Source organism: Podarcis liolepis (genome assembly GCF_965112155.1).
Source record: "Podarcis liolepis genome assembly, chromosome: 17".
In the NCBI taxonomy this organism is placed as follows: Eukaryota; Metazoa; Chordata; class Lepidosauria; order Squamata; family Lacertidae; genus Podarcis; species Podarcis liolepis.
Genome location: NC_139571.1, coordinates 41,477,175 through 41,621,353, shown reverse-complemented (window position 1 = coordinate 41,621,353; position 144,179 = coordinate 41,477,175). Strand labels below are relative to the sequence as shown.

At 45.5% G+C, this 144,179-nt stretch overlaps 1 protein-coding gene across 1 annotated transcript; it reads right to left on the bottom strand.

Moving 5' to 3' along the window:
- Nucleotides 1-35,738: 35,738 nt before the first annotated feature.
- Nucleotides 35,739-134,679, bottom strand: TBX15 (T-box transcription factor 15). Its single transcript, XM_083481816.1, has 8 exons — nt 134,048-134,679; nt 93,420-93,633; nt 77,239-77,340; nt 73,842-74,013; nt 71,821-71,988; nt 69,439-69,503; nt 55,534-55,631; nt 35,739-38,402 (listed from the first exon to the last, which is right to left on the bottom strand). Exons 1-8 carry the CDS (start codon nt 134,250-134,252, stop codon nt 37,618-37,620), a joined length of 1,809 nt encoding a protein of 602 aa, XP_083337942.1. The 5' UTR covers nt 134,253-134,679; the 3' UTR covers nt 35,739-37,617.
- Between the last annotated feature and the right edge of the window lie 9,500 nt (nt 134,680-144,179).

Sequence of the window (144,179 nt, the reverse complement as noted above, 5' to 3'; positions counted from 1 at the left end):
AGATGAGAGCCTCAACCCCATAGTCGGTTTTGACTGGACTTAACCTTCCAGGGGTCCTTTACCTTTTACCTTTTTAAATTTGACAATGTTAGGGGCTAACACCACTGAGGACCTGCTGAGGTGTCCATCCGAGGCCTGGGCAGCAGCTGCATCTTCCACCAGTTCCCTTGAGCCCGTTGCTCCAGGAGGGTGGCATAGAGAGAGAGGCAGGCATATGAGTGGGAAGCAGCGCCTTGGAAAGAGGAGAGAGGTGAGGACACATTGTCCCACAGATCTCCAGAAACCGAGAGCCAGCACTGGTGTTTTTCCCTGGCTGGGTTGAATCATCACATGTTGTAAAGTAAAGGGACCCCTGACCAGTTAGGTCCAGTCGCGGGCGACTCTGGGGTTGCGGCGCTCATCTCGCTTTATTGGCCAAGGGAGCCGGCGTTTGTCCACAGACAGCTTCCTGGTCATGTGGCCAGCATGACTAAGCCGCTTCTGGTGAAACCAGAGCAGCGCACAGAAACACCATTTACCTTCCCACCGGAGCTGTACCTATTTATCTACTTGCACTTTGACGTGCTTTCGAACTGCTAGGTGGGCAGGAGCTGGGACCGAACAACAGGAGCCCACCCCGTCGCGGGGATTCGAACCGCCGACCTTCTGATCAGCAAGTCCTAGGCTCAGTGGTTTAGACCACAGCTCCACCCGCGCCCCATCATATGTTGTAAGGATACCTCTAATTGCAGGTGGGCCTTTTTACTTCCTGTGGAACAAAGATATTGTTCCTCTGTAGATAAATGTGAGACTGGTCTTCTTAGAAGTTCCTTCTGAGCGATAAAAATACACTTCTCTTGATATAGATTTTAGCACCACTAATTGCGTTTTTGCAGTTCCTCCCAAAGAGGGTTATCAACATAGCTCACGAAGTGTCATCTTTTAGCAACCGCTCAAGAGCTGGCTGGGTCCCTGTCAACCTTCCATGCATCCCTCTCTCCGTTTAGCCAATGACACAGTTTACGTGGAAACTCTATGCAAAGACTGACACAGAACTCCCTCCCCATGTACAAGAAATCTTTTCAGCCATAGTGAAAATATTTGGCCCTGCGGTTTGGTGGCTGGAAATGACTTGTCACGTCCGCAGGCTCGTAATTTGTTTTATTTTTAAATGGCCGTCCCTGCCGGTGATTAATAGCTCACAGAAATGAACTCAAAATAAGCCTCGCAGGAATAGAGATAGGCGGCGGTGAAGGAGGAGGCAGAATATGACGGAGGGAGGGGGTTGCTAGGACCACAGCGGGACATAGGTAGGATGAATGACATAGCAGGCACCAAGGCAGGGGAAAATGTTTTGTGCTATTTGTGGCAAAAGATTGCAGCTGCAGATGGTGTGGCTGTCACACTCAAAGAGCTGTAATATTGCAAGATGCAAAGAAATTATGGCTTGGCCCGAGTCTCTCCTTGGTAGTTATCACAGGCTCCTTCTCTAGAGGAAAACTCATGCAGAGCGTGCTAATAATTCCTCAGCAGAGAAATGTTAATAAAGCACTTGGCTGAATATGCAAGCAAACAAACCCTCTGTCTGCACCATATTTCAGTCAGTCGTCACTGCAAAGTTTGAGATCTGTATACCATAAGCACCCCACCTCCCACAACCTCCACCCTGTGGGGCTGCTTCTCTAATGCGTTTAGGCATTATTTTTACCTGTTTTAAAAATGAGACCAGAGCTTATGAACAGTGCCAGTTTTATGTATAAGCTAAACAGGCGATAGCTTAGGACCCCACTCTCTTGGGGCCCCCCCAAATGTAAAGGGGGGGAACTGGATGTACATTTCCAAAATATAAGATGAAAAACAAATACAGTGGTACCTCGTTCCGGAGGTCCGTTCTTAACCTGAAACTGTTCTTAACCTGAAGCACCACTTTAGCTAATAGGGCCTTCTGCTGCCGCCACGCCGCCGGAACACGATTTCTGTTCTCATCCTGAAGCAAAGTTCTTAACCCGAGCTATTATTTCTGGGTTAGCAGAGTCTGTAACCTGAAGCGTATGTAACCTGAAGCGTATGTAACCCGAGGTACCACTGTAAAATAAAACCTACATATAGCAACAGTGTTTTGTGTTTATTAAATTACCATATAGCATATATTCAACACAACAAGACAGCTACAATTTGTTGTTGACAAAGGACAGCTGGACATATAAAGGACCCCATTACCTTCAGTAGCTTAAAGGTAAAGGTACCCCTGCCCGTACGGGCCAGTCTTGACAGACCCTAGGGTTGTGCGCCCATCTCACTCAAGAGGCAGGGGCCAGCGCTGTCTGGAGACACTTCCGGGTCACATGGCCAGCATGACTAAGCCGCTTCTGGCGAGCCAGAGCAGCACACGGAAACGCCGTTTACCTTCCTGCTATAAAACGGTCCCTATTTATCTACTTGCACCCGGGAGTGCTTTCGAACTGCTAGGTTGGCAGGCGCTGGGACCGAACAATGGGAGCGCACCCCGTCACAGGGATTCGAACCGCCGACCTTTCGATCGGCAAGCCCTAGGCACTGAGGCTTTTACCCACAGCGCCACCCGCGTCCCTCACTTCAGTAGCTTAGGGCCTTATTAAACCTCAATCTGGCCCTGCTTATGAAATTCCAGTGTTTGAAAATCATGTGTCCTTCTTTACAGTCCTTTATTCTGAAGGGATGTTACACATTGTGAGGACGCCATGTTCTCCCCACTGAGAAACTGTTTTTGGTCCACTTATGGTTGGCGGGGGGAAGAGCTTCCATGTGCGAGAGAATGAGCATTATTTCTAGATAAAGTTATGCTCCAGCGCCTCTCATATGGAAATTATGCCTTATAAGAGGTGACAGGTTTTCAGTTTCATGTGCTTCTACAGGGAATAGATATACACACCCATTGCCCAAACCCCAAACAATAAATACAACAAAGTTTTTAAAGCATCACTGAATACTTGAACCTGATTTTATGTGGGTTCATTTCCCCAGAAAAAACAATTCAATCTCTCAATGCAAACAATTCCCACCTCACTCCCCGCGACATTCAAAGAACTAATTATTTCCACCACATGAACCAACTGACATATCCACATCACAATAGGACAAGGAGATTCTTCAGGCACATCCATAGACATAGCAAATAATCTGAAGGCACAAATGCCCTGTTATGAACAAGGAAATGTGTGAATCGTGGTTCTGTGCAGAGGTGGGAAGTGAAGGGAGAAAGAAGCACTTTTGGTGCTGAAATGTTTACTTATGTATTTCAATGGAGCTTGCATGGAGTAGCTGAAATATACTCGGAGTCGAGTGGATTTCATACTCTTTATTCAGCTCATAGTGGTGAAGAGGAATGGAAGTTCCCCCAGAATGTCTGCTTTATATACATTATTTACACAATGGGCCCCACGTGATTGGCTAATTCCGAGATTCTCCTGCAGGCCAATCAGGTTGCGGATTCACTTCCACCTGGAGCTGGATTGGGTGGCTCCTGTGGACCAATCAGCAGTGGCGTAGCGTGGGGGGTGCCAGGGGTGCCGGCCGCACCGGGCGCAACATTTTTGGGGGCGCGTTTGGCCGGCCCCCCTCGAGGAAGCGGGAACCTCTCCAAGGCGCAGCGCGCCGTCTGCGGAGGAAAAGAGCCTCGCAGCAGCAGCAGCAAAGCCGGGAGGAGGAGGAGGTGGAGCGAGCCTGCTAATTGCTTGCTGGGAATTAAGCGGCTCAAAGGCAAAGGAAAAGAGGTGGAGCCGCTGGCCCGGCCGGGAGGAAGCTGGAGAGAGCAGCGCGCCAAGCGCACGTGACGCAAAGGGCCTGCCCACGTGCAGGCTGAGCTCCGCGTGGCGGGGGCGGAGGGAGGCGCTCGCTCTTTCCAAAGAAGGACCCGGCTACTGGATCAAGGCCACAAGGGCCCATGTAGAGTGAGTGGCCAAGCAGACGTGTCAATGAGAAGCACTCAAAGCAGGACCGGGGCACAAGAGCGCTCTCCCTTCCTGCTGTTTCCAGGGGGTGGAAGCGTCGCTGCCTCGAGGGCTTCCGAGATACCCTGGGGTGAAGTCCCGCTTCACCTTCTTGGGAGTCCCTCCAGTGGCATAGCGTGGGGGGTGCAGGGGGGGCCAGGCGCAACATCTGGGGGTTAGGGTTAGGGGGCGCAAATCCACGGGTTAGGGGGCGCAAATCCACGGGTTAGGGGGCGCAAATTACTTGCCTTGCCCCGGGTGCTGACAACCCACGCTACGCCACTGCCAATCAGACTGCTGCATTCTGAATCCTATTGTTCTAGGACCAATCAGACTGCTGCATTTTGGATCCTAGTCAACTCAGTACATAACAGTGGTAAAGGTGGTTCATCGCTGGGAGAGTGAGAGCCAATTGGCATGACCCCTAATGCTGATTTTGCACCCAGGTTCACACAGTGGCGGAGCTTCATGCTCCGGCACCGGGGGGTGGAGAGCAGGCAGGGGTGGGGCTAGCTCGCATCCCGGGGGCGTGGCGCCCAGTGTGGGCAGGGGGGCAGCCGCGATGGCACCCCACAGGATCGCGCTGCCAGGGACGTTGCGCTCCCCCGCACCCCTCTTCCTCCACCAGAGGGTTCACAATCCATATGCAACAGTCCTGGATTTTTCTCTTTTCCCACTTCAGAAGAGGACAAAAACAGAAAAGAAGGTGTGTTGATCTTAGAATATCTGCAGAAGCTTCATTAGGGAAAAAATATTATGATTTTTTTGTATACTAGTGTCTTATGCTAACATCAGAAAATCCCAGTGCTGGACATAGAACTTAGGTTCTACATTATTGCAGCCCTGGGTTTCTGCATATAAAGGTTAATATGGTGTGAAAGCAAAGAAATGTGTTTCAGAATCCTATAAAGTAAAAATTGGGGTGATGATGGAGAGCCTTGTTTGCTATACACCACATACCAGAGCAGATGGCATAGAAATTAGGAACGGCAAGGAAATGTTAGATGAGAACCCAGTCAGCTCTGCTGAAAATTGGCCAGTATGCCAGCATCGCATATTCCTGTGCTCTGTGAAATTCAAGACAAAATTTTTCACTACTAAATATGCCAGTGCTGACCCAGTGGTTGAGGAACTGCCAGAGAAGGGCCTTATATAAACATTCAAAATGGAGCTCAGCGTTGCAAAACATTTTGAAAATTCCCCGATACAGCCTTTTCTTTATGAGAGGCTGCCGTACGAATTTTTGCACACATAATTTATTCTTTTGGGGGGAACTTTCCTGGCCCATATTTCTGCATGTTGTTGGGAGTGCTCTGATTACTGTGCCCTCCTCCACTATCGTTTTGCTTTTTAAAAGTTCATGTTTATAAATGGGACAGGATTGCCTATAAGTGTCTTTTTTAAAAAAAGAACTAATTGTTAGAAAATTTATTTATTTCCTTTTTAGTATAGTTATCATCATCATAAAAAGATATAACCAGACAAGGGACATAATAATAATAATAATAATAATAATAATAATAATAATAATAATAATAATATCTTTATTGTCATTGCCCCCTTCGGGGACAACAAAATTACTTATATTATATAAATTAAATAAATTATTATTAATATTATTATATATGTGGATTGTTTCCAAACAACTCAAGTAAACTTTGGGACAAGGGACATTATATAAATTCAATAAATTATTATTAATATTATTATATATGTGGATTATTTCCAAACAACTCAAGTAGCTGTATGCCGGCTCCCTTGGCCAGTAAAGCGAGATGAGCGCCGCAGCCCCAGAGTCGGCCGCGACTGGACCTAACGGTCAGGGGTCCCTTTACCCTTTACCTTTACTATATATGTTGGAAGCCGCCCAAAGTGGCTAGGGCAACCCAGTCTGATAGGCAGGGTATAATTATAATTATATGATTATAATTATTGAATAGGCCATCCCCATTTTCATCAGAGAAATGTTGTAGGGTATGTACATAGTCAAATCAAGGAGAACTTGCATATTTTGAGGTTTTTTCTTGTATTTCTATGCTGTGAACCATCCTGACATCCACAGGTGAAGGGCAGTATAGAAATATAAGAAACAGTAAGAATAGTAATGCATACTTTTTGCATGAGATTCACAAGATGGCCTTGAACAAGGAGATGAAGGGCTTGCGATTTTAAATTAGATGGATGGTAAAGTCAAGGCTACAAGAAATAGTATACGTACAAGAAAGGGGGAAAAACTGTGCAATGCCATACTTTTAGATGCTTTCTGCTGCTTTTTGAGCCTTTGTCAGTTGCTGTTTGCGTACCTGAGAGACTTTGGTCGTGAGATGCTTCTCTGAAGTGGCGCTTCCAATATATATATTTTTTGAAAGACTGTATGGTACCCTTTCGCCTGCCTGCTTTCACTTGAGATCTGAGGCCTGCTGGCCTGTGCAGCTGTGTTCTAGTGCCAGTGTGCTAAGCTGCAGCCCGTTTAAATCAAATTTGACACCCAACACCTTACTGTTTTCTCAGCCTGCCTACCCCAAATATTTCCTTCCAGTTCTGACAGAATGTGTATTCACAGAGCTGCCTTAGAATAACACGTTTTCATTTTTGAGAAGGTTGTACAGGGAGCTTTGCGGCGTGGCAGCCTGCCAAACAGTGAACATTTAGCAGGGAGAGCTCGCTATTGGGTTGTTAATTTGACATGGTTAGGCTCTCTCTGAGCATTTTAGGCTCCCAGTACTAAATTATACCTAACACTTGCCTTCAGGTTTAAGCCATCTGAGCATAAAATCTGACTGTATAAAGTCTGATCTGTCAAACAACCATTTATTCCCTTTGACCCAATCAATTTTCTCTGCCGGATTGTGTGATCATTATCCGCATCTTGAGGCAGCTACGTGGGTCTTGCAAAACCTTCCAGATTGGGACGTTACATGGGTGGCTAAAAAGGATGGAAATTTAGAATTAACAAATAGAAGTGCCCTGGATGGATGGAAACTCGGGCAAATCAGACTTTACACGGAGTATCACTGAGAAGCTGAATCCAGTCATTATGCTAATTATAGCTTTTGTGGGAACTGCGTGTTTTTGTGTCAAACGGCGATGAAGTGAACAGCCTTCATCAGTACATCAAATAATATTGGGGGTGGGCAAAAAGAAGGGAGCAACATGGTTGCCATGTCTCGGGGCTTGACTTTATCTTTCAGAGTATCAGCCTTCTGGAGTACAGCAACAAAGTTTGCAATGTTACCTAAACCAGTTGGTGGGTGGGTATCCTATTCCCACAACCCTGCTTATTCTTCCTTAAGTAACTACTTCTTTATATAGAATCATAGAATCATAGAATCATAGAATCATAGAGTTGGAAGAGACCACAAGGGCCATCGAGTCCAACCCCCTGCCAAGCAGGAAACACCATCAGAGCACTCCTGACATATGGTTGTCAAGCCTCTGCTTAAAGACCTCCAAAGTAGGAGACTCCACCACACTCCTTGGCAGCAAATTCCACTGTCGAACAGCTCTTACTGTCAGGAACATTCTTCCTAATGTTTAGGTGGAATCTTCTTTCTTGTAGTTTGGATCCATTGCTCCATGTCCGCTTCTCTGGAGCAGCAGAAAACAACCTTTCTCCCTCCTCTATGTGACATCCTTTTATATATTTGAACATGGCTATCATATCACCCCTTAACCTCCTCTTCTCCAGGCTAAACATGCCCAGCTCCCTTAGCCATTCCTCATAAGGCATCGTTTCCAGGCCTTTGACCATTTTGGTTGCCCTCCTCTGGACACGTTCCAGTTTGTCAGTGTCCTTCTTGAACTGTGGTGCCCAGAACTGGACACAGTACTCCAGGTGTGGTCTGACCAGAGCAGAATACAGTGGCACTATTACTTCCCTTGATCTAGATGCTATACTCCTATTGATGCAGCCCAGAATTGCATTGGCTTTTTTAGCTGCCGCGTCACACTGTTGGCTCATGTCAAGTTTGTGGTCAACCAAGACTCCTAGATCCTTTTCACATGTACTGCTCTCAAGCCAGGTGTCACCCATCTTGTATTTGTACCTCTCATTTTTTTTGCCCAAGTGCAATACTTTACATTTCTCCCTGTTAAAATTCATGTTAAAATTCATTATATGTAGATTGGGTTCTCAGGCTTTGCTTCCTTCCTCCTTCTCCAAATAAAGTAACTTTCATTAGTCTATCTTAGGATGCGTTGGTGTTAACCTCCTGATTCCAGCTTGGACAAACATAAGCATATATTAAGAATGGCTTTGTTTGCTATGAGTAATAAAACTTGTTTTTTTAAATTCTTTTTAATCATGCCACAGGGCATACTGATGCACCGTGCGGATGGGCGCATGACGCAAGCACGTCCCATGATGTGCGTGCAAAGCTGCCGTGAAACTTTGAGGGGGCCCATCCCCTTCATTGATACCTTTCAGCCTGTTAAGAATGTAAAAGCACCAAGAGCCTTGGCAAGGTCCAGTATATCTGAAGGAGCGTCTCCACCCCCATCGTTCTACCCGGACACTGAGGTCCAGCACCGAGGGCCTTCTGACAGTTCCCTCACTGCGAGAAGCCAAGTTACAGGGAACCAGGCAGAGGGCCTTCTTGGTAGTGGCGCCCTCCCTGTGGAACGCCCTCCCACCAGATGTCAAAGAGAACAACAACTACCAGGCTTTTAGAAGACATCTGAAGGCAGCCCTGTTTAGGGAAGCTTTTAATTGTTTGATGTATTATAGTATTTTAACATTCTTTTGGAAGCTGCCCAGAGTGGCTGGGGAAGCCCAGCCAGATGGGCGGGGTATAAATAATAAATTATTATTATTATTGTTGTTGTTGTTGTTGTTGTCTGATATCACACTGCAGTTTGACCAGGAGCCATTTCCATTTGTGTGAGAGTGAAAGGTTTGATGACGTACCCTTCCATATTCCTCAGATGATGATGATGATGATGATGATGATGAAGAAGAAGAAGAAGAAGAGGAGGAGGAGGAGTTTGGATTTGATATCCCTCTTTATCACTACCCAAAGGAGTCTCAAAGCGGCTAACATTCTCCTTTCCCTTCCTCCCCCACAACAAACACTCGGTGAGGCGAGTGGGGCTGAGAGACTTCAGAGAAGTGTGACTGGCCCAAGGTCACCCAGCAGCTGCAGGTGGAGGAGCGGGAATCAAACCCGGTTCACCAGATTATGAATCTACCGCTCTTAACCACTACCCCACACTGGCTACACCACACATTCTATTCTACATCAGTATTCATTCATTCATTCATTCAATTTATACACCGCCCTATACCTGGAGGTCTCAGGGCGGTTCACAAACAAAACCACAACATATAAAATCAAACCAAAAACAGTAACCCAATAAACACCCCCCCCCTAGTATCAGTGCTAGTTCGTTGTATGTATGTATGTATGTATGTATGTATGTATGTATGTATTTGGGGTTTTCTTTTCCTCTCAGGATTCCCTAAATGCAATGCAATGTTTAGGGGTATTCTCATTTTGACTCAAGTAAATCACCATTTTATACTTCGAATTGGGAAAAATAAATACAGTAAATGGACAAAAGTACAGTCAGTGGCATAGCGTGGGGGGTGCAGGGGGGGGCGGCCGCACCGGGCGCAACACCTGAGGGTTAGGGTTAGGGGGCGCAAATCCACGGGTTAGGGGGTGCAAATCCACAGGTTAGGGGGCGCAAATTACTTGCCTTGCCCCGGGTGCTGACAACCCACGCTACGCCACTGAGTACAGTACAAAGATTCAGAAAATGTTTAGAGGTATAGGTACCTCTGCGCCCCCCCCAAAGGCACTGCCTAAATGCAACACATAAATTCAAATATTTCCATGCTTAAAATACTGCAGCTTTGTGTGTGCTTCCTCTAACAGCTTTTGTATTTGACCAGTGGGAAATGCTCGAGCAGCGATACCAGTGTAGAACAGAATGTCCCTATTTTCATCTGAGGAAAGTCGGAGGGTGAGATGACTGCCTGAGGCCCATGTTTGTGGTTTGCATCTTATTTAGCACCGCCGACAAATAAGCAGATATTGTGGCGCATGCAAATATAGAAATGGTACTGTTTACATGGCAATACTAAAAACTTGGCATCTCAAACATGTACTTGAGGCAGGCTGTAGTTACCCCTCCCTTCCTCTAGATGGAGCTCAGTTAGTTTTTCCACCCAGGATGACTGCCCCCTGCTGATGCAAAGAAAGCAATGCAGCCATCCGTCATTTGCAGAGTGCAGACCCAGACTGCCAGCTATAGGGACTCAAGCCCTCAGGTTATCTTGCAGACTCAGCTCAGTGGCAGCACACCCAACAATTTCTAATATTTGAGTAACCTTTGACCATTTCTGTTTTTCAGGGCAGACCTCTGAAGAATTATCTCCAGCAGCCAGGGACTTCTATTCCAATCTTCCCCAAGCACAGTCTGTACTGGTGATGTCACCTTTTAACTGACCTTTGGAAGTTGCTCAATGCCGCTTCGGGCTCATTTTATCCTTATTGCAAATGTGTGTCTGTGTGTGCAAAAAGCAGGTTTTTCTTAACTGCTGCCTTGCATTATAGGGAGCCACTAAATAGAAAATTACATTTCTCCCCCCCTTCCAGTTTTCCTTGCTTGAGATGGTCTCTCTTCTTCCATAGATCGCAGCATACCAAACTCTTGGTTTGTTTGTTTTTAATATCCATTCTTGATTTAAAAAATTGCATGTCTATACAAACATTCTGTACTATCTCTTAACATGTAAAAAAAGAAAATTATATAAAATTGAAAATTTATAAAGAAATAAAAAATAAAGAAGTAAAAAAGATAAGAAACAAAGAAATAAAAAACAAACAAAGTTATTTACATAGTAAAAGTACTCACTGGCGCAATACTTCCCATCCTTCTCATTATACTGTTTGATATAACATTCTTTTTTACACAGGTTTACATTATATAATATCATTTCTTTCTGCTTTGTATAGATTCATCTTTTTCTTTACAAACATCACTCAATTTCTGCTAATATGGAGTTATATGTACAATAAAGTTTTACATATTTCTTAAGCATTATCCATTCTCTACCAAACTCTTGCTTATTTGCTTTCAGTTTTCCAGAAATTCTAAATATATATAAATGGTTTCTATGTAACATAACAGCATTACTGTTATTTTGTCACCTCTCTACTGTTTACAGCAGAATTCAAAGGGAGTAGAAAAGAGCGTAAAAATGCTTCTGTTTAACTCTTCGGATCTCTCATGGATTTAATTTTATTTTTTAAGTTTTGGCCTGTTTTCATGGCAGCTTGTTTGGAGAGCTCAAAGGCCACGGGGCACAGAACTAAAAAAGTATTTGACCCTACCTCACAGAAAAGGATTCAACAACTACTCTTGTGGCTTTGTCAACATACTATTCCACTTGGGCTGTTGTTTCTGAGTTGCTTTCTTGTATGCTAAAAGCTCAGGTGCGAAAGGAGTTGTTTCGGATGCATAGTGTTACAGGGGAATCAGGGAAGATGGGGTTGGGGCCAGTTTTCCTGATTTTTCCTTCCATTGTGTGAACCTGTTTAGAGTTGTGGGAATTTTGAGGAACGGCTAAGGGAGCTGGGCATGTTTAGCCTGGAGAAGAGGAGGTTAAGGGGTGATATGATAGCCATGTTCAAATATATAAAAGGAGGTCACATAGAGGAGGGAGAAAGGTTGTTTTCTGCTGCTCCAGAGAAGCGGACACGGAGCAATGGATCCAAACTACAAGAAAGAAGATTCCACCTAAACATTAGGAAGAACTTCCTGACAGTAAGAGCTGTTTGGCAGTGGAATTTGCTGCCAAGGAGTGTGGTGGAGTCTCCTACTTTGGAGGTCTTTAAGCAGAGGCTTGACAACCATATGTCAGGAGTGCTCTGATGGTGTTTACTGCTTGGCAGGGGGTTGGACTCGATGGCCCTTGTGGTCTCTTCCAACTCTATGATTCTATGAATTTTCCTTAATTTGTTTTGGAGGAATGGCTAGGCTGTAGTGGGGATTTTATCGATCTCCATGTGCACCCATTGTTTCATTTCATCTTCTAGGATATATGGGATTACATGGTGCACTCGGTTGGCGATGTGGTGTAGTTCTGTGTTACGAATTACCCATCTTCCTTCTGAGTAGGGGAGAGGCAAGAATTTGGAGTTTATTCGTGCCTTGTTGTGTGAGAAAATAAATGAATGTCATGTTTTCTGCCACTTATGGAGTTGAGTTGGGGGAATCCAGATTGGGAGAGTTTGGAATATGTAAATTCAGGGCTTTTTTCATCTGGAACTCACTGGAACTCAGTTCTGGCATCTCTCAGGTGGGTACCATCACCCTTATAAGAGAACAAGGGAGAACTAGGAACCAACTCCTAGGGGTTTTCAGGGCTTCGGCCCCCACAATAAAATATTTGAGGGGGCAGGCCCCCCACAAAGTTGATGGACATTCCAATTCAAATGGTGTCACTGCATCATGTGATTGATTATGTGGGGCTGGGCTTACCTGCCCCCCCACCCCCATTATTTTTTTTCAAGTTGGCACTCCTGAAGGGAGGCGTTCATGGTGAGTTCCGGCACCTTTCCCCCCTAGAAAAATAGCACTGGGTAAATTAGCTATGGGAGGATTATTATTTCAATAGTTCCTCATACCGAATGTAAATGAACTGTGAAAAAGAATCCTTGAATTGGAAGTGGAGATGCTATATGTACCTTTTCCTTGCTTATTTATTTGGTTTGTATCACACAAGAAAATCTTTAATAAAAACTAACTAAAAAAGGAAGGAAGGAAGGAAGGAAGGAAGGAAGGAAGGAAGGAAGGAAGAAAGAGTTGTTGTTTTTCTTCCTTTTTTCACATTTTATTGTTTTATTTTGCAATATTACATTCAGTTACACATTTTATCATTCTTTACAACACACACACACACACACACACACACACACACACACCTATACGTATCTATATATTTTCCTTATTTATATCGTTGTGACTTCCCTCCAAAAGAGTTGTCTAGGAATGAGCAAGGATGAATGGCTGTTGGGATAGTGGGCAAGTGGTTGGTAGATGTTTTTGTATTCGCAGTTGTTACGTTCTCTCTGACCTATCCCTTGCCTTGCCTTGGTGGTCTATCATGTCAGCGTCTTAAACCTCACACCTTTCCTTCCACGGGGAACAGGGAGAGAGAATACCTAGGAGTTAACGTGATAAAACAGAACGGGCCGATGCCATAAATCAGACGGGTTTTAGCATCTGATGACAAACCTAATTCCTGTCAGAAAAGAGCTGAACTGACCCCCGCCCCTCCCAAACTGTCATCGAAGCTGGACCATAAAAATCACAGCTGTCACCAAAGCATGCCCTGCCCTTGGGGAACATGCCATCCTCGGGACTGATCCACCGTGTTCAGGGCCAAATTCCCAGCCTACAGGCACATTCCACATGACATTTTGTCACATCTCCTGCTGGTGCATCTGTTCCAGGGTCTTTGCTCTTCCTAAATCACTTTATTCCCCCCCCCTTTTTTTTTTGCTCTGAAAAGAACCAGGATCAAGAGATGAGTTCTGAGCTGAGAGCTGGAGAGGGCAGGTGCTTCAGAACTGGTTTCAAGAAACCTTAGTCCAGTCAATCCCTTTGTAGCACCTGGATGCAGCTAAGAAGGTAAAACATTGCACCTCAATTTGCAATTAAATTGATCGTGCCATTTCTTCCATTCATATTTAGATGTGTTAATGGGTTTTCAACCACAGCCCATTTCAGTTCACAAATTCAAGTTACTGTTTTGGCAGGATTCAATAGGAAGAAAGGAATACCGTATTTTTCGCTCTATAAGACGCACCAGACCACAAGACGAGGAGGAAAACAAGAAAAAAAATATTCTGAATCTCAGAAGCCAGAACAGCAAGAGGGGTCGCTGCGCAGTGAAAGCAGCAATCCCTCTTGCTGTTCCGGCTTCTGGGATAGCTGCGCAGCCTGCATTCGCTCCATAAGACGCACACACATCTCCCCTTACTTTTTAGGAGGGAAAAAGTGAGTCTTATAGAGCAAAAAATACGGTAATTCCTGTGCAAGGAGGGATTTATCATACATGGCTTTATTTGGAAAACAGAAAAGAAGCAAGGAGATCTCCCTGTATGAGCGAAACACAATTTCTAGAGGAAATGTACCCACTCAACCACTTTGATTGGCAGAATTGGCACTACTGCAGGGGCCGCACAATACGCATTTCACATTTTTAGGAATTTGAGGCTTTACTGTGGCAGCACCTGAAGTTGGAACTCCCTGCCTATTGAGACCAAGCAGACGCCTTCCCTGTACTCTTTTCAGCACCTGCAAAAAACATTCTTGCTTAGACATGCCTACCTGGATGCTTAGAAAGCTGAGGTAATTTTAATCTGTTTTAGTGTTTTAACTTTTGTGTGTTTTTAAAAGTACGGCTGTGGATTTTCCTCGATCTTTTATCTTTTCGTAAGCCAACGAATCAAGCAGTGTATAAATCTTATGAAACAAACAAGCAATCAAAATGCCTCCCTGTTTAAATGGGTATATGGCCTTGTCTATTTTCAAATTCTTTTATATCGTTGAAGAACAATCTGGTACTCACTGGTTCGTCTGCCAAAGGGCGTCAGCGTGAGGCACAAAACTCCTGATGCCGTCAGAACTGCGGAACTGTCACTTTTGCCAAAGACTCCCTCAGAAATGCATCTGGGCACATTGGAAAGCCCTTGCCAGCTAATCCACTCGGTCCCCCAAACAGCGTAGAGATGTGGGTACAGAATCTACTCCAGGGGCAGATCTACACTCATGGTTTTTAACATTAACAAAGGCTTAAGGAATGGTTTTGATAGAGTCGATGGACACACGACTTCCTTCTTTTTACATTCATAATGTGTTATTACCTTGTCTTTTTATAGCTTAATTTTTAATCGTTAAAGGGTAAAGGGACTCCTGACCATTAGGTCCAGTCGTGGCCGACTCGGGGGTTGCGGCACTCATCTCGCTTTACTGGCCAAGGGAGCCGGCATACAGCTTCTGGGTCATGTGGCCAGCATGACTAAGCCGCTTCTGGCGAACCAGAGCAGCGCACGGAAATGGTGTTTTCCTTCCCGCCGGAGTGGTACCTATTTATCTACTTGCACTTTGACGTGCTTTCGAACTACTAGGTTGGCAGGAGCAGGGACCGAGCAACGGGAGCTCACCCCATCGCGGGGATTCGAACCACCAACCTTCTGATTGGCAAGTCCTAGGCTCTGTGGTTTAACCCACAGCGCCAATCATTATCTGCTGCTATATTGGTGAAACACTGCTCATATGTCCCTATGTAGTGTTTTGCCTTTTTTTACTGCATTCAAACTCTCTCTCTCTCTCTCTCTCTCTCTCTCTCACACACACACACACACACACACACACCCATTATATTCAAGGGGCAGATAATAAAGGACACGATGGGAGGGAGGGAAAATTAAAATGTGGCACCCAAGGGTGGAGCAGAGCAACCAGTGACCAGGAGTAGCGTAACAAACAGCATTTCAGAAAATGGTGTGGCCGGGTGTTGCTTACATTTGACGAAAAAAAGCCAGGTTAAAAAGGTTTTAATTAACAAGTGTGCCCTGTCGTTTTAGACCGACAGATCTAATATCCTTCTAATAGGGGGAAATAATGTTAGAGAGGTCAGTGTAGATCAAGCCCAAATCTTAAGAGAGCCAGTGTGGTGTAGTGGTTAAGAGCAGTGGACTAGTGGGAATAACTTTCCTGGGACAAAACAGGATAAAATTAAGATTGCTGCCTCTCTGTCCTGCCACGCTTTTTCCATGTTCCCTCACCTTCATGGTTTGAACGCAGCAGGTGTTCCACAGACATAACTACAGCATATTCTCTTGCCTTCCCCCCCTCCCCCCGACAGTTTCCACCCATGGAAATTCGACCATAGGATTGCTCTGCCAACGGCACGCAATGTATTATCATGTCTGGAATCCTTATCGGTTTCACCATGGCAACAGCTGTCGTTGTTTTCCTCTGCAGGTTTTAGCCAAGGCTGCCTGCCAGACCGCTATAAACGAGATGCAGGGCTTTGCAGTTTCTCAAGGAGAAAATTGTCATGGAAAAGGTCTTAGCAGAAATATTAATGATTACAAGGGAAGGGGGGGGGTGCTTGAAGCAACGGTCGTTTCAGGTAGCTTCTCTGTCTTTTATGACCTCTAGCCCAATGAAAACAGTATTTTGTTTTTTGCAAGCTGAGAAATGTAGGCTCTTCCATTTCAGAAGATTAAGCCTTAAAAGGAATGCCTCTTAACTTGACTTCCACCATTATATTTGCAAATAGGCCGCTCGACTTGGAATGAAAGTTGAGCATCTGATCCTCTCATCTTTTAATGGGGCTGCTGACATGAGGCGCGTCTGACCAACCAGACTGTCATTCTTGCTCTCCTGCAGTCGGCCACCCTGGCTACTGATGATCTGTCGCAGAGACAGGAAATAAATAGTGTCAGTGGCTTTGCACCCCCTTCAGAGGATTTATAGTCACACTGTCCTCTGAAACAGAGGTGCAGATCCCCATGGGGTTCCGTCCAAATTTCAGATTCCACCAGACTCCTTAGTTTTCAGTTTCTCACACGGTTCAATCAAAATCTTTATTTGCTAAAATTTCCATGCCACCAATATTAAGAAAAATACCACGGCGGTATCGACAATAAATTCACATCTATAAAAGTACAGTGGTGCCCCGCAAGACGAATGCCTCGCAAGACAAAAAACTCGCTAGGGTTTTGCGGTTTTTGAGCTGCTTCGCAAGACGAATTTCCCTGTGGGCTTGCTTCGCAAGACGAAAACGTCTTGCATTTTTTGCAAGTTTGTTTCCTTTTTCTTAACACCGTTAATACAGTTGCGACTTGACTTTGAGGAGCAACTCATAGAACGCGGTGTGGTAGCCTTTTTTGAGGTTTTCGGTGATTTTTGATGCTTTTCCGAAACATTTCCGACACCGTGCTTCGCAAGATGAAAAATTCGCTAGATGAAAAAACTCGCGGAACGAATTAATTTCGTCTTGCGAGGCACCACTGTACAGGTGAAACTGACATGTTTAATCGGAGAAAAGTCATGATGTGAAATATACTCAGAGTCGAGAGTGGATTTCATGCTTTTTATATTAAGCTCATAGTAGTGAGGAGGAATGGAAGTTCCCCCACAATGTCTGCTTTATATACATTATTTACACAATGGGCTGCACGTGATTGGCTAATTCCGGGATCCTCCTGTAGGCCAATCAGGTTGCGGATTCACTTCCACCTGGAGCTGGATTGGGTGGCTCCTGCAGACCAATCATACTGCTGCATTGTTCTAGGACCAATCAAACTGCTGCATTCTGAATCCTATTGTTCTGGGACCAATCAGACTGCTGCATTTTGGATCCTATTCAACTGAGTATATAACAGGTTGGAAGCCTCTCATAAACATTTTGCGTAAAAAAGAAAGAAAAAGAAATAATGATATTTGGATTTGAGGACTGAAGATTATGTTTGCTTATAGAAAGTGGCTTTGTCAGGTTTGATGAAGTGAGTATTGTTTTTATACAGCAGACAGATGAAGAATCAGAAGTTCTTTACTTTCTGAATCGTATTTTTCTATCTTTCTCTTTTAACCTCTTTTTTAAAACTCTTTTTATATTTCTTTTTATTTCTCTATTTCTTCTTTCTCTCCCTCCTTCCCCTTTTGTGTTTCTATTGTATCTAGATAAGTTTTGCTTTGGTTTAAAAAACGGGGAGAGATATTCAATTTTGTATTTTTCTCTATAAACCTTAATGATATTCATTTTTTAAAATAAAAGAAAAAAGTACAGGCATTCCCCCCGCCCACTTGTGCACAATTGACTTGTGAGCAATGATGTATACATGCATCACTGGCAAATAATTAAATTATTTAATGCATACCAGGAAATGGAAGAAGAGAGCTGGGGAGATCTCATGAGGAGCCCCTCCCTGGAGCCTGAAGAGGACGTCAGCGAGGGCGGAGAAGAGATTGGAGGCGCAGCAGGGCTTTGTTTAGTCTGTTCAGTCTCCCTGCCTAACAGCTGATTGAGGCGTTCCCAAAGTAAAGGAAGGATTGAACTTTGATTAATAAGAATACACACAGAGGCTTGAACCAGCAAGACTCTGGGAAGGGTGCGTATAATAATCTCTGCCTCCAGCCCCTGGCCCAGGTCGTTTTATTCACAAAAGAGCTTTTTACAGAGTGTTCGTAAGAACCAACCAGATTTCTTCTGAGCATTTCAACAAACCTACATGGGGAGAAAGTTAAACTACAAATACTAGTTAAGCATGCATACTTTTGGGGTAAATGAATGAAAACTTAAAAGGAGTGCATTCAGCAACCCCGGAGGTCATAAACAATGAATACACATGATAAGGAGGATGGCCAGGAGGACAGCAATCATTATCACCTTTATGTGAGACCTGTTTCCTGGCCCTAAGATTAACATCCTAAGATTAACATATCAGAAAAGCTACATCAAAGAAACTGTCCACTGTCTTTGATGACCCAGGATGCCTGCCTGGCGAAGCAACTGGCAGTGTACGTGACTGGTCAAGAAAGAGAAATGGAACAGGGATGCAGAGGTATAGATTGATCAAGAATCATATCAAAATAGTTTAAGAACAGTCAACACAATGCTTTCATTGCTGACACAGATGGCTTACTCTATATTTGTTACAGATAGGTAGCCATGTTGGTCTGCCATAGTCAAAATAAAAAAATTCCTTCCAGTAGCACCTTAAAGACCAACTAAGGTAGTTCTTGGTATGAGCTTTCGTGTGCATGCACACTTCTTCAGATACACTGTGTATCTGATTTGCAGTGTATCTGAAGAAGTGTGCATGCACACGAAAGCTCATACCAAGAACTACCTTAGTTGGTCTTTAAGGTGCTACTGGAAGGAATTTTTTTATTTTGTCTATATTTGTTATAATTCCTCATAGCAATCCCACCTGATCACTACATCTGATGTGTGGGGTAGCCTAGCAGGAGCAGCCTCCAGCCGGCCACAGAGCATCCATTCCAATTGTGGATAGTTTTGGTACAGTCTTTTTTATCTTGGCTGGAGAGAGAGCAGCAGAGAGGGCGTTTAAAGGGCATTTAAAGGGTGCTCCCCACGATCAAAGTCTTCCACGAAAGAAAGGGTGATGTGAGCCAGAAATGGGTGCTGGGAAGTGGGTGCTTCTTGTTCCAAAAGACAGGAGTGAGCCCTTGGGAAACTGTGTTTACACTGGCTGAGGATAATACAGGAAAATCTCTTCCTTTAAGTAACCACAGGGCTCACTCTGCCACTACCTATGGCACTCACATTAGGTAGCAAAGGTTGGCTGGAGCGCCTGATTACGCACAGGTGTGCCTTAGATGTATGAAATACGTGTGAGATGAAAACAGACAAAAGGAAGTGCTTGTTCACCCAAGGCATAATGAACGGGTAATTTTCTGCCGCACAGTATGGTGATGATGTTCCCAGGCGCTGTGGCTTTTTAAAGGATATGGGTCTTTTTAAAGGATATGGGTCTTTTTAAAGGATTAGGGTCTTTTTAAAGGATATGGGGCTGTTGCAGCCCTCAGCACACCGTGAAGCTGAGGCTCCAAGACTTTGGCCACCTCATGAGAAGAGAAGACTCCCTGGAAAAGACCCTGATGTTGGGAAAGATGGAGGGCACAAGCAGAAGGGGACGGCAGAGGATGAGATGGTTGGACAGTGTTCTTGAAGCTACCAGCATGAGTTTGACCAAACTGCGGGAGGCAGTGGAAGACAGGAGTGCCTGGTGTGCTCTGGTCCAGGGGGTCACGAAGAGTCGGACATGACTAAACGACTAAACAACAACAAGCCTTAAATCATACAACAACATAACCCCCCGACAGCATACAAATCGGCATAGCTAATTCGACAACCCTCACCACAACATCTGAGGGACAATGGACTGCTGAAAAAGTTTGCTGACCCCTAAAATAGACAAATAAAGAACCTATCCTACACTATGCCAAAGAATGAAAGATCATTACTCCCCCCCTTTTCTCCCCCCCTCCCTCCAACCCAAGGGTCAGCAACCTTTTTCAGCCGTGGGCCGGTCCACTGTCCCTCAGACCATGTGGGGGAGGAACGAACAAATTCCTATGCCCCACAAATAACAGTTGACTACCAAAATGTTTCGGAAACCAAAGCGCGGCTTCTGATTGGCTGCAGGAAGCTCCTGCAGCCAATCGGAAGCCCTATCGGACATTTGGGTTCCAAAGAACGTTCACAAACCGGAACACTCACTTTGGGTTTGTGGCGTTTGGGAGCCAAAATGTCCCGAGTACCAAGGTGTTTGGGAGCCAAAATACGACTGTACTGCTTTCTTCATTCCCTGTTTGCCATCTCAGTAGGAGTCTCTGGCCACTCCCTGCTGAACTGATGGATCCCCGGCCCAATCCAATAGAGATCTTCTTATGTTCTAGAAAATCATGGGGGGGGGGATATTCTCAAAACTCTCTTTGCTCTGAAAGGAGAATTGTGGAAAATGCAGGCTATATAGCTGTTGGGGACTATTCAGAAAGCACGAACAACGTCCCTTCCTCACACACACATACCCATCCCTTCTGCCCATTACCCTGTCTCTACGTTCCTGTAGCTGTACCTCCGGATCTGCTTCCATTTCCCCTCATCTGGTGGCTTTCAGAATAATCTCATCCACCTGTTAGACCCGAGAATGTCATCTTGAATTTACAGCAGGGACTGGAAACAGGATGCTCCAGAAAAAGAATTTTAATTAAAGTCCTCTAATTGAATGCATACTTCTCAGCTAGGGAAAGCAGCTGGCGAGAGAGGGCTGGTGGCCTCGCCAACTCACCCATGTGTGCATTTGCAAGAGCAGCTCTTGGAGCGGGCAGCAGAACAGCAGCTCCCAGAGAGGAAACTGCCAGCATCCATCTCAAGTCTGTCGAAGTTCTCTGTCATATTCCCTGCCCTCCACCCCCCGCCGCCTTGCCATAGTCATTCCTGCAAGGGCAAGTCCTGTCTCACAAACATATTCGAGTTCTTTGAGAGTGTCAGCAAGCATATAGATAGAGGTGACCAGGTTGACATGCTGCGCTTGAACTTTCAAAAGGCTTTCTAAGTACCAAAGGCTCCCCAGAAAGTTTACCAGTCAAGGAATAAGAGGAGAGGCAGACCCTCCAAGCATCCCTATTTTCCAGGGACAGTCCTGGATTTACAGGTTTCTGATTTGATCCCAGAATGTCCTGCTTTTCCTTGTTGCTGTTGTTTAGCCGTTTAGTCGTGTCTGCCTCTTCGTGACCCCCTGGACCAGAGCACGCCAGGCACTCCTGTCTTCCACTGCCTCCCGCAGTTTGGTCAGACTCATGTTTGTAGCTTCGAGAACACTGTCCCGCCATCTCGTCCTCTGTCGCCCCCTTCTCCTTGTGCCCTCCATCTTTCCCAACATCAGGGTCTTTTCCAGGGAGTCTTCTCTTCTCATGAGGTGGCCAAAGTCTTGGAGCCTCAGCTTCAGGATCTGTCCTTCCAGTGAGCACTCAGGGCTGATTTCCTTCAGAATGGATCGGTTTGATCTTCTTGCAGTCCATGGGACTCTCAAGAGTCTCCTCCAGCACCAGAATTCAAAAGCATCAATTCTTTGGCGATCAGCCTTCTTTATGGTCCAGCTCTCACTTCCATACATCACTACTGGTGCTTTTCCTTAGGACAAACCTATTTTCATAAGAGAAATGTTGGAGGGTATGGAGTTATGTGACCCCCCCCCCGAGTCAAGGAGATAAGTTACACTGCAAGCTTTAGAAGACATCTGAAGGCAGCCCTGTATAGAGAAGTTTTTTTAATGTTTAGTGTTTTAGTATGTTTTTATATAATGGCAACCTAGTTAGATGGGTGGGATATAAATAAGAATAAGAATCAGAATCAGAATAATTAGAATAATTAGAATAGGAAATCCCTATTTCCATCAGAGAATGTTGGAGGGTCTGGAGAGGCCCTCTCCTGGATCAGGAATTGGTTGTTGCAGGAAATTTAGGAATAAATGGACAGGTGTCATTTACAGAAACCCGGATGGCTTCTGTAAATCTGGAACTCTCACTGGAAAATAGGGTACTTGAAGGGTCTGAAATGCTCTGCACTTTACTAGTGCACCCCATTCGCATGCAACTATTTCTGGTTCTTCTGCAACTTCTTTTTAAACAGAATACTCATGGCAAGGATTCCCTCTGTGAGGTTCAACCGGTGTGGAACTGTGCTCCATTTTCCCCAGACAGAAAGCCAGAATTGTATCCCTTGTGAACCAGGGCACAGAAGCTGCAGTACAAATATTCCCAATTCAGACTGTAGGCTGTCGCTATACCATAAGAAACCACAGGTGCTTGGGTTCCGGTGAGAATTAAAGATCCAAAAACTTTAAAAGAAGCTTGATTGTCTGCCTAGGAAGAAAGCAGGGAAGGAAAGATTTTGACTAAAATGTGTATGACAAGGCCGTGCATTCCAGACAGCTTTTGTCTGAACAAAAATCGTTTTTATGTGACTTTTAAAAAAGAAAGAAGCAAAAAAACAAGAAAAATCTCTTAAGTTCAAAAGATCAAGTTGCATTTTCATTGATGTTGGACTTGTGAGAGCTGCTCCATCAATCACAGTTGCCTTAAAAAAACCCATTAATGGCCCCGAACGTTGGAGATTTCCATATGGTTTATCTTTGTAACATTTGGGCATTTTAGCTTGAAACAGCGTGTGAATCTGTCAGTGTCAGAACCAGATGCTCAGCTTCTCTTTATATATCCCTAATAATGGCCAGAGGGAACCCTCAGGTAAAATACAGATAGCCATTTCATGGCAGAAAGCCATCCCCAGGCAGACTGTTCACTCTTCCATCTAACTCAACACACGGCCTATTGAACTGCCCACTGTAAGAAGCGTCAACTGGTGCAGTGGAGGCTATAAATCAGCACATTGCTGGAGCTTTGAATCTTGCCTTGGCTCTGAACTCACTTAGCTTCTCTGAAGCAAGCAACTCCCTCTCTCAGATTCAGTCCCTCCTCCTACAACATGAGGGTCCTGATGCAGACCTGGTAGACAACAACCCTGTGAGGCACTTAGTCATTCAATAAATGCATGTGGAGTGCTTTGGATATTTGGAAATGGTATATATTTAGCTAAATATTACCACCAGCTGGTTTTGAAATAGAGAGGAAGCTAGTTTCACATCCCCCTCAATTTCTCCTCCAGATTTTCACTTCTGTACTGTATTTTGATAGCCGCATCATTCCTGTTTGTTGTTGTTGTTTAGTCGTTTAGTTGTGTCCGACTCTTCGTGAATTCAAAAAGCATCAATTCTTCGTGACATACCCCTAAACTTTTTGTGAATCTAAGTTTGGTCTCATTGAGGTGCAGTATTTCAATATGAGTAGGAAAAGGAGAATACCCCTAGAAGAATTTTACATGTCATTTTCACTAATATATGCTTTCTCTGCACATTTCCCCTTGAAATATGATCCCCCCAATGTATTGTTTCAGTGAAAAACTACATTGCATAATTCAGGAAAGTGTCAATTTCAAAGGATAGCTGTGTTTCGGTTCACATGCTGTTTTGGAAAGGACAAAATACGTAGGTTGTTGTTGTTTAGTCGTTTAGTCGTGTCCGCCTCCCACAGTTTGGTCAAACTCATGCTGGTAGCTTCGAGAACACTGTCCAGCCATCTCGTCCTCTGCTGTCCCCTTCTCCTTGTGCCCTCGATCTTTCCCAGGATCAGGGTCTTTTCCAGGGAGTCTTCTCTTCTCATGAGGTGGCCAAAATCTTGGAGCCTCAGCTTCAAGATCTGTTCTTCCAGTGAGCACTCAGGGCTGATTTCCTTCACAATGGAGAGGTTTGATCTTCTTGTGGTCCATGGGACTCTCAAGAGTCTCCTCCAGCACCAGAATTCAAAAGCATCAATTCTTCGGCGATCAGCCTTCTTGATGGTCCAGCTCTCACTTCCATACATCACTACTGGGGAAACCATAGCTTTTACTATACGGACCTTTGCTGGCAACTGATTTATAGCAACACGTTTTCTGATTCTAGGGTAGCTGTTGAGCTAGGAAGTCTAACAAAGGGCTCATCCACACTCACCTTTCCTCCTATCTATTCAGGTATGGTCTCCACTTTAAGACTCAGTGTCTCGGGTCTATGGAACTTTGTTGTGATATGTGATTGTGGCAGCAAGACTTATATATGCACAAAGATGGAAGGAGCCATTACTGCCAACAATGGAAGAATGGCTGTTACAATTAATGGACTTAGCTGAGATGGCGAATCTGACATGTTTAATCAGAGAAAAGTCATTGGAAGTCTTTCATGGACTTTTTGCAGGAAAAAGAAATAGTGACATTTGGATTTGAGGAGTGAAGATAATCCTTGTTTATAGAAAATGGCAAAAAAAGAAATTTGATATTAAGTTTTGCATTTTTCTCTATAAACCCTAATAAAATGTATTTCCCCCCCCCCAAAAAAAAGCTCAATGTCTGGGTGCCTTTTTTTTTTTTGCACTCTGGAGCTTTCTCCATGAAAACCCACTCTTTAAAGGGGGAAACTCAAATTGCCCCTTTAAAGGGGAAAAGTCAAATTTTTGTGGAAAACTCAAATGGCCATTTGCTCCAAATCAGCATTAAAGAGCGGGTTTTTTTGTAGAGACATGAGGTTTAAAGTACAGATCATGGCTGGAAAAGCCCTCGGTCTGAGAACGGTGACTGGCCCAAGGTCACCAGCTGAGTTTCATGGCTAAGTAGAGATTTGAACTCTGGTCTCCTAGGTTCTAGTCTAGCTTTCTGGCCAGTACACCACACTGGTTGTCCCTGGGGTTTTGTGAGATAAGTCTCTTAGGAAGGCATTTTACTTCTGCCTCATTAACAAGTGGCCAATCTGGAAACATCTCAAATGCCCTATTTACTACTTCATGTATCACAACAGCACATATTTTCAAAATGTGAAACACATTTCATCATTGGAATTTGACCCTCCATAAGTGATTTCATTTGCCTAGGTTACTGCCCTACAAGGTCCCCAAAGCATTTTTCCTTTTTGTTAATTGCAGCTTGCCCAAGATCTATCCAAAATTTATTAGCACAATTATATATATATATATTGCATTCTCGAAAGGTTCTCATTAACCTTTTAAAGTTCTTTGAGAATATCATTAAGCATGTGGATAACGGTGATCCAGTAGAAACTTGTTAGTACAGTGGTACCTCAGGTTATATACGCTTCAGGTTACAGACTCCGCTAACCCAGAAACATTACCTCGGGTTAAGAACTTTGCTTCAGGATGAGAACAGAAATCGTGCTCCGGCGGCACGGCAGCAGCAGGAGGCTCCATTAGCTAAAGTGGTGCTTCAGGTTAAGAACAGTTTCAGGTTAAGAACAGACCTCCGGAACGAATTAAGTACTTAACCCGAGGTACCACTGTACTTGAACTTTCAAAAAGCATTTGAGAAAGATCCTCAGCAAGACTCCTGAGCCTAGATGCCAACTCTATGGGGCTGAGGACAGCTCAGGACTTCCCCCCCCCCCTGCACCAAATATATGCAGGGACGGGGCTGAGCCCCACCCCTCCCAATCTGGAGGGGCCTCGCTAGGACTCCCCTGCTTTGAGTATGGCTTAGGAGTCGCCTGCTTTGCTGCTTTAAATAGTTTAGTACAGCGTTTGATTCAGAATAATTTTTTTTCGTGTTTTCCTCCTCTAAAAACTAGGTGCGTCTTATGGACAGGTGTGTCTTATGGAGTGAAAAATATGGTATTTATGTTGCCAGTTATCTAAGTACCTTTCAGTACCACCTCCAGTTCTGTTTATATACTTCATATCCACATGTGCATGGCAGTCATGAGTATCAGGACAATTTTGGGCATCTCTCTTTTTTAAAAAAAATAATAATTAATTTTTATTAAATTTTTCATTTTAACAATCCAATCAAATCACATTAAATATTCCAAATTATACAAATGCATATCATATAGTCCGAATATACTGCCAAATTATAAATTTTTATTGGGACTTCCCATGCTTCAAGTTCGGGGGGGGGGAGGCTCTGATCATCTTATATCTCTACTCTCTTGAGTTTCCAATAATTCCTTTAAATCTTCCAGTTGTTAACCTTCCTTCTTTCATAGCCTCTGAGCTGTTTCCAAAGGCGAGTTGAAGTAAGCAATGATGTCCTTCTGTGTGAATTTCGTATGCTTGACTCTCCTATTGTAAGCCTATTGTTGCAGTATATCCTCACACACTGGTGTTTATGCCGAATCAATCCAAAAGTCATTTCGCTGCTGGCAGACGCCATCTTCTCTCAGTTCTGATGAAATCAAATCTAGGCATTTGCTCATTAATTTTCCCAGACCGGTTGCATCAAACATTAGCCTTTCCAGGGGAGATTTGCCAAATCGGACTTTTGGGGCATCTCTCAAGCCTACATTCCAACATGTTCACACTCTTGTCTGAGCAATGTTTACACTGGCTTGGTCCATGTCCACAGAATGGAAGATGGCTGGATCCCCTTGGGATGTGCTTTGCAAAGAACTGGCTTCAGGCACCAGATTCCTTTAGCAGACCAACTCTGCGTTACAAAGATGCCTACAAACATAACATGAAAGTTGATAACATCAACCCTGCAGTGTGGGAATTCCTTGCAGATGACCGCGGTGCCTGGAGACAGATAGTCAGGTTGTGCATCCCTAGCAGTGACCAAGAAGAGGAATGACCGCCGGGAGGAGTGCAGAGAGAAGAAATGCCATGGTGCAGCTGCAGCAGCACAAATGCCTTCATCTGCCCCAGCTGTCTCTCCTCTATCTGTCTCTACAGCCACAGCAGGCACTGTAACTTCCCAACAATTTGATTCCAACCTCAAAGGCACACTCCTCCCTTGTCTCCCGAGATAGACAGGTGACAACAACAATACATTTGTTGTTGTTTAGTCATTTAATCGTGTCCAACTCTTCGTGACCCCATGGAGCAGAGCACGCCAGTCTTCCACTGCCTCCAGCAGTTGGGTCAAACTCATGCTGGTAGCTTCAAGAACACTGTCCCACCATCTCGTCCTCTGTCGTCCCCTTCTCCTTGTGCCCTCCATCTTTCCCAGCATCAGGGTCTTTTCCAGGGAGTCTTCTCTTCTCATGAGGTGGCCAAAGTCTTGGAGCCTCAGCTTCAGGATTTGTTCTTTCAGTGAGCACTCAGGGCTGATTTCCTTAAGAATGGAGAGGTCTGATCTTCTTGATGTCCATGGGACTCTCAAGAGTCTCCTCCAGCACCATAATTCAAAAGCATCAATTCTTTGGCGATCAGCCTTCTTGATGGTCCAGCTCTCACTTCCATACATCACTACTGGGAAAACCATAGCTTTTACTATATGGACCTTTGTTGGCAAGGTGATGTCTCTACTTTTTAATACATACAACATATGTATTAATACATAATAAATACAACAATACATACGTAGCATAAATTTCAGAGCCCAGTTCTCACCTTGGACTTACTCCCAGGTATGTATTTCTAGGGTTGTAGCCTAAATCATTTAAGAATAAACAAGCATGTTAGTTGTGATATATATATATATTTAATGGTGATGTTTTAATGTAGAATTGGCATTCATTTCTCATGATCTCTTAATAACTAGCAACTTCATAATTACTGTATTTCCAGAGCGGAACCAATCAGCAGATTATTCCCCACTGGGTGTCCATTGGCAGTCTGAATGGGGGAGCAACTGAGCAGCAGGTGGTTCGGAAATGTTGCCATGGTGCCAATAATGTGGTAGGCTGTGCTGCTGTGGCTTTGACACTGCATAGCAAGCTAGCAAAGCAACAGCTGTATGAAAAGAATACTGCGCAGCCTGGGCAGAGTCAACGGCGACTCTTTCGCTTATCTTCACAAAGATTCTATTAAGCAACAACTTGTAACTAAGGAAGTTACATGTAAATACTTGTAAATAAGGAAGAATTGAGAATTCCTGCGGTACCTTGACCTGCAGCAGATGCCTCCTTGTACAGTGGTACCTCGGGTTACAGACGCATCAGGTTACAGGCTCTGCTAACCCAGAAATAGTACCTCAGGTTAAGAACTTTGCTTCAAGCCGAGAACAGAAATCGTGCGGCAGCAGCGGGAGGCCCCATTAGCTAAAGCGGTACCTCAGGTTAAGAACAGTTTCAGGTTAAGAATGGCCCTTCAGAATGAATTAAGTTCTTAACCAGAGGTACCACTGTATGTGAAGCTGCCATCCTGAAATATATCAGTGTAACCCAGTGAGAGATTTTACTTTCTTGGGCTCCATGATCACTGCAGATGGTGACAGCAGTCACGAAATTAACAGACGCCTGCTCCTTGGGAGAAAAGCAATGACAAACCTAGGCAGCATCTTAAAAAGCAGAGACATCACCTTGCCAACAAAGGTCCATATAGTTAAAGCCATGGTCTTCCCAGTAGTGATGTATGGAAGTAAGAGCTGGACCATAAAGAAGGCTGATCGCCAAAGAATGGATGCTTTTGAATTCTGGTGCTGGAGGAGACTCTTGAGAGTCCCATGGACTGCAAGAAGATCCAACCTCTCCTTTCTTAAGGAAATCAGCCCTGAGTGCTCACTGGAAGGACAGATCCTGAAGCTGAGGCTCCAAGACTTTGGCCACCTCATGAGAAGAGAAGACTCCCTGGAAAAGACCCTGATGTTGGGAAAGATGGAGGGCACAAGGAGAAGGGGATGACAGAGGACGAGATGGTGGGACAGTGTTCTCAAAGCTACCAGGATGAGTTTGACCAAACTGCGGGAGGTGGTGGAAGACAGAAGTGCCTGGCGTGCTCTGGTCCAGGGGGTCACGAAGAGGCGGACACGACTAAACGACCAAACAACAACAACAAACCCAGTTTAATCCAACTGAGTTACCCTGATATATTTCAGGACAGCAGCTTCTCATACAAATGAATTATTGAACCACTCTGAGAACAGCATCCCTGTGAGAGGAATGGGAGTCTCCTAACAACTCTGAGAACCCTTGACAAGCTACACTTCCCAATATTCTTTGGGGGAAGCCATGACTGTTTGGTTTAAATGTATAGTGCGGGTGAGCAGCAGAAGCCAACAGAACGTAACCAGAACCCATTTGAATGAGTATCATAGAACTGTAGACTTGGAAATGACCCTGAGGGTCATCTAGTCAAACCCCCTGCTATGCAGCTGTCCCCTGCAGGGATTGTACCTGCAACCTTGGCATTATCAGTACCACACTCTAACCAACTGAACACTGTGTCTGCAAGTGTTAAAAAATGGCTGAAAACACCACACACACACACGGACACATGAGAATGAACACAGAATTTAGTAACTAGGTTCAGCTCCGCTCTGTTTGACATACAGTTGCGTTTCTTCCTTTTCCCTTCTGTTCTTGTATTGTAAAAAAAAAAAAAAAGGCAAAGGACCCCTGGATGGTTAGGTCCAGTCAAAGGTGACTATGGGGTTGCAGCGCTCATCTCGCTTTCAGGCCGAGGGAGCCGGCGTTTGTCCACGAACAGGTTTCTGGGTCATGTGGCCAGCAGGACTAAACCACTTCTGGCACAACACAACACCATGACAGAAACCAGAGCGCACGGAAACGCCATTTACCTTCCCACCACAGTGGTACCAATTTATCTACTTGCACTGGCGTGCTTTCGAACTGTTAGGTTGGCAGGAGCTGGGACAGAGCGACGGGAGCTCGCTCCATCGTGGGGATTTGAACCTCCAACCTTCCAATCGGCAAGCCCAAGAGGCTCAGTGGTCTAGACCACAGCACCACCTGAGTCCCTTATCTTGTAGAGTTACTTTGTCATCAGTTGATGTGACAAAACACTGAATGTTAAAGGGGAAGTAAAACTGGGTAGTTGTGAAGTGATGGGCAATTTATCAAAGGGTATTGCAGTACTATAAACGTTTATATATTAAGACATAATGGAGACAGTCAATGCTGCCACTGATGCTTTCTTCTTCTTCTTTATCCTAAAATCTGTGCCTATGTTTAGAGAAAATGGCCAAGCTGCTTGTGAAGGCAGAGTTCACCTAGATGTATGGGCTTGGTGGGAGCGCCATAGGCAGCTGTGGTTCACTGAAATCTTCATGGCTCCTGTTTCCTTTCCTAGCCTGGGAGAAGCATTAGAGCGAGATATTTAGACATCATAAATAATCATGTTCTATTTTAGCTGTTAAAATGCGGGGGGAAATGAATAATAGTAGCAGAAAACTGAATTTAAGAATCTCCCAGCGGTGCAATTGTAGCAGCAACTGATGAAGGGGAAATATAGATATTACAGCTGGGCGAATGGAGAGTATTTCTGGGCATTACACTCAACTTCAATTGAACTGCAACTGAAGATATACACTGACATATACAGTGAGGCTCAATGGAGTCTTTAGTCATGTTGCCTTGTCATGGAACAATTGAAGAGAGACCCCCCGGCCATTTCCCTGCACATACAGAATTGGTCCCTTGAGAACACTTTCCAGGATTTAGAACAACATAGTTCGAACTCCCCAGTGAAATTAGGAAATTAACTATCCAACAGACTAATAAACTTTGTTGCTATGGAGTTTCCCCCTGGAATTGAGCTTATAGTTGTTCTGCTGATGGGTTCACACATTGGGAGCTGATATTGACACTCAGTCACTGCAGTCAACAAGTTTCAGTGATGCCAGCCACACCATTTGAAAAGCCCTGACGATATCTGCATGATGATATCTGGATTGGCAACCAGAGCCTATTCCGGGATGACGGCGTTCATCTCTCAGATCGGGGAAACGATATTTGGCTTGCTAACATAACCAATAGTCTTAGAAATTGATTGCAACTGTGAGGGTATTGGCGGCGAGCCGTTTGGGCTCGGGTGGCGGCTAGGCATTGGAATATGTCATTGGTGCTTGGGAGGGCTAGGTGTGGCCATCGCCTACCCTTAAATTTTGGGTATTCCGTTAAAGGAATCTGGCGGTCGTGGATCCTGTCCAATGCCCGTGTGGCGGGGGGCCAAGGCACGACCCTCGGTGACATCAGGGGAGAGCTTATAGTTGTATTAGCATCAACAGGCTCCCCCGACTGGTGATTAACCCCTCTTCAGACTCACCCCTCACTGAGTGGGTGGAGTCTAATCTACGTGGTCCAATGCCTAAGCCAATACCTCCTCACATGCTGTAATCAATAAAGTTGTGGCCTTTTCTTGCCCATTAACCTAATATACTGTGTCCACGTGTCTTCATTCCCCCAAGCGGGGATCGGGTCATCGAATCACAAGCTGATATTGACCCTTAGCCACTGCAGTCAACAAGTTTCAGCGATGCCAGCCACACCATTTGAAAAGCCCGTTTGTTGCTGAAACTAGTTTAAGGACTTTCCCCAGGGCTGCCCTACCCTGCTGTCTGTCATTCTGCATTCTTAGAGAATATTGGGTCTCAGTGAAAAATAGAAGACCTGGTTCAGGACTCATAGACCGCAATATCTCAAGGACCGCCTCCCCCCGTATGAGCCAACCCAGACCCTATGACCAACATCATCATCATTTGAGCCCCTTCTTTGTGTGCCTCCTCTGCAAGAGGCCTGGAGGGTGGGATCATGAGAATGGGTCTTTTCTGTGGTGGCTCCCTGCTGGTGGAATGCTCCCCCCATGAAGGCTCACCTGGTGTGCTAGTCCCGGGGGGAAGGTTACCGTTGTCGTAGTCAAAGTCCGGTCCTGGGTCACTAGCCTGGAAACAGTTCACAAGGAGCAAGGCGAGGTCCGAAGCAGCAAGCCAGGCGGGGACAGGAACACTGGAGGGTCAGGTCTGGGTCCGGGCAGGAACAGGTACTCAACGACGACGTTGCTCCCGCAACCTGGGACCGGGCTGACTGGCCTTTATCTTCTCTGAGGCCAGGGGCGGTCCCGGCCCCCAGGAGACCCGCCTCTCCTGGCCTTAAGGCGAGCACTCCTCCTGGGAGAAACCAGTTCCCTTCGCCTCTCTGCCCTGAGCCTCTGCAGTTCAGGAGAGGCTGAAGGGTTACTGGGCCCAGGGGGAGACTCACCTGTAGGCACTGAGTCCTCAACCACCTCTGGAGCCAGAGTGGATTCACCTAGTGCCTGCTGCTGAGGATCCGGCACAGGTGTAGGTGCCTCAGAATCAAGGCCCTGCCCCTCTTCAGCCGGCCCTGGAGGCGGGGACTCCTGTGCAGGCTGGGATTCCTCCGGTTCATCCTCTGAATCAGAATCCCAGGCCATCACACCTGGCCCCTTCATTGCATATCTTTAGGCCTCGGGCGAAAATGTTTCTCTATAGCCAAGTCTTTGGCTTGTGGGCTATTCTACGTCCTTTTAAATGTGTTTGTGAGAGGGAGGGTATTGTTTTGTTTTTGATTTCATTATGCGTTTTGTGTTCTTGTTTTGTATTTTTATGGTGCAAACAGCCCTGCGATCATTTATTGTTTCATTTTCTCTTTTTGCAAGTGCACAATGCTTAGAAATGATTAAGCAGTATAAAAAGTCTTAAAATAAAAAAGGATGGCGTACACCACCCTGCAATGAAGTCTAGTCAGTGTTACCATCCAGGAGCTGGCACTGAAGTTGCAAGCAGCAGTAGCAGGGGGAGGAACGATTAACCCTTTCCTCGTGGACTTGTTTTTTGCTGCTAAAATCACACAGAGAGAGCAGGTTGATGTGTGTCATTCAAAATCCAGTAAGTCTATTGTTGGGGTGGCAGTATTCCCGTGGCAGTTGCTGCAAGACGTGGTTAGCATTGCAGAGGGCGAAAGGACGACGTGTGTTTGAGTGAGAACATTAGCAGCTGTCCTTTGGGATCCAGTGTCAAGGACCTGTGAGATGAGAAATGTCAAACCGGGATCCAAGCAGGGGCTGACTGGCAGTGACTGGGAGGGGCAGGGCGTGTGCAGCATCACTGAGTAACTGATGAAGACTTTGGATAACTTAAACATGGCGGCTGTTGCATAGAGTGATTGATTGATTGATTGATTGACTGATTGACTGATTGACTGATTGACTGATTGATTGACTGATTGATTGATTGATTGAATGAATGAATGAATGAATGAATGAATGAATAAGTAGCATGAGAAGGCAGAACCAAATATTAGCACAGAGATGGATCTTTATATCCATCCCTTTGTCACGATGAGTTTGTTCACAACCCTTCTTATGAGCAATGATGCACCAAGTAGCCCCTTGAATTTATCTCTAGCCGCTACTTTCGTTTCCATCTACTGTGTGAAGCTACTGTGGGTAGCTCTGTAACAAAAGTTGGGCTTGAAGGATCTCTTTGGGCACTTGCCATTTTAACTCCTAGTTTCAGGTGCGTTGATTCCGCCTTCACTTGGTCTACTTTCTTTTTTGCTGGAATCCCTGTGATCCAATGGCTTGTTTCAAATAGATAAAGCAGAATGCAGACTCAGTATCTCCCAACAGTCAAAGCATGAGCTAGTAAGTACTGAGTGATACTGAGTGAATCAACTAGTTCAATTAAGGTTCAGCTACTCCAGCCTTCTTTGCATGAATCCCACCAGGACAAGTTCCCCTCCCAACTGGAGAATGGTCTAATTTCTTCTCCTCCACCCACCCACCGTTCTCGGTGACACTCACTAAATGCTTCTATGTGGTGCTCTGACATGACATCCACTGAGGTCCAGCTCCGAGGGCCTTCTGGCAGTTCCCTCGCTGTGAGAAGTGAGATTATGGGGAACCAGGCAGAGGGCCTTCTTGGCAGTGGTGCCCTCCCTGTGGAACACCCTCCCATCAGATGTCAAGGAGATACTGAACCACACAACTTTTAGAAGACATCTGAAGGCAGGTCCTGTATCGGGAAGTTTTTAATGTTTGATGTTTTAGTATGTGTTAGAAGCCATCCAGAGTGGCTGCAGCAGATGGGTGGGGTATAAATAATAAAATTATTATTTATTATTATTACTTATCCCATGTAGGTATGGGCTGCATTTAACTGGTGCAAACACATGACAAGGTTCACCAGTCTAGATTTCCATCCCAGAATCAGCACCACAACAAGACAGCGTGTGTGTCGATTATTTTATTTTCAACCTTTTTTCCTAACATTTTAACCCTTCTGTTGCATCCTTCACAGACACAGCTTCCCGGTCATGGAATAGATTCCCAAAGAGAGGTTCCTATGGGGCTGGAGACATGTTGTCATAGCACCAACACCTTCCATTCCTCTCCTTAATTCCTGATGGCTGGATTTGTGTGTTCTCTCTTTTTCATGTTAGCCAGTCATATTCTCAGAACCTCTTGGAAGTGCCACAGCAATCAGAAACCCATTTTGCAACTATTTGGAAGAGGGCCTTTAAGGTGGTGGCACCCACCATGTGGAACAACCTTCCCTTGGAAATATGGAGTGAACTGACTGTTCTGTGCTTTCAGCATATCTGTTTGCTCAAGCATCTCTGGGCCATTTGCATTGAATTGGCACAAATCACCAGCTATAGAGGATGCTCTGCTGGAGTGGATATTGTCTTGTTATGCATGTTTGTATTTTGGCTTTATGTTGTTTTAAATGTCACCTGTTGCTTTATGATTTCTGTACACCACTTTGCAATTTTCTAAACAGTATGGATAAGTGCTTTAAAATATATAAAGTGCATGTTATAAACTTAGACCTTATTACCAAGTGCTCAGTCAATTATAATACAGTGGTGCCTTGGTTCTTGAACGTAATCCATTCTGGACATCCGTTCGACTTCCGAAACGTTCAGAAACCAAGGCACGGCTTCCGATTGGCTGCAGGAGCTTGGACATTCAGCTTTTGAAAAATGTTCAAAAACCAGAACACACACTTCTGGGTTTTCAGTATTCGAGAGCCAATTTGTTTGTCAACTAAGCTGTTCAAGAACCAAGCTTCCACTGTATAGATCTTCAAATCCAAATATTCAGCAATCTTCTCTCTTACAAATTATTTCAATTTAGATGCTGCTCTTATTTCTTTGAAAGCAGTTGCCTTAACTGGTTTCCTGATTGCCCACCCCAACACCAGCTTTCCTGTACTTTTTCAGACAATTGACTATGAATTTGGCCTATCTACTGGTCCATCCACCCAGTCATAGGAAGAATAGGTACACTGTCAATCCACCTGTACTGTGAAATTAATAGGAGCTGCGCAACTGCACATCTGCTAACGCACAGCTCCCATTCTTCATGCAGAAGATTGTCCCGGAAGAGAAAATATCATTTTAATGGCCTTTGCCAACCCTGTAAATTGCTCTGAGCTGATGTTCTGTTACGAAGATAATTCTGCTTTATGGCTGGAATGGTGGCACTGTGGGTTAAACCACAGAGCCTAGGACTTGCCGATCAGAAGGTCAGCGGTTCAAACCCCCCGCAACAGGGTGAGCTCCCGTTGCTCAGTCCCTGCTCCTGCCAACCTAACAGTTCGAAAGCATGTCAAAGTGTAAGTAGATAAATAGGTACCGCTCAGGCAGGAAAGTAAACGGCGTTTCCGTGCACTGTTCTAGTTTGCAAGAAGCAGCTTAGTCATGCTGGCCACATGACCCGGAAGCTGTACGCCGGCTCCCTCGGCCAGTAAAGCGAGATGAGCGACGCAACCCCAGAGTCGTCCACGACTGGACCTAACGGTCAGGGGTCCCTTTACCTTTTATGCCCAGAGAAGGTCCATTTGAATGGTATGAAACCCACCCAACCATAGAGGTGTTTGACAGCTGTATTTAAAAGCTGTCTTTTAAAAAAATAAAAAGGGGAAGAGAGGATGAATTAGGCAAAACCATCCCAGCACTCTGGAACTGGATGCCTGCATGATTTCCAGACGGACAAAACACAAAAGGAACAAAGGTTTATTTTGCATTAGTTATGTGCTTGGCACCTACAAACAGAGTCCCCTGCAGAGGGCAAATCTTTATACATTTTCTTTCTTAATATATATTTTACATACCCATTTATTACCCTCTTTTAATATTCATAATATTGATTCCCCTCCCTCCCCCACACGCTAGAGACATAAATACATTTATCTACAACACATCAAAACAAATCTCTATACTGCAATTTCTGTATTCTGTTGCTCGGTGCTTGGACTTCCACACGACTTTAAAACTTCTTAGCACGTGCTCTGAATCACTTGTTTGCTTACTTTTAAAAGAGCTGAAGGAAAAGTAAAACCAGAAGAGAACAGTACTTTAGAAAGAAAGAATATTGGCCATGACTTGATGGTCCAATTGGCAAGCTGGACAGGAGATAAGAAGACTTTCCCCTGATGTTAATAAGTAGCTTTCACCACTCCCCTGGTACATGCAAGATGGCTGGGGTTAGGCTGCATACTTTCACAGAACAGGCCTAGGCTCTTACAGAACCTGTCATTTGACATTATCACAGCCTGGAGACTTCCTTCCCTTCCAGTTGACTCCTCTGAGTGATATATATTTTAAGCATGCCTTGCTATGGCTTTGCTAATGTTACTTAGGCTATCAATAGCTCAAAGGCACTGAACGTACGTACAATTACCGTATTTTTCCGTGTATAAGACGGTGCCTTTTGCTTTAAAAAATAGGCAAAAATTGGGTGTCGTCTTATATACAGATAGTGAATGCAGAGGGGGGGACGTGCGATTAATGGCAGCAGCAAGTAGGAGATTGGCAGCAGTGATTGGGAGGGTGATTGATGGCTGCAGCAAGGCCTGCTATCGATTGGCTGTGGCAATTGGGCAGGTGATTGGCAGCTACAGCAAGTGGGCGGGTGGACTGGTGGTGGTGGCGAGAGGGCAGAAAATTGGCGGCTGCGGCGAGGTGTGCAATCGGCAGTGGCTGTGGCAAGCGATCGGCAGTAGCAGGCAGGCAGGTGAGCGATTGGCAGAAGTGACCTCCCCCCCCCCAAAAAAAAGCTAAATGGGGGTGTCTTATACACGAAAAAATACGGTAAACTCTGTTTCCCCTTACACAACATTTTCAACACAGAATTTTGTGCAGCAGAGATCCTCTTTTTTTGCTACCAAGCATGTTTAACAGAGGCCTTTCCTTGCAAAGTTAAAGAAACCCTTTTTTAATGGTTTAAATCCTCCCTCGCCCTCTTTTTGATGGCACGCTTTCGTTAGGAAAATTATTGTCGTCTAGGGAGAGTGAAAGGCCCCCAACAGCAAGAACACCAAAAAAAATTACTCAAGGAAGAGAATGGCCACTTCAAACACAATGTTCTTTTCCTACAGTGGGTGAGAGAAAGCTGTAGATTCAACTTAATGACTGTAGATGACAAGATAGGGAAAGATGGTGGTGTTACAACAAGAGCCTCTTACTGGCAGTGCAGATCTAGAAAACGAAGTCTTGTTGCTTGCAGCTGGGAAACAGAAGGAACAGCACACCCACACTGGACTTCCTCTGTTGTGAACAGTTCGCACCAAGTTCAGATAGTTAATGCATATACTATATAGGTCTCCCCACCCCACCCCAGGTTTTCCGCAAACAATGCCATTTTCTTTGTTTATTATTATTTTTAAAATCCATTAGGAACAGAAGCCACTCAGTTACATGACGGTCTTGACTCCAGTCTGCTGCTATCAGGTTCTTTGGGATCTAGCTAAGGATGGCTTGTGTTTCCATTCATTGTTCACAAACAAGTCCTTTTTCAAAAGCTGAAAAGAAACAGGGATGAGATCTCCCATAGAAATGACAAGATCCTCGCTCACTGTCGACCAGGATGGTGGCTCCAGTTAAACCATGTGCACTGACATTTGTGAAGAGGACCCTGGTACAGCCCCGTATTGTCTATTATCGCAAGCATTGGCTGGGGGTTGGCTGTTGCCGGGAGGGCTGATCACGTGCATCCCATGATCCATTCCCGTCGACAGATATGGCCTCTCTCCAAAGGCCCCGTTGGAAGGCGAAGAGCAGAGTAAAGTGCTTTGGGTGTTGGCCAGTTTCTCGGGGCTTCCTGCCAACCTCGGAGAAGCTGGGAAATTGTATCCATACAAGTTGTAAGGGTTGTGAAGGGAAAAGGCGTTGTAGGAGCTCTGTTGCATGTGGCCGCCGCTAAACATATGTGAGGAAGATGAAGTGGAGGCAGGGTTGCCAGCTTGCATGACGTACTGGAACTGCGAAGTTGGGAATGACCCCAGCTGGCCACCGTAAGCTTCCATCTTGCCATTGCTGGGCAGCGAAGGAGGAGCCGGCATCCCTGAGATCAAAGATGGAGTCCGCTGAGGCATGAAGTTTTCAGAGGGCTGAGTGGCAGACGCACCACCACTCTGCAGCCGGTTGTATCCACTGTCGCCCAACCCTGGGTAGCTCTGCAGGGGAGCCATGTTGCTTCTTGCGCATGGGGGATAATCAGAGAGGTTAAGGTTGCACAGCTGGCTCTCCCGGCAGCCGACATTGAAAGAGTTGGGGGCCAAGTGGAAGGCCGGCGGTGAGCATGATGGAGAGAGAAGGTGAGAGGATGCAGAAGGGGAAGGTGTTCCTGTGCTGGATGTGGTTGGAGAAGTGCCTGTGCTGCCCCCTGGAAAACAAAAGCGACAACAAACATTTCTGAGGCAGAATGCAGAACAACCACCGAGCATCATCATGCGCGGCAGCTAAAAAAGCCAATGCAATTCTGGGCTGCATCAATAGGAGTATAGCATCTAGATCAAGGGAAGTAATAGTGCCACTGTATTCTGCTCTGGTCAGACCTCACCTGGAGTACTGTGTCCAGTTCTGGGCACCACAGTTCAAGAAGGACACTGACAAACTGGAACGTGTCCAGAGGAGGGCAACCAAAATGGTCAAAGGCCTGGAAACGATGCCTTATGAGGAACGGCTAAGGGAGCTGGGCATGTTTAGCCTAGAGAAGAGGAGGTTAAGGGGTGATATGATAGCCATGTTCAAATATATAAAAGGATGTCATATAGAGGAGGGAGAAAGGTTGTTTTCTGCTGCTCCAGAGAAGCGGACACGGAGCAATGGATCCAAACTACAAGAAAGAAGATTCCACCTAAACATTAGGAAGAACTTCCTGACAGTAAGAGCTGTTTGACAGTGGAATTTGCTGCCAAGGAGTGTGGTGGAGTCTCCTACTTTGGAGGTCTTTAAGCAGAGGCTTGACAACCATATGTCAGGAGTGCTCTGATGGTGTTTCCTGCTTGGCAGGGGGTTGGACTCGATGGCCCTTGTGGTCTCTTCCAACTCTATGATTCTATGATTCTATGATCATCATGAATAAGGTCCATGAATAATCATAGTTTAGAGGTCCCGGGCCCTAAGGAAGCCAGATTATCCTCCACCAGGGCCAGGGCCTTCTCAGTGTTGGCTCCGACCTGGTGGAATGCTCTGTCCCATGAGACCAGGGCCCTGCAGGATTTAACTTCCTTCCGCAGGGCCTGTAAGACAGAGCTATTCTGCCTGGCTTTCAATTTGAACCTATCCTGATCTTTTATTCCCCTTCCTTCCTTCCCTCCCCCTCCCCTGGGAAAGACAGGTTGGAGTCTTGCTCTTGAGCAACCACGCCAGCACCTGACAGGTTTGATGTGGCCCTATGCTACTGAAGGCAATGGGGCCCTTTATATGTCCAACTTTCCTTTGTCAACAACAAATTGTCACTGTTTTTTGTGTTGAATATATGCTATATGGCAACTTATGGACCTCATGGGTATCTAAAGCCATTTGCACTTGCTGCTATGCAACCAGTCCATGCAGAATGTAGTCACCCTATATATAGAAATGAGCAAACCAGTGATATTTTATGGAGCAGGCTAGCAGACTTACATCACAGGAGCCTACACAACACAAAACACTGTTGCTGTATGTAGGTTTTATACATTTTGGAAATGTAATCCAGTTTTTTTCCTTTAGTTTTTTGGGGGGGCCCCAAGAGAGTGGGGCCCTCAGCTATAGCTTGTTTAGCTTATACATAAATCCAACACTGTTTCTATCCTACTTTTGTTTACAATCTCTGGGCTCTTTTGCCAAATATGTGCTATCTGCAAGTGAAAAACACCTTTGATTAACAATGGACCCCATGGTTGCTTCCTTGTCACTCAGTTCTGGCTAGGGATGAGCAAGAAATCAATTTAGCTGTCCCCAAAAGTTGAATTTACACTTTATGAAACAGTACAAAAACTAGAGCACAGCCATCCTATGAAATTCGCCCTTATCTGACATTTGATATGCAGTTTGCCAACCAAAGTATGTTTACAGTAATGCACATATTAAAATGTGCATATACCTGCATATATTAGTTAAAATAACACTCACAAAAATGCATTATATTAGGAGAAATTGCTTGTAAAAATGTGTACATTAGTCAAAACTGCAAACAAAAATGTGCTTATTAGATGTGCACACTAAAATGCTGGAGAATTTTCATAAGGGTATAAAAAGGAAAATTCATGAATTGCTCCAGAAATGTGAAGAACTGGATTTAAGATTAGAAAAATGGGAGAATGAGAGAACCAAATGGACAAATTCTTCAACTCCTACTTCTGACCTCAATGTAAAATGAAGCAGGTGGGTGGAAACAGATGTACAGTGGTGCCCCGCAAGACGAATGCCTCGCAAGACGAAAAACTCGCTAGACAAAAGGGTTTTTCGGTTCTGCGCTGCTTCGCTAGACGAATTTCCCTATGGGCTTGCTTCGCAAGACGAAAACATCTTGTGCTTCTTTTTTAAAGCCGCTTGAAGAGGCGCAGTTGCGACAGACCGTGCTTCGCAAGACGAAAAACATCGCAAGACGAAAAGACTCGTGGAACAAATTCTTTTCGTCTTGCGAGGCACCACTGTAATATTTTAAGCATGATGTGAATTTTGGAGACATCTTTGCTGCCGTGAAAACAAATGCCATGAAGACAATTAATGTGTTTTGAACTACTTCCACTACACTTATAAAATGACATCTGTCTTCACGTTCCTTCTTGTTATCCCATATGACTTCCTCAAAAAGAACATTGTCATTTGACCAGTTCCCCATTGGCTTGTGATGCATTCTCGCATTTCCAAGTTGAGTTTCTATTGAAGCTGCCCTCTGCGAGGGGAGGAGTAAATCCGTCAGAAGGGAGCCCAGATTCTGACCACTTTGCAGTGGACCTGTATAGCATTCGTACCTGTACGTTCATTATTTCTAATTTTGTAAAACAATAATTTTACAGCAGATAAGAAAAGGGACAAGGGACGGGGGAGATGGCAAGGGAAGATAATGCAAATTCATTAGGCATAAACTTATATTAGTTTAACATCAATCTATATATATAGCTGACACTGAAACTGCTCCCCCGAGGAATAGCCCCACTGATTCTATGCGACCGGTTCAAGTCTGGCTGGCAGACAGAAGTTCTGAATACTCTCCAGAAAGTGGGCTATGCTCCTCAAGCCCTTCTAAACTTGGGCCTGGGCCAAGCAAGATCTGTGGTCAGACAAAGAATCATGGACACAGGGAGACAACAGGACTGCTTGAAGCCCCCCAATTATGTAATCGTAGAAAATGAGGGGTATGTTGCGGTCCCAGGAGCATACCTCTATTTTCTCGTATCAAGAAGGGCCTTTACTCTAGCCAGAAGCTCAGCCTTGCCCTCGCCGGTTTTGGAAGGAGCATTTGGAAAAGTCCCGTATGCTCAGAGACTTTGCACCTGCCCATTAGGAGGCCCCAAACATTTCTTTTTTAGATGTCCCTTTTATGATGAGGAATGCAGAGATACCATTGACCCCCAGCTGGTGAGGCTTGCTGACCTTCCGGATAAGTCTAAACTCAATTTTCTCCTCTTAGGCAAAGCCCACAAGACGACCCCGAAACAAATTACCGTATTTTTTGCTCTACAAGACTCACTTTTTCCCTCCTAAAATGTAAGGGGAAATGTGTGTGCGTCTTATGGAGTGAATGCAGGCTGCACAGCTATCCCAGAAGTCAGAACAGCAAGAGGGATCGTTGCTTTCGCTGTGCAGCGATCGCTCTTGCTGTTCTGGCTTCTGGGATTCAGAATATTTTTTTTCTTGTTTTCCTCCTCCAAAAACTAGGTGCGTCTTGTGGTCTGGTGTGTCTTATAGAGCGAAAAATACGGTAGTTCGCTAGGAAAACAGTCGAAGTCGGCCTCTAGGGTGGCAGGACCAATTTATATGGGAGCCCAAATTTATAGGTCTTTATGTGTATATGCGCTTATCTTAGATTTTCATCTTTAAGCTGTTGTTGTACACTGCTTTACATGTATATTTTATTCTTGTGAAAGCTGTCCCAGTTGTGCTTTTTGAGCTGGTCTTTGACTGTAATATTCACCACACGCCACTGATAGGATTCTACTACATGTTTTGTTAGTGACATGTCAATTCCCCCCCCCCCCCCAGCATATGTATGTTGTATCTGGCTTTTGACATAATGGCAGGGGAAAATTGGCTTCATAATGATGTTTGTTAAAAATATTTTGCAGATGACTCTGGCAGATCAAAGACATGGATGAGAACCAGATTACTGCACGGAGGTAAGTGAAATGTTTTCTGCCTCTAATAAAGTCTCTGGTATATTATCTTGCATACAAGACCCAGCTAGCTTTCTATTCAAAACACTTGCACCTAAGATACTTCTAGTATCTCTGAATTTCTGAACCTTGTGACTTGTTGTCCTGTTAACCTGTCAAAAATAAAGAAGAAGAAGGAGGAGGAGGAGGAGGAGGAGGATTTGATATCCCGCTTTATCACAAGCCAAAGGAGTCTCAAAGCGGCTAACATTCTCCTTTCCCTTCCTTCCCCACAACAAACACTCTGTGAGGTGAGTGGGGCTGAGAGACTTCAGAGAAGTGTGACTAGCCCAATGTCACCCAGCAGCTGCATGTGGAGGAGCGGGGAAGCGAACCCGGTTCACCAGATTATGAATCTACCACTCTTAACCACTACACCACACAGGATTAAGCCCTGAAGAAGCAAATTGAAAATGGGAAGTGACATGTCTGTTCAGGAGCATCAAAAAATGAATCCATACTAAGGTGTTCTGTGAAGTGTTGGCCACAGATCATTTATTCAGTGAGCAAGGTATTCTTGGGCTGAACTAGTTTCTGAAAGTTATAGGAAAGACTAAGAGTTACTCATGGTGAAGGATGGAGGAGAAACTTGAATCTGTTCGCATTTTAATGTGAGCTAATGTAATTCACAGTACCTAAAACAATACTTGAACCGAAAAACAACTATCCAAGACTTTTTTCAGCTGGACTTGCCACAACTCGGTTCTGGCACCTCTCAGCTGGGTGCCATTGTAAAAAAACAAGGAAGGCATTCCTGGGGAGTTCTGGCACCTCTTTTTCTAGAAAAATAGCCCTGCCGCTATCCTTCCACACTTCTCCAAATTTTGCAACGCAGTCCTCCAACCAAAAAATGCATACAAAAATGAATAGAGGATGGAAAATAGCTTGTATTGTGCAAAATTGCATAGAAAAATGCGTATATTTGGGGAAATGCATACTAATATGTCGACTGTATTTTTCACAAGGACTTGGTTTTTTTAAAAAATAAAATAAAAATCACAAACTGATGTGGAAATGTGGCAAACCAAGCTTAATATTTGGGGGGGGGGGTGAGGAACTGAAAGAAACCAACATTTTTAGAATGTTCTACTGCATGGGGGATGGAAGTGAGAGCTGGACCATAAAGAAGGCTGATCGCTGAAGAATGGATGCTTTTGAATTATGGTGCTGGAGGAGACTCTTGAGAGTCCCATGGACTGCAAGAAGGTCAAACCTCTCCATTCTGAAGGAAATCAGCCCTGAGTGCTCACTGGAAGGACGGATCCTGAAGCTGAGTCTCCAATACTCTGGCCACCTCGCGAAAAGAGAAGACTCCCTGGAAAAGACCCTGATGTTGGGAAAGATGGAGGGCACAAGGAGAAGGGGACGACAGAGGACGAGATGGTGGGACAGTGTTCTCAAAGCTACCAGCATGAGCTTGACCAAACTGCGGGAGGCAGTGGAAGACAGGAGTGCCTGGCATGCTCTGGTCCAGGGGGTCACGAAGAGTCGGACACGACTAAATGACTAAACAACAGCAACTGCATGGGGCATACACTCAAACCACTGTTGCCTGTGTTCACAAGAGTTTGTGGGGTTCAGGGATGCTAGGCTGCTGGCTTTTTAGCATTTCAAATCATGAAAATTATATATATCAGAAGGAAAGCAGAAGTACAAAAGAAAGAAGCATGTACACTAGGGAGGATGCTATCTCTGATCTTACCACTTTCAAGTTTTTTGTCTATGTCAAACCTGAGATCCAGGAAAGGGAACTTCACAATGGGGAGTCCCATTCTGGACAATGCTAGAGAACCTCAAAGAAGAGCAAGAGACAGAGTTTTCCCTGTCCTTCTGCACACCAGTGGAAGTGCAAGAAATTACACTGCAACCATCCATGCCTTTTCCTCTAACCTCATCAAACCCAGCAGGTGCAACCCCATGTGACCAGAGGAATCAGCAAGGTTCACAAAAGCAGTAGCTGATGCTTATCAGTTCCCTTCAGGCTGACATTCCTCCATCAATTATCCACAGAATGCTGAGTATTGGATTTGGAAGTCGCTGGCATTCAGCCCCCACATTTCCTGTACACACCGTCCATGGAATTTTCCACCAGATGATCACAGAAGGTCACAAATTGGAGCTATTACACATATAACCTGGGAATTATAAAACACTTGCGAAATACCCATCACTGTGACAGGCATATGTATGTGCAGAAGGAAGGCCAGCAATGGGCTTTGGAGAGCCAGAAGGGCAAAAGAATTAGACTTTGGCTAAAGATACTTGGCTCCACGTCCTTGCTCGGCCCAGTATACCTCAACCCAGTATACCTGAAGAAGCACTTCCACCCCCATCATTCAGCCCAGACACTGAGGTCCAGCTCCAAGGGCCTTCTGGCAGTTCCCTCACTGCAAGAAGTGAAGCTACAGGGAGCCAGGCAGAGGGCCTTCTCAGTAGTGGCACCCGCCCTGTGGAATGCCCTCTCATCAGATGCCAAGGAAATAACTATCTGACTTTTAGAAGTAATCTGAAGGCAGCCCTGTTTAGGGAAGTTTTTAGATGTTTTATCACAGCATTATTATTATTATTATTATTATTATTATTATTATTATTATTATTATTATTCTGTTGGGAGCTGCCCAGAGTAGCTGGGGGGGAACCTAGCCAGATGGGTGGGGTATAAATAAATCATCATCATCATCATCATCATCATCATCATCATCATTGCTCAGTCCATGAAGCCCACAGTGTAAACGTGAGCCAGCCATGGTTTTCTCAGCCTGGACTACCTCCCAGGGCTGTTATGAGGATAAAATTTGGGCAAGCCTTAAGGTGCATTGATTTGGGCTCCTTGGAGGAAGAGCAGGATACAAATGTGACAGATGAAGATCCCCTGCTGGAGGCAAAACTACCCAATGTCTTGGTCCTACTCCCATCGCAGTGTGAAAAGGGCTCAATGCACTCATGGATGACACAGCACTGGAGAACTAAACCTGCTTGGCACAAGCTGAGAATTACCTGAGGACAGTAATTTTTCTCAATCGTTTGTGCTTCAAAGTGAAGGATTCTAAACTAGTTGCTACACATTTGTAAGGCTGGCGCTGGGGTTAATGAGTTTTGGCAAACCCTCTGTCCGCAGAGCCATTGCTAGCATCTCCTATCTGTGTTGTTTGAGAAAAAGAATTGTGTCTAGGAGCCAGCAACAGCTTCTGCACTCTTGGAAAATGACATAGTACGGAGTTACTGGAACTCTTCTCCCTCCCTAAATGTTCTTCATTAAAGTCAAGAAGCAGAGCCAAATATTTTTAATAATGAGAACCTGGATCGGGTTCAACTTGGTTTCAAAAATACCCCCAAAACATTTAAAGTGTTTAATAGTTTTTTGGCTCTCCCCAGTCCATAACATCTCATTGCCATGTGCATTTAATTAATCTCAAACCTGCTTCGTCCCAAGCTCAGTGTCGGTGACGTCATTCGTAAAATGTTCAGCTCTTCCAGAACCCTTATGTTTTGAAGTGTATCTCTATTATTTTGGCTGCTTTTTTTTAAAGCTGGGTAGAGCCGGGTTATTGGTTTAAACCAGCTAGATGCTTCTTTTTCTGTAAAACAAACAGGATTCTACAGAAGGTCTTTTGCACCTGTCATTTTCCTGATCTCTTTCGGCCAGAGAGATGACAGCTTTCTTAGGAGAAAGGCGCGATGTCCTGGTCTGGCAAAATGCCACTTACTTGCTCAGTAATGTTATTGATGAGCAAGCCTTTAAAAATCAAACAAGCAGTCGCACACAGAACATGATGTGCTGTTGTACACAAGTTAAAACCATTGCTCGGGGAACCTCAGCGTTCCTTGGAAGGTTTTTAGAGATGCCATAATGAGAATATCACCAAGGAGCTGATGTTACAATCAATTTTAGTACAGGCGGCAATATTTAGACACACCCAACTGATGAGCAATCGCCAATGTGGAGGTCCTTTTTGACCGGGAAGAAGACAGAATGGGGGCGGAACAGGGCTGAAATGGAACCCCTCTGCAAAACAGTCCTCTTCTGTAGTCATAGGGTAGGCATATTGGCATCTTAGAAATAAGGTTCTGGTTGTGTTTAGGGCTTAGAAATACTAAGTATTCAGTATTACTTGGTTCTGATTTAGTCCCCTGCTGCAACGACATTTAATCTATTATCAAATTCCCTGGTTGTCCCAAATTTACCTCTTTGTTTCAAAAAGTCTGGACAATAAAATCATTTTAAAAAATAATAATGGACAAGCTATACCCACATGTCACTTCCTCACCACCACCATCCTTCCCTTCCTGTGTGCAGCCACTGGAGATTTTTAGATACGTTCTACATAAGTCACATTCTTATTTCACACAGAGAAACTGTGAGGTCCAAGAAATTTTGGCATCGCTCTGGAAAATCCAAGAATGTCCAGAATCCTCTGCAGTGCTCTGCAGGGTGGGGTTCCACAGTAAGGTACAAGGTAAAGGTAAAGGACCCCTGGATGGTTAAGTCTAGTCAAAGGCAACTAAAGGGTTGTGGGGCTTTCAGGCTGAGGGAGCCGGCATTTGTCCACAGGCAACTTTCAGGGTCATGTGGCCAGCATGACTAAACCACTTCTGGTGCAACAAAACGCCGTGATGGAAACCAGAGCGCATGGAAATGCTGTTTACCTTCCCGCCACAGTGGTACCTATTTATCTACTTGCACTGGCGTGCTTTCGAACTGCTAGGTTGGCAGGAGGTCGGACAGAGCAACGGGAGCTCACTCTGTCACAGGGATTTGAACCGCCGACCTGCTGATCGGCAAGCCCAAGAGGCTCAGTGGTTTAGACCACAGCGCCACCCACGCCCCTTTTGGTTCCACAGTATATGGGCCACAACAGATGCATTCAGTCATAGGTGCCAACTCCCTGGGGCCCTGGGTGCCCAGGCACCCACAAAATTTCCCATGAAGGAGCTGGACACCCGAAAATTTAGGCACCAGGACCACGCACTGGGACTAAGCCTGCATTCAGTCCAACTCTTATTCATCCTGAGGAAAAACCTATATTCTGACATCTGTCCTTGGTAAATCACTGCCCAAATTTTCTCCCCATTTTGCCTTCAGAGGAGATATTAGGATGCCTTTCAAAATGTCTGTTAATATAGCCAAGGAAGTTTTTCAGATTTTTAGCCCCCCCCCCCCCCGTAACAGATCTGAGTAAGGGGACACATTTATTCTGGGTGGAGCTAACTTTTACTCAGAGAAAACCTATTGAAATTAGTAGACCTAATTTAGTCATGGGTATAATCTGAGTAGGCCTAGCATTAATTTTCAGCCCTTTTGTAGTTACCTGTGTTTGCAGGTACCAATTTTTCGCCCCATAGGACGCACTTTTCCCCCTCCAAAAATGAAGGGGAAATGTGTGTGCGTCCTATGGGGCGAATGCAGGCTTTCGCTGAAGCCTGGAGAGTGAGAGGGGTCGGTGCGCACCGATGCCTCTAGCTCTCCAGGCTTTAGGAAGCTATCTGCAAGTCCAGCGGGAGGTCCCACGGACTCACAAGGCTTGCGGGCAGCAGCCTGCAGCCCAAAGCACGGGGCGCCCTCCGGAGGGCACCCCGTGCTTCGGGCAGGTGTGCGCAAGGCTTGGGGCTGCAGCTGTGGCTGGGGGGGGATAATTTTTTTTATTCATTCCCCCCCAAAAAAACCGAGGTGCATCCTATGGGCCGGTGCGCCCTATAGGACGAAAAATACGGTAACTGCAAAAACATGGATGGAGAGGAGCAGCACTCCCTGTGAAGGAACAGCCGTGGTGTTTTGGGGTCCTCCTAGAACTGATCCTGGAGTCTCTTCCACCAAAGGGACTTTCTAATGTGTGACACAAATAGCTTTACTGTAGCCAGTTTTAATACGTATCATTTCTTACGCTTTGCTGCTACAGTAATAGGCTTTAGGAGTTTCACAGTTGTTGCTTTTAAAGTGGCGGTTGTTTTTCTTACTGTTTCAAGAAACTGTTTGCTGAATCTTACAATTACTTTGTCTGCCACTCTGAGCGCTTCTAGAAGATGAGAAAAATATAGAGAATAAAAAATAAATAAAGGCTTGCGCAGGAGAATTTCTTAGTGAAACGGACGTGCCGAAATCTGTCGCCTGGGCTGTGCGTCTCACATTGTTTCACGGCCTAATCCTGCTAATGTCCTCCTAAGCCCCTCTAGAAAGAAAGAAGCCAACTACAAAACATTTATAATGACTGAGATCTTTGTGGGCTGGGACTTTCAGTTATGTAAAAAGCACAGAGGAAGGAAGGAAGGAAGGAAGGAAGGAAGGAAGGAAGGAAGGAAGGAAGGAAGGAAGGAAGGAAGGAAGGAAGGAAGATTGTGTTCATCTCATTTATTTATTTATTTGGCAACAGCTTGCTTGTTTTTGTTTATTGAAATCAGTTTTGACTTTCTGACCTAATTCTCCTAAAGGAAAGTGACATAAATGGAAAACAACAATTATTTACAAGCTACTTGTAGGGAATACTTTGGACAACCTCTCCCCATACGCTGACCTGGACCCTGTGATCATCACCCCAGGCCTTAAGTGTGCCTCCTCTGCAGGAGGTCTGGAGAATGACAACATGAGATCGGGCCTTTTCTGCTGTGGCTCCCTGCTCTCCCCAGGAAGCCTCGCCTGGTGCCTTCATTACATATATTTGGGCACCAGACAAAAATGTTCCTCTTCTCCCAGGCCTTTGGCTGATTAAACAACCATTTGTAACTGAAAACCAATGAAATACATTTTATTTTTTTAAATGGCCTTTTAAACTGGGGGAGGGCTATTTTTTTCGTTTGTTACCATGTTATGCATTTTTGTGTTTTCATATTGTAAACTGCCGTGTGATCCTTGGGTGAAGGGAGGTATATAAATGTAATTAATAATCATAATTTATATATGCCAAAGAGCCTGTAAAATGCTGGCGAGTCCACAGATCAGCCCTGAACCTCTCTTGTTCAGCAACTCAGAAAGCACTGAGTTCATGTTTTGCACGGTGGTCATAAAAGTCCAGCTGAATCGTAAGGAAGTTAGTTACAAAGAACATAATCTTCCACACATGAGCAGGAGTCCAGGGGGCAAACATTGTGTTGAGCCTGATTCTAGTTGTTTAGCAATGGGCCACAGGTCTTCAGTCGGTTCCATATAAGATTCAGATGGTTGTTTCCAGGGCTAGCAACGTGGGCTAGCATAGTAAAGGTAAAGGGACCCCTGACCATTAGGTCCAGTCGTGACCAACTCTGGGGTTGCGGCGCTCATCTCGTTTTACTGGCTGAGGGAGCCAGCGTACAGCTTCCGGGTCATGTGGCCAGCAGTGGCGTAGCGTGGGGGGTGCCAGGGGTGCCGGCCGCACCGGGCGCAACATCTGGGGGGGCGCGAGTCCAGAGGGCCCAGCCCCGTTGTGCCCTCGGCCTGCCCCTATTGTCAGAGCGGCCGGCCAGCCTCTGCCTGCTCCTACCTTGCCCACCCGAGGACTGCGGCAGCGCCCGCCCCCGTGGCCACCTACCCCCGCCTCGCCCATTAGCTTGCCTCCCTCGGCCCCGCCTCTCTCCGATGGCCACGGGGGTGTTCTGCTCAGCGCCGTCGCCTTTTTTCAGGAGGTAGGGAGGCTGGACGGGGAGGTGAGGTCGGAAGCGGGCAGAGAAGGAGGGGAGCTCGTAGCCAAAAGGGCTGCACCGGCCAGCAAAGGGCCGGGGAAAGTTTGGAGAGGAGAAACGCACCGTCATGATTTCCCAGTGGAAGCGGCAGGATTAGGGATGGCGAAGCGTAATTACGCACGAATTTCGCTGGGTGAGAGCTTCGGGGATCGATCGGCGGAAATGGGAATCAATTGGAATATGAGAAAGAGAGAGAGAGAGGGACCATCATTCATAGGCATAGATTTGTAGGGTTAGGGGGCGCAAATCCACGGGTTAGGGGGCGCAAATTACTTGCCTTGCCCCGGGTTAGGGGGCGCAAATTACTTGCTTTGCCCCGGGTGCTGACAACCCACGCTACGCCGCTGGTGGCCAGCATGACTAAGCCACTTCTGGCGAACCAGAGCATTGCACGGAAACGCCGTTTACCTTCCCGCCGGAGCGGTACCTATTTATCTACTTGCACTTTGATGTGCTTTCGAACTGATAGGTTGGCAGGAGCTGGGACCAAGCAACGGGAGCTCACCCCGTCGCAAGGATTCGAATAGCCAACCTTCTGATCGGCAAGTCCTAGGCTCTGTGGTTTAACCCACAGCACCACCCATGTCCCTTGGGCTAGCATAGGCAGCATTATTAAATTGCTCTTAGCTGTTGGTTCTACTGGGTTCAATGTTTTACATAGCTGGAAAAATGCAAAGCCGCCCGTCTCTTCCAGGGTGTCAAATCCTTATGCCTTTAAAACTTCCCGTTTTGCTTGAGCTTAGCTATCCTTGAGGCTCTCTCGGAAAGCTGCACACAAAATGAAGACCATAAAAGCTGTAGGTGTAAAGTCATTTATGACTTTGGCAAATGGGTCCTGAACTAGGGACAAATTTTAGTTGATGCCATCCTGAATGAGCAGCCAAGGCAACAGTTGGTAGTAAGTCTGCAGGGAGCTCACCGGTCACATGGTCTTGGCTTGCTTCCTGGTTTTTCAGCTGCCAAATTGCATTTAAAGAAGCTAAAAATACATGAAATATTTTCCTTTCCTTATATTACTTGACTGTGTCAGCAGTTGCTGCGGCCGATATGAACATGTCATTTGATAGCCACTGGGGCAGAAGGTTATCAGTGCAGCTATGGATTCAAGGCCTGGTGGTCCATCTAATCACTGCAGCAGAAAATGCCACACTTGGCCTGATAATCCAAGGATGCTCACAAGCAAATGTGCAGCTAAAACATGCCCCAGGCTCCGAGTCACAGCCTTTAGGCACAGGGCTGCCTTTCACAGTCTTGTAGTAGCTACATGGGATGAGGGAGACATGTGATCTGATCTCCCAACATTTTATTTTAAAAACAGCTCTGGGGCATTCTGAATTTGATCAGAGCAAATATATTGAGGGGGGGTGTCAACTTTTTACTCCCAAGGCATTATAAAGTTCTATATTGACACCACCACTAGAAAAAGGGGGGGAAAGGGGGGGAGACTGCTATTAGCCTGGCCACACATGTAAGTTGTAGAAAGTACTATTTACCTACAATGTTTTGACCAAGGGTATCAATCAAACAGAACAGAACAGATATTCCAGTCCTAGGCAGTTGAAATATACTCGGAGTTGAGTTTGAATTTCATGCTCTTTATTCAACTCGTAGGAGCAATGAATGAAACTTTCCCCAAAAGGTCTGCTATATATACATTATTTACCCAATGGGCCCCGCATGATTGGCTAATTACGGGCTGCTCCTGTAGGCCAATCAGGTTGTGGATTCACTTCCTCCAGAAGCCTGATTGGCTGCTCATGCAAGCCAATCAGGTTGTTGATTCACTTCATCCAGCAGTCTGATTGGCTGCTCCTGCAGGCCAATCAGGTTGCTGATTCACTTCATCCAGCAGCCTGATTGGGTGGCTCCTGCGGACCAATCCGACTGCTGCATTCTGGATCCTATTGTTCTAGGATTCAGCTCAGTACATAAGAGGGGCAAATCACTAAAAGCCGTGGTCCCTGAGGTCTTTGTATGTGGCATTAATGGAACACAATAAGCAACAGAGATGGTATGTTTTTGGGTTTGGTGTTAAATTCTTGAAAGAGCTTTGGAGTGGGTGAGAGAGAATTTTCAGCAGCACCCAGGAAATACCTCTGAAATTTGGATAGGTGCAGTGCTTTTTTTCTGGGGGGGGGGAGTGCAGGGGGATGCCTACCCCTAAACATTTTGTGAATCTTTGCACTTTTGTCCATTTACTGTATTTATTTTCCCCGATTTGAACGATAAAATGGAGGATTTCTTGGGTCAAAATGGGAGTACCCCTAAACATTTTTTTTGGGGGGGGGGAGCACTGGATAGGTCACAAATCTGACAAAACGGAATGATACAGAAGCTTCCTCGTCATACATTTAAATAAACTGTGGACTGAGGAAGCAGTAGTTAAATTATATCAGAACAGTGGGGGCCCATGGGACTTAATGTACCTCAGAAACACTTGCTGACTCCTCCCAATTTTATCCAAATCGTGAATCACCCTCAGCCCCCAATAGCCTTCAAACACGGGAGCTAAGAAGAGGTCACAAAATGTAATGGTCCCCTTTGCCCACCCAAACCTCACAGTTCAATCACTATGGATGAAGTGGGGGGGGGCCTAGCTATTCTACTTATTCATTTCATAAAATTTATACACCGCTTTATTATTTTTTTAAAAAAAATAATAATTCAAAGCAGTTTACAAAAAGATAAAACAAGAAAATCAATAACAATTTACACAAAACACACAAAAGTTTAAAAAAAATACTTAAAGAGATTAAAATTACCTCAACTTTTTAAGCACCTGGGGAGGCTTGCCTAAACAATAATGTTTTTAGCAGGTGCCAAAAATGCGTACGGTGAAGGTGCCTGCTTGTTATCAATAGGCAGGGAGTTCCAACTGGTTTAATAGCCATTCCTTCTCTCCCAGTAAATTCTTCCAATGAAATTTAGCACAAGAGAGCGGGTTGTTGTTTTTTTAAAAGCATGGTTTCCATTAGGTTTACTGCCACTGTTCGACTTTGGTTGCTGATGTTTATGCTGCTTATTGGTTTTATCTTTCATTTTGTTTTTTGCTAACGGTTTTTGTGTGATTGTGAGGGCATAATTTTTTATCTAAACAAACTCTGAGAGGTCTAGTTCCATACAAGGAGCCATGGCTCTCTTCTAGAGAATTCTTAACACCTACATCAAACTGCCATTTCTGGGATTTCTTCAAGGGAAACCATGATAATTAGGCTGGTAGGGAACTGACAGAAGTTGATGGCATAAAGATGCCTTATATTTATTGACAAGGGAAGGCAGCAAAGCAGTACAGCTCCTCCCTGCTTTCTTGGTCACCGCCCAGGAGGCAATCCTTGGCTCTGGGGCAGAACCTCCCGGTGAGCCCTCAAAAGACCACCCTTGGGCATAGTTGCCTGGGAGAATGCAAACCACAGTGGGGATATTGTGACAAGCACACTGGAAATGTTGCCACTTTTCCCAGGAAAAAATAACAGCGGAGGTTTATTTCAGCCCTGGCCTTTGCTAAAGGCAGGGATCGTCTATCAGGGCTCCATGTTCCTTGGCAGGGACAAGGAGATGGAAAAAGCAGCAGGGAAGCAGTGCGGGAACAGTAAACTTACAAATGAGGAGCTTTGTCTCAACTGGCAGATGAACAAGGGAAGAAATAAGGAAGGCAGAAGAGAGCAAGAAGTCAGCCACATACGTACAAGGAAACCCAATGCTGAACTGAAAATGCATTGACGTTCCCACCACCACCATTACGTTGACCAGACACCTTTCATTGTAAGTTCATTTAAGTAGACATCCTCTTTCTCTATCGGGAAGAAACCGTATATTGATTCAAACCATGGGCTCCTGCAGCCTAGCATTGTCTGTTCCAGGCCCTCCAGATATTGTCAAGCTACAACTCCCATGTATGGGGTGCTAGGGGAGGGGTAGTATCTGATGGGGGACATGTCATGCTCCTTCTGGGGTAGCCTGCCCACCTTTGGTCCCTACTTGCACTCAGCTCTTACCTGTGGCTCCTAAAAGCTGTCGGCATTTGACAGGGGCCACCCCCCAGGAAACGGCTTTGATTGGCCGGATAAACCAGGTGAGGGTAGCCAATGGGGCTCAACCCCTCAGCGAGTTAGGGACTTCCCCTGCATGCAAAGACGGGCTCTGACAGATTGAGCAGACAAAACCAATAGTGGGACCAATGGTCAAGAAGGCAGTTTCTGCACGTGTTGTAGAGGGAAATGGGGGGCAGATGGGGCTCGTCAACCTGGGAAGGTAGCCCATCGAGAAAAAGGACCCTGAACCTCTGCTACCTAGAATCATAGAATTATAGAATCATAGAATCATAGAGTTGGAAGAGACCGCAAGGGCCATCGAGTCCAACCCCCTGCCAAGCAGGAAACACCATCAGAGCACTCCTGACATATGGTTGTCAAGCCTCTGCTTAAAGACCTCCAAAGTAGGAGACTCCACCACACTCCTTGGCAGCAAATTCCACTGTCGAACAGCTCTTACTGTCAGGAAGTTCTTCCTAATGTTTAGGTGGAATCTTCTTTCTTGTAGTTTGGATCCATTGCTCCGTGTCCGCTTGTCTGGAGCAGCAGAAAACAACCTTTCTCCCTCCTCTATGTGACATCCTTTTATATATTTGAACATGGCTATCATATCACCCCTTAACCTCCTCTTCTCCAGGCTAAACATGCCCAGCTCCCTTAGCTGTTCCTCATAAGGCATCGTTTCCAGGCCTTTGAACATTTTGGTTGCCCTCCTCTGGACACGTTCCAGTTTGTCAGTGTCCTTCTTGAACCTTGTGGGATATCTTCAGGAGAAGAAAAGGCTAAGGAGTAAACCCTACACAAATCCAGAGTGGAGTCCCCAGGACGGCTGGAAGGCACCTTGTACACCTCCTTCCAGAAACTCCTGCAGCCAAGCTGGTGACAAACGCACTGCTCTGCTTTCCTTTGGACCACATCAGTGAGGCCGAGAGGAAGGTCTTGTCACCTGGGCAGCCCCTACACACTGCCCTGAGGAGGCCACTTCAATTTCTCTTCACCCTTTGAGGAGCACTCCATTGTCTCTCAAGACAGATGGATGCCAACAACATCTGGAGGGATCCAGATTCCCCCAGCCCTGTCCTACTCCAACTGACTGCAATTCTCCCAAGTTTTCAGGCAAAGAGGCCTTTCCTAGGCCTTTCGTCTGAAATCTTGCTTGCTTAAGTGGGAGGTTCAGCTGGGGATCTTCCAAACTCAAAGCACATGTGCCTCTCTCTCCCATACAGGAGGGGTGTTAGCCCAAATATGAACTACCCATACAGAGGGCTTTGCAATGGCTATAAAGTGCCCCTGTTACGAAATCTCCCCTGTTTCTGAAACTAGTAGCTGAACTTTTTCTGGTTTATATCTCTGCACGGCTGTCAAGAGTCCCAGGACTATCAGGGATTCAGCTGGATACCATATGCCCATTAGAGCGGCTCTGCAGTTGCTTCATTGCCACCATTCTGGTGCCCATTATAAAATGGCTCACCTTGCTGTTTTTGCATGGTGGTGAAATCTTCAAAGGTGAGCGTGCGCACGGGAGGCCTCCAGAATGCATATGTTTCCATAATGGCCTCCAGGCCAGTTCTGTGAAATGAAAACAGAGGGAGAGAGACAAGAGAGAGAGAGAGAGAGAGAGAAATGTCAGTGAGCAGGTATAGCCACTTTAATAAATGAGATTATTTCAGCTTTATTGTTCTCTCTGTCAACAGAAACTTTCTGAATTGCTATGTTGTGCACACCTGTGCTTTCTTATTTTATTTTTAATATCACCCATGTTTTTAACGATACAGGTTTTCCCCTTCATATTTTCCTGTTGGCTTCTAAATCATCCACTCCTTTGTGAGAAGCGGCTTTAGTGATTAATTTGGCACTGCCTCTTTGATCAGAAAAACTGATCTTTCCAAGCTGTGCCTCAGACTCTGAACTGGGAAAACCTCTGGAAGGGACATGAATAAATAAAAATTAAACAGCCCATGCAGAAAGTGAGGCAGAAGGTGATGAGCCGGAGGCCACATTCAAGGCCTGTAGCAGAGCTGGAGGCCAAACTCAGAGTTGGCTTAACAGCCTTCATTATTTTCCGCAAAGCTAAAGGAGGACTGGGGAAAGAAACAGCAAGAGAGGTGAGGAGGAATCAGGGGAGACCAGTTAACCTTCCTCCATTACTTGCTCATCCCTCTTTTGTTTTATTTCCTATCGCTGGCCTGCTTTCTTATGGCTCATTAAATTTGAGAATTTGCTCATGTTCCATTTCTGCAGCCCTTGGGTCCCTAGAGACTCTTAAGGGAGCTTGTGTTGCTGCAGCTAAAAAGGTTTCCTGAACATGCATGCCATTGCTCAGTTGACTTTCCAAAGTCACCCCGGAAGTGTGGATGTTTAAAATATATAGCGCCTGGCAAAACTCTGTATTGTAATAGCAAGTTTGAGAGATGAGAAGTTGCTGTACAGTGTTTATTAGCTGCTAAGCTGCTGAGTGTAAGAACAGAAGATGTTTCCACCTTGCAGTCTCACAACAGCACAGGCTATAGCACCACAAAACCCCCAAACCTTTCTGGTTAACGTGAAATCCACATGAGTCGCACAAGGCTCAAGTTGACACAACAATGTGAACTTGCATTGTTAACGCTAACACAGTCCAGAAAGAAACTTTAAACAGAGCTGCTTCACGCATTTGAAAACCAGAAATAATGTTTATTAGCAGTGTGGGGGAAATATGGCTTAAGATCCTCCTTTGGATAAGGGGCCTCTTCGCTTCGGATCACTTAAAACAAGCTCCACTTTGCTTCAGATCCAGGGCAGGGGCTTACTTCAGATTTCCAAACATTAACTATAGCAAGGGAATAAGCATACAGATATAATGTAGTCCAAGAAAACATTTGGACAAGAGCACAAGGTCAGGGAATGTTGGACTGAAACGTCTCCTCTGTTGGAGACAGTAATGTTTCTGGAAATTCCAGAAAGGGATTTTCAGTTGTGCTCAGAACCTATTTGTGAGCATCTAGTTGGCCACTGTTACAGATAGGTAGCCGTGTTGGTCTGCCATAGTCAAAATAAAAATTTCCTTCCAGTAGCACCTTAAAGACCAACTAAGTCTTTACTTAGTTTACTAAGTCTTACTTAGTTGGTCTTTAAGGTGCTACTGGAAGGAATTTTTTATTTTAGTTGGCCACCGTGAGAACAGGATGCTGGCCTAGATGGGCTTGATCCAGCAATGCTCCTCTTTTTGACAACTCACTTCAAACCCTACCACCAAGGGTACTTTAAAGTTAACCTCGGGTATCCATGTTTTCATGGACCTCAGTTACTCTCAAGCAGTAGTAGACCTTGTGGTGGGATGGAGCAGGGCAAGGGCACATTTGGGGCTGAGTAGATATCTCCTGAGAAATCTCTATGTGGGACAAGAAGCTACAGTTAGAACTGGATATGGAACAACTGATTGGTTCAAAATTGGGAAAGGAGTACGGCAAGGCTGTATATTGTCTCCCTGCTTATTTAACTTATATGCAGAATTCATCATGCGAAAGGCTGGGCTGGATGAATCCCAAGACGGAATTAAGATTGCCAGAAGAAATATCAACAACCTCAGATATGCAGATGACACAACCTTGATGGCAGAAAGTGAGGATGAATTAAAGAACCTTTTATTGAGGGTGAAAGAGGAGAGCACAAAATATGGCCTGAAGCTCAACATCAAAAAAAGGAAGATCATGGCCACTGGTCCCATCACCTCCTGGCAAATAGAAGGGGAAGAAATGGAGGCAGTGAGAGATTTTACTTTCTTGGGTTTCATGATCACTGCAGATGGTGATAGCAGTCACGAAACTAAAAGTCGCCTGTTTCTTGGGAGAAAAGCAATGACAAACCTAGACAGCATCTTAAAAAGTAGAGACATCACCTTGCCCACAAAGGTCCGTATAGTTAAAGCTATGGTTTTCCCAGTAATGATGTATGGAAGTGAGAGCTGGACCATAAAGAAGGCTGGTCGCCGAAGAATTGATGCTTTTGAATTCTGGTGCTGGGGGAGACTCTTGAGAGTCCCATGGACTGCAAGAAGATCAAACCTATTCGTTCTTAAGGAAATCAGCCCTGAGTGCTCACTGGAAGGACAGATCATGAAGCTGAGACTCCAATACTTTGGCCACCTCGTGAGAAGAGAAGACTCCTTGGGAAAGACCCTGATTTTGGGAAAGATGGAGGGCACAAGGAGAAGGGGACGACAGAAGATGAGATGGTTGGATAGTGTTCTCGAAGCTAGCAGCATGAGTTTGACCAAACTGTGGGAGGCAGTGGAAGACAGGAGTGCCTGGCATGCTCTGGTCCAGGGGGTCACGAAGAGTCGGACACGACTAAGCGACTAAACAACAACATCCATGTTTTCATGGACCTCTGTCACTCTCAAGCAGTAGTGAACCTTGTGGTGGGATGGAGCAGGGCAAGGGCTCATTTGGGTCTGAGTAGATGCACCAGCAGAATCAACTGGGTACTTCCACTCAGGCCAGACCTCACTGATGCCCCACCTTGGCAAGCTCCAGGGTCACCGGTTTCAGGAAGATGGCTCCATGGCTCTACCCTGCCAAGTGGGCTGCTACTGCATGGAGAACAAGTTTCACAAGATGATATCAGACTTTGATGAAATGGTTGCAGATTTGAATTCCTAACCAAGACTGAAGCTCTTATGCATGACCTGGTCCAAGTGGACTGACTGCCTGCCTGTCAGCTCAGGTTTCCTATTCTCTGCCCTCCCCCCAGTCCTATTGCGGACTAATGTTGTCTGTTCAATCACAAACTCTCATTTTTCTTTCTGTCATTAATGATGGACTGGAAGGAGAAAGAGGGAAACTGTATAGGCCCCATTTCATTTTTTTAAAAACCTAGCCTCTTCAATAGGTCTTCAGAATTTACTGTCTCTTGTTTGAATATCTGTGGGGTTTTTAGGGTGTGTTTTTTTTAGTGCCATTACATTTTATTAATAGGTAATATATTAAATGACCCCATTGTTCCCCCAAAATGGGAAAAGATGTTCCACGTATCTCTTTGTTTCAGTAACTCTTTCCATATGGCCATCCTCCCCCCACCGCATCTGTGTTTTTGCTGTCTTCTGAGTGTTCTTGCAAGAAGCCCATTCCTTGGCATCTGGAATATCTTGCTACATTTTCCACCCCACCTAGCTGATCTGAAAAGCTTTCCCCACCCCCAGTGTACACCGCCAATCTCAGTTGTCAGAAAGCAACTGCATATCTAAACATTTCGCTTCTAATTTGAGAACGCCAAACCTTCTCTGATGGAAAGTAGCGTCTCTCCAAGGCAAAGGGGCCAGGAGAGCAATCTGTCAAAGATTTGTTGCAAAAGTTGGGGAGGATTTGTTTTGGCATATGTCCTAGAGTGTTTTCCAAATAAATTTGGGGTTTTATATGAAATTAAGAGTACACTTTGGTAAAACACACATACACTTTGTCCCTTTCAGCTTAACACTTACAATACCATTTGAATAATCACAATATCCAGCATTCAGCTTAAGCTATGGGTTGGTTCTCACACAAGCAAGTCAAGGATAAAGGTAAAGGGACCCCTGACCATCAGGTCCAGTCGTGACCGACTCTGGGTTGCAGTGCTCATCTTGCTTTATTGGCTGAGGGAGCCAGCGTACAGCTTCCGGGTCATGTGGCCAGCAGGACTAAGCCACTTCTGGCGAACCAGAGCAGCGCACGGAAATGCTGTTTACCTTCCCGCTGGAGTGGTACCTATTTATCTACTTGGACTTTGACGTGCTTTTGAACTGCTAGGTTGGCAGGAGCAGGGACAGAGAAACGGGAGCTCACCCCGTCGTGGGGATTTGAACCGCCAACCTTCTGATTGGTAAGCCCTAGGTTCTGTGGTTTAACCCACAGTGCCACCCGCATCCTAAGTCAAGGATAGAGAGCTGCTTTATTTTTAAGCACTTATACAGAGAAGTTAGCTGGTGTAATATTTTTCTGCTTTTATTTGCAAAGTATCCCTAATGGGGGAATGGCAGCAGAGGCAACAGTGAGGTGGAGCAAATTAGGGGAGCTGAGCAGGAGTGGGGTTAGAAGATGAACATCGTTAGGGAAGGGGCTAGAAAAGAGCACCCTAACAAATGTATTTTAAAACCAGATAGATGAATGAAAACTCTCTGTGAGGATCCAGAGCCTTATTTCTTCTGGTCTTTACATTCATCTCTCTAGAGAAATTAAACAAAATCGGCGCAAATGAGGGGTGTAAAACTCCCCAAAACAAAAACAACCTCCATCTCTGTTTCTCAAGACGCAGGCAAAAAAAGGGGGTATTATTGTTACTGTCAGAGTTGCTCCCAGATCCTAGCTCACAGAGGATCACGCTAGCCAGCGATCATTAAATAAAAGTCTTTATTGGGTTACAGTTTCCATTCTCAAGCTGCTGCGTGCAACTCTACGTCTTATGCTTAGATCGGCGAAGCTCCGTCTGAATCTCCGCCCCTTGTACACCAACTTAATATCCTAGCCCTGCTCCACCTTTTCCGCCTGACTGTTCTTCTCTGGGTCCCTCTGCCCCCCGGGGTCTCTTCCTTCCGGGATTCTTCTGACGCTGACCCCCCGGACCCTCCTGTCTCCTTGCGCCGGGCTTTAGGACCTGGCTCCCTTTCCGGGCTGCCTACTGCGCCACCTTCCTGTGCATTTGAACTTGGCGCGTGCGCCCAACCTTCCACCTTCCGTCTAACCGTCTCTTCGCTCCCCGATGGAGGTGTGGCCACTCCTGACTCGTGCCCTCCCTCCTGTTGTGAGCTGCCAGCGCTTGATCCCTGGCGCCCTTCCTCTTCCCTGCTCTCTGGCGGTGACGCTGGTCCTGATTTCCAACTGCTCCCCTCTGAGTCCCCTCTGGCTCTATCTTCCTGGGGTGTCCCCCTAGTCTCCCCCCTTGCCCTGGCCACTGGTGCTCCTTTCTGTGAATCTTCTGATTCACTGGAAAGACTCGGAGATCTCGGGTCGTCGTCATCACTCATCTTTTCTTCTGCCTCCTCCCCCTCGCTCTCTGTTTCCTCCCTTGCCCTCGCCTCTGCTCCTGAACCCCTGACAGTTACTGTTATCATCAGTGCTTTTTTCCTATTAAAAAATGTTTAGGGGCACTCTCATTTCCCTACTCATATTGAAATACCGCCCCTCAATGAGGCCGAACTTAGATTCACAAAATGTTTAGGGGTATGCGTACCTCCAGAAAAAAACCACTGATGGTGATGGTGATGATGATGATTAGGGTATGAAATATTCAAGGCACATTGAATGCATTTTGTAGAATTATTTCCTTACTTAGCTTGTGCCATGTTGATTACTCAACAACTGTAGCCTGTAGTTCACACTGGCTACCTAGTGCCTCGTTATTTTGTAACTACTCATTTAACGAGAACCTTCGTTCAAATTTCTCCCCTAGCATATTAAATCCAGCCAAGCTGTGGCATTATCTGTACTAGAGATATCTGGTAGAGATAATACCACCGCTTGGCTGGATTTAAGACGCTAGAAGAGAGATCTGAACCTCTGGTTCTCTCTTGTTCTCTCTCCCTCCATCTCTCCCTCCCTCCAGGTCAAGCACCCCAGCGAACCACTAGGTTAAGTTTGTTTTGTGGAGTAGTACATTTCGGTTGGTGTTCCCAAGCCACCAATTAATTCAGCCAGGTTTTATAGGGTTGTGCAGGGTTCTACCCAGAAAAAAGGGGGAGGGTTGAGGGTTGGTAGAATTTATGAGCAAATAAAAACCATGGCTTTAATCCAGTGCGCAGTTAAGCGTGCTTAAGCCCGTTGACACCAATGGGAACCGGCATGCCTAACTCGGTGTTGGAGCCCGCCCCATAGCTTTCTAAATGGACAGCAAACTATGCTTTTAATGGCAACGTTACACCGTGTGAATGCTGCAGTAGCTAATAAAAAGAAACAAAACCTGGAGACTGCGGGGGAGAGAAGGCCTCAATTATCCCAGGATAAAGTGTGGGGGAGAGACACAGTTTCTAAAAGGAAAGGCTTGATGAAAGAGGATACCAATATTGTAATCCTTTTTGATTGTTTGCTACTCGTTTTTCAGCCCTGGAGGAGTTTTGAAGAAAGGAAAGTTTGTAATGGAAGGCAAAAGTCATGGGTGCCCCCCCAGAGTGGGGAAGAATAGCTGTTGATCCCCCTCAGATGAGACGCAGTCCCCAGATTCCGAGCTTGCTTGCTTCAAATAATAATAACATAATAATAATAATAATAATAATAATAATAATAATAATAATAATAATAATAATAATAGTTTTTGCCCTTGTAATTATGGATATTTATTGCCACTTTTCCTTTGTGGTGATCAAGGAGGGACCCACAGCTCTCCACAACCCCATTTTACCCTCACAACAACAACCCCTGGGAGGTAACTTAGTTGATCAAACACTAGAGATTTTAATAGCCAGCATTTTGGTTGTTGAAAATTTGCTTTAGTGTTTGATCAGTTGAAACTTTAGTAATAATAATAAAAAAATATTATTTATACCCCGCCCATCTGGCTGGGTTTCCCCAGCCACTCTGGGTGGCTTCCAACAGAATATTACAAACACGATAAAACGTCAAACATTAAAAACTTCTCTAGACAGGGCTGCCTTCATATGTCTTCTAGAAGTCAGATACTATACAGTGGTGCCTCACAAGACAAAAAGAATCCGTTCTGTGATTCTCTTCGTCTAGCGGTTTTTTCGTCTTGCGAAGCAAGCCCATTGAAGGATTAGCGGATTAGCGCTATTAGCGGCTTTTAGCGGCTTTTAGCGGCTTATCTGCTGATCGGATCAGCTGATAGGCGGCTTAGCGGCTTAGAAAAGGGGGGAGGGGAAAAAACCAGCAGGAACTCGCAAGACATTTTCGTCTTGCGAAGCGAGCCCATAGGAAATTCGTTTTGCGAAGCACCTCCAAAACGGAAAACTCTTTCGTCTAGCGAGTCTTCTGTCTTGCGAGGCATTCGTCTTGCGGGGCACCACTGTAGTTGTTTATTTCCTTGACATCTGATGGGAGGGCATTCCACAGGGCGGGTGGCTATGTTTTTAAAAAACAACAACATTTTTTTAAATAAAACTGAGATGGCTCAGTCAGTAGAGCATGATGCTCTTAATCTCAAGGTCATGGGTTCAAGCTGCAAACTGGTCAAAAGATTCCTGCATTGGAGGCAACTGGACCAGATGACCCTCACAGTCCCTTCCAGCTCTATGATTCCATGATTACCGTATTTTTCGCCCTATAAGACGCACCGGCCCATAGGACGCACCTAGTTTTCAGGGGGGGAAATCAAGGAAAAAAAATATGATTCCCCCCCCCCCCGCAGCTCTGGGAGCAGCGGACAGGCTGCACGCAGCCTGTGCGCTACTCCAAGACCTTCTCCCTGCTTTTGCGGGAGGTGGCGGAATTCCCCCACCTCCCGCAAAAGCCCACAGGAGCCCCACTTGACTCCTGTGAGCTTTTCGACTAGGAGGGAGAAGGGACTGATTCGGCCAGTCAGTCCCTTCTCCCTCCTTGGGGAAAAGCCCCCAAGAGCCGCTTGCTCTTTAAAGGGTGCACGGCTCCTGCAGGCTTTTCTAGGAGGTGGGGAATTCCCCCACCTCCTAGAAAAGCCGGGGAGCCCCTTTAAAGAGCACACGGCTTTTGCGGGCTTTTGCGGGAGGTGGGGGAATTCCCCCATCTCCCGCAAAAGCCCAAAGGAGGGAGAAGGGACTGATTCGGCTAGTCAGTCCCTTCTCCCTCCTTGGGGAAAAGCCCCCAAGAGCCGCTTGCTCTTTAAAGGGTGCACGGCTCCTGCAGGCTTTTCTAGGAGGTGGGGGAATTCCCCCACCTCCTAGAAAAGCCGGGGAACCCCTTTAAAGAGTGCACGGCTTTTGCCTGCTTTTGCAGGAGGTGGGGGAATTCCCCCATCTCCTGCAAAAGCCCGCAGGAGGGAGAAGGGACTGATTCGGCCAGTCAGTCCCTTCTCCCTCCTTGGGGAAAAGCCCCCAAGAGCGGCACACTCTTTAAAGGGTGCACGGCTCCTGCAGGCTTTTCTAGGAGGTGGGGGAATTCCCCCCCTCGTAGAAAAGTCAGCAGAAGCCGCGGAGCCCCTTTAAAGAGCGCGCGGCTTTTGCCTGCTTTTGCGGGAGGTGCGGGAATTTCCCCATCTCCCGCAAAAGCCCAAAGGAGGGTTGGAGAGTAGCGGCAAGGCGTCGCGCGCCTTCCCGCTGCCCCCCATCCTCTGGGGCTGGCGATGGGGGAAGCGCTGCTTTCCCCACCGCCAGCCTCAAACCCGGGTTAGAGAGCAGCGGCAAGGCGTCGCGCGCCTTCCCGCTGCCCCCCATCCTCTGGGGCTGGTGATGGGGGAAGCGCTGCTTTCCCCACCGCCAGCCTCAAACCCGGGTTGGAGAGCAGCGGCAAGGCGTCACGCGCCTTCCCGCTGCCCCCCATCCTCTGGGGCTGGCGATGGGGGAAGCGCTGCTTTCCTCCACCGCCAGCCTCAAACAGCAGACTCTCCTGGCTTCAGCGGAAGCAACGCGAAGCCTCCGGAGCGCAAGCTTCGGAGGCTTCGTGTTGCTATCGCTGAAGCCAAGGAGTCTGCATTCGCCCCATAAGACGCACCCACATTTCCCCTTCATTTTTGGAGGGGAAAAAGTGCGTCTTATAGGGCGAAAAATACGGTACATCTCCCTATTATTACAGGATGAGAGCCCAGAAGTCACATATTCAGTCGGCAGATTTTGCGCTGCCATGATAGATATTCAATGAAGAATGCTATGCTGCAATTCAATCCTATTTGCCCATATTGTTAGATCCGCCCTTCTGAAGCCCACCCCATATAGCTGTGTTAATCAATCTTTAAATTTCTTATAAATTTTTACTCACCCATTATCTATGCTTAATTAAGTATTCTGTGTATATGTTTAAATCTACATTTGGTTCTTGCTCCCATTTATTTAACAATTATTCGCTTAGATTCATACTGTTATGCTATTTATTTAGATGTTTTGCTCAAGTACGTAATAAAGTACTTGAACTTGAACAAATAATTTGGGCACTTGTGTTTTCAATGCCTTCTGTGTAATTGGCACCACTGTTTATACACCAATGCCCAACTCTTTCTGCTGTCCACACAACAATATTTATGATCACTTTTTTTGATGTTTACTGGCTTTCTGTTTATGTATCTTTCATGTTACTTGTAAACTGCCTTGTGAGGATTTGCATCCAGAAAGGACGGATATATATAATTACAATGAGGGAGAGTGTGTGTGTGTGTACATGCATGTACACACATACATACTAGGGTTGCCATATTTTGAAGAGCAGAAAGGAGGACACATTTGCCGGCTTCTGCTTTTGACTATGGATCACTATGACGACTGTCATTTTACGTACCCTAATACACACACTGTATGGCGATGGTGAGAAACATATAATAGTAGTAAAAAAAAAAAAATCTGGGTGAATTGAGAATAATCACGGAGCCCCCTGCTGGTACTGTACAAAGCTAACTACGACGCTGAAAATTGTGGCGAAAGAAAGACGACAAGGATGATTCAAAGTACACAGTGGGGTTATATACGCTTGAAATGTATATCAATTTTATAGCAATTAAGCTGTCATGGCTCTCCCACTGCCTCCCAAAATCCTGGGAACTGTAGTATGTCCTCCATTTGAGAGCCTTGCCATTCTCTTGGCTGATTTGATTGACATCCTACGCTTTTTTAAAATGGGGTGGTGGAGGAAGGGGAGTAATGGGTTGTTGTTTTTAGTTTAATTATATATTTTGTGGTTTTATATTTTGATTTTGTTCTGTGAACGGCCCTGAAACCTCTGGGTATAGGGTGGTATTTAAATTCAATAAATCATCATAATAATAATTCTCCCCCACTATAGTCCCCTGATTCTCCAGGTGAGGGAAGGGCTGTTGAACAAAATTAATGTCTATGTAATGCAATAGAAAACCTCTTCAGGACAGCTTTATTCTGCCTTTCCCTTTAGCCCCTCCACCCAATTTCTCCGCAGAAGGCCTCCGAGAATTACAGCATCTCGTTGGCTGAACCCTGCAACAAAATCTTGGCAGGATCTTCGTTAACGCTCACAACTATTTGTGTGGCTTTCCTGCAATAAGCCCCCCAGGGCAGCTTTCTTAAATGTGTAATACCTTAAAGATTTCAGTTCCGTTTGACGTCAGCAGAAAGCTGCGCTGAGCTCTCCGCAGCCACAGCCGTGTAGCAATTTCCTGCCCTGTACCTAATGTTAATGAGCCACAAGTTTCTGTGATTCCCAGAGTTTTTTTGGGGGGGGGGGAGGAGTCCAACCGCACCAGGCCAAAAGCTTGTGGATGTCTCATTCAGATGCTGGACTTCGACCCCCCAGCCACATGTTCATGGACCACTCATCACTCACAAGCACCTTCAGACCTGCTGGATGCAGTTAATTTATTTACACAAACTTCCCTGGCCCTTCCCAATTTTCCCCAAACAAGGCTCTTGAATCTATCAGTCCTCCTGAGACCCATGCTTCATCAGGGAAGGGACAAATCCCTCCAGCCCATCCTAGAAATTATTTTCAGAAATGACTCATTTCCCAGATGCACGGGAAGTTCATCCAAACTCCAGACTGAGTTCAGATTGGACTCCTAGGCCTAATAGTGATTATATCATCATCGTATACCAGAACTGTGGGGTGTAATCCACCGGGAGAAGTCAAATACAACATTCCTTGTTTTGCTAGAGTGGACATGCAAGGGAATGTTTGGTTCAGCCAGTCGAAACTTCCTGTTCCTCCTGGCCTGCAGCATCCTTCCTTGCATGTGACTAGTGGGTGGGTGTGGCCTTTCCAGACTTGGTAAAAGGCCAAGGCATGCTGCCACTCTCTCTCTCTTTTCCATCTTCCTTTCATCCTGTCAACTTCCTGGAATGAACTGCTGGCTGCCAGCCAAGCAGTCCCCCAGGTTATCTCCCATATGGGGTAAACCTGTTTGTACAGGTTTGTAAATTTGAGCCTAAGGGCTGCCTTCGGGATAATAATAATAATAATAATAATAATAATAATAATAATAATAATAATTTATTATTTATACCCCGCCCATCTGGCTGGGCCTCCCCAGCCACTCTGGGCGGCTTCCATAAAACCAAGAATACAGTAAAATCACACGTTAAAAACTTCCCTGAACAGGGCTGCCTTAAGATGTCTTCTGAATGTCAGGTAGTTGTTTATCGCTTTGACATCTGCTGGAAGGGCGTTCCACAGGGCGGGCGCCACTACCGAGAAGGCCCTCTGCCTGGTTCCCTGTAGCTTTGCTTCTCGCAATGAGGGAACCGCCAGAAGGCCCTCGGCGCTAGACCTTAGCGTCCGGGCAGAACGATGGGGGTGGAGACGCTCCTTCAGGTATACTGGACTGAGGCCGTTTAGGGCTTTAAAGGTCAGCACCAACACTTTGAATTGTGCTCGGAAACGTACTGGGAGCCAATGTAGGTCTTTCAAGATCGGTGGATCACACTGTGCTCTGCCTGATCATGAGTAAACTTACTTTTTATTGCTTATGAATAAGACTGTGGTGTCTTTATTATTTTAGGAGGGATTCAAGGGGTCTTACCAGGAAAATATTAGAACACATTTCGGTCTGGACAAGCCAGATTGAATTGTCTTAAGAAACCCACACGAGTTTGCAACTAGTTTTCTGCCGTGTAAAGGGGAATGCACTCTGCTGAGTAAAGGAACTTGCTAGCGCAAGTTAGGAAGGATATTGATAAACAATATATCCTCTCCTGCCACCCTGAACATTCCCACAAGAACCAACTGATGAAGCCTTCCTTGGCCTTCAGACTATGACTTTCCTTGACACCACCTCTCATATTGTGTTGCGCTACTTGCTAGAAGCATCTTAAAATGCAGAGACATCACCTTGCAAACAAAGGTCCGTATAGTAAAAGCTCTGGTTTTCCCAGTAGTGATGTATGGAAGTGAGAGCTGGACCATAAAGAAGGCTGATCGCTGAAGAATTGATGCTTTTGAATTATGGTGCTGGAGGAGACTCTTGAGAGTCCCATGGGCTGCAAGAAGATCCAACCTCTCCATTCTGAAGGAAATTAGCCCTGAGTGCTCACTGGAAGGACAGATCCTGAAGCTGAGACTCCAATACTTTGGCCACCTCATGAGAAAAGAAGACTCCCTAGAAAAGACCCTGATGTTGGGAAAGATGGAGGGCACTAGGGGAAGGGGACGACAGAGGACGAGATGGTGGGACAGTGTTCTGGAAGCTACCAGCATGAGTTTGACCAAACTGCGGGAGGCAGTGGAAGACAGGAGGGCCTGGCGTGCTCTGGTCCAGGGGGTCATGAAGAGGCGGACACGACTAAACAACTAAACAACAACAACTTGCTAGAAGGCAGCAAGGAGAGCTGTATCCATGGCAATGTGGGTTTCACTGTGTACCAAGTCCTGGAGGCCTCTTATGAGCCTGGAGGGTCTGGTCCAGAATTGATCCCTGGGAGACGATGCCTAAAATCCCAGAGTTAGACCTCCCCCCACAACACACACGCTTCAAGCTTTTCCACCATCTGCAATGTTCACTGGATCAGAAATCCAAAAGAACTACCAAACCACGCAGACTTGCCCAAATAAGAGAGGAAATCTAGCACCCTCCAGATGTTTGGGTCTGAAGTTCACATCAGTCCCAGTCGGCAGGGCCTATGGGAGTTGTAGTCCAAAACGTCTGAAGTTAGGGAAGGGCATCTTCTGGTCTTGATAGCAGAAAGACCACACACACTTATGAGCCTACAAGATTCTAAGCAGCGAGGCTGCAGTCATTCTGCTCCCACTAGTGGGGTGGATGGCATAGCATGGTGAAGAGGAAAGCAATCACTGGGCTAGGAAATCAGCATCTGTTTCCAAAAGCGTTGTGAAGAATTAGAACCATCAAGCTCGGGCAACCTGATCAGAATCACCCACTGAAACTAGGGCAATTAAAGCAGCACGGCAGCCTATATCTGTTCTGTACACTGCCCTCCCCAAAGCATATAACCTGGTCCAGCGATTCATGCACATAGCATTGGCTATGAACAAGGATCTGAGAGGGGAATCACCCAGCAGATTTATTTATTTCATAACATTCATATATTGCTTGATTGTAAAAGAGCAGAGCAGAGCAGATGGTAAGTGTCATTAGATTTGATATCAGTCACGTCTTGGGGAGGAGCGAATGTGACTGGTACAAATAAAACTGACCACAGCCATGTTTGAAGATGCAAGTGAATCCATCTGCTGCCCCAGATGCTGATTCCAGGGTCTTTTAACTACATAAAGTGCCACATTGTGCCTGGGGACCTGCTCCAGCACCGTGGCCAGAGAAGGATGATGCAATAAAGGAAATCAGGGGTGATTAAAGGGACTCCTCTTACCTGTTTCTTCCAGAATCCCTGAACCCTTTTGCAAATGGATTCCGGTCAATTTTTAATCGTGTAATCTGTAACAGAATGTAAATTAACTTAGATTCTATGGAGAATATTTCATTCCTTAACACTTTGCATAGCTTTGATCATTCCACAATTACTCTTCTTTTCATTGGTGCTTCATGCCATTTCACACGGTCCCCCAGTTAAACAGTTTGCAGTTGAGTTAGGGGCATGCGCAATGAATGATTGCTTCCATAAATGGTAAATTAACAGTTCTATGTCACTGTAAATTCTGGGTTGCATTCAATTGCATTTTATTCAGAATTAAATTACACACACACACCTTGTATTGTATATTGTGTTGTGTGTGTGTGTGTGTGTGTGTGTGTGTATTTGTTTCTTCAACTTGTAAATCAGCTATCCCTGATCAATACCCCTTGCTCTTCCTAAAATCCCATGTCGTTTATTCTATGAGACCTTTAGGCATCCCTGCCACCTTCATCTACAGCACTGTTTCCCAAACTTGGGTCTCCAGCTGTTTTTTGGACTACAACTCCCATCATCCCTAGCTAGCAGGACCAGTGGTCAGTGATGATGGGAACTGTGGTCCAAAAACAGCTGGAAACGCAAGTTTGGGAAACACTGATCTATAGCTAAAATGAAGACTGCATTTGCTCACACCTAACCATATTTATCCTTCCCTCCGCTCCTTTTATCATTTCTCCTTGATATGCTGTGTTGGCTTTTAGGAGGTTATGTTGCTATAAAAATAGCAAATCTCAGAAAAGCATTCTATCTTCAAAGCTGCAATTGGTGTTTCTAGATTTCCATCTCTCTCGTATCTTGGTATTTGTTTTTCCAACTACAGTGAGCTCAAGAAAGCAGCAAAGTCCTTTGCATGTCAGCTGTTTCTGGGAGAATGGCAAAGTTCACAGACGGCAATTCCTACTTTAGCCTGTCCTGTTCAGGAATTTGCTGAACAATGCCCGGTGGCATTAAAATTGGAACCAGCATACATTACTTTGTAGGATCTATAGTACAGGGCAAAGAGTTTTGATCTTGTCAGGGGACCGAGTAAAGAAAACAGATTGTGCTTTCATATGCTTTAAGCTACATACTATGTAATGACACTGCGCATCTTACATCGCAGCTGGCTGACCTCACAAGAGAGAGATTTCATGAAGGATTTGGGAAAAGAAAACAGATACCCATTATGAGGAAAGCCTGCTCTCAACCCGTGAACACTTCCCCATGTTTTCCTGAGTTCCTAACGCGAACAATTTTTTAATAGCTGTGTAAGTAGCTTAAAGTCATAAAGTCGCAGAAAGGGTTTCTTTGTCTTCTGCAAAATTCAGCGTGTATTTACGATTTTGAGATTTGAAATATACATATGTAGTCGAAACGCTGTTGGGCTATCTTGACATTAATGTTAGGTCGGTTCCTACTGGAATTCTTCCAAAGACTTAATATTTCCATATCAACAGCCTGTAAACTCAACTGTCCATGTTGCAAATCTCCTTCTGTTCCTGATTTATGACAAATTCTGTTCCTCTGTGGAATTTGTGTGTGGGGTTTTTTTTTCCACAAGTTGGGTTACACCACCTGTCTTTTTCTTTCAAAGCTAACTTATGCTGTCATTTTCGCTTGCTCTGCTGACTTATTGCTGAGACCACCACTCTGCTCCTGCAATGTAACAGTACTTGGCTTGTTGTGACACTTTTGCTGATAGATTTGTTTATAAATGTATTAATTTAGTGGGCCATAGTTTGGCACAAAGGGACGCAGGTGGCGCTGTGGGTAAAACCTCAGCGCCTTGGGCTTGCCGATCGCATGGTCGGCGGTTCGAATCCCCGTGGCGGGGTGAGCTCCCGTCTTTCGGTCCCAGCTCCTGCCCACCTAGCAGTTCGAAAGCACCCTTAAAAGTGCAAGTAGATAAATAGGTACAGCTCCGGTGGGAAGGTAAATGGTGTTTCTGTGTGCTGCGCTGGTGCCGGCTCGCCAGAGCAGCTTCATCACGCTGGCCACGTGACCCGGAAGTGTCTGCGGACAGCGCTGGCCCCCGGCCTCTTAAGTGAGATGGGCGCGCAACCCTAGAGTCGGACATGACTGGCCCGTACGGGCAGGGGTACCTTTAGCTTTTAGTTTGGCACAGACCAGTGGCGTAGTGTGGGTTGTCAGCACCCGGGGCAAGGCAAGTAATTTGCGCCCCCTAACCCGTGGATTTGCGCCCCCTAACCCTAACCCCCAGATGTTGCACCCGGTGCAGCCGGGCCCCCCTGCACCCCCCACGCTACGCCACTGGCACAGACAGCATAGCTTTCATTTAAGAGCAGATCGAAACCTGTTCGGCGGTTAACAGATGGGCTGCTAGATCATCTTTTTCATTACCTGCTGGTTCTGATAAGCAGTGACGGTGGTAAAGACAGTCTCTGGGAAGTTGAAGGTTTTCACCCCATCCCCTGTGGGGACTGGCTTCGTGGGAGACAGGTCACTGCTGAAGTCTTTGCGGATAACATGGACGCGGGGCTGATACTTGTGCATTGAGTGCAGGATTATCTTTGGGAAAACAGAGGAAAGGCAAGGGAGATTTACTTGAAATGCGCCATTCTAAAAATTTCAGAGCTGGTATTTGGGGATGGGTACTGAACAAATGACTCCCAAACTAGTAGCCTGATAAGGATAGAATTATACTACAGTGGTACCTTGGGTTACATACGCTTCAGGTTACATACGCTTCAGGTTACACACTCCACTAAGGTAGAAATAGTGCTTCAGGTTAAGAACAGAAATCGGGCTCCGGTGGTGCAGCGGCAGCAGGAGGCCCCATTAGCTAAAGTGGTGCTTCAGGTTAAGAACAGTTTCAGATTAAGAACGGACCTCCGGAACGAATTAAGTACTTAACCCGAGGTACCACTGTACTGTATAATAATAATGATAATAATAATAAAAATACCCTGAGCAATCTGGCTGGATTGCCCCAACCACTCTAGGCAGCTTCCAACGCATATAAAAACATAGTAAAATATCAAACATTAAAAACTTCCTGATACAGGACGGCCACCTTCAGATGTCTTCTAAACGTCAGATAGTTGTTTATTTCCTTGACATCTGATGGGAGGGCGTTCCACAGGGTGGGCACCAATACTGAGAAGGCCCTCTGCCTTCTTGGAGTGAGAGAACCTCCAGAAGGCCCTCAGAGGTGGACCTCAGCATCCAGGCTGAATGATGGGGGTGGAGACGCTTTAAAGGTCAGCACCAACACTTGGAATTGTGCTCAGAAACAAACTGAGAGGCTGTGTAGATCTTTTAGAACCAGTGTTTTATGTTCCCTGCAGTCACTCCCAGTCCCCAGTGGAGCTACAGTGGTACCTCTGGATGCACACAGGATCCGTTCCGGAGCCCCGTTCACATCCTGAAGTGAACGTAACATGCGCCTGCACATCTGCGCCTGCACGGGTCATGTTTTGCCACTTCCGTGCATGCGCTGACGTAATTTTGAGCGCATGTGCGAGCGGCAAAACCCAGAAATAACGCATTCCGTTTCTTCCAGGTTGCCGCAGAGCGCAACCCGAAAACGCTTAACCTGGAGCGTATTCCTCCCGAGGTATGACAGTAGTCCCTAAACCTTCTCACCGTTGGCTGCCAGTGTCCAGGGTGGGACAGCATGCACACACTGGGCAGGGGGACACCAGCCCAGTCCTCTCTGCCAGTATGACCCCACCCCCACTGGAGCAAAGCAGGGCTTCCCTGAGCCGCCTTCTCACCCATGCAGGGGGGAGTCCAACTGGATGACATGACCCTTGGTGGCTGGAAAGGAGCACTGGGCTAGGCCTGCATGGGGGCACCACACACACACACACACACACACACACACACACACACACACTGTGCCCCAGCCTTCCTATGGCCCTGCAGGAAGAGCAGAAACTGCACCTTGAAGGCAGTGGCGGAGAAAACTGATCGGGCACCTGGGACGGCGCATATACCTTGTGCCCAGGGGTGGGGCCAACTGCCCGCAGGGAGGGGCAGGACGCTCCACAGGGCTTCCGAGGATTCTGCCTGCCTCCTCCCACTCAGCCGCCCTACAGCTGAGGGGGAGGCGGGGGGGGGACTGTTGGGGCAGCACGGAGCCTGCAGGTGCCCAAGTCACCGCGTCACTCCCAAGAGAGACGCATGGCTCGGGCACGCTGCAGGCCCCACGATGAGTGCCGCCCAGCATTTTGTCACCCCCCTCAGTGGTGACACCCAGGGCTGCCCGCCCCCTCCGCACCCCCCTTCCTCTGCCCCTGCTTGGAGGAAGGGCTTTGAGCTAAGGAATACATCCCTGTCGTGTGTGGTGCCCAGAGCTGGAAGGGGCAGGTCTGAAGCAAAAGGCTAGAGAAATGGGAATGTGCTTCTTAATAACTTACATGGCCTTGGTCGTCTAGCTCGTTGTTGGTCAGTTTGAGTTTGTCAAAACTGACAACCTGCCGCATCCAGGTGTCCCCGGACGCCAGCGAGTCGGGGTGAATATAAACCCTTGGAGGCACAGGGGAGTCTGCGTTGCCCGCTACCATCCACTTGGAGCTGTGGTACACATACCTGCGAGAGACGAGGATGTGAGAAAGGAGGCTTTATTATTCAAAGTGCAGACACAGAGAACACCTGTAGTCCCCCTCCCCTTAAGAGCTTTCCTTCTGCACTCACCCAACAGCGTTCAGGCTCAGGTTATATGCACAGGAAGGAAGCCATGTGCTTCATCTTTAATGGAAACCAGATGATACCTGGAACCAGTTCCTCCCTTTTGCATCTCTATTAATCCTCTTTTCCAATTACTGTCCCTAGAAAACTTTGCACATGGGACAGACTAATTGGTTAACCCTACTAATCCACAGATGAAAGCCTTTAGAGATATAATAGGAATATTTCATTACTTGCAGATGACTCTTCTAACACACTCTGCACCTGCAAATGCCATTTGCTTCTCCGTTTACACAGCGGAGGTCCCATGATTTCATCTCTAAAAATCCTTAGTTCAGACTCCATTTCTGTGTGCTGCAACACTGTCCATGAACATTTTAGTGTCCACCCTGTTATCTTGATCGTAATCTGCTTCAACTGCTTTTAATATAGTATATTTAAATTGTTCTAACCCGCCCTGAGATCTCATGGTGAAGGGCGAGTAAATATATATATAACTGATGAAGAGGATAGCAAGCTGAAAGTTTTCTATTCAGTGAAAGTTACTAACATCAGAATCCGCACCCAAAATCTGCTGGAATGAGAGAGTTTGAAATGGGGAGGTCTTGGGCTTTCCCAGTTGAGTCAGAGCTCAGCCAAGCTTACACCAGAGTGAGACCCTCACCCCAGCTGTGCCGGAGATACACTGGTCTAAATATACAACTTGGCTCAATGACGACTCAGCCAATGGAACTTAAGTCAGCATAACTTACTCTGCTGTAACTCCCCAAATAGGGGGCGTGGCTGGGCTGGGACCAGGAGAGAGTTACACCTATTCCAAACCCATACTCCTGATCAGAGTATGAAATCAAATCAAATCAAAATCTTTGCCAGCATAAGGTAAAAGCACCTACATACATAAGTAAAGGTAAAGGTAAAGGGACCCCTGAACATTAGGTCCAGTCGTGGCCGACTCTGGGGTTGCTGCGCTCATCTCGCTTTATTGGCCGAGGGAGCCGGCGTTCAGCTTCCGGGTCATGTGGCCAGCATGACTAAGCCACTTCTGGCGAACCAGAGCAGTGCACGGAAACGCCGTTTACCTTCCTGCCGGAGCAGCACCTATTTATCTACTTGAACTTTGACGTGCTTTTGAACTGCTAGGTGGGCAGGAGCAGGGACCGAGCAACGGGAGCTCACCCCGTCGCGGGGTTTCGAACCACCGACCTTCTGATCGGCAAGTCCTAGGCTCTGTGGTTTAACCCACAGCACCACCTGAGAGCATGCTAAATAAGCAACAGGGCAATTATAGAGGTAGGGGGTACACATTCCCATTCTCTCAATTATGATAGTCCAGAATAAAATCAAAGCATGTAAGGTACATAAATCAAACGAAATATAAACTTTGTAGGGGTGAACCTTCAGTTGTGTGGCACACACCTTCCTCCAATATATGTAGCACAATATCTGGCGACGGGGTATGTTATATCAGGGTTTACACCTTGGAGCAGTAAAGAGATAGAGAACTGCTCTGTGTATCCTGGGAATTTGTGTATTATTGGCAGAATGAAGCTGGCACATATATTTGTATAATACTGGCGGGTGGGGGGGCATGTTCAATTGTTTCTGTTTGCTCAGAGCCACAGGGGAGGAGAATGAAATAGGAGTTACTTGCAGCAAGGTAAGCAGTGCTTTTTTCTTTAAAAAAATGTTTAAGGGTACTCTCATTTTCCTACTCATATTGAAATACTGCCCCTCAATGAGGCCAAACTTAGATTCACAGAATGTTTAGGGGTATGGGTACCCCTGTGTCCTCCCAGAAAAAAAGCACGGAAGTGTCAGGGACTGGTCAGAGGAGGAATGGTGGAGGAGGAAGAGGAAGACAGTATAGATTTATAACAGGGGTTTGAAGAAGGTTGCAGCTCAGAGGCAGATGAGGGGGAATGTTGGGAAATCATGGGAGAGCCAGAGGAACGCCTGGGTGACATGTTGTCATTAGAAAGCATCCCAGACCCTCCATCTCCCAGAATCTGGTGAGTCTTAAAAGTAGGAGAGCAAAGAGCTCAAAGACAGAGGGCAAATAGTGGCACCCACAGAGGAGGTGACGATGATGATGATGAATGAAGAGGTGGGAGAGACAGGGTGTGTGGAGATTCACTCAGGACAACGCCATTATCCAAGAGGCTGCGTTCTACAGCCTCTCTCTGTAAAGATTTAAATAAAAAAGGACTGGAAGAAACTTTTCCTTGTCTTTATACTTTCCTGGGCAACCAGCCGGGAGCTGCTGACAGCATCCTGACAGTAAGTTAAGACAATCTAAGGTCTGCCAGTTCCCTATAGTTAGAATTGTGTGTGTCAGGTCTACATTACTGGACCTAATGCTCCCATGGGAACAAATTTATATGGCTGTAAATCTATCTATTCCATTATTATTATTATTATTATTATTATTATTATTATTTATTATTTATACCCCGCCCATCTGGCTGGGCTTCCCCAGCCACTCTGGGCGGCTTCCAAAAGAATATTAAAATACTATAATACATCAAACATTAAAAGCTTCCTGAAACAGGGCTGCCTTCAGATGTCTTCTAAGAGCCTGGTAGTTGTTGTTCTCTTTGACATCTGGTGGGAGGGTGTTCCACAGGGAAGGCGCCACTACCGAGAAGGCCCTCTGCCTGGTTCCCTGTAACTTGGCTTCTCGCAGTGAGGGAACTGCCAGAAGGCCCTCGGTGCTGGACCTCAGTGTCCGGGTAGATCGATGGGGGTGGAGACGCTCCTTCAGATATACTATTATTATTATACTATATTATTATTATTGTTGTTGTTGTTGTTGTTGTTGTTGCTTTTTCTGGGGGGACACAGGGGTACACATAACCCCTAAACATTTCTAAAGAAAAAAAGCACTGGTGATGGTGGTGAATTAATATACGTGTGTGTGAGAGAGAGAGAGCGTGTGTGTGTGCACTATTTTTTTAACCAGGTGTGTTATGGCACACTCCAATTCACATCCAAACATCTCTCTTCTCTTTTAAAAAGCAATTCTGACCCTTTGGGGTCTGGCGCTGAGCTTTCTCTCTTGCTCGCTCAGGCTCTCTGGTTCTCAATGGAGCACTTAGTTAATAGTTCCCATTCTTTAGCAGCTCTTACCTGTACCTCTTGTTATCCACAGGCACAATGTCCATCGCGATGTAATACTGCTGATGGGGGTCCAGTCTGGTAATCTTCACTCTCATTGCAGGAAACATTCTCCTAGAAATATGAAGGTTGAAAAGGAAGGAGGAAAGTGGTCAACGTAGTCATCCTGATGAGCCTAAGAGAGCTGCTCTGTTGAGACAGAACTGTGCAGGGGCCTACAGATTATGGCTGGGCTTGGTGACAAAGTATTAGTTTCTACCAGCAAGCTGTGAAGTTCATTCCCCGCCTCTTAATTCACACACTTGCTCCACGTGCATTGCCTTTTTGTGTGCCCATACTTAGTTACTGAGAGTTCTGCCTACAGAAAGTGGCAGGAAACCCTCAGAACTGAGACTCTTGACAGCGTTAGGTAAGAAGAGCACTCTATTTAAGCATCACACTTAAGAAGGAGGTCCTTAGCTCAGTGATAGAGCGCATGTCAGGGTGGAGGGGGGGGGAATCCATTTAAAACTGAATCTATCAAATTCCAAAATACCATGAGACTCTTAATCTCAGCTTTGTGGGTTCAAGTCCCACATTGGGCAAAAGATTCCGGCATTGCAGGGGCTTTGACTAGGCAACCCTTGTGCTTCCTTCCAACATCAAACATTAAAAACTTCCCTAAACAGGGCTGCCTTCAGATGTCTTCTAAAAGTCAGATAGTTGTTCATTTCCTTGACATCTGATGGGAGGGTGCCACTACCAAGAAAGCCTTCTGCCTGGTTCCCTATAACCTCACTTCTCGCAGTGAGGGAACCGCCAGAAGGCCCTCGGTGCTGGACCTCACTTTGAATTGTGCTCGGAAATGTAAAAAGCATAACAAAACATCGAACATTAAAAGCTTCCCGATACAGGGCTTCCTTCAGATGTCTTCTAATAGTTGTGTAGTTCTTTATCTCCTTGACAGCTGATGCTATGATTTTTATGATTCTATAAGACCCAAAACACAGCCACCCTTCAAAAATTCACATTTATCCGAATTTTGTGATGCAGTTCCCCAACCAATCATAGAATTGCAGAGTTGAAAGGGACCCAAAGGATCATCTAGTCATATTCCTTGCAAGGCAGTAATCTCAACCAAAGCACCCATCACAGACATGCATTTGCTAGGGGGTAAGTGTGCAGAAAAATTAGTACAGTAGTGCCTCCGCTTACGTAACCCTCTGGTTACATAACCTTTGGGATGCGAAAGCAGCAAACCTGGAAGTATTTTCCGGGTTTTGCCACGCGCGCATGCGCAGAAGCGGTCTACCACCGCGCGCACATGCGCAGAAGCGGTCCTCAGGTTGTGGAAGCCTCAGGATCCGACCAGACCTCCGGAACAGATCCCATCCACAACTGGAGGCACCACTGTATATTGGTGAAAATAGTGTACAAAATTATATCATATTAGAAGAAAATGCTTGCAAAAAAAGTGTACATCTGTCAAAACTGGCAACAAAAGTTTGTTTATTAGGAGAAATTTGCACTAAAATGCTGAAGAATTTTCATGAGGATTTCTTTTAAAAAATCACAAGTTCCTGCAGAAATCTTGAGGAACAGACGGAGACAATTATACAAAGCTAGATGAACCAGTTGTCTGAAATGGTATAAAGTAACTATCTAAGCTTCTATGTTCTTTATCAACACGACAAAGTGTTGCACTATTTTGGCAATGTGCTACCTATCTCTTCAGTAACTAAATGTAACTAACCTGAATTTGGAATGGCTAATTTCCTCCTGGAATGTTTTATGTCAAGTTGCACATTTTTAAAAAAGTTCTGCGACACAGAGCCTGAACAAGGTCTTCCACTGCGGATATAAATTTGTAGAAACACTGCCCAACATATTCCGTTTGCTGCACAGAGCCTTTCTTAGCTACGAGTTTATAAATCCACCACATATTAAATAATAACCATCCATCCCCACATGGTATCAATATAACTCAGACAAGACTAGTCATGCTTCAGTCAAAAGGCAGGAAATTATCTTCATACAGAGCACAACAAACATCAAGAAAGTGAACCACAGGCTTCAGGTCATATCACACATGATACGCTTGTGTGATGATGGAATTGCATGTGAACCTCTCAGAAAAAAACTTGTACCCATTTTAGAGATGGGGGTACATACCACCCAAGCCTGAAATGACAATTCACGTGGTTTTATATAGCCTTCTCTATCATTCACAGACAGGCATCATATAACCAGCGATAAAACTCATACACTCTCCTAACAAACGCTGGGGACAAACAGGATGCCTTGTGCACCAACCACTTTTAAGAATGTCAAAGGTATTTGGCTGGCGCGGCTACAGAGGCATCTGGAGACATTTTATTGTTCTACAATAATAATAATATTATATTTATACCCCGCCCATCTGGCTGGGTTTCCCCAGCCACTCTGGGCAGCTGCCAATAGAATATTAAAAACACGATAAAAACTTCCCTAAACAGGGCTGCCTTCAGGTGTCTTCTAAAAGTCAGATAGCTGTTCATTTCCTTCACATCTGAAGGGAAGGCGTTCCACAGGGTGGGTGCCATTACCGAGAAGGCCCTCTGCCTGGTTCCCTTTAGCTTCACTTCTCGCAGTGAGGGAACCGCCAGAAGGCGCTCGGCGCTGGACCTCAGTGTCCGGCTGAATGATGGGGGTGGAGACGCTCCTTCAGGTATGCAGGGCCAAAGCCGTTTAGGGCTTTAAAGGTCAGCACCAACACTTTGAATTATGCCCGGAAACGTAAAAAGCATAACAAAGCATCGAACATTAAAAGCTTCCCAATACAGGGCTTCCTTCAGATGTCTTCTAATAGTTCTTTATCTCCTTGACATCCAATGGGAGGGTGTTCCACAGGGAGGGAAGGACTATTGGGAAGAACACCCCCCCACGTTTCCCCTAATTCATTGTCCAAATGAATTCATCCTAAATTAACCCACAGTCCACTCATTTCCCCTGTGCAAATAAGTCGCCCCACATCTCTTTCTCTCCCCCAGGATCATGCCATACACACACACACACACACACACAGAGAGAGAGAGAGAGAGAGAGAGAGAGAGAGAGAGAGAGAGAGATTCTCCTCAGTTCTTCGCCCAAACATACATGCAGCTACTCCAGTGGTTGGTGACCCTCTGATTAATATATATTTTATAATAAATATAATATAAGAACATCTGTGCCTGTAACATCAGTTCCACCCCCCCCCAATAATTACCCCTGTTCATCAATCACCACATCATTCCCTCCCCATAAATTAAATTAAATTGAGGCTGCAACCCTTCCTTCCCCACCCACCCAGCACCAATAAAAAGTGTTTAATTTCTCTGAAAAATCAATCTGCACATCATTTAAAGAGGAAGGGGAAAGGCAGGGTTGTAAAGATGACAGAGGAAGGAGTCTGGTAAAACACTGAAAACTGTTGCTCTGCGTCCAGCGTCAAGGGACACAAAGGGACTCTTGGCAGAGAAAACTCCTCAAGCAAACATGCCAATAAACTCTTGCCTCCACTCACTCGCCCATTCCAAGTTTTTGCAGAATCTCCAGAATGAAACAGGGAAGCAAAGAAGCGACACTTTGGGATCTGTTATTGCAGGTGGGGGGCTCAGGTCACACCCCTGGCTAGGAATGCTGCAGTAGGGCACGCTGGATTTTTCAAAATCAAAAAATGAGGGGTGCTAAAATGTTGTAAGAGACTTGGGAATTCAAAAATATTTCGGTTAAATTAATATAGCTTAGTTTTGTTTGATAGGGAAAATGTGTTACGATATGAAAGCAATGCGGCCGCGAGCTGCTAGCTGGAAAGCAAAACATCAATGGGAATGTTGGGACTGTTTCATGGGAAACAGAGGGACAGTCTATTCTCAGTGCAAAGCACCGGAAATTAGCTCAGAGTGTAATATGAGCTGGACAGGAAGTACAGGAGGAGTTTGCCTCTCTGCTGTTGGAGTTTGAAGAGAGCAGACGTGTTTCTCTGTAATGCTGCAAAGACAGAAATAAAGGCATGTAAATACATTTCTGTCTATCTCTTTCCCCTGCCCGGGGGGGGCAGGGAAGAGTGGTGTGTTCTTCTCACGCTTGAGGAGGATCGCCGATCGTGACCTAGCCTGGATCCTGCCCGGGAATGCAGACAGGGAGGTCAACAGGAGATCAAGCCGGGTACCTGGAGAGTGGCCAGTTTCTCCTGAGAGGCAAGATTTCCTGACAAAATGTGTGTAAAATTGCATAGAAATCATTTCAAATGGTTGCCAAGTACTTGCAATTATATTATAGATTAATATTATTTTTATTTATTAATGTTATTTAGAATTGGCCTGACCTTTTCAGAAGGCAAAATTAAAATTCTTTGGTTTTCCGAAATCAGTTTGTGTGCTTCTTCCTCATATGTAGGCTTACCAAGTTAAATACAAAAAATGATAGCAGATCTGAATCCCACACACCTAACGATATATTTTCAAGACCCCCCCCCCTTACTGAAGAAATTTGCAAAAATTAAGTTTCACTCCCTAAAATGGCACACCCTAATGTCATAATAGACTCTTGAGAGTCCCATGGACTGCAAGAAGATCAGACCTATCCATTCTGAAGGAAATCAGCCCTGAGTGCTCACTGGAAGGACAGATCCTGAAGCTGAGGCTCCAAGACTTTGGCCACCTGATGAGAAGAGAAGACTCCCTGGAAAAGACCCCGATGTTGGGAAAGATGGAGGGCACAAGGAGAAGGGGATGACAGAGGACGAGATGGTTGGATAGTGTTCTCGAAGCTACCAGCATGAGTTTGACCAAACTGCGGGAGGCAGTGGAGGACAGGAGTGCCTGGTGTGCTCTGGTCCATGGGGTCACGAAGAGGCGGACATGACTAAACGACTAAACAACAACAATGTCATAATACCAGGGACAACTAACATGGTGTTCTCCAGGTGCTGCAAATGCAACTTGCCCCCAACCATTGACGAGGACAACTGCCACCCCTTATGTATCGATTACGCATCCGGCCCCCGGGCCTTAGGTTGCCTACCCCTGGGTTAGGAGAACAAATGGCACATGCTGTGCAGCATTCTTTTTTCTCTGAAGGACTGATGCGCTCAGTCTAATTCACGCATCAAATTTTCTTCAGTGTGTGTGCCATCCCACTGATGGCCACCTGACACCAATTTCTATTTATAATGACATTGTTTTCCTAGTGCCACCCTGGTATTTTACCAAATGGAGATAGTAGCCCTGTTTTATGAACAAAGAATATTCGCTTCTGGGGTCATCGAAGAGATTATAACTCCTCCTCCGGCCACACTGGAATCCTGCCAATTCAGTGTTGCTATATAACGGAAGCAAGAAATGATTTTCAGTGGTGGCCTCAATGCCTTCCGCTCAAACGTAATAAGAGGGCAAAATACTTCCTATTTATATAGCATTTAGTGTGCTTTACACAGATTACCTCAGGAATCCTCACTGCACTATTTATATATCTGTGCTGTAAATTGGGAGAGGGGCTGAAGAGGAAAATGGCAGCTTACTTGAGGCCACCTGGTGACTTTATAGCTGAGGTGAAATTTCAGCTGCAGCCTTGACTCTTAGCCAGCATTCTCATGCTAGCTAGATGGAACCTCCAAATTCAGAAGCATTCTACCACCAAATAACAGCTACTCAGGACAAAACCATGTATTGCATTTACACCTTGATTATAGGCCTCCTGGTGACTATAGTTGGAAACACTAATATTGGATTCAATGGACATTGGGTCCAAATGCAGCAAACCTCTTGTGTTCTTACCAACATTTGCTCAACACGCTTCTATCTTGGGCTATCTTGGGTCCTATGAGCAACCTCACAGCAATACATCAGAGCAACAAGGCAAATGAACACTCATGGAAGACAAACCAGTGACCTAATTTCCCTCAGTGTGTTCACAATAGTTATTTCTAATACTGTACAAAAAGAATTAAAATGATGTGAATTCCCCCCCCCAACCTCTCCGTCTCCTCCTTCACCACACAAAGGCAACAAACAAAATCAGTAGGTAAAAGAAAATTAAAAGCAAAGAAAGAAACCCATACCAACTAAAACAAGACCCCTAACCTCAATAAAACAATCAACAAACAGGCTAAAATCTGACACACAACCACCACAATGGTGGTGCCAGAGTGTGCCAATACCCATATCCCTACCCCAACAAACCAATAATGTTGTTAACAACACTGACAACATTGCTTATAAACCTTATACCCAACACAAGTGTCACAAAGGCACTTAACACCATCTCACTGACCATTCCCCTATCGCAAATGACAGTCAGGATGTCCTGTCCTTAAACAAGGCCCTCCATGCCAGCTGAGACCCAGGACCAATGGGTTGGAAGCCAGATGATCCAAATAACCCCAAGCAAACACTTATATAACAACATATAGCCTACTTTCTGTAATCTACCCCCCCCCAGTCTTTAACCCAAATCTAATTCTAATTCCCCTCTTCCCCCACCCATCACACTTTATGCCAACACAACAAAATAGGTTGGATAGACAATATAAGGCGAGAGACACAGGACAACCCTGACGGGTTGGTAGGGAATCATCCTATAAAGTAGACAAGCAAAATGGCTTGCTTAAAAGCAATTACATTAAACGTGAGGGGGTTGGGAAACCCTATCAAAAGAAAATGCATCACCTCATACATAAACACCATGAAACCACACATTGCCTTCCTACAAGAAATACGCAATTCACCTAAAGGAAGCAAACTCCTCAGCGAACCCAGCTTCAGTCAACAATGGTTTGCACCTGACTCTGGAACGGCTCGCAGAATAGCTATAATACGCAGTAGAGACCTGAATTTCAAAGCCACAACAGTGCTAAAAGACAAGAGAGTAATTTCATTGTCCCCGAGAGGGGGCAATGACAATAAAGATATTATTATTATTATTATTATTATTATTATTATTATTATTATTAAGAGAGGCAGATTCTTTTTCGCTAAAGGGATACTAGACGGCAAAACCAAACTGACAGTGGAAGCTATGACCAGGAGAAGAACAAATATGGATAAGCAGTGGTTAACATACAGTGAAATTTTAGATTTTATAGGACAGGAACCAAGACTGAGAAATCTCGAGGAATTAAGAAAACCGGTTACGGATTGGCTACAGGTACATCAGATTAATGAATTGTTTAAGATAGTTAGGAAAAACGGCTTTGCAGGACGAAAGTCTCAAAGACCTATTAGATACAAATATAAAAGTAGTATAAAAAATGTTCACACGGCTGCTGGAGTGGGAAACTAAAGAGGAATTTGTGAAATCAAACATGATTAAGTGGGCACAAGATGTGGGTCACAATATTGATTATGAATTATGGGAAAAGTTGTGGGAAAGAAATATGAATTTCACAGCATGTTATGCGATAAAAGAAAATATGATGAAAATGACCCACAGATGGTATTTAACACCCACCAGATTGGCGAAAATGTCTGAAAAAGAGAAAGGTATATGTTGGAAGTGCGATGAAAATGGGGGATCCTTTTTCCACATGTGGTAGTCCTGTAAAGTAATTAAGGAATATCTCATTATACATGACTAAGCCATTTTTCACCTTCTCACCCCTTGCCTTTTCCTGTAAGACCTATTGCAGTCATTAAGAGTCGTCAACAGGCTCATCTCAGCTATCTGCCAATCTCCCATTCCCACCACCCTTCTGAGTAATACCCCTCCCCACCTTCTCACTATATAGAAGGATCTGGCAACTTCTGTTTCAGTCTATCTGAAGAAGTGTGCATGCACACGAAAGCTCATACCAAGAACTAACTTAGTTGGCCTTTAAGGTGCTACTGGAAGGAATTTTTTTATTTTGACTATGGCAGACCAACACGGCTACCTATCTGTAACTTGGGAGATATGTGCAGGAGTTATATTTATGGGGGGTTATAATCACCTCCCAATGCCACCTTTACCCCAATAGCTGCTTCTCCCATCTTCTTGACAATACATACCCTCCTCTCATCCCTTTCTTAGTTCATTTACAGCCTGATTCAGCTCTTTGGTGCCAATGGTTTATATATCATTCATCCCCAAAACAGCAACATTTTTATATAGCCAGTTGACTTTGACTAGGGCCTGTGGACAAACAAAGATTATGGGCAGTAACCTCAAAAGCTTTGTTTGCCTTCTATGGTCTCAGCACCTAGGTAAATCTAACTGGCTACATGTTAACCTCAGTCATAGAAGCAAACTCATAGGGGCCGAAGTCCCTTTGCCCCCCCTAAAATATTTGAGGGGATCGGGGAGCCCAAAAATTGATGGGCATTGCCATTCAAATAGTGTGTGCATGCCCCACAATTATGGGGGTGTGGCTTACCTGCCCCCTCAAAAAAATATTTTATTCAAGTTGGCACGCCTGACCTCAGTATTTAAAGAGGGAAGGTGGCTGGGGGTTTCCAACGCGCTGAAGCCATAGCTGATTGGGACAGCAAATAACAGGAAACAGATGCAAAACACCGTCATCAGCAAACCATTTGAGTGGGGTTCAGGAAAAAGTTTGCCACACTCCAAATCACTTTTTCACCAGGTGTATAGACCCCTATTCCCCCCAAAAATGTTGTGCAGTACTAGTTTTAAAGGACATGATTAAAGGACATAATGATATGTTCTGATGTCATTGATCACAATTTGTTGTTGTTGTTTAGTCGTTTAGTCATGTCCAACTCTTCGTGACCCCCTGGACCAGAGCACACCAGGCACTCCTGTCTTCCACTGCCTCCCGCAGTTTGGTCAAACTCATGCTGGTAGCTTCGAGAACACTGTCCAACCATCTCATCCCCTTCTCCTTGTGCCCTCCATCTTTCCCAACACCAGGGTCTTTTCCAGGGAGTCTTCTCTTCTCATGAGGTGGCCAAAGTCTTGGAGCCTCAGCTTCACGATCTGTCCTTCCAGTGAGCACTCAGGACTGATTTCCTTCAGAATGGATAGGTCTGATCTTCTTGCAGTCCATGGGACTCTCAAGAGTCTCCTCCAGCACCATAATTTCTTCCCATTCTATTGATCACAATAGTCTTTTCTATTGGGTTCTTTAAAAATGGTTTGTTGTGGGTTGGAAATAAGCACTGTGGAAAAGTTCTTTCCAAACCAGTTCAGAATGGCACAGAAGGAATTGTCCGTGGAACATTTGCGATCTATTGCTCCACCTAGCTGTCGCTTCTTCCATTTCATCACCTTAAAGTCTGCATTTTTTAAGCATGAGGTATCTGGTGGCATTTGCAGCTTCCTTTTTAAGCAGCATTCGCAGGAGCGCAAGGAAATCTTGCTGTGGCCAGAAAGGCTCTGGGTAGTTAAAGCTAAGAGCATAAAACTGTCCGGGGGGGGGGGTGGAGAAGAGGAACCTTTCCAAAACCCCATATTGAGGGAGAGGATTTGTCTATTTGATGAGGTTAGCTTCATAGCCGGACATAGTCTTTAGGCAAGATAAATTACTATGGAGTGGCTTGGGGGCCTTGCCTCATTTCCACCACACCGGCTTGTTAAACCTGCCAAGTCAAATGGGTAGAGGAAGTTGCAATTTACAGCCAAGGTCTCCCTAATTGGAGAGAGGAGGCTGGGGAACAGCTAAAGGATGTATCAGGTTTCCGGGGCCTGATCCAGAAGCAGCCCTAATAGACAAGGTGAAGCAAGACTGAAGGTGGCAGAGTCAGACAGGTCTCAGCCATGAAAGGCAGCCCAGCTGAAAATCCTCCAGCACTGTAATATATAGACATCATGGCACTGATAGTTTTATTTTCCATTAATGTGCCTTTTGAAGCTGTCCAACTTAACTATATCTTGCGGCAACGATTTCCATATCTTAACCACGATCTGTTGTGAAGAAGCGCTTCATTTTGTCTCTCCTCAATGTCTCACTTTCAGCTTTATTGAATGACCTAGCTGCTAGAATTAAGCAAGAGGGAAGGTGATGGAATTTTTGGAGCTAGCTGACCTGACTGGAAGAATCCGCGACCAGAAAGAAGAGGAGTTTCAAGAGGACTGGAGGAAATTCAAGGACTATTTGAATAAATATTGTAATATAAAAAATTAGAAATTACTTGAAAGAAACACATAGGCTAGGATTAAATGAAGTTATAATTAAATAAATGGGATTTAGAATGTTAGGAAAAGTGAGTAAGATGGACTATAATTGGAAATTGTTTTAGTTTAATAATGATATTGGAAAGCTGTTACCTTTAATTACAAGGAAACTCGGAAGGAGGGGATTTGAGGAAGTCAACCAAGATGTTTAAAAGGTTGGATTTGTGAAGAATTAAGTTTGTTGTTATTGTTTATCTGTTTATTGTTTCCCCCCCTTTTTTTCTTTTTTCCTTTCTTCTTTTTTCTGTTTTTGTGTATCATTTTGCTTTGTGGTTTGTGTTATCACAGTGGAAAATCTAATAAAAAATTATTTTTAAAAAAAGAATTAAGCAAAAGGGAGAAAAACTTCTCTCTATTCACTTTTTCTTTCTCTCTCTCTCTTTGCCAATTAATTTTTATTAAGTTTTCTTTAAAAAATAATAATAAACAGATTAACAAATTTAGCAAATATCAGATTAACAATTCTAATATTAAAATTAATTTCCAATTTGATATATCCTTAGAAGTTGACTTCCCACCCTTAGCTCCAGTGTGTTTTTATCTCTACCCATTTTCTCTATACACAGTGATGTGAACAATCTTCCCTTTTTTATAAACTGAAAAGCCCAGGGCATTATAACCTTTTCTCATAGAGGAATTTTTCCAGCCCCCTTAATAATGTTGGTGGTCCTTTTCTGAACCTTTTACAGCTGTCCAAAATCCTTGCAGTGGGGCAACTGTAACTGCATTGGACGTCTGCCTACAGATAGCTCCATGTGTCAAGGCGTGGCTCAAAGGCCCCTTCATGGGAGAAGAATTGTTTGCTGACTTCAAACTTAGACTACCTAGGTAAAAGGTAAAGGTGAGGGAACTCTGGACGGTTAAGTCCAGTCGAATTTGAGGGGCACAAGGGAACTGGTGGAAGATGCAGCTGCTGCCCAGGCTTGGGGTGGACACCTCAGCAGGTCCTCAGTGGTGTTAGCCCCTAATATTGTCAGATTTTAAACGGTAAAAGGTAAAGGACCCCTGAACAGTAAAGTCCAGTCAAAGACGACTCTAGGGTTGCAGTGCTCATCTCACTTTCAAGCTGAGGGAGCCAGCATTTGTCCACAGACAGCTTTCCGGGTTGTGTGGCCAGCATAACTAAATTGCTTCTGGTGCAACGGGACACCGTGACGGAAACCAGAGCGCATGGAAACACTGTTTACCTTTCTGCCGCAGCAGTATCTATTTATCTTCTTGCACTGGTGTGCTTTCGAACTGCTAGGTTCGAAACCTAAACACTAGGAAGAACTTCCTGACAGTAAGAGCTGTTTGACAGTGGAATTTGCTGCCAAGGAGTGTGGTGGAGTCTCCTTCTTTGGAGGTCTTTAAGCAGAGGCTTGACAACCATATGTCAGGAGTGCTCTGATGGTGTTTCCTGCTTGGCAGGGGGTTGGACTCGATGGCCCTTGTGGTCTCTTCCAACTCTATGATTCTATGATTCTAGGTTGGCAAAAGCTGAGACAGAGCAACGGGAGCTCACCCTGTTGCGTGGATTCGAACTGCTGACCTTACGATCGGCAAGCCCAAGGGGCTCAGTGGTTTAGACCCTTATATTACCCATGCCAGGATGGTGCACAAGTGTTTCTCCGCAGACCTCCAACAGTGTGAGGGGCTCCTTGGATGCATTTTGCTGGGGCTGGGAGGTTTTCATGAAATTTGCTTTGCCAAAATGAGCCCCCCAATCAGTGCCGGATTTACGTATAAGCTAAACAAGCTATAGGGCCCCCCAAAAAATTTAAAGGAAAAAAACCTGGATGTGCATTTCCAAAATATAAGATAAAAAAACAAATAAAATAAAACCTACATACGGCAACAGTGTTGTGTAGGCTCCTATTTGTTATGTGCAAATGGCTTTAGATACCTATTAGGTCCATAAATTACCATGTAGCATATATCCAACACAAAAAAATAGTGACAATTTGTTGTTGACAAAGAACAGCTGGACATATAAAGGGTCCCATTACCTTCAGTTGCTTAGGGCGTCATCAAACCTAAATCCCTGACTCCAATATTTCATTTCACATGAATGTTTTACCCGAAAAATAAGAAACAGAAATGGCATGTAAGCATAATGGAGTCTTGGGTACCGATTTCCTCTCTCCCTACGCAGGAGCAGCTCCCCTGCTCAGAGACCTGTGTCTGCAAAGTGTCTACAAACGGCAAGAGATACGACATAAGTAATGCAACAAGTCCAACAAATCCATCAGGCCTGCCTTGCCTGAAAGTGGGTGAGATGCCAAAGAGTTTCGTGGATGCAGAAAGCATCAGTTGCAGGACAGCAAAAGCGGCTGCTAGGAGCCAGCTGGTCCTGGAGCCTGGGATCGCCACTATACAGAATCCCAAGAGACTTTTAAGCACTGCAGTACAGATTTCTGAGGGGAGAATGGAGCCAGCTGCAATCATAGTTCAAAGGATGGGAAACCAGTTTTTTTAAAAAACCTGGCCTAAGTGAAGTCATGGGAGATTTGCCATAGATGTCAATTGGTTAAGATTTTCAGGCTAAGACAGGGTAACCTCCATGTAGGCAGTGTGAGCAGTCTACAGAAACAACTGTGCAAGTTCCATGCAAAAGCACAATGGCTTTGCTCCCGGCACACACAAACGCCATTACATTCCAGACTAGCAGAATGGAATACAGCACAAGTATGCAGTTAAAAGAGTTTAAAATAGTAGGGCCTCATACAACCCTACCTGTACTCAAGTATTACATATCTCATCTCATTTAGAGACTACTCTTCATTAGAAAAAAAAGAAAACCAAAGTAACAAAACAACAACGTACAACAATATCCCAAAGACAAACGGGAAAGGACATTAAAATTCCTAAACTGGAATTCTTAATCATAATCAAAAGAACAGCAGCCACTATAACACACTCCAAAATCACCGTTCAACAATAATATAACACAGCCTGCTTCTTATACGGAAACATCGGGAGGTCCCCAAGTGGGTAGGTCTTGTGCAACAACTAGCAACTCAATAGGGTGATGTGCATCTACACACTCAAAGTTTCATCCAGCTAATTCAACGGAACCTGGGTGAGCATCATGAAACTGCATTCAGATGCACTCCCAACACCCACATCCATTGCACACATGTGCAACAGCTTGCTTTTATGTGTAGATCACACTCACTGGACCAGGAGGTGAAGGTTTTAAAGACAGACCAAAATGCTGCAACGAATTCCCTAAGCTTAAAGTCACACCATGACATTTCTATGCTACCATTTCTGCCATGAGCTCAGAGTGGGGGTGTTTAATGTCAGCCTCTGTCCCCTTTTGTTCCATCTTCACAACAAACCTGTGTGGCTGAGAAATGTCCTGAATGTACCGTCAGTCAATTTATTTGGGGTAAGAGAGGGAGGAGGGAAATTATCTCTCTCTAGATCATACTATTTCATCTTTATATTTAACCAGAACATACTTTTTTTGCTTCACTGAGCCACTGATGCTCAATTTCATTTTAAAAGAGACCCTGCCCAGTACATACTGTATTTACTGATTTCAAAAAAGTTATATATCACTTGATTGTAAAGAAACAAACCTCAAAGCGGTCACTTTTTTACACAACAAGTTAAGAACCTATGTCCTGCATATAGGCTTCATAGTGGAATATATAGAATCACGTTTTGTTTTTCTCCATTCCCATTGCTTATATAGTTGGGGATTTTTTTAGGTGTTATTTGTCATGCTGTTTAAATAAACCAACATCTTTTTTAAAAGCACAGTTGAGAAGTTCCCTGGGAAAAGGGATTGATTGTTAAACCACTTGAGGGATTGTAGCTCTCGGATGGAATAGGGAGCGTCCTAACAGCTCACAGCACCCTTAAAAAAACTGCCCTGAGTGGTATGATGCTGCTTTAAATGTATAGTTCAGATAGCTTGAAGCATCTGCATATCCCATAAAGCCCTCTGCCAGCAAACAGGCACAGAGTCACCTCTTAAAGCCTATTTGGCTGCCCACTCTCCACCTTAGAGCAGATTTATGCCACAAGGTGCCATAGGAAGGCACTGGACATAGTAAAAGATCCATCGCATCCTGGTCACTGTCTCTTCGAGCTCTTGCCGTCGGGACGGAGATACAGGACGATGAAGACAAGAACGAGCCGTCTTAAGAACAGCTTCTTCTCCAGAGCGATCTCGGCCCTGAATGGGAAGCCTGGACTTTGAAAGTCATCTAATCTTCCTTGCTGTATTATACTGTATTGTTTTAATTAGTGTTTTTATAGTTGTTTTGATTTTGTGTGGAGTGCCCTACCTGGGTGGATGGAGCAGCCAAGTAATTTCGTTGTCCCTGAGAGGGGGCAATGACAATAAAGATATTATTATTATTATTATTATTATTATTATTATTATTATTATTATTTGCAAACCTACAACTGAGTTGAAGGAGTATTTCCTCACTGAATGAGATATGATTCCGTAAACATGAGAACAGCGGCTACCAAACATCCATTGTTTGTTTCCAGTGATCTGTGTAATTAGGAACCATGTACGGTCTAAAACAAATGACAGAAGCTAGATTATTACCTGTACTCATGGGGAAAAGGAGAGCCTTGAGACAGGTAAGAATTGGCTTCTAAGATGTGGATTGCTGAAACTTCTCCAAACCCATTGGGCTCATCTGGAGCAGTAGCTCAGTGTCACGTGGACCATAATACAGGCCACAAACATATCTTACACTTGGTTCCTATTATGAAATTCAGGGAATTAAAGGAGAGCAAAGAAAAAAGATAACGGAAATCAAACAGTGGGGGGAAAGAGGCTGAATCTCTTCCCCCCAACTTTCCTTCCTGTTAAGTGACTGAACACTATTACAGCCTGGCCAGTCCTTTCTCTGTCCAAGGTGCTGATTATTTGCAAAAATGAAAATTAATTGGAATTAAAATGGGAACTGGCTGGAATATGCAACGCCAGTTTGAAAGATAACAGACCATTGGGTGCCTCTGAAGGTATCACCACCCAATTGCTTTTAATGGATCTTTTAATATTATTATTTTAACGCTGAAGTTCTACAAGCTTCCAAATGTCGTGAGTTTTTTGGTATTTGCATATATAGATTACCATTGGAAATGCTTTAAAATCAGCACTAAAGGTTTCATGCTGGCCAGTGGTAAGGCACCAGTACTAATAATATATATATTGGACGGAGCAGCTTATTGTTTTGCTCTTGTTCTTATTATGCTTTTTTTGTTTTTATCTTGTGTTTTTAGGCTGTGAGCTGCCCTGAGATCTACAGATGGCAGGAAGTACAAAATTATTATTATTAATATTATTATTTAGTGTTATTCTTTTTAACGATCACACTTTGAATGAAAATACACATACATATACAGGCATACACACCTAAACATGTACCCATATGGCAACAGTTGCTTTGGTATGGCCATAGCTAGGATTAAGAGATGAAATATGAAAGGTTTTGTGTACAATGATGGCTCATATTTCCTACATACAGTCAAACCTCGGTTCTCAAATGGCTCCATTTCGGTTCCCAAACTCTGAAAGCCTGGAAGTAAATGCTCCGGTTTTCAAACGTTTTTCGGAACCCAAATGTGCGATGCAGCTTCTGTTTAGAGCAGGCATAGGCAAACTTGGCCCTCCAGATGTTTTGGGACTACAACTCCCATCATCCTTAGCTAACAGGACCAGTGGTCAGGGATGATGGGAGTTGTGGTCCCAAAACATCTGGAGGGCCGAGTTTGCCTATGCCTGGTTTAGAGTTTCCCTGTTGAATTGAGGCTTCCGCTTTCAGTTTTCGAACGTTTCGGAAGTCAAACAGTCTTCCGGAACGGATTACGTTCGAAAACCGAGGTTCCGCTGTATCTCTGTTGTGAAACATACTGCCAGGCAGGGCTGCCTCCAGAGCAGCATGGATGTAAAGCTAAGGCATGGATATTATGGTATGGGAAAAGTCCCGTTCCAAGCCTCAACCCTTGTCAGTCTTGGGAAATGAGTTTGTGACAAAGCACGGACGATACCGTGACAACCTTTCTATTTCATCAGGTCAATTTCACATTGAAGCTCAGAGTCTTGTGCTGAGGGAATGCCTTCATCTTACCTGCCTGCTTTAGTGATGATCATTTCTGTGCCAATATCATGGAACCTTTTCCAGAGGTCAGCACACTGCAATTCCACCTGGATTTCCTCCATGGATGAGGTAGGAGGTGGTTGAGAGATGGGGCCACTGGATGTGAGGTCAGAGTGCGTGTCAAAAGAGCAGGATGTCCTCTCAGCCAATGCTTCAGTGTCTGAACCCGTACTCTGCTCTGAATCTAGACAAACGAGAGAGCGCACCAGATCAAACTATCAGTTTCTAAAATTCCCCACAGAAGGAAGGCATAAAGAAAAGTCAGCATAAGGATTTTTTAAATAAATAAATAAAATAAAGACGAGTGAAACGGCATCTCTTTTATTATATGCATGCTATTGTTGTGATTTACAATCTGGTTTCTGGTTTTCTATTCCTAACATGACATCTGGAATTTTCGTTAAGTTTTAAAGCAGCTGTATGAAATTGCCCACAATATAAAATATAAATAGCAAGAAATGTATTCAGGATGCACAATAATGGAGCACTCCAACTGGAGATGGGAGGAAAAGAAAGAAAGAAAATTCACTCAACACCAGAGAAATAATGTTCTGGTTACTCATATGTCCTGCCACATATGTTGCTCTTGCAGTTAGGTATTTTTAGACAAGTCACTTGTTTTTCTTCTTTTTAGTATCTTAGAAATAATGGGTGTTGCTTTTGGTTTTGGGTTTTTTTGGGCAGAGCTTTCTTTGCAAATATATGTTATTTGTTCCTCTATTATAATTTCTGGAACAATGATTTTTTTTTTCCTTGAGAAAATAACCACATTGCACTAAAGCTGCAGGAGGAAGGACGGTGAACATATGGGAAGAATTATTGGGAAAGTAATTGGTATTTCAAGGGACACCTAGATTTTTACAGGGGTCTTGGGATATAAAAGTCTGGCTGACAAAGGAGGGGGAAACAGAACAATGGGGCTGAACGAAAGAAATGGCTTGTGCCAAACCATTTTCAAAAACTGCTCTGCAAACACCGAATGTTTGTGGAGGCCATGGCCATGTTGTGAATATTTCCATGGCCTTCTGAGGTTTGGTGAGCTGGAAGGCAGCACAGCGCCTTCTTGGTCATGGCCCCCTGGTTGGTAAATCCCTTTTCCAGAGATGCCCAGCTGCTTCCCTCTATTAAGGCTTCCAAGTGAGCCATAACAGCTAGTTTTATTTTGCCAAGCATTTGGCATAATGTGACTCTCTCTCTCCACAATGTTATTGGATTCCATTATAGTGCTATTTGCTACTTCTTGATGTGATCTTTTCCACATTTGTCTTGCAGTTTCCTTTTTTATTATTGTAAGTTGCCTTGTGAACTGAAAGGTGGAGCACATTGTTTTATACTTGTAAACTGTGCTGAAAGTATTATTGGATGGTATACAAGTATAATAAATAAAATAGGATATGCTCTAAGCAATATCACTGGCCACTCCCTAGGATTTTCATTTTGATAAAACGTTAAGCCTCCAGTCCTTTTACTTATAAATAAAAACAGGCAAGCAGTATTCAGTTTTCTTTCCTTTTATTGGTTGTTTGCACAGATAGGAAGTGAAAACTCCAGCAATGTATTGCTAGTGCAAGGAAATGATTTTGCACCAGCCTAGAGAATTTGTACACATTAAACAATAATCTGATTTATCAAGGACACCAATATGAAATGACACATCCCATATTGCATGCTTAATATGTTTCATTAACTTAACTATTGATCGTGTTGAAAAACATGAGAACAAACCATCTAACAAGCATTATCCGTGTCACTATAGCAAGAATACAAATATACAAGCAACCAAAATGCATGACTCTCATACAGAATATATTGGAGTCACAAGTGCAGGAAATGTAAGCAGTTCATACCAATTGAAAGATGTCCCAGGGATTAGAGAATATTACTTGGCTTTTATATAGAGTGTTCAAAACACTTCACAAAGAATGCAAAAAATGAGAAGCTAGTTTTCAAAATAATAATAATATAATAATAATTTATTATTTGTACCCCGCCCATCTGGCTGGGTTTCCCCAGCCACTCTGGGCGGCTTCCACAAAGGCCAAAAATAAACTAAGATGTCACACACTAAAAACTTCCCCAAAAGTGAAATTGACATGTTTAATCAGAGAAAAGTCATTTTCTTTAACATTTGTTAAAGACTGGAAAGCTCACATAGACTTTTTGCATGAAAAAGAAAAAGAAATGATGATATATGGATTTGAGGTTTGAAGATAATGTTTGTTTATAGAAAGTGAATATTGTTTTTATATAGTGGACAAATGAAGAATAGGAAGTTCTTTATTTTCCCAATCTTATTTTTCTATGTTTCTCTTTTAACCTCTTTTCTACTCTTCATTCTTTCTTCCTCTTTCTCTATTTTTTCTCTCCCTCCCTCCCTTTTTGTGTATTTATTGTATCTAGATAATAGCCTTGGTTTGGTTTTTTAAAAGGGGAAAGATATTAAGTTTTGTATTTTTCTCTATAAATCTTAATTTAAAAAATTATTATTATTTAAAAAGGAATATGTCCCAAGGATTAGAGTGGGCCTTACTTCCAAAGAATAGTACTTGTCTTTTATATAGAGCAGGGATGTCCAACCAGTAGATCGCGATCTACCGGTAGATCCTTATCATGTACAAAAAGTTATGGGGGGAAAGCTAAAAAAAACCCCTCTGTGCAATCCTCCTCCCAGAAAGCTCAACAATGCAATCCACCCCCCCCCCCGCACGCTCCTCCCCCCTCCAAAGACAATGGGTAGATCACTGCCAGTTTTTTTATACTGGGAGTAGATCACAGTCTCTTGGGAGTTGGTCATGCCTGACATAGAGCATTCAAAACATTTCACAAATAATGCAAAAAGGTAGAAGCTAGTTCTCAAAAGTGACACCCATTAATGTTTATTGTACCTCAACACATTTCGGAACTAAAGTTTCTTCCTGAGGAGCAAGCCTAGACTTCTTTCTTTTTTAAAATATATTTTTATTAATTTTTACATAAAATTCCCCCCCCAAAAAAATACAACATATTTTCTCATCTTATTCAGTGTTTTGGACTTCCATCAATCACATCTGAAGATTTTTCAACCTTTATCACTTAATCTGCATTTCATTAATTTCACTATTACTTTTAATAGTCCTTCACTAATAGTTCTCTTCGTACTTTTCTCTGCAATATTTCACATAGTCCTCCTTACAAAACTTCTTGCAGTCCTACTAGCGTAATCTGTTGATTACAATTGCTTTTCAGATAGTTCACATATTTACTCCAGTCCTCTGAGAATCTCTGATCCTGCAGGTTTCGAATCCTTCCTGTCATCTTGTCTAATTCTGCACAGTCCATAAGCCTAGACTTTCTGAAGCAGATCACACAAACTCTGCTTGCTGCCCATCTGGCTCCAAAAGGAGCCTGGTTCAGAAGCTCAAAGTCTGCATTTGAAGAAAGAAACCTACAATAAACCTCCATCGCTGGCACTTTGGAGATCTGGTTGCTCTCTTTTTGCATTCCGTTGGGTTTCTGTGCCACCCATCTGACTTGTTTGGATTGTCAAAACACTTCAGATAGCTTATAAGGCCATAACCTTTGCAATAGCTTGGGCTGGTAGGTCAGGATTATTGTGAATGGAGAGTAAGACGGAGAGGTTATAGCCTGCCTAATGCCAGCCTTACAAGTTCATGGGAGAATGAATGGAGTTTCCGCTGGGGATTCCCTCATTTGTAGCTTAATCTCTTAGGCACTGTGCCAGCGCAGCTATAATGTGCTCAAGACTGCCATGATTCAGCCACATCTAATTCATCAAATACTTTTCATTTGTAACAGCAGCTTTCCGTAGTAAACCTATGATCAGAGAAGACTGAACGAGAGACAGGCAGACATGGGTGTGACTGAAATATACTACACAGTTGTTTGCTTAAAAACTGCTATCAAAAGCTGTTTTCAAGTCATGGGGTTCGAGAAGGCAAAATGATTTTTTTTGTCATTTGACAGAAAATGTTCTGCTGATGAAACATCACCTAATTATTCTGGATTTTTAAGCAACCTCTCTGCCTAAGAAAGAATGGACTCCAATATTGTTTCTCATGAGAAAAGGAATTCAACAAATGATTTCTGTCAGTTGGGTCAAAGACATAGATTTCCCTCTATATAGGCTGTTCTAATGTGTACATTATGCATTCTAACACTTTTAGGCTCCTATAGATGCATGAACCCGTGCAGTATTAGGGCAAAGCCCACGGCACTTCATGTGTTAAATTTACACTGAATTCCCAATGCAAACTTGCATCCAAAATAAGGGCACAATCCCTCCACACAGAATTAAATTCACACAGATGTCAATCCCCATAGGAAGTCAACTGAGCCTTTCCCACCCTCCCACTTTGCCAGCCCTCAGCTGGGCACATATGTTGAGCACACTGCAATATGCCTCACAACAGGTGTCCAGTGGCACAGAGCATGTTTCTCCCTTGCCAAAAGTCCCTCTTGGGGGAAGGGTGGTTTCAAAGTCTTCAGTGGAACTGAAGGCATCTCTTCGGAGAGGCTTCGCAGCGTGCCATTTACAGCTGCCAAAAACCAGTTCAATCAATAAGTGAAAGCTCAAAAAAAAAGCAAGAACCCTACAGATGAACTGAAAGTTGGCTCCTGCACTTTGGTATCTGTCCTATCAACCAACCCCTGGCTCTACCAATAGGTCAGCCTTCCACCAACCTGGTTTCTTCCAGATCTTTTGAACTACAGTTCCCATCAGCCTCAGCCAGCACAGTCATATTGGTTGGGGCTGGTGGAAGCTGTGGTTCAAAGCATTTGGAAGAGGCTGATCGCTTCTCCTGCTTCCACCTCCATCATCTGCCAAAGACAAGGATGGAGATAAGATTAATTCTGTGGCCTGGCATTTGGCAAATTAATGTTTCCATAAAGGAAATGAGGGAACTTCCCTCAACTTGTCATTATTTTCCACTCTTATGATGGTTTGACAGATGCCAACAATTTCAGCAGCAATTATAAAGGTTCCATAATGGTAAGGAGGAAAGCCTACTGAAAGCATTACAACTGCACACAACTTTAATTTCCCATTATCCCTTCCTGTGCTCTCCTGCATCTCATCTTTGCCTAGATAGTCAGCCTTCGGGCAAGGGCTTTTTATTAATTGATTTTAGGATTTATCTTTTGCTTTTCAGCTCAAATGAGCATTCAAAGTGGATAATAATATGGCCAACAAGGAGAAAAACCAAACCCCATTAAAACAGCCCAAAGCAAAAGGCAAAAGGAATCAGCAGCATTATCTTAACAGCAGGAAGAATGATGCAAAGCCAGCAGAACTCTCAAAATTATGAAGGCTAAAAGCCTGGCTCAAAAGAAAAAATCTTAGTAAATGATTCAAGAATCTGAAGATCTAGAAGATATTGAGTGGGAATGAATCCTATCAATGCAGGACCAAAACAGAAAATGGCTCTATGGTTGAGGGCGATCTGGCTTCTGCAAGAGGAGTCATCCAAGGGAGGGAGCGGCTGCATGTCTCTCCACCAGCCAGTCTTTTCCACTCAGGTACTTAAAGCAAGTCCCTCAGTGATGCGCCAGGATTGAGTAATACAGAAGAGCACAGGAGCCTCTCGTTTTCCAAGTCTGCCAGATGTCAAGGAGCTGTCAAGTGAGCCCAGGTCAAGCACAGGGCAGGGAAGCATGGGAGACATGGAACACAATTAGCTTTTTATTAAAAGAAAATAACAACATAGTAGATCCTCTTTTGATTCCTCCCAAGCGGACAAAGGCTGCATCGAGGGGGCAAGCTCTGGGCCTGTATGGCCCATTGCTCAGCAACGTTCAGGACACTTCTTGAGTAGAGCGTCAGAGGGAAAGGAGAGCCAGCAGGACTGGGATAGTCCTGCTGCTGTTTAGCAGGGTCAACCTCTGACTCCTCTCTGTCTGAGTCTTCACTCATACTGTGACTCTCAGCCTCTAACCCTGTACTGGAAGACCACCTCCTCTTGACCCTGCTTGACTGCTCAAACCCCCTGCTGCTAGCGCCTCCCAGCTCGCCCCTTCCCCAGATTGCTCCTCCATGTCCCACCACCATGATCCAGTCTCTAAGACTTCACGCAGCTCTCCCATGGCTTGCGGATAGCTTCCTGAAGCCTGCATTCGCCCCATAGGACTCACACACATTTCCCCTTCATTTTTGGAGGGGGAAAAGTGCGTCCTATAGGGCGAAAAATACGGTAATTTAAAGGGGGTGGGTTGCTCTGAAAGTGTTGCATCTGTAGCCTGAAGCCACAACTCACATGCTGACAAAACAATTGTGACAAGGCTTGTTCACCTCAGCTACCAGTGCCTTCCCACCACACACACATGCCAAAAGCACAAAGGGATGATCTCCCCACTCAAGAGCACAACTTGTTCTATTTGCAAAGACATTAGCCCCTACAGTTGCATTTCACATCACGGGGACATCGCCATCTTACAAATCTAGCTGTTTCTCTCCTGTCACACACAACAATGTATTAACAATGCCCTTGATTGACCTTCTGCAAAATACTGCAATGCCTTGAAAGAGTTTCAAATTGCAGTCACAACAAGCTCCCTTTCAACTGTTCGACACAATGTTGTGTTTGTAAAGATATGTATTAAAAAATTGCCACTAGGGGAGTATCGAGATTCTGGACAACTGTTCTGAGCAACTACTGTTGGGAAGTTTTCTAACACTGAATCTGCTTGCATTAACACTTCTGTAGCACTCTGGATTCCCACCCACACCCAAAGTTAAAAGTTCATCCTCAATATGATTCTTCCGAGCCATCTTTTCTACAAGCTTGCCAGGAGATCAACGCAGTCCAGGAAAAGGCTTGCTGCAAGAGGCACAGGCGTGAGCCAGCTGAAAGACACATCTGCTCTGTTCTCTTACAAAGCTTCCTTTCCCCAACCATGAAATCTCAATGGAACTGAACAGACCTCGCAGGACAGGCTTTGCAGCACGCTGTGAGCAATTTACAGCTGCCAAATCCGTATCAATCAAATCCCAGGGGAGATTCTTCCTTCTTCAAACCGAGCAAGTTAAAAGGGGGGGTGGGGTGAAGGAAACTGCCATCAAACTCAAACACACACACACACCCCAAGTAAATTTCTACAGCTGGAACAACTTCATATGCTACCCTTAAAAATTCCAAGCTATCAAACACATAGTGGGCAAAATTTCAACACAAACGACTGGAAATCCCTTAAGGTATCTCTCAGTTTGCCATCGACTGCACTGTTTTGATTTGTATAGCTGCCATGACTGCAAGCTCTAGCACTGCAGAATGGCAGCCAGAGGTGAGTGTGGGAATTAAACCGGCCACAACTTTATCGGATACTTAATACAGCTATGAATGCAAAAGCTGGGACCAAGGGGGAACCAAGTGGTTTCTCTCTGCTTGGAATTATCAAAGGAAACGACTCAGCTATCCAACAGCAAAGGTCCATTGGGTGCCATGGCTCAAGCCTGAGCCATCTTACTATGATGGAGACTTCTTATGCCTTATTAAAGGTAAAGGTAAAGGATCCCTGGATGGTTAAGTCCATGGAAGACACAAGATCTACCCACTTTGGAAGAATGGCAGATGAAGGTGATGGACTACATGGAATTGGCAGAAATGACTGGCAGAATCCGGGACCAGGAAGAAGAGTCGGTGGAAGAAGATTGGAAGAAATTTAAAGATTATTTACAGAAATATTGTAAAATTAATGAAGGTTAGAATGATGTTGGATAGAAATTAAGTGGTTTCTAGCTGTAATGCTTTAAGAGAATATGAAAAAAGGCTTATAAATGGGTAAAAGCTTAATGGTAAGGATTTGCTGAACTAATAAATCTAAGTGGAATACAAAAAAGGGAGGTATGAGGAGGTCCGGGGAAATAAGCTTAAGGAAAATAAGCAACTGAAAATTAATGTGTTTTTAACTGTTTTTATTTTGTATTTTTTTTCTTTTTTCCATTTTTACTGTAATATGTTAAAAAATCTCAATAAATATCTTATTAAAAAAAAAAAAGGATGGTTAAGTCCAGTCAAAGGTGGCTATGGGGTGCGGCACTCATCTCTGCTTTCAGGCAGAGGGAGCTGCCGTTTGTCCACAGACAGATTTCTGGGTCATGTGGCCAGCATGACTAAACCACATCTGGCACAACAGAACACTGTGACGGAAGCCAGAGCACATGGAAATGCCGTTTACCTTCCCACCACAGCGGTACCTATTTATCTACTTGCACTGGCGTGCTTTCGAACTGCTAGGTTGGCAGGAGCTGGGACAGAGCAACAGGAGCTCACTCTGTTGGGATTCGAACCACTGACCTTCTGATCAGCAAGCCCAAGAGGCTCAGTGGTTTAGACCACAGCGCCACCCCTGTCCCTTTTACCCTTTCACCTTTCACCATGCCTTACTACAGCCTTCCCAACCTGGTACCCTCCAGCATGGATGTGCTGGCTGGGGCTGAGAGTTGCCATTCCAAACATCTGGAGGGCATACGTATACAAGAAGAGTCTGCTAGAACAGGCCAGCAGCCCATCCAGTCCAGCCTTCTTCTCTTACAATGGCCAATGCCCATGGGATGCTTGCAAGCAGGACCTGAGTGCAACTGAACTTTTTCTACTTGTGATTCTCAACAACTGGTGGTCAGGAACATGCTACCTCCTAAGGTGGAGGCAGCACCTATCCATTGTGGGTAGAAGCCATTGGCAGCCTTGTTGTTTAGTCGTTTAGTCATGTCCGACTCTTCGTGACCCCCTGGACCAGAGCACGCCAGGCACTTCTGTCTTCCACTGCCTCCCACAGTTTGGTCAAACTCATGTTCGTAGCTTCAAGAACACTGCCCAACCATCTCGTCTTCTGTCTCCCCCTTCTCCTTGCGCCCTCCATCTTTCCCAACATCAGGGGCTTTTCCAGGGAGTCTTCTCTTCTCATGAGGTGGCCAAAGTCTTGGAGCCTCAGCTTCAGGATCTGTCCTTCCAGTGAGCGCTCAGGGCTGATTTCCTTCAGAATGGATAGGTTTGATCTTCTTGCAGCCCATGGGACTCTCAAGAGTCTCCTCCAACACCAGAATTCAAAAGCATCCATTCTTTGGCGATCAGCCTTCTTTATGGTCCAGCTCTCACTTCCATACATCACTACTGGGAAAACCATGGCTTTAACTATACAGACCTTTGTTGGCAGCCTTCTCCGCCATGAATTTGTCTAATCCTCTTTTAAAGCCATCTGAGTTGGTGTCCACCAGTGCCCCCTGGTGGAATCACACAATCCGTCAATGCCCAAAGTGGAGGCTATTTTTAAAAGCCTAGAACTTCATATCTGCGGTTTTGGAAGATGAAGACTATGGCTTATAGGTGATCTGTATACATATACAGTAGCTGCTTGCTTTTCAGAAGGTTCCTCAACTCCTGAACATCAGGAACAATGGTGACTTGGGCAGTGAGAAGTATATTATTTATATTATTTCACACAAAGGCGTTGGGTGGCAATTTATTTAAGTTATTCTGAGTGGCAACTTGTTTAAAGTATAGCTATTGGGACCACTGCAAAACATTTCTCTCAATTAAGGGGCTTTTGAGTTGGTGAAAAATCTGCGGCACAAGCCTATTTTTGCTTACATGAAAGTATATATGGCCTGCTAGACGGAGTGGGTCTTTTACCAAGGTAAGTTTATGCAAGGTGGCAGCCTTAAAGAAGCAAAGCAGGCTTCTAGATGGCCCTTCATCTACAGAGATACCCCTGCAGCAGTGGCGTAGCGTGGGTTGTCAGCAGCCGGGGCAAGGCAAGTAATTTGCGCCCCCTAACCCGTGGATTTGCGCCCCCTAACCCGTGGATTTGTGCCCCCTAACCTGTAGATTTGCGCCCCCTAACCCTAACCCCCAGATGTTGTGCCCGGTGCAGCCGGCCCCCCCTGCACCCCCCACGCTACGCCACTGCCCTGCAGCATGCAAAGGTGGAGAAAAATGAAACAAAGAAATCCAATATAAGACCACTGGGGCGGGGGGGAGCACCACCCATGAAAACTACAGAGGCCATTACAAAGCACAAAAGCAGAACAGACTAGAGCATATTAGATTAGATTAGATATTAGATGAGATGAGATTAGATTAGATTAGAACACAGTCTGATCAATTTTGGATTTTAAAATGCCTGGGGAAATAAATGTGTGTTGTCCTGCTGCTTACATGATTGTTGTGTTGGCTCCACACCCACGTGCCCCTAATGGAAAGGTCTCCTACAGAGGTAGTGCCACTCCAGAGAAGACTCTGTCCCACATTGTCACCTAATGAAGTTTACCCAACTAGAAGCCTCCTCTGAAGAACTTAAGACACAGGCAAGCCAGACTAAGAAGAAGCACTCCTACCAGGGGTGCCAACTTGAATAAAATATTGGGGGGGCCAGGTAAGTGGCAGCCTGCATAATCGATTACAAGACATTCCACATGCACACCATTTGAATGGCAATGCCCATCAACTTTGAGTGGGGCAGCCCCCTAAAATATTTTATTGGGGGGCTAAAGGAACCTTGGGCCCTAGGAGTTGGCTCCTGTGACTCCTACAGGTATTGGCGGTCCCCAAACTGTTCAAAGTGTCGGTGGAATCAATAAAATTGTGTTATAAGAATTTTAAGGTCTCAGATATAAAATACATGTTCATAAATTTACAAGGCAAACACATATACACTGTAAGTATATAAACCACATGTCTGAAATAGTACAGGAGAAATATATTCCTCTTCAGTGAGAAAGGAAATGGCAAAGACTCCCCATTGTCTCTCTACTCACAAATCCTGTCTTAAGGGCATATTTGTGCATGAATAGGGTGAGTCCGTGACCCCAATTCAGGAATTAAAAGTATTAACCATCACAAAAGAATGGCCAGGCTGCCCAGGTAAAGGCAATCAGTGACCATCATTAGGTATCCTGGCAGACAGGATTTCTGCTGTAGACTGCCTCCTTCTGTGATGTATGCATGATTTTTTGGGGGGGGAGTTACAAGGGGGGCAACTTCAAAAGTCTATATAAGAGCTTGCACACCACTGTTCTGGGTTCTCTGCGTGTGGTGAGTGAGGACCCTGTTGCAACAGTTTAATAAAGATCAGGCTTACTAGCCGCTTTGCTTCTCAATATTCTCTGGTTGGCCTCTGTTATTTTCTCTTACCGATAGGGGTTCCGCTTAAGGACTCTATACAGGTTCTTGGGTACCCCATAAGGGAAAAGGAGTAGTTTTTTTCTTACAACAATTGCAAAACAAATAATGTTATTAATGGGGGAGGGAGCGGTGTTTCAATTTTCATTCAGTTTTCTATAGGCAGGAGATTTTTGACTTTGCACCCAGCTGTGGGTTTGCTGCTTTGTCAGTTTGCTTTATCTTTCCGAGAGAAGTGGGTCCTGCTCTTGCCCGTGTTGCCCTCTCTTCCTCCTCCTCCTCCTCCTCTTCCTCCTCCGGCAGGCGCAGATGGAAAGACCAGAGGAGACGCAGCAGGGCACTTGGCTTCACGGCATCTTGCGGTGTTTATAGGCTTGACGTGACTTTTCCAGCAAAAGTTGACGTGGGCACACACACCACATTCCCCCCACACACACACATCCACTCGCCCACCTCCCTTTTCCCTTTCATCCAAACCGTACACCAGAAGTTTCTGCTTTCAATATCCTTGTGCATTTTTTTTGAATGGGCTCACGGGGGTGGAAAAAATCAATACACAGGCAAGTAACGCCAACCCTATAGGAGATGCGGAGTTTCCCTATTAAATTACCAGCTTCAGACTGGCGATCAGAAGTGATTTCCTCTTTGGAGGAGTTCCTGCCACTTTCGAACACATTTCTTCCCACCAAGACTCCGGCTCTGAACCTCAAAGGGCTTCTCCCAAAGTATCCCCTATTCCTGCCACTTGGGAATGTGGAGTTCTTGGAGGATGTGACTCTTAGCAGCAAGCAGCAAGCTTCCTGCCTGTGCAACAGATCTCTGCCTCATGCTTCTCTCGCTCCCTTCCTCCCTCCTTCCCTCCCTCCTTCCCTCCCTCTCTTGCCCTGACAGGAAAAAGAGATGGTGGAAGTCCTACAGCAGTGCTCAAAAACACCTTCCTTTGCTCTTTTACCCAGAGAGCCATGTGGGGCATGTGCAGAGCAAGGTGACCACCCAAAGCCTTTGCAGTGGAAACCAAGATCCTTTATCTGATCAACAGCACCTGGCCAGGCCCAGTTTTTAGGCTTTGATGTTTACCCAAGAGTTAAATAATCCCATGAGCGCATTGTGAGGACTTGTTTTTATTATTTTACCAGGGAAGAAAGCATCTAGCAGGGACCACTTATTTTCCCCTGCCCAAGCCCCATTGGTAGGAACAGCAGCTGCGTAAGGATACGGAAGCAGAGCCACACAATTTAGATGCCACTGCTGCCCCCCAAAAAAAGAAAAGAAAAGAAAGCTGAACAGTGATTGTTAATAGGCTTGTGCAAAACTGAAAGAACAGCTATGGTGTCCCTAAATCTCAAAGGCCCTAATTCAAGGAGGAAAAGAATATCAGTGTCTGCTAGGCATGATGGCTATATTGGCTGCATACTGTCGGCGAGATGGGAGTGGCAGCTGGGCCCAGCAGTGAGGTCTGTTTTTTGGGGGGATACCCCATGGATCCAAAGAGCCCCATGGACTTCAATAATATGGTGTCCTGAGCAAGGACAAAATTGCCCCCCCTACAAAAAAACCCCCCTATTATTTTCACAATAATTCCTTGTGTTACAGTTGCTTTTTTATGAATCTTCTCAAAATTATTATTATTATTATTATTATTATTATTATTATTATTATTATTTTATTATTATTATTATTATTATGGGGCCCCTCCACTCAGCACTGTAGAGAGATCCATAGATCCAGACAGAACAGGCACACCTACTATTCATTTAGCAGTGGGGGGTGGGTGGGTCCCCAAGACCTTCCTAAATCTTTGGGGGGGAGGCAAACATTTGTACCTTCCTCTCTAACTCTCAGGGTTAAAGGATTTCCACAACGGTCTGAAACTAACGTCGCAAACATCTCATGAAAACGATGAAACAGCAGAGCAATTTGTGACAACGCCGATGTTAAACCCACTTAAAATCTCTACCAATAAAATAAACGGTATCGAAATACCTGAGCAAATCAAAAGGCTTGACGTGGCACCGAAAAGACAACAGTCTCCTGGGACACATAGGGAAGTCCAGCGTGAACTATCCGTGGAGGCCAGCCCATTTAGGGCAAGTGGGGCACTGTCCCAACAACCTCCAAACCCACCTGCCTCCTTTCTGACAACCAGTCCATCAAGCTGCCCTGGCAATCTGCCTCCTCCTCTTCAGTCTCAGTTTTGCCCTTGCAAAACTCAGCAAGGAGGAGGATGGGGCAAAAACAGAATTAGCTGGATCCGCCAGTCCTTTGCATTGGCTCCTCCTACGGTTGAGCTCCTCGGCTTCCACCCAACCAGTTATTTATTTATGAGATATATTGCCTCCCCTTCGCCCAAAGGTTTGTTGTTGTTGTTTAGTCGTTTAGTCGTGTCCGACTCTTGGTGACTCCATGGACCAGAGCACGCCAGGCCCTCCTGTCTTCCACTGCCTCCCGCAGTTTGGTCAAACTCATGTTGGTAGCTTCGAGAACACTATCCAACCATCTCGTCCCCTGTCGTCCCCTTCTCCTTGTGCCCTCCATATTTTTCTTTACAGCATTGGACTTTCCTTTCGCTTCCAGGCATATCCGCAACTGAGCGTCCTTTCGGCTTTGGCCCGACTGCTCCATCAGCTCTGAATCTACTTGTACTTGTCCTCCGCTCTTCCTCAGTAGCATGTTGGATGCCTTCTGACCTGAGGGGCTCATCTTCCAGAGTCATAACTTTTATGTGGCTGTTGTCTTTGTCCATGGAGTTTTCTTGGCAGGGATACTGGAGTGGCTTGCTGGTTCCTGTTCCAGGTGGATCACGTTTGGTCAAAACTCTCCACTATGACCTGTCCATCTTGGGTGGCCCTGCACAGCATAGCTCATAGCTTCTCTGAGTTATTCAAGCCCCTTTGCCACAGCAAGGCAGTGATCCATGAAGGGGTCGCCCAAAGGTAGGGTTGCCATATTTCAAGAAGTGGCCGTTCCTTTTTTTCTTTTTGCTAGGGTTGTTGAGCTTCTTTTGCAACAAAGAAACAAAGTTTTTGAGCTATTTATTAGGAAATTCACCATATCCAGATGCCCGTGTTTCCCTGGACAGTTTTGCCAATTTTCGGAAATTACACATGGACGCTATTTCTGACGGGCGGATCACATATATGTGCAAAAAATTCCAGACGTATGGCAGCCCTACCCAAAGGCCCCAGGGCAGTATAACTAGGACAATGAAACCACAATGAAATCACTAGACAAATTACCCCTTAGAGATAGCTCAGTTGGTAGAGCATGAGACTCTTAATCACGGAGTTGTGGGTTCAAGTCCCACATTGGACGAAAGTTTCCTGCTTTGCAGGTACTTGGATTAGATTATCCTTGTGGTCCCTTCCAACTCAACAATTCTATGATTCTATGATCACCAGCATTGAAAAATATATATAGTAGCCATGTGCAATCTGAAAAGCATTTGTCAAGAGGCTTGTGGATCTTGGTTTGGAGAAGAAAAAGCCGAGGTAGAGAGGGAGTTCATTTACCGTATGTTTTGCTCTATAAGACTCACTTTTTCCCTCCTAAAAAGTAAGGGGGGATGTGTGTGTGTCTTATGAAGTGAATGCAGGCTGCGCAGCTATCCCTCTTGCTGTTCTGGCTTCTGAGATTCAGAATATTTTTTTTCTTGTTTTCCTCCTCCAAAAACTAGGTGCGTCTTATGGTCTGGTGCATCTTATAGAGTGAAAAATACGGTACTTCATGTATTAATGCAAGCCTCCCTAATTTGTGCTTCAAACATAAAATAGTTCATCACTTACACAAAGGAGTCATTTTTCCTTGGAGGTACAGGCCAAATTAAGAAATTACCATATACATTTACCAGTAACACAGGGCGGTGACATTAAATTTCAGGTGCTTTCAGCCTGACTGGGCGAACAGGTGCAAAGTCTGTTGTCTGAAATCTGCCGGGCAGTATATTCTCATAACAATTCCAACTGCAGCCTCCAGAAACTGGTTTTGGCTCAGGTTTAAAAAAAGGAGCAGCAGCAGGGGTTAGCCATAACATGCAATAAAAAGTGGGTAAACATAGATGACACTTCAAAGTACTGAGCTGGGAGGCTGCTCAGCAGGAAGAGGAAAGGAAAAAGTCTATAAATATCAGTTGCACTGGACGCTCGAAAGAGGAAATTGTGATTCTGCTCCAGCCAATAGAAAATACACACACCCTGGGGTCACTTGGATAAGTGAGAATCACATGCGGAATGGACAAAAGGGAAACAGGAGAATTTTGAATCCTTGTCCTAAAAATCCCAGGAGGTTTAATAAAGCCTAATCTGACTGCCTCATTTGAGGAGCACAAGATGAATTTCCTGTCCTAGAAGGGCAAGACGTATTTCCAATGGCCTGGCCTCTCAGTGGCTGGGAGAGAGCCTCCATTTTCCAGCTTGTTATATTTTAAAGGTAAAGGGACCCCTGACCATTAGGTCCAGCCGTGGCCGACTCTGGGGTTGCGGCGCTCATCTCACTTTACTGGCCGAGGGAGCCAGCATACAGCTTCCGGGTCATGTGGCCAGCATGGCTAAGCCACTTCTGGCAAACCAGAGCAGCACACGGAAAGGCCGTTTGCCTTCCCCCCAGAGTGGTACCTATTTATCTACTTGCACTTTGACGTGCTTTCGAACTGCTAGGTGGGCAGGAGCAGGGACCAAGCAATGGGAGCTCACCCCGTCGCGGGGATTTGAACTGCCGACCTTCTGATCAGCAAGCCGTAGGCTCTGTGGTTTAACCCACAGCACCACCCATGTCCCCGTTATATTTTAGAGAGTAGAAACTCTGGATACATTGGGGGAAGCTGAATCAGGGCCAGCCCAAGACACTTGGGCACCTGAGGCGAACCACAAAATAGCACCCACATCCTGCCAGGAAAGAAGGGGTGACTGACGACTTACATTAGGAGCAAGGGAGTGGGATAAAGACAGGGACGGATATAGGTTTGATGAGGCCCTAAGCTACTGAAGGTAATGGGGCCCTTTATATGTCCAGCTGTCCTTGTCAACAACAAATTGTCACTGTTTTGTGTGTTGAATATATGCTATATGGTAATTTATGGACCAAAGAGGTATCTAAAGCCATTTGCACATCTTGGCATGCAACCAGTCCATGCAGAATGTAGGCACCTTATGCATCCCATTTGCGGACGGGATCTGTTCCAGAGCTCCGGTTGGATCCCGAGGTTTCTGCAACCGGAGGAACAGTTTCTGCGCATGTGCGCATGGTGGTAGACCACACGACGAAACCCAGAAAAATACTTCCAGGTTTGCCGCGTATGTATCCCGTAGGATACGTACATAAGTACATAAGTAGAGGTACCACTGTATATAAAAATGAGCATTACTTACATTATAGGAGCCTACACAACACAAAACACTGTTGCTGTATGTAGGTTTTATTTTATTTGTTTTTTATCTTATATTTTGGAAATGTACATCCAGGTTTTTTTCCTTTAATTTTTTTTGGGGGCCCCCAAGAGAGTGGGGCCCTAAGCTATAGCTTGTTTAGCTTATATGTAAATCCGGCACTGGATAAAGATCTACATAGGGAACAAGGGAGGGGATCAAAGGTCATCACAGGGGAGAAGGAGGGGCCCATTCTGAATCAAGTACATGCTGGGACCCCTCAATTTTGGGGACAACCTGGCGCCTCTGCTTCAGGGTGGTGGCACTGGAGGGTCATAGACAGGGATGTGTTGAGATATAAGAGAGGGGAGATAAGGGAGAACTAGCAAAATAATAACAGGGCAATCAGAGAGGAAGGCATGGGCAAACTCAACCGGCTTGGTACATAGCTGACCCCTTGGCGTGGGGTTTAAATATGCATTTTCTTCTTAAAATGCTTCAGGTACGTTAGCTAAATGGAGGTTAATTCTATTAAAAACATTTTAAGGCCACGGTGTAATTTTAACTGCTTATAGTGGTACACCCAGTATAAATTTAACCTTGAAAACAAACATTTTAATATGGGAATCTGTGACTCATGATGGCTTTTGCATACACGTGAGCTCATGCCAGGAGCACGCAAGGAGCACAGGAAACACTCCCCTAGGTCGCATGCTGTTGCTTCGCCAACAAATTATCGTTGGGATTCTCAGAGTCCCATGAGCTTTGCTGCAGCCCAAAAGCAGGAATGTTGGTGCCTGGGCATAAAATCCAAATGGCAAGAAATCCCTGCATTGATAAATATATACAGCATATATAATAAATTGATAATGTATCACTCCTTAAAGGTAAAGGGGCCCCTGATCATTAGGTCCAGTCGTGGATGACTCTGGGGTTGCGGCGCTCATCTCGCTTTATTGGCCGAGGGAGCCAGCGTACAGCTTCCGGGTCATGTGGCCAGCATGACTAAGCCACTTCTGGCGAGCCAGAGCAGTGCACAGAAATGCCGTTTACTTTCCCGCCAGAGCGGTACCTATTTATCTACTTGCACTTTGATGTGCTTTTGAACTGCTAGGTTGGCAGGAGCAGGGACCAAGCAATGGGAGCTCACCCCGTCATGGGGATTCGAACCACCAACCTTCCAATCGGCAAGCCCTAGGCACTGTGATTTAGACCGCTGCACCACCGCCTGAGCCAAGCCACTTTCTCCTGCCTAAGGAAAGAGCCAACTCATAAAGCTACATGAGGCAAGACTGTGCGCCAAAAATACCTGCAGGAGCCAAGACAATGCTAGAAGCAGCTTTGAGCTCTGGCGGGAAAGGTCCTTAACATGGTGAATTCTCCAGCTGTGCAAACTCTTTCTGGGCTTACAGGTCTCTTTACATTGCATGCTTCTGCTGTTGTGTCAATGGGAAGTATTGGATAGAATTCGCTATATCCCTCAGCCTATCAGGAGGATAAATCTCTGATCAATCATGCCAGCTATTACTTTTCTATAAAACTGGTTGAATTTATTATTATTATTATTATTATTATTATTATTATTATTATTATGGAACTAATGGAACTGCCCCATTATTGCAATTTATTTTTTTACCCATCCTTCAATTAACTGTTGCCCAGAAGAAGAAAAATACTTTAAAAGTGCTAGAACAGCTTATTGCTTTCATAAAAGCTGGCAGAATTTACGTTCCTCTTTTAGTCATTCTGATTTTGCCTGCTGTTGAACTGCACAGTTAAATAGTAGATTTGGGAATTCAAAGTCATTCCCTGCTTGCTTAGGTTTTCTAGCACATTTGGTTGAATGTTTTGTCATCTGTCCCTTGGGCAAAAGGATTCCCAAATCCTTTGCCACTTTAGGGCTCGTCTACACTTCCGCTTGCGCCGCGCTTAGAAAGCATGGGTCTGAGCAGTTTTCCCCTTGCCCTGCTCCTTTCCAAGGGAAACCCCACTCTAGCCATAGATCAGAAGAAATGCCAACTGGGGGAATCCCAAATCACTGTTTTCTCTGGCTGAGCACTAAAGAGCAGTTTCCCCAGGCAGGGGAAGCAGTGAGACAAAAGAAAGTGTGGATAAGGCCTTGGTTAAAATGCTGACCCCAAGGAATCCAGGAACTTCCCCTCTCTGCGGGAACCACTACGAAGAAGGCCCTCTACCTGGTTCCCTGTAGCCTCACTTCTCGCAGGGAGGGAACCACCACAAGGCCCTAAGTGCTTGATCTCAGTGTCCGGGCAGAACAATGGGGGTGGAGACGCTCCTTCAGGTATACTGGGCTGAGGCCGTTTAGGGCTTTAAAGGTCAGCGCCAACACCTTGAACTGTGCTTGGAAATGAGCAAAAATCAGAAAGAGACACAAATCCAGTTCAGAAAGACATTGATTCATTGATTCATTCATTTACTTATGTGCTTAAAATGTTTTTATGTCACCTCTCACCGAATGGAGCAATGGCAGAGGTCCCAAGGCAGAGTACAATTAATACAGTTGTAACAGGTTTTTTATTTCAAAGAAGCCGGTAATAAATAATCTACAAATACCAAAATTCAATGCATATCTACAACAACAAAAAATCAGAACACAGCTCAGTAACAAGCAGAGAAGCAGACATCATCCTCACATCAGCCCAAACCTCCAGTCGAGTTTCCCAAGCTGTTTCATGTAGAAGGGAGACAGAAAGGAACCTGGAGAGCAATAGCACCACATTCTGAGACTTCAAATCCTCAAAAACTGGAACCAGGCCTCATCCAGGCAACTGCTCTGGAGAGATACTAGGCTTGGTGATAAAGAAAGCCACTGAGAAGTCCAGGGGAATTAGCAGGGTGGCGCTCTCCCAAATCCATTCCACTGGGCTAGTCATTCATCAGGGTGGCCAAGGCTGCTTCCATCCCAAAACCAGGCATGAAGCTGAACTGGAATGGATCAAAACCACCTGCAACATCACAGACTACCTGGAGCTGAGAAGAACCACACACTCCAATAGCTTGCCCCCAAATGCTGGGGTAGTTATCAGAAACCAGGAGATAGGAATTAAGTTTCTTCAAGCTATCGGGGCTCATACCTTCACTCCCAGAGGCATTAGCCACCTTCAAGGTCCAAATGTCCAGTCCTACCTGATTTTACAAACTGTAATGGACAAGGTTCCACCCCCTTAGTTCCAGCCTATTTCTAGCACTGATGTGAATAGCCCTGGTTTATTTTTGGATAATTTCCTTTGCACATACTCTCCTTTAGAAATGAAATGGCCGTTTCCCACTTGTATTGCAAAATGTATCCTGGACTCTTCTTATTATTCAGTACAATCTGATATATTTGGTGTTGAGATTGGAATATGGAGCGATCCTACCAGAATCAAGGACCAGCAAGCTCAAGCTCACCTCGGGCTTGCTCCTAAGTAAGTTACTACAATTTCCCCTAGGACTAAGTCTTACTGAAGTCAATGGGACATACTTCTGAGTAGACGTTTATAGGATTGCCCGATCAGTCTTATCAAATCCGACTGGGTGTTAGGATAATGTGAAGCTTCTCGCTTACAGTCCAGCTGCTCATGTGTCCGGGCATCAGATCAGAGAATGCAGAGTAGGAAAGAAATGTTTCCCAAATTACAGAAAGACCTCACTGGAAATATTTTTAGCAAAAATTCACAGCAAGACGCATCTTCCTCAACATTTCCAGCTCATAATTTTGTGAAAAATCTAACCATTTTAAGACCAAAATCTTACATAGAGATGTTTTAACCTTCCTGGATACTATGCAAGCACTATATTTCCCGAAGACTCATATTAACCATGCACATTTTACAGTGTTATTCTGGTTGTTGTTTTTCTTTTAATGCAAGCCAATCATGCAATTGGGGTAAATCTGGGTTGGCGATGCTGTTTATGTTTGTACTGTCCTCTTATGCTGCTCTGATCCATTTCAACAATACGAATGAGTACGATCAGCCAGGAAGTTCTCCTGTGCAAACAAACAAAATCCATCAAAAATGAACAGTAGTCGGGCAAGAGCTTCTTGGTGGATTGGGCCCCTTGTCTCTTGTTTATTTCATAGGGGAGGGGAGGGGTGAGCTTCCAAATGTGCAGTGGAGTCAAAAGCAGCAAGAGGAGTGCAAAGAAGCAAACATGGATCTTCTGGTTGTAAAAAGATTAATATGTTTTCCATACGCTTCACTCCCTAGCCGTATTTTCCACATGTGTTAGAGATCAGTGCCAGCATCTCTCTCTGTGCTGCTGAAATGGCACGCCACATAAAATAGCTACAACTGCTAGGACAGAAAAGAACCCTAGGAGCCAAAATTGATGGCTTGCTGCCATTCAAATCTCGTCGTCATTTAACCTTTCCCTGTTCCTAACCTGGAGAGAGATGCAGAACACATCATAACTTCCTCTCAGTTCTCCGTTGTTCGTGCATTAAATGGTGGTGCAGGTGGGGGCAGGTAGCAAGGGGAGAGGCCAAAAGGAAATTTCCTGGGTTCTTCAGAAGACCACAAGCTTAGAGAGCCAGTGTGGTGTAGTGGTTAAGAGCAGTGGACTCGTAATCTGGGGAACCGGGTTTGATTCCCCGCTCCTCCACATGCAGCTGCTGGGTGACCTTGGGCCAGTCACACTTCTCTGAAGTCTCTCATCCTCACTCACCTCACAGAGTGTTTGTTGTGGGGGAGGAAGGGAAAGGAGAATGTTAGCCGCTTTGGGACTCCTTAGGGTAGTGATAAAGCGGGATATCAAATCCAAACTCTTCTTCTTCTTGTTGTTGCATTTCCTCCTGTCAATGGGATCTAGCACAGTCTGAAGAAGTTTTATGCCAATGCAGACCTTTGTGGATTCAGTGACACCACACGTTCCAAACACTGTTAAAATGCGCAGCTTTTCATAGAGCTGTAGGAATGGGAAGTGATTCTGAGAGTCGTCTAGTACAACCTCCTGCAACGAAATGTTACTGCAGACTTTTTGTCCGAGAATAACTTAGTGTGACGGCTACTGTAGTATTATAAAAGCAGCAGAGACAGGAAGCATCAAAGTAGGCAAGATTAAAGGTAAAGGGACCCCTGACCATTAGGCCCAGTCGTGACCGACTCTGGGGTTGCGGCACTCATCTCGCTTTAATGGCCGAGGGAGCTGACGTACAGCTCATGTGGTCATGTGGCCAGCAGGACTAAGCCGCTTCTGGCGAACCAGAGCAGCGCACGGAAACGCCGTTTACCTTCCCGCCGGAGCGGTACCTATTCATCTATTTGCACTTTGACATGCTTTCAAACTGCTAGGTTGGCAGGAGCAGGGACCGAGCAACGGGAGCTCACCCCGTTGTGGGGATTCGAACTGCCAACCTTCTGATCGGCAAATCCTAGGCTCTGTGGTTTAACCCACAGCGCCACCCGCGTCCCTTAGGCAAGATTATGTGCCTCCTATTGGTTGGGTGGGTTGAGTTAACTGTAGTCTTATGAGGCAGGTTGGACTGGGCTGCAGAAAGATGGATTTAACTCTTCCCTGATCTAAGTGGATCCCATGGCTGCTATTTGCCCAGTGGGGAAAAACTTAAAGGTGTCAGAAGGGTCAGGGGTTTGCTCTAACATAACTATTTTAAAAACTGCTTTCTCACAAAGAAACATATTTTCACAACCCTGTGTTTTCTAACTATTAGTTCGTGCCCTTCCAGACTCCTCCTCCATGGCCTATCTGAATGTGAAACACTTTCACAAGCAATTAGAAAAGGCACACACATGATTTACTTTTCATTTGTACTGCCATCAGCCACACTGGCACAACCATTTTTTGAACGATCTTGCAAAGTTATCCGGCAAAGGAGAACTTGTTACTGGTGGCAGCAAAAAGACCAAAATCAGCAGGTGGGAAGTTCTGCTTTGCAAATCGTATGGAAATAACAAGGTTTTTGCACAGAGCCCACTCATTTGAATGAGTCGAGCAAAGGAGAAATTCTCACTGGGATCTTTGTGCCTATAACCTTGTTACAGTTTTATTAAAAGGCTGGCCATTCAAAGAATTCACACACACACACACAGCCCAAAACTGAAGCACATTCCTAAATATATTTGGAAGGCTGACTGGATCAGATTAGATATTCTTGTGACTGTGAAGGGTGACACACACACACACACAAAAAAACAGTGTTAGGCAGAGCTGTAGCGCGGGGGGGGGGGGCTGGCTGGTCAGGATTTTTGCCCAGGATTTGTATGTGTCAGGCCCTCAAAGTGTCCCTATTTTCCAGAGACGTCCCTTATTTAGAGAATTGATACAACACATTGTATACATAATTTTAAATTCATGACTAATCACTAAATGAGAGAAACATTAGCGACTATAGCTTAAAACACTGAGTGCTGAGTTTGTAACTAAAATGAGTTATTCAAGCCTTTATTTGGAAACCTGTGCAATCTGTTACCTTCTAACTTTGGTTTATTATTATTTTATTACGTTTAATTACAGAATTGTACATGGAGATGAGTTAGGAACCCAGGTTTCCTACCACCCACTCAGAATTGTATAAGCATTATAAAGACCAGTCCTGTTGAACCCAGTGTAGAAGAAAAGAAATGCAAAGAGTGAAACGACAGAGATACAACTGGGAGGAATGAAGCATTGGCCAAGCTGTTTGATGCCAAACAGAAAAGAATTCTTTTGCATATCCTGGAAAGACCAGCACACAGAAAATCCCTACCCCAAAACCTTTTGATTGCTATTTCTACTTATAGAATGAACTAAAAGTGCTTTAAGAATTTAGACCCATGTGTTGTTTTAATGACTTATTTTAATAGTTTTCCAGATCTGTCAGACACATAGGCATGGACTATTTCATTTCTTACTTTAATAGCACTTGCGAGTAAAACTCTAGTTATTGTGCCTGTTTAAAATATTGCGAAGCTTCGCTGTAATAAAACTGGTGCTGGAGAGCTCAGTGCGGCACATGCACTTGAACTGCCAAGCTAAAGACACATAGAGAATGAGAAATGAGTTATGCAGTGCTGCCAGGGCACAGTGGAGTCAGTCTTGCAAATAGATGGGGATCAGGTCCAATGGGGTGCTGGGTGTCAGTGTGAGGCAAAAGAGAAGTGTGGTCAAGTGCAGGCACAGATCAAGTCTGAGAGATGGCAGTCAAGGGACAAGAGACAGGCAACATAAACTAAGGGAGGCAGGAATCCAATTCTGAAAGATAGCAGCTGACAGGTCAGAAGAACAAGTAACCAGTGGTGTAACATGGGAGGGCCACAAGGACAGTTGCCCCAGGCACAAAACTGTTAGGGGCACAAAATTTCCCCTTATTAGTCTTAGCTAGCAGGAGATTGCCAAAAGCAATCACATTATAAAAGGTAAAGGGACCCCTGACCATTAGGTCCAGTCGTGGCCAACTCTGGGGTTGCGGCGCTCATCTTGCTTTATTGGCCGAGGGAGCCGGCGTACAGCTTCTGGGTCATGTGGCCAGCATGACTAAGCCGCTTCTGGCAAACCAGAGCAGCACACGGTAATGCTGTTTACCTTCCCGCCGGAGTGGTACCTATTTATCTACTTGCACTTTGATGTGCTTTCGAACTGCTAGGTTGGCAGGAGCAGGGACCGAGCAACGGGAGCTCACCCTGTAGCGGGGATGGGCAGTGGCTAATTACACACAGTACCGAATGCTCATACCCATTTCAGTTTTACCTTTTAGGATCCACACTGCTAATTAGAAACGGTCAGAAAAGACATGGTATCCTTGACAAATGGCCACCTAACCCTCACCTTCCAAGGAAACTGATACCACTACTGCACAGCTCTTACTGTCATGATGTTCTTCCCTTTGCAGCAAGAGAAAACAAGCTTGCTCCGTGTGACAGCCCTTCAGATATTGGAAGATGGCTTTCATATCAACTCTTCTCCAGACTAAACATGTCCAACTCCCTCAACTGTTCCTCATAAAGCCTGGTTTTCAGATCCTTTATCATCCTCTGCACACATTCCAGCTTATCAATATCCTTTTCTGTACAGTAAAAACTTGCATGGCAAGAGGAAAGAGGCCTGGCTTGGCCTTCTCTCTAAGCTAGGAAAAGGTCTTTTCTGTGCCAGTAGAATAGTCTCCCCCTAGAGATAAGTCATGTGCCAGCATACAATTCCAGTGCATGGAAAACAATAACAATAACAGCAACAACAACAACAACAACAACAACAACTTCAAGAACAGCCTTTGCTGGCTACTGACAACAGGCATTGCAGACATTCTTAGAACATTCACTGACTGCTTCTTTATTTATCTGTATTGTGTTTTCTAAATGCAATTGTGTTTTGTATTGTGTTTTAATGACATTAATGTATGCCACCTTGAGATGCCTGCATAGCAGACAGTATCTAATTATTTTAATTTATAAACAAATAAAAGGGATGGTTTTCTATGTGCAGGGAACATTTTGTATGGATGAGCAATCCAGACAAGAGAGACCACACGAGTCGGCAACCTAAGGCCCATGGGCCACAAGCGGCCCATTGGGGTCATTTAACAGGCCCCCGAGCTGCCCCCAAACTGAGCTACCCACTCGGCAAGTCCCCGCCTGCTGCACTAAACCGGCGCAGTGCAGCACAGGGGCTCACTTCCATGGCACCAGAAATCACATCTGTGCATACGCAGGAGCCAGAAATCGCGTCTGCGCAGACGCAGATGCCAGAAATTGCGCATGCGCGCTCACACACACATGATCCGGCCCACGGAGGGATCTCCGCTGGAGTGAACCAGCCCAGGTGAGGTAAACCTTGCTGACCCCTGGTCTACTAGATAACCCTGTTAATAATTAAATAAAGAGAAGGCTTAGGAGCTGAAGGAGCAGAGCAATGCAGAAATTGGGAGGGAATTAAGAATCTACGCCCCCCCCCCCCATTTTTCCTTCATGAGGCAAGCATCCAGTTGGTTTCCAAGTTGTGGTAGCTGGAAAAAATGTCTCCATAATAAAGGTGAACATTTGCTTATAAATAACAAGAGCTCACATTGGTCCACTCCTGGTTTTATATAGAAATCTATTCTAGAAATAATTTTATAGTTATAACAGGCAGGATGTTGAGGGAGGGCAGAAACTCTACACACAAACACACTTTGCACTTCTCCGTAGATGTCTGGGATGTTGGTTAGGTTTTGTCATTCTACGCCGCAATGCAGTCTTCCCCTCCACACAAGCACACACCACATAGTAATGAAAGGCAGGCAAGCAGTTGTAGCAATTTAGAAGAAAGGGGCAATTATTTTGAAAGGAGAAAAGTTCCTTGGAAGAGCTTTGTTAAAAATGCAAAAAAAAAGTGCATTTGGGTTGGCTGAAGAAGGGCATGGATGCATGTTCACTCTGAAGAAAGCACCACTGACTCCAACACAGCTTATGCCAGCTAAATATGCTTACATGCCCAGAATCTGGATTCATTATAAGTTCTGATTAAAAAGAAATAAACCCAAATGTAGCTTTTCCAGACTCCATGGGCAGAGAGTTTCAGTGATCAAGTCTGGAAAAACTGCATCTGTGGGCTGCACCCAGGCTTCCTATGAGTGAAGTTCCAGTAACAGGATACTGGAGGAAGGGAGAGATTATTGTTGAAGAATCCGCCTTCCCTCTGCAAAAGCAACTTCAGAGTGTGATGGGGAGCTTCTGGAACATCCTGGGGGTGGGATAGCACTGGAGGCTGCAGGAGAGGGAAAGGAAAACTGCAAAAATGATGCCCCAGGCTTCCTATGAGTGAAGTTCCAGTAACAGGATACTGGAGGAAGGGAGAGATTATTGTTGAAGAATCCGCCTTCCCTCTGCAAAAGCAACTTCAGAGTGTGATGGGGAGCTTCTGGAACATCCTGGGGGTGGGATAGCACTGGAGGCTGCAGGAGAGGGAAAGGAAAACTGCAAAAATGATGCCCCCCCCCCAGCAGGAGGAGCCTATGATGAATCAGAGACTCTTCCAGAGACCTGTGAAAATGTATGCCATAAAACACTGTTCTGTCGGGCTGCTTGAAAAACAGATCATTCCTCCAGTAAAAAATTAATTGGGTAGGAAATTAAATAGGCATTTTATTGGCCAGAACCCAGAACGCTGGGTTTCGTTCCCAGAAAATAATATAAATGTTGCTTAATTATTATTATCTTCGAAGGCAATGTGTAGTTTCATGGTGTTTACATACGAGGTGATTCATCTTCTTTTGATTGGGTTTCCCAACCCCCTCACGTTTAGTAAATTGTCTTCTAATTATTATTCCAATGTCCTTCGGGTTATCTATTATTTTCTATTATTATCTTAAGGCAATATAAAGCATAGTATTGTTGCTTCTAATAGCGAACTCAGGTGGCGAATGCTGATAGGATGGAAGACAAAATGGACCACAATGATGCTTGACACAACTTGTGGACCATTGGCCGAAAAGCCACACACAGGTATTTCTTATCTTGCAACATTCGTAAGCTGCACGCTGACTATGAGATCTATTTCCTACAACTGCAAAGTGATCAATCCACCAAGAAGTTATCCTTATGTCTATACTTAAGTTCTGCTATCTGCCAAAACCCTTGAAAAGTAGCATGCTACAAATTTAAACAACTGAAAGAAAGGATGATATGAGACAGGCAAGCTGCGGAGTGAGCTGGGGCTAATTCACACACAACCCAGTAATGGTTTATGAGAGCACAGTTGCATGCAATAGGGATATCTGATTGCCCCACAGAGACATTAAGTGCTTGCGATGGTGGGTCCTTAATTTTTTTTTTCTACTCACCTCACAGACTTCTAGAAACTGTTTGCTCCATCTTGTGGCCAGATTAATTTCCATGCAATTGCACAAATTCATAAAATCATGACTTACATGCTAAACATTGATTTGGTTGTGAGATGGAGACATTTATTTTATTATTAGGTGATTATTATTATTTTTTTTAAAAAACCCCACCTTACATCAAGTGCACAAAATAAAATAAAATGTTTGGATGCTTTACTGCATGGCCAGAATTTGGATTTAATTGTGTTGGATCTACCCGAGAACCACTGAAATCAATACACTTAACTAAGTTGTCCATTGATTTCAATGGGTCTGTACTGAATATGATGGGCACAATCTGCACTATACATTTAAAGCGGTATTATACCGGTTTAAATAGTTGTGGCTTCCCCTGAAGAATCCAGGGAAATGGAGTTTGTTAAGTCCACTGAGTTGCTAGGAGACCCTTATTCCAAGAACTACAGTCAATCCTTGTTCCCAGGTAAATCTGGGATCTGTAGCTCTGTGGGGGAAATAGGGGTCTCTTAACAGCTCTCAGTGTCCTTGACAAACTACAATTCCCAGGAATCTTCAGAGAAAGTCATGATAATTGTTTAAATGTAAAGTGTGGGTGGGGCCTAAGCTGGAAACAACTCTTGGGGCTGGTTTTTGGTTTTTTTATCATGTGAATTGACTTAACATAATTTCATGTACTTTGAGTTAATTGCTAGGTCCCAAGGAATATAGATACAACATAATTTACGTATTTAATGTGCCAGCTTGTTGACTACCATATGTTCTATTATTCTGTAAAAGCATGTCTTGTTTGATTATAGATAGCAGTCCAAAGGCCATATTCTCTCTGCAGCCATTTGAGTGGGGTCAAGAAATGACAAAAATTCATGATCCAATTCAAATCACAAATTCAAATTCACAATCGGTGTACTTATCTGGCTTACATTAAAAAATGAACTCCAGAATGCAATCTGCACTAAAAACATTTTATTTTATTTTATTAAAAAAATCCATTTTGGATACTAATGGAACCGGTCCTTTCCTTTGCACTGTGGCAACTTCTAAAATATTTACTAGAATTAGAAAAACATTGGTATAGTTCGATATACTGCATTCTAGCACAAGACCACTTATGCATGCATATACACAGACAAAATGAAAAAAAATGTGAATCGACTTAAATTCATCTTAATCTGTAGTTTTTGCAGCTTAATAGAGAACCCAGCACAAATTCTACAGTGATATATGGAAGCAGGCCTATATTGGAAAACTTGCAACTGAAAACAAGTAGTGGTAATTGTTTTACATTGTAAGCTGTTTCAAACCCTTAGAAATATGAATACAATCAAGCAGCGTAAACTTTCTAATGCAGAACAGAAACCTGTAAACATAAGACGGGGACAGAGAAATGTTACTATCCTAAAGACTAAAATATAAATCCTAAAGAGCCGAACTCTTCAAACTCCTAACGCAATAAATTCTTACTCACTCAAACCAGTGCTTTAGGGGTTTTCAGGAACAGGCTGCAAAGTAATAAAGCATTTTGTGGCGTTTTTGAGGCTGTCCCCTCCTTTTTCTCCCTCCCAGCTTTTCCATCTGAAAAAAACATCAGTTTCGCCAAAGACAGATATGAATAGGGCCGGGTGCCGCTTCTGGAAGAGGCCAAGTTGTGTTGATATTTGATATAATAACTCCGGCCCAAGTGGGGAAAGGGAGCCGTGATAGATGATTTGTAAGTCAATCTGTGACTTTTGCTTGTAATCAAACCTCTTTGGATTTGCTTAGAAATCGCAGTCCAGACAGGAATGTCTTCTGAATCCCACTTCTTCCTGCTCCTACAGATGTAATAAAATTATATTGTGCAGAAACTGGCGGCGGGGGGGGTGGTATTTAAAATGCATGTAATCTTTCTAAATGAAGACATCAGTTGACACATCTTGCAGCCTTGAGTGCATCTGTAGGATTCTCCCACACACACAAAAAAAACTTATTACTTGCATCCTTATGGCAATCCAAAAATCTACAACAGAATGAGGTAACAGAAGAATGGACTGCAGGTGGAGAGGGGTGGATCACAATTTTTAACGCTTCACTGCGATAAAGAAATAAAACCCCGCTGCAAATAGAAATCTGGTATTTAGCAGGCAAAATCCTGGGCTACTCCAGTGTATTATCACTATTTATAGGTTTTTTTAAGCAGGGAAAGTGGCCCCCCTCTGGGTGGTGTTGCTGGAAGCATTCTACAGCCACATTCTCACCTGCTTCACACCTCATTCTGCTACATGCACAGCCTAGTTGTCCTCCATATAAAAAGAATTTCAGAGGCCTAGAAGTGAGGATTCCCCAGGAGAATGAGATGCAGATTCTTTTGGAGACACACAACTCCCTCCATTCTCCAGACTCAGAGGTCAGAGTTGAATGAACCTGACCAAATCCAGGGCGCATGCCTAGGCCGCTATACCGATTCACATCTGGGCAGCTCCAGATGTGTTTATCTGCCATGTAATTTTGTAGCAGCCACAGTCTCTGCCCAATCTACCTCTGTGGGTTGCTGGGGAAACCAAGCAGGAAGAAAAAGCTATGTGTGTCACTCTCAGTTCCTTAGAGGAAGGACAGGGCACACAAGCCAGAAATGAATTAATACTTAGGGGGTAATTTGGCCAAATTTAAATACTTTTCATTTCCAGTTATTTCAAGGGGACAGAAAATGATTTGCTTGTGTCCTTAGTTAGTTAACGTTTAGGGAAATGGTTCCTGTAGTTGGTGTTGACAGTCCTTTCAATGACCATGGGATGTTGGCTGGTAGTATTTGCAACAGAAAATGTTTGCTTCCATATATATATAATGTAGCCTCAGAGAGCGGAGGTTTCATTTTCATTTCCAACAGGCCGACTTTTCCCTATTTGATAGTTTAACCAGGTTCAGATAATCAAATGCATTAGGTTAATGAACAAGAATAGATCAGATTAATGACAAGCCTTTAGAGAGCTTGTATTTCTAAATATATCTAAAATATATTTTAGAAGTCTGGAAGGGCCTGGCTGATTTTAAAAGAAAATACATTGGCTAATGTCACTGAACAAAAGAACTTTGAAAATATAAGTAGCAAGTAGCAAAAAGGAAATGGAACTATTACAGGGAGCTGAAGTGGCAAAAGGCACACTCTCCTGGCATCTTCTCCTAAACATCTCACATTAAAATGAGCAGGACTTGCACTAAGAACATCACTGTTCTTTTCCACGAGCTTTATTAATTTCAGTGGGACTTGTGCATGAGAACTCAGTTGGGGATCATGCCCAGAGCACTGGTGTTAATGTGTTCAGATCCTTTCAATGACACTTGGTTGCTTCTTAGGCAGTTTTGCATGAGAAATAAGCATATGAAACCTACTATTGAATGTTGGGCTTCATAATGACATAAGTTGATCACATCTTAATTAGAGGTGTGCTTGCACTTCAGACAAACCCCAGACTAAAGTGTGGCACGAAAAAAAGGTACAGGATTCATGTGAACTGAAATGAATGTCTTTCAAAGGATTCCAGGGCTAATTGGGTTGTTCCTGGACCTTTGGGACAGATTTAGAGGGACTCTGAAACACAGAAAGTGAGTCTGTATAAACTGATACACACACCAAGATCCACATATTAGTAGCATGACAGGAGAGGAGAAACGGAAAGTAAGGGGTGCAGTTTTGTGGCTAAGAGCTTGAGTTTTCAACCAGAGAATAACTTTATCAGGACTCCACTTTCTGCTTCTAATCATTCTGCTTTTGGGAGGGATGCAGAAGGAGTTTGTGGAGGACCAGTTCAGCCATGAGACAAGGTGAGGTTATTGCCTCGGGCAACAGGATCCACAAGGGCTGCTGCCTCCTTGGCAATCACCCGTCCACGCTGCCTCTCCAGGGGCCCTCAGCATATATCAGGCGCTGCTGGTCTCTTTCACCCTAGGGAGGAAATGACAGGGGTTGCCCTCTGGGGTCTCCTGGGCTCTGTCCCCACCCAGCATTATCCAATGCTAGGCCCCTTTCTCATCTCGCTTTATTGGCTGAGGGAGCCGGCGTACAGCTTCCGAGTCATGTGGCCAGCATGACTAAGGTGCTTCTGGTGAACCAGAGCAGCGCATGGAAACGCCGTTTACCTTCCCACTGGAGCGGTATCTATTTATCTACTTGCACTTTGACATGCTTTCAAACTGCTAGGTTAGCAGGAGCAGGGACCGAGCAACGGGAAATCACCCCATCACGGAGATTCGAACCGCCGACCTTCTGATCGGCAAGTCCTACCTAGTCTATAAATCCCTGGACCTGTCTGAGACTCAATAAGCTTCTTACCCACAGAAAGGGCTACTTTGCCTTCAAATTTCATTCAGTTCTGACAAAGAGAGGTCTGACCGCAGCAGTATTTTAAACTCCTATATGTCTTTATGGTCAGATTCTTATTTTTCCAGATTCTTATTTCCAGATTACATGTTCCGCTGTGTGGCAGTTGTACAAACCCCGAACAAAGCTCCTTATATGTCCCAGACTATTAAATGTTTCTTTAGAAAATAAAAAGCTAACTCGCTCAGCCTTCCTTGGGTTTATTTCCAGAATGGGTCACCCAAAAATTTTTTAAAAAGCAAACCTGTTCAAAATAAGAAGCCGCCAAAATTATGTGAATCAGCCCTACTTTGAGCGAATCATTTAACTAGATGTGCATCTCAATGCACATGAGGGGTATTTAATTCATATTAAGCGTCTAACACAACTTCATTTAAAACCTAATAAATGATTATTACAATCTCCTCATAAGTTTGATGTTTACCTATAAAAAAAAACCTTTGGAAAAATCAGCCAAACGTACTTGAGATGAGACCCAGGAAGTCAAATAGATTCCTTATAATGTCATCAGCGCTAACTAATCATCATGGGAGACAGTCCAGTTAAAACATGTCATCCTTGATCTGCAGTTCATGAGTTAATTGGCTAATCTGCTGATTAATTGAATTAGTCCTTTCAGCTCTGATTCCTCTACAACCTCCCTAAATGGGTATTGGTGTGCAATGGAGGGGGGGGACTGTGCTGAGGGCAACTTGACTTCCCAGATCGAATGTGCTGGAGATTCTTCCTTGTTTCCCTTCCCCATGGGAGCAATAAACAAACAAACAAATAGGCTCTGAGCACTGTTCGGCAGCCACCCTAACCACCTGCTATGCCTCAAACAGCCTCCAGCCTGGGATCAGGGGAAGAGTCAGAGGCCAAGCAGAATGGCAGTCAACTTTATAAATATCCCTCCCACAGCTGCTGAAGCTGAGGTGTCAGGCTGAAGAGCAAGAGAGATTAATTTGGGCACATCTTGTCGTATTATGAGGATTGCTTAGACAGTCGTCTAGGGTTACACACAAGCGCACACCAACTTTTATATTACAACTCCCACACAGGGCCGAGAAGGCTTTCGAAAGGTTGAAGGGAGGCAATCTGACAGAGAGAGCCGTTATATATTAATTACACTGAAATAAAACTGGCTGCTTTTCGGGATTGGACTGCATGTCAAACAGGGACCCTAGATAATGAAATTATTGGGCAAGTTCGTTGTTTCGGTGATTCGAGGGTGACATCTGCAGAAACAGGAGCAATGATGTGAGCTAAGCTAAAAGCTACTCGTTCTTCACAAGCTATTCCTGGGTTTGGCAGAGGAAAGGGAGTGGTCTGACCCTCCTATCCCTGAGAGTGCTCAAACCAGAGGTTTCTTCCCCCCAATTACGATGCTGTGGCTTGGGGTTTGATTGAGACCAAACTGCTGGAAATCTCACTAAATAAATTCCTAACAACTTTGCCTGGAACACCCACAGCATGTATTGAAGGAGAAGTGAGACTTACGCCAATAAAATGGTGCGCTTTTAGGTCTTTCTGTATATGTTATTTTAAACTTTTCTGGAACAAGGCAGTGATATTAGCAGCAGTTACTGGAAAGTCAAATAGGGAAAGGGGGCATTAAAATTAGGGGCACTGGGCATTAACCCCCCAGAATTTAAGATACTGAAGCCTAGATCAATCAAAACATTGGTTACATAAGAGATTAAAGCGTTTTCTCCCTAGTTTAGATATGGAGTCGAGTCAAACCACAGCATTTTCACTATACCCTCACCCTACAAAACATAGTCATGCTTTAGAAAGTTATTTTCATAAAATCATAGAATTGCATAGTTGGGAGAGACCACGAGGGTCATTTAGTCAAACGCTCTGCAATGCAGGAATCTTTTGCCCAGCGTACAATCGGGTCAGTGACTGAAATAAACCGATTCATTCATTCATTTGCCCAGCGTAGGGCTCAAACCAACAACCCAGAGATTAAGAGTCTCATTCATTACCTACTGAGTCCCTTTATTAATTTGCCATCTTAGATTGACCCTACCATTAGACAGCCTCAGACACAGCTGATGACCGTGGGGGTGGAGACGACGTTGTTGTTGTCGTTTCACTTTTCCCAAGAAATTCAAAGCAAAAAGGCAGCAAGTTCTTCATTACTTATTTCTTCTTCTTGTATTTTTACTGCTAGAATGGCAGAGAGGTATCTGTGGAACTTTCCTGCCTCAGGACCAGAATACCTTGGTCAGCCTTGCCGTATATTGCACCTCGCCTTGAGGAGAGGGGTTCCATTATTGCTCTGCTTCCAGCTGTGGGAGCTGGTGTCCATTGGGACTGATAGGGCAGAAGGCAGGGATGTCAACAGTAGGTGGCGCAAGAGCCAATGACAAGAGCAAGCTCAGCCAATGAGAGGCAGAGCCACCTAGTTCTAGCTTTGACTCCTGTCTCTTTCCTGCTGAGGGCAACACTGAGACTACCCAGGAGGAAGCTGGTGGGAAGGCCATGCTCTAGGCCAGTTGTAAGTAAGAAGGCAGTTAGGTGAGGGCTGGCTGAAGGCAGATTAAGGTTGGTGGCCCCATTCACCATAGTGGACCAGCACCCACTGGCTTCAGGTACCAATTCAGGCACCATTCAGGCTCCAAGTAATGGCTTAACAGTGTCCTGATCACTGTTCTTGGAAAATTCCAGTTGAACAACATATACCTGAAGGAGCATCTCCACCCCCATCACTGAGATCCAGCGCAGAGGGCCTTCTGACGGCTCCCTCACCATGAGAAGTGAGGTTACAGGGAAGCAGGCAGAAGTCCTTCTCCATAGTGGCTCCCGCCCTGCAGAACACCGTCCCATCAGATGTTAAGAAAATAAACATCTATCTGACTTTTAGAAGACATCTGAAGGCAGCCCTGTTTAGGGAAGTTTTTAATGTTTCATGTTTTATCATGTTTTAATATTCTGTTGGGAGCTTCCTAGAGTGGCTGGGGAAACCCAGCCAGATGGGCGGGGTATAAATATATTATTATTATTATTATTATTATTATTATTATTATTATTATGCATCTGTGGGGCCAATGAAATTTAAGCAGTGTTTCATTATGTGTTCCATTGCACCATCTGTATTAAACCTGAAGACCTTAGCTGATTTTTTTTAATTTTACAAAGTTTGGTTGTTGTTTTTAAAATAAAAAATAAAATCAGGAGAAATGTGCCACAAAGCGAATCTCAAAATTTGCAATGGCTGCTCAGAAACTGAGGCCAAATAAAAAAAAAGCCTCCATATTCTTGCTAGACTGCAGACACATTCATTTGACCCATACTTCCTTTGTTTGACATTTTACCATGATGACCTTTTGGTTAAACTATAAAATTAAACTTGACCTACAGCTCTCTCAGGAAAACCATTATGCCACAGAGAGATGCTGCCCAGCAATAAGACCTCTTCATCGAACAACTTCACAATGAAGTTGAGAGATGCAAGTAAAACACTAAAGAAACCAAAAAAATAAATGAATAAATAAGAAAAACCTTTGTTGAGCAAAGAAGAGGAAGTTTAATTTTCTTCTGTTCTTTCTGATTATTGGACCTAAAAGTACAACTACTAAAACTATATTAACAAAAACAGATGGACTAGTTGGTAGTTCTCTGGTTTATGTAAACCCCCTCTCTGAGTTATCAACATAAAAGAGATAAAAGGGAACCATATTGGAAGAAAACCTTCCCGTTTGCCTTGCCCTGACCTCTAGGGGGGTTATTTTAATGCACACTGTGACGGCCAGCACCATTTACACAGTCCACATTTTATGATGGACAGCTGTGCATAACAAACTCACAGCCTGCTCTGCAACCCAGATAAACTGAAGTTTCTTGGGCTGCGGCTGATTAAGATGGGATCCTAGGCAAAGGCGCTAGGAAGCAAGACCCACTAAAAACACGGGGACCCGAGAACCATAAATATGGATAGGATCAGCTATAGGTCCTAGCTGGCAACTTTGACCCCCAACATATAACTGGAGAGCACAGCCAACTAACTCCAACTGAGTTTATTCCAAAACGGCGTGGTGAAGGTTGTGGGAATATAATTCTGCTCAAATTTTGGCACTTTTGCCGGGCTCGGAAACAGGTTAGCAAATAGTTACTTGGCACAGAAAGCAGTAACTATCCACCCAGTTAAGGAAACATGCTTAGATTCAAGTTTTGTGCCTCTGACCTAAATGTGTTTAGGGGCGCATAGTCCAGAGATGGATACTTCCAAGTCAGCGGGCCAAGCACGAAGCCATACCTTCATTGAGCTTAATGAAAATAAACACAGCATTTGGGGATTCGTTTGAAATCCCACCAATTTCCATTCCAGCAGCCTGATAATTTGCATGCGTCTGGAAGAAAATCTCGTTGATTTCAACGAAACTTTCGAGATAATTATGGGGAGGATTGCACAACTATAAAGCATCTAAACTGCTCACCTGAAGGGGGTTGTAGTTGGGGCTGTATTGCCACAGATTCATCGGAGCCGATCCCAAACTAAGGGGCAGGTTCCTCTCTGAGAAAGAAAATCTGGGAACGGGCTAGGATCCTGAGGTGTGTGTGGAGACCTCCTGCTGCCACAATTAAAAAGGGCTAAATTCTCTCTCGAAGAGGACCCCCACTGGCTGACCCTGGAGGGGAGCTGTTCCCCCACTTGCCCCACCATCCCAGTCTGACTCGGGAAGAACGTCTCCTTCCTTTTCACAAACTTTTCTCCTGCGCGCCCACTTTTAGAAGGGGCCGACGAGACCCTGTTCTACTCAATGTTCTACTGCCACTGTCAGATCGGTGTCCCCAAACCCACCCAGATCGTTGCATACACCAGTCGAGAGCATAAACTATGTGTGAAAAATCTCTGCACCTAGGACACGTGTGCGGCGCTGAGGGCGGGAGGAGGAGGAGAAGGTCGTAAGCTCATCGGGGGAAAACACACCATCACATAGGTGGCATGTGGCTGAGAGATTAATAGAAAGCGGAATCGCTGTGGAAAACGGTACCCACCCTCCCACCATCACTACCCCGAAAAATGCAAGGAAGGACACGCAAGATCATATATAGTTTTGCTTCCAGGTTTGTTTGTTCTCTGAAAAGACTCCTGAACCCTTACTTTCTGCGGGCGTCTCTTCTTGCAGTGTCGGCTGTGTACAGAACAACTGGGAAGATGCTTAGCGCGTCAGAATCTTTAAAAATGTCTCGATATTAAAAAAAAATAAATCCCTCCAGACTCTCCAGTGTTATTTTATTTTTAAGGAAAAAGACCCCGAGAAGCAAGAACACTTTTCTCTTTTTCCAAGGCTGTGCCTCGGATTAACCGAATGGCGCATCCCACTCAAAAGGGTTTCTGCTTCAGCTAAACTAGTCCGGGGCTAAAGTAGTCTGGCAGACTGGGTTAGGCAAAAATCCAGACAAACCGAGGAGCCAGCCAAACTTCTTCCAAACTGGACTCGCCCTTTTAGGTAAAGAGGATCATCCGCCGTCCCAGTGTGCCCCCCGCCACACACACACACACAGAGAGAGAGAGAGAGAGAGAGAGAGAGAGAGAGAGAGAGAGAGAGAGAGAGAGAGAGAGAGAGAGAGAAGTTCTCGGCGGGTGCAAGTTTGGCGCAAACGCCCCGCGCGTTTTGCAGCGGCAAGAGCCGGGAAACAGAGGACTTGTCAGGTTTACGGGTCGAGGGGAAAGCCCACGCGGCAGGAGAAATACATATTATGACGGGGAGTAGCGGGAGAAAAGACGGGGTGCGAAGTTAGAGCCGTCTTTTAGGTTTCTTCAAGGACGCGTTTCGGGTGGGCGGCTCGGCAACAGCACCAAAGCTCTTTAAGAACTTTTAGCTATGATCCGGTGTTTTAGATTAGAGGACGGCTGCAAATATAATGAACGCTGAATTTGAGGCCTGGCGCAGAGCGCAGATCGTGGCCCGCTGCGTAGAGACAAGAGGAAACCAGCCGCGCTTCTTGTGTATAGAGCGGGTTTCGTTAAAAAGCAACAGCCAGGTCTCGCCTTGTGCTTTTTATCGTTGCAGCGAGATCCCCGCCACACACCCCATTCTTGGTTTAAGTAAGCAAGTACTGTGCTTCCCTCCCGCCGCCCACATTGTTGGCGTCAGAAATAAATGTCCATAATGATCGCGATAATCTCGGGATCTAGGCGGCTGTTGCAATGGCTCTTTCCCCTAACGATTTGCCTTTTGTGATTTTTTGGGGTGACTATTATCTTCTTGCTGCAGCCAGTCCCTGTTTCTGTTCTGGTTTGGTGCTTTGCGCAAATGCCCCTCGCCTCGACCTCGCGTTTCCCTTCGCAATTCTCCTTTTCCGACCCTCAGCCCGGGGGATTCCTTCGAAACGAATCCGCTGGGAGCGGGGGTGGAGCAGGGATCGCCGTCGGTCCTGCTAAATTGAAAAACATATCGCTTCTACGCGACTGCAAACAGTTGAACAATGCGCGCCCTCCTCCGAGAGGTGTGGGGGGAGTAAAGCGGTGGGGGGGGTTGGAGGGGTGGGGAAGGAATCCCCCAGATAGATCTCCCTATATTCTTTACTTTGTGGAAGAACTTTCGAAACCCAAGTCTGGATTCCCGGATTCGCTGCCCCTCCAGAAAATCAATTTTCGCCTCCGGAATCCCAAACGCCTTTCTTCGCAAGGTCTCTTTCCGACGGTTCCTAGAAGCGCTTATCGAAGGGCTATTAAATGCGGTTCCAGAAGACTTGGAAGGCTATAACGAGGAGCAAGAAAGTTGCTGTCCCGCCCGCACCCGTTATTCTCTAATTATTTCCGAGGCAGAGCATAACTAAGACATTTGTAATTAAGACGAGCCCTCCAATTTATTTATTTTTTACAAAATCACCCCACTTGAAGTAGAAGTAATAAGAGAGGGAAGGAGTTCGATTCACAGCAGAGGGGGCCCTCGGGGAACAGGGCTGTGAGACGGGCCTTGTCCTACTGAGTTAAAATAATTCACCCGTGAAGCAAAGTGGGAAAGGCCCGCGGACTGCAAATCGGACTGAAAGCCGATTTCAGAGACTGGTAGACCGGGCAGTTCTCCTGCGCAAAGCTCCACTGACTGCTCGAGGAAGTGGCTGGAAAACGTCCCAAGGAATTGCGCTTTTCCGAGACTGGACGGCAAAATCCAAAAATCATGCTGAATCCAAGCTCGCTGTCCCCCGACGGGGCTTCGGCTACAGCGGAGAGGTCAGAATAGGGATTTTGTTTTGTTTTTTAATCATCATCGCTTTGAGGGGAAGTGTAGGAAGCGGGAAAAGGACTTGCAAAAGAACTTCGATCCTTGGCTAGGTGGAAATCTAAGCCCCGCTGGAGGCTCGACGGCACTTTGGATCGGGCGCTCTCTCGATCCTCCCAGCAAGGGACTGACTTCGAGCGGTCAGTTTCATGAAACAATCCACCGGTAATTCTGGCCTGTATTTATACTTCTAGGCACACGAATTGACTTGTTTTAACTCAGAGAAAATGGATTTCGCTTTTACTGCAACAGGAAAAAATTACGTTTTGGAAAATTACAGATTTTCAGCTCTTTCCTACTTTTGGAGTCCTTATTTTTTTAAGAAATAATATTTACAGTAATTAAAAAACCGTCTTTCGAATTATAACTGAAGTGATTTGACACATACAGCCAAACAGGGGAATAAACGGATTTCTATCAAATGGCGTTTTTAAACCCTTTCTCGCAATAGTGTCATTGGAAGACACAATATAATTTACAGCACTGCTCAAAACGGGAAACGGTTAAAAAGCTGAAAATTCAAAACGATCACCTGGGATGTCATGTAATTTATTTGTGGAGGCTGCGATCCCACGCACACACGTAAGGCCCCATCAACTACATGGGACTTACTTCTGAGTAAGGCTGCTTAGGCTCATATATATACATACGGATCACAAATACAGCTATAGATACAGCTATAAATAAATATAGTAGATATATGGCATGCGTCCTAAAAGACCAGGATGAGGAAGAGGAACCGACGTGAAGAAGTGGACAAGTCTTTGCTAACACTACACCGAGCCCGCTGGAGCCGTGGGGAAGGAGAGTCGGATCCGGTCCTCGCAGGAGCCCGGTCCGTCCATCCTCGCTGCCGGGCTCCGCGGGCCAAGGACTCTCGAGAGGAGCCGCTTGAACGAAAATAGTCTCCAAGCTGGGTTGCCAATCGCGGCGCCTCTTTCTCGCAGGACCCGCAGCCCAGCTCCCGCCCGTGGGCCCAAGGCCTGATCCTGTTGCGTCCCTGAGTGAACTTCCCCCGACTTCTCCGCGCTCGGAGTCCCGAGTCTCCATCCCGGGATATGTTCGCGGTAGGAGCGCGCGAGGAGGCGCCCCTTTCCCAGATCTCTCCCAGGCCCGGCAATGGCGAGCTGGCAAGGAGCCTGCGTCGCCCACCCAGCGCCGCTTGGCCCTTCGGGGGGCGCTCTTTCGAAGCCAGGGGAGGCTTGCCTTGATGCCTTTGGCTATTAATAGCCATCAGCCGGTCTATTCCTGTCCTGGCGTGGCGAAGGGGCTGCCTGGCAGCAAGAGGAAGGCAAGGCAAGGCAAGGAGTGGGGAGGCCGAGTCCCTGGGGACGCCCGGGCCAGGGTTCAAGGGATACAGTTTCCCCGACGGCTATTAAAAACCACAAGCAACATTGAGGCGATTCCTGCATTTCAGGGGGTCGGACGAGACGGCCCTGTGGGTCGCTTCCAACGCTACCATTCTGCGGGGAGGCTGTGCTAAATTAACCTTTCCGAAAGATGTATCCGTCGGTTGCAGCCTGAACGGTTTCCACCAGGAACCTCCAAAAATCCGGCCATTATTCCAGGGCCCCTCCAGCAACACCTGTCGGCGGAAGGTCAAGCCTCCGCAGGCCACAGCGAACGCCTGTCTCGTTGGAGGGGCTCTGGCCTCGCATTTGGCCACGGCTTCCGCGTGCCAAGAGGACTCTCCAGCCGCCCCAAGGCGCGTCCGCGGACCCTTTCCTTCCTTCCTTCCTTCTCCCCCTCCCCAAAGCCAACCCCGTCCAGGCCACTCACCGTTGGCGTTGAGGTCCAGGCACTGGGCGGGGTCGTCGGCGTCCGGCAGCTGCCCGTCGGGGCTGAGGCTGTCCATGGACAAATCCAGGCCTTTGTCGTCCCAGTCGCGGAGCTTCCTCTTCTTGTGCGAGCCGATGAGGGCCTCCACCGAGAAGGCGTGCGCTCGCGAGCTGAGGGCCACTGCCGAGCGCCTCCTCTCGCTCATTTTAGCCGCCCGACGGGGTGAGTGCGTGCCTGGCGAGTCCCGCGGCCCGAGGGGCAGGCACGCCGCCGCTGGCCGGAGGGAGGGCGACGCTGGCTAGCTGGCTGGTTCACGAGGCTGGGCCCCAGCAAGGGGCAAGCGGAGAGGCCGCCTCGACGTGAGAGCGCCCAGCGCCCGCCTGGACGCTACATCCGCGGAGCAGCGCAGACGACCCACCGACCGCCCGGATCGCCGGCGCCGCTCAGAGTCGCGGCGCTTGCAGGCTGCGCTTCATTCTTTCCTTTCTCTCCCCCCCTCCTTTCCCTCCCTCTGATTGATCCAAACTTCTGGGGAACTTTCTTCTCTTCCCCCCCCCCCAACACCCCCGACGACACCGCCAGGCTGTGCGCGCCTGTCAGGAGAGAGCCGCAAAGCCCCTGCCCAATGGAAAGGCGCGCAGGCCAGGGACCTCGGCGCCCCGGAGCCAATGAGGAGGGGGCGGGCCAAGCGCCCGGGCTGCTTCTCCCAGCTTGGCTCCTCCTGGGCAGCTGCGCGCGGAATTAACCCTTTGCTGGACGGCAGCCGAGCAGCACTCACTCCCCCTTCTCTCCCTCCAAAAACAAGCCGAGAGGGCGCCCAGCCCCCCACCCTGCCCCAGATGCAGCCCCCACCTATCCACCCTCATCCCTGGCATCTTGCATAAGATTCTCCCCCACCCGCTCCCCCCAAATATGCGAAGCTGCTCGGAGAAAAATCGACAACGCCGACGACCGCATGCAGGAGGGATCGTTTTCCACTTCTGCAAATGCTACCTTTTCTTTCAAGCGAATTAAAGTCGCGAGGGTTGGGGGAGCAGCAGCGAGGTTTCTAAAATGTACTAACCAATATATATACATATCTCCTTGAAAATGAAGTCCGTTATGAGGGTTTGGCAGTTTCACGGCGAAGTCCTGTTTAAGCAAACTGAGCCGGCATTCCGCCCGAGTGCAAAGTTTTGTGCGCGCGCGAATAGCTTCTTTGGGCGTTATTGGATGAGATTTAAACTGGTTTCAATCCAGGCAAACTTCGACGTTGGTAGGTTGATGGGTGGACGGGAGGAGGGACTGTCCGTAAAAACCTTCGGCCTTAGAAAACTCTTTCAGGTGTGCGTCCAAAATGCATAATCACAACGACCGAATCAAAAATCAACAGAGGCACAATACATTTCTATATCACGGTATGACGGCGACGACTATTCGATGTTTCCTCTCCTATATCCTATCCTAAACATATTTCCTACGCCTCTTTACATCTAATAATGTATGGCATGTATTGACCATACTAATAAGCCATCCGCATAATTCTGATTATCGCTCTGCAAGACTTACAGGCCACATTCCCACGGACTCAAAGAGGTTTACTGGGGATGGGGGAGGAAGAGCACTGTAAACGGCAACAAAAAGGTGGATGCGATAAAAGACGCGGGCAGGATCTAGCCCAAGGTAACAGCCACTTTTAAGTTGACCTCAGAGTGAAGACCGTCGAGAAGGCTGCGATTCTAAACTCTCTAGCTTGGGAATGCCTCCCGACGAAATCAACGCACAGGAGCCGGCAGTAAAAATCTGTCCCGGTGAAATCAAGGCAGGCTGCGATCCAGTGCATTTCCCCTCGAATCAAACCCTAATTATTCCCGCAGAATTTACTTGCCAGTAAAGCATGTAGAGGCTTGGGCTGCCTGGTTTTTGTGTTTGGGCTGGAATCGGCCTCTTTATGGAGAGGATATTTTATTTTATTTTAACCAAATTTCCCAGTTCATAAATCCGGGCAAAAGCGAAGCGGAGACGTCATTTTTAAAATAAAATGTCCAACTCTGTTTTATTGCTACATTTCATTCCCCCTACACGCCCTTCTATGTTGAGACACAGAAACAGAGAAACAAACTGCCCAATAATCCCACAGCGTTTAGAGAGAGAAAGAGACGCAGGGAGCGCAGGCACGCCGCCGAGCGCGCGAATCGTGCACCAAGCCTCTCCTGCATCCATAGCAGACAAAGGCGAAGTTGTCATAACCGACGCTCGCAGGCTGCTGCTCTGGACGGCAGAAAGGACGCGGGGACACCCAGGCAGCCAGCTACCTAGAAAGCCACGTCGGGGCTAGCTAGGCAGCGTCTCATTGCGGTCCCTTGGCACGGCTGAACCAGACTTTTGCTGGGGACCGAAGAACCGACGGGGGAGGGGGCTGGGAAAGCCTGGCGAAGATCAGGTAAGGTATCCCGCGGGCGGGCGCGGTGCCTTGCGGTGGATTGGACGGGCTGCTCCGCTCGGAGTTGACAGCGGCAAATAACGCGCGGGCGCGCACCAAACTCTCCCTCTCGCCGTCTTTTTCTTTCGATTAGACTTTCCCCGACTACGGTGACCCACAATGCCAAGAAAGCGGGGCTTCTTCGTCAGCTTTTGCGCTCATATCCTCTCTTTCGCCAGCCTTGGAATCGCACGAAATTTGCAGGAGGCTAAATTCCGGCGAAGCAGCCGGAGGAGGGCGAAAGCTCGGGTCCTCCGCGCAAAAGCAACCGTGGTGCGTCGGGGAAGGAATGCCGGGCGTCAGAGCGCGCGATTCTCTCAGTAGTTGGGCGGACTCTGCAATTCAAAGGCTCTTTCGGAGAGGAATAGATGCTTGGGGAGGGCGGGGAGGCAAATAGGTGAGGGGCTCATTTTTGTATTAGAATAAAAACCAAGGAAAATAGGAGCTACCTGGGGAAAGGAGATGAAGAATTTTTTAACGTTTTGACTAGCTTTTTTTTTTTAAGCCGCTCATTCGTATCCTAGGAGACCCTTTCTAAAACCAAAATCCTGGCTTTAAAATAGACAGAATTATCTACTCACCTTTAATCCTTGTAAAGCCGGCGGATTTTGATAGTGTTTATGTAACAGAAAGCTTTGTGAGGAAAATTTAAGCGCTCTCAGAAAAGGCAGTGACACTTTGCCAATTTTTTTTTAATCTTGGGTGCAAGTTCTTTCGATTTCCATGACACTTCAATGCTGCAACCCTAAGAACATTTACTCGAGAGTAAAGGCTCACTGGAGCCAATTATATTTGCCTGAGCATGCTCTGCACGCACATGGGTCCAGTCAATTCAATGGTGGTCACCTGGACTGATTTGCTAGTAAATAAACAGAGTTCGAGTGGAAGGGGGGCACTGTGTGAGACTCCTTAATTGCCCCCCCACATCCTAAGCACACTGATGTGTACGCAAGTTAAGTGGAAGCCAACGGGACTGAGTACCTATCCATTTAATGACTGGTGATAAACCCGGCATAGAAATGAAAATGTGTTTAACCAAATCTCATTTACTCTTGCATGTTGCCTTATGGCCTGTGGGCGCTTCATTCGCCCACATCACGGTCCCAGAACAAGTGGCCTGCAAGGTAACTGGCTCTCTGGAATCTGTGCTACGGACGTCCAACTAAGTGCAAATAGTCTGGGCGTATTTTGTTTTAATAATAATAATCATCATCATCATCATCATCATCATCTGCACGCAGTGTTTCGAAAAGATAAGCGACTATGGCCGCTCTGCGCCTCTTTCAGTCTGATTTGGCGACGCCAAAAGCGCGCTGAATTCCTTTGGCGTTTCTTCGCAGTTTGGAAAACATATTTAAGTCGATTTTTCCTTAGGGCTCCAAAGGTGACAAATATTTACTCGACCTCCACTGCCCGCATTACTTCCGCGCGCGCTGCAGAAATTAATCCGAAATTAAGTGGTCCGACGATGCAGTCAAAATCCACCAGCCAACCGCGGAGGGAAAAGGCGGGCCGCAGTGATTGCTGGCAAATCTGGAACGAATAGGAAAACCCAGGGGCGAACAGCTCTTCTACTCGGAAGTAAATCCCATAGAATTAAATGGGATTTGATGGCAAGTTAACGTGCGTGAGATAGCGCCCACCCAGGCTGACAACTCACCGCCCCCTCCCCTACCGGTCTCCTAGACTTCGCTCACCTACAAGACCTGTCTCAAGGTCACGATTCCGAGCCCATCTCTGTCCTTCCTTCTGGTTTTTCTGTCTTTTGTTTAACTTCCGAGAGATCCGCTTCCACTCCTAAGCACATTTACACGGGAGTGAGAGTAAGAGCTCCGTGGTACCTAACACGTTTATTATAGCATAAACTAACCTTGAGACCGCCACGAGGTTGCGCGGCATCCTACGAGCGGGGCTGCCTCCTGAAAGTCTTTGCGAGGACGGAGGTCAGTTCCAGGACATTGGGAGGACCCCAGAGGTCGTCCCCCCGCCCCACAAGTTTTAGGTGGTGGCCTATGTGTAAACACTGCCGTCGGTCATTTCAGATTAATTTCGGATTAATTGGCTGTTTACTGACAATCGCTCTCATCTCCCCACCTGAATCCTTTGCTGTCTGGGATTTTCTATTTCTTCTTGCTTGCAAAAGGAGAAACATCTATCACAGCGCTCCTCACTCACTCCACGCACACCCCGGACCCATTAGATGAGCGATTATATCTGATGAGAGCCTTTTATCTCCCTCTTCACGTTCTCTGGAGTGATAATGCCTTTAGATTTTGAAACCTGGAAGCCCTAGTCCAGAGTTGCAGCCTTACGCACCCTTAGGCCCGTTTCGCCCTGAGATAGTAAGCCCCTGGGTCTGGACTGTGTACCAGCTCAGAGACCCCAGGAATGGATTCATTTGCCTGTGTGCTTCTCCCGAGTCCCACAAAAAAAGAAAGAAAACGCTGCACGCATAATGAGCTTCACTTGGCATGCTGTGGGCACATAGCATTTTTATTTTATTTGGTGCGAAGGATAATTCCATCCGACTGGCCTCCACCTGCGATCTGAGGTGCCGCAGCGCAGATCCATGTTCCCCATCTCAACCTTATGCCTAGCAGGGCTTACTTCAGAGTAGACCCTGCAGGGGCTGCCCCCGGGAAAGCTGCGTCCTCCACCTAACCAAGCTGAAGCAGCGAAGCGCACCGTTCAATAAATGTACTTCAAAAACCACGGATGGGAGAAGAGGGTTTTGCGCTAAAGCCGGTTAAAACGCTTATAAGTAGTAGCACCGTCAACTACCCCATCCCCACTAAGGGGAGGGTTAGTTCGGCCAACCCGAAGAGGGGGGGGGGAGACTTGCTGCCCCCCCCCGCTTTGTACCAGGCTCGGCTAAGTAAGGGGACCTTGCGCAATAGCTGCAGTGCGCTCCGTCGGGCCGGCCGGCGGGGTGGGCTGGCGTTTTTGTGATTTATGGTCCTTTACTACCTTATTAGATGGTCTTTAAAAGGGGGTGGAGGAGCCGGGCCCGGCGCTAGTTTAAGAGGCGAGATTAATTTCAGCCCAATTGCTCTGGTTGCCCTCGGAATGTCAAGCACGTTGATATCCCCGCGCCGGCTGGCAAAGGGGCGCATTTATGAGGACTGTAAAGAGCAGGCCTCCGACTGCAGTTTTATGGGACACCCCCAAGCCCAGTGCCTCCTTCTTATTAGCTAGTTATGATGGAGGTTCTCTCGCCCTCTTCCTTCCCTCCCAACTCGCATGGAAGAAGAAGAATGCTGCATTTATTTGCGTCGCGCCTTCGGGTTGTTCAAAGGGCGTCGCAGATATTATTTTGTGGCAGTCCTCGTTATAAGAGCCCCGTAAAAGTAGATCAGTTCCATTATGCCCAGTGGGGAGAGGATGGGGTGGGGATCGAGGAATAGCTTCCCTTAAGGACAGCTAGCGAGTGAGATTTTAAGAGGTTGTGTGTGGGAGGCGTTGACTGGCGTTTCCATCTGCTGCAGGAGCCTGAGCTTCTTCAGGCTGGCTTACTCCCAAGTAGACCGTATTGGTCAATAGCCCGCGCCCCGTTCCACCACACCAGCTCAAGAGCACTCCGGGCAGCTCCGCGAGGCGTGCGCAAGAGAACTTCTTGCTAACCCTCCCCCCCTTTTTTGTTAACTGAACAAATAGGGTTGGGGGATAGTGGGGACGTGTTTTGACGAGGCTTCGCTTGCTTTTTTGCTCCGAATTAAAACACACACCGGCATTAAGAGTTTGGAACCAACCCCATGCCAGCCTCCTTAAGCCCGCCAGATGTTTGCAATAAAATGTCAGCTTTTGCCTTTGGGGATTCGAAATAAAATTTAACGGCCTTCCCCTGTAATTATTCTCTTAGCTATCCCTTCATAAATTTATCTGTTTTTCTCCAGGAAAGGGGGAACTTCGATTGAGTGCGTTACTAGAAACGGGGGTTGGCGTGGGGGGCGCTTAGAAAAACCGAGCCACCAGGTTCCCTTTTGATTTTATCACCCTCCGCCTCTGGTTTAACAGCAGGCGTCGGTGAGGACTTGGCCGGGGTTGGTTTTGTCTTTCCGCTTTTGTGGACAAACATAATTGTCTGAAATGGGAGACGGGGGGGGGGAGAGATGTTGGGGGGCTTCTTCTGTTTCCACAGACCCAAAACAGAATCTCCCCATATTTTCCCCAAAAGATGGACTGCAGCATTAATTCGGTCTCCGTCAGCCCAAAGGTTTAAAGAGCCTACCAAGCTGCGATGAGCTTCATCTCATTTCGAGGCAACCAGACAGCCTGCCTTTTCTTGTTCCGCTCTCCCCCCCCCCCACTTCCTCCTTAACTGGACAGCCAGAATCAAAGCCTGGGTCGACTCCGGCCAATTAGTTACATGGACCTGGCTGGGACCGAGTCGCCTTGACATGCAGCTGCTTTCGCTTAAAACTGCTTGCAAATTGGAGCTGTTTGTGCGTCCGATTCTCACGTTTCTCCGCCTGCAGTCAAAGCAGCCGAGACACCCTGAAAGGATAGTGCGCTGCGACCCGACCTGAATGGGTTTCGTGGGCTGGACCCATTTCATCAAGGTCTCCCGCAGTTCCCAAGGTGCCACCGGCCCTTGGTTGCTTTTCTTAGGCTAGAGCGCTTGGCCTTTGGGACTCTGCGCCTGGGCGCGTGGGGAAGGGGCTCTGAATCCTCACCCACAGGCAGCTGACCTCTTGGCAAGCTCCCCGGCAGCCCTATTCAAGCTTAGGGAACCTTTGGGTAAGGGGGTTGCGCAGAAGAGTAAAAAGCGCAGAGGGGAGGTCAGCCGCAGGCCGTTTTGTTGTCAGCAGCCCCACCTCCTAACTGAGAAGCGGTGAGGGAGGGGGGGTTGTTTAAACAATGGCCAGGGAACTGCCACCCTCTTGCGCAGTTTTCTACCCCCCCTGCACGCACCCCTCCCGAGGGAGGGGGCTGTTTCTAGGTTGAACTTTGCTCTCTAGCTGTGTCGAGCTCCCCATCGGCACGGGTGGAAATCCGCGCGATCTGCAGCGCCATCCCAAAGGCGACCTCTCTCTCTGCTTTGCGGCGTGGGAGAGAAGATGCCACGCAGTCGGATGGCACCCAGGGTGCGCGGGCAGGTGCGCCTGCTTTCCGAGGAGGCAGGAGCGGGTGTCCGGTGTGGTCGAAACCGAAGGCCGGTGGAAGCAGCTGGCGAAAGGCAAGCGGCCCCTCTTTGTCACCGCCTGGGAGCTGGGCAAGACGCGGGCGAGGATGGATTTGGAAGGAGGCAGAGCAAGGCGAGACTCGGCCAGGGTGAAGGGCGATAGGGCTGCTTCGTTCGGAGGGCCTAGCGCACAGGCTAAAGCTCCGTGATCCACGAGTGGCGCGCAAGGGCTGCGCAGAGTGCGAACGGAGGCTTCGCCAGCGCGCTTTCGAAACTTTTCCGTTATAGATCAAATGCAGCGACGGCTCCCTCTGCTTCAGGCTGCCTTAGTGAGAAATCTCGACGGCGTTCCCCTCAGGCCTTCAATCCTTCCCCGCAGTAAAGTTTTAGAGGTTTTCGAGCGGAAAGCCGCGCAGTGGAAAGTCTCCCCGGCGTCTTTTATGGAAAGGGGTGTTGGGGAGAGGAGAGACCAGGCCAGCGTCGCGCAGAGCGAGAAAGGGCAGCGGGGCGCTGAACTCTGGTTTAGGGGATCTGGAAGAACGAATTAAGCTGCGTACAAGAGAAAGTGGCAGAAGCACCCTTGCTCCTCGGTGCCTTTGGGTAATCGACGTTCGTTTCTATGGGGCTGGCGCAGGAGATCTTCCCAGAGGCTGGCGCCTGCAACGCATTTACTAAGAGATAGTGGCTGGATAACTGGGCATCCAGGACCCTGAGTCTGAATTTTTGCGGGAAGTAATTTCTCTCTTAGGCAAAGCGCTGCATTCTTAAGAATAAAGGGAGAAGGCAGAGGTCGAACTGGTTTCTTTTCCGTTGTTTTAAAACAAATGACGGACATGTCCTCCTTGCTTTTTGGATGGCGAAGAAAGCGCATGCAAGGGGCGGGGACAGCAATGCATAATTTCATCTTTGGTTTCAATGGTTGCGACGGTTTTCTTCGCCCTTCTGGTGGTGATCACGTTGCTTTCACAAACGCAGATGCTGGATCTCTCAATTCTCCCACGTCCTTCTTTCCCTAGGGTGTTCAGATAAAGGCTACGATCCCAGGAAGCCCTGCTAAAACCAGTGGGATTTTCTTCTGGGTAACCCATTAGATCCAGACATTCACTGCCTTTCCTTGCTTTTGCACTGAAGTACCACCCAAGTGGGCCCGTTAAGACCGAGTGTTTCTGAGAATCTTGCAGCTGACGAATGCTGCTCCATGGCGGGAAGCACAGCGCAGCATTTGCACGAAATCTCTTGGCAGAGAGATCCCTCTTCCGTGCATTCTCTCCTGCACCCCACAGTGCCCCGTCTCCCTCTCCGCCTTCAACGGCTTGGGCTCTGCACATCTCGGTTTTATTAAAATACCGGTAACCATTAACTTCTGACACCGTCTGGATAGCAGCAGCACCCTTCCCTGCGCACTTACGCCTGTAGCAAAGATTTGCACGCTGCGTTTTTCAGTGGACGACCCGCAAACGTATTGCCGTTTTGTTTTGTTTATTCTTCCATTATTTTCAACACACTTTTTATTTTTAGTTAGACTGGCTTCCAAAGCACCTGCTGTCAAAGCTTGAGGCTGAATGCCATCATGTTTTCTTGGGTAATCTGTCTTTCAAGGATCATGGTTAAGTAGGCATGAGAAAAAGGGGTTTTTTTTTGTTCTTTGGCCAAGTTTATGGGCCACCAAAAATTCCCCTTTACTGTTGTGGGATTCAGAAGTCACAAAAGTCAAATGAGTATCACCTGCAATTTGGCCCCCAGAAATTTCAAGGCTCCTGCTATGCTATTCAGTCAACTAATTCTAAGTGGTATCCAGTTTCTTGAAATACTCAATATACAGACATTCCCACATTCATTTCATTATGTGACATCATCAGAGCAAAAGGGGCCTATCAGCTGGATTCTATGCATGCTTATAGGAATTGCACTCCAATGCACAAAATGGGGCTTACCTTTGAGTTGACATGCATAAGACTGCTGCCCTTCATATGTTGCTGTCAAAAGATTATTTCAAATTCTGAAAGTACTATTTCATTTCTGTTTTTAATCCGAGTTTGAGATTTCATTCCATATTTCAAATTAAGCAAATGCTGTAGCTGATTTGGGCACTTTTGTCCTGAAGTAAGAAACCTCACCATTCCATGTAAACAGCAGCATTGTATGTCAACAGACCAGAGTGACAGAGCAGGCCATTTTCTAAAATATACTTAACATTTTTGCTTTGACAGGGCCAGGCGACTAACAGTGAGGTACAGTTGTTACTGTTAAGTCCATTGAAAAACTATTTCTAAATGCATTTTTTAAAGCCACCTATCAGGATGAATGATCTTCCCAAGGCAGTTATAACTGACCTCCATCCAATGACCTACAAGCCCTGCTGCATAAGCAGAAACCTATGCAAAACACGCATGATGGTGTCACATTGCAAGCCTTTGCACATGTTGCACAAGTTTCCAGGCTCTGAAAATGGTCCACGCTGAAGATCTTCTGCAGATTCAAACCATTCCCATCCTGAGTAACCATTCATTGGAATCATGAAAATTAATCCTATTCTGAAAAACCTGCCA

Excerpts from the sequence above, each read along its gene's own strand:
- TBX15 (XM_083481816.1), bottom strand. The coding sequence starts at position 134,252 with ATGAGCGAGAGGAGGCGCTCGGCAGTGGCCCTCAGCTCGCGAGCGCAC. Across the intron at positions 71,989-73,841 it reads AGCTAGACGACCAAGGCCAT|ATAATCCTGCACTCAATGCA; the intron begins GTAAGTTATTAA and ends GTTTTCCCAAAG. Across the intron at positions 69,504-71,820 it reads CTGCTTATCAGAACCAGCAG|ATTACACGATTAAAAATTGA; the intron begins GTAATGAAAAAG and ends ATTCTGTTACAG.